Source organism: Amblyomma americanum, chromosome 8, assembly GCF_052857255.1.
Source record: "Amblyomma americanum isolate KBUSLIRL-KWMA chromosome 8, ASM5285725v1, whole genome shotgun sequence".
NCBI lineage: Eukaryota > Metazoa > Arthropoda > Arachnida > Ixodida > Ixodidae > Amblyomma > Amblyomma americanum.
In genome coordinates, this window is record NC_135504.1 from 55,376,822 (window position 1) to 55,520,149 (window position 143,328).

The 143,328-nt window shown below is 48.9% G+C and overlaps 3 protein-coding genes and 1 pseudogene across 4 annotated transcripts; 3 read left to right on the forward strand and 1 right to left on the reverse strand.

Annotated features, from left to right (window-relative positions):
• Positions 1 to 36,711: 36,711 nt before the first annotated feature.
• On the reverse strand, positions 36,712 to 38,521 carry LOC144100341 (uncharacterized). Its single transcript, XM_077633314.1, has 2 exons — positions 38,306 to 38,521; positions 36,712 to 37,039 (listed from the first exon to the last, which is right to left on the reverse strand). Exons 1-2 carry the CDS (start codon positions 38,408 to 38,410, stop codon positions 36,785 to 36,787), a joined length of 360 nt encoding a protein of 119 aa, XP_077489440.1. The 5' UTR covers positions 38,411 to 38,521; the 3' UTR covers positions 36,712 to 36,784.
• A 1,414-nt stretch (positions 38,522 to 39,935) lies between these two features.
• Positions 39,936 to 74,005, forward strand: LOC144102395 (uncharacterized). Its single transcript, XM_077635678.1, has 7 exons — positions 39,936 to 40,132; positions 42,652 to 42,842; positions 51,128 to 51,306; positions 53,007 to 53,086; positions 62,034 to 62,217; positions 68,543 to 68,681; positions 73,847 to 74,005. Exons 1-6 carry the CDS (start codon positions 40,016 to 40,018, stop codon positions 68,599 to 68,601), a joined length of 810 nt encoding a protein of 269 aa, XP_077491804.1. The 5' UTR covers positions 39,936 to 40,015; the 3' UTR covers positions 68,602 to 68,681; positions 73,847 to 74,005.
• Positions 74,006 to 77,349: 3,344 nt separating this feature from the next.
• Positions 77,350 to 95,867, forward strand: LOC144100342 (uncharacterized). Of its 2 annotated transcripts, XM_077633315.1 has the most exons (8): positions 77,350 to 77,685; positions 80,382 to 80,520; positions 83,784 to 83,926; positions 85,413 to 85,603; positions 87,642 to 87,737; positions 88,650 to 88,887; positions 90,050 to 90,242; positions 94,584 to 95,867. In XM_077633315.1, the coding sequence occupies exons 4-6, from the start codon at positions 85,476 to 85,478 to the stop codon at positions 88,789 to 88,791; spliced, it is 366 nt and encodes a 121-aa protein (XP_077489441.1). In that variant the 5' UTR covers positions 77,350 to 77,685; positions 80,382 to 80,520; positions 83,784 to 83,926; positions 85,413 to 85,475; the 3' UTR covers positions 88,792 to 88,887; positions 90,050 to 90,242; positions 94,584 to 95,867. The 2 variants fall into 2 exon arrangements, with proteins under 2 accessions (XP_077489441.1, XP_077489442.1); XM_077633316.1 differs by lacking the exons at positions 77,350 to 77,685; positions 80,382 to 80,520 and having other exon boundaries at positions 83,743 to 83,926.
• Positions 95,868 to 95,985: 118 nt separating this feature from the next.
• On the forward strand, positions 95,986 to 96,979 carry LOC144102396 (uncharacterized; annotated as a pseudogene).
• Positions 96,980 to 143,328: the final 46,349 nt, after the last annotated feature.

Below are 143,328 nucleotides of genomic sequence, written 5' to 3' on the forward strand. Positions count from 1 at the left end.
TCACCGCGCACCGGACGGCGGCTTGCTGCTGCAGCGTATGCGCTCGCACCCGCGCTTACGAATGGGCACGGCACTGCTCGAGTATGAGCAATTGACCCAAGGCCCACCCCCCTACGGCTCCTGCGCGCCCTGGCCTGCTGCCTCGGAGGAACAGCGAGAGATCGTCGGCATCGCGGGAAAGCGGAGCACACCCGTCTGCGCTGTGCAGCAGCTGGCCAGAGCCGTCATACACGAGGAGCTCCAGGACCATCTCCTCGTGTACACCGACGGCTCAGTGGCCCGCGACAGCTGCTCCCTTGCTGCGGCGGCCACCATCCCCGCCTTGCGACTGCACAGCCAGCAACACGCAGCCTTCCTGGGCTCCTCCACCACGGCGGAGTTGATGGGGATCCGGCTCGGGCTGGACCTGATGCTCACCCTCGGCCCTCCGCCGCCCAGGAGTGCTCTGCTGTGCGACTCCCGCGCCCCCCTCAGCCGCCTGCAATCTAACGGCCGCGGTACCCCACTAGTGCGGGAAATTCGCTCGCGCATCGAGCGCCACGCGCAGAGAGGTTGTGCCGTGCATGCACAGTGGGTGCCCGGTCACTGCGGCATCGCCGGCAACGAAGAAGCTGACGACCTCGCGACCGCTGCACACCAACTACCTGCCAGCGATCTTCCCCTTGCGCTGGAGGACGTGCGTGCGGCCATCCACGACCATCTCCGAAAGCAGCACCCCGACCCACGCATCGCGGGAGGTGAGCGCATCGACAGTGTCACCGGCTGTCGCGCACTTACACGGTCACAACGTGCAATGATCCTCCGCGGGCGCATTGGCTGCGTGTGGCACGGAGAACGACGGGTGCGTCACGGAATCGCGACGAGTGATGTGTGTGACGGATGCTGTGCAGTGGAAACACTAGAGCACCTGCTCCTTCGCTGTTCCACGTTCGCCGATGCTCGTCGCGATATGCTCGCGGCCTATAGGGCGCACGGCATACTACCAGACTCCATCAAGACGCTATTGTGGCCGCAGGGCAGTGCGCGCACTCGTGAGCGAACTTTGGTGAGCCTCTGTGCATTCCTCGAACACACGGGCTTGACGTCCCGTCTGTTCTCCGTCAGGTAGTTACAGGCAGTGACCGAACGCTCCGTTAGTTCTACCTTGAACGATTAATAACTGGACGCCCCACTCCAGTTGTAACCAACACAGTGCTGGCGGATGTGTGATTTAATTTCTCTAAATTGAACTAATCACGCGCACGATCGGGACACATTTATTATTGTGTAAATAGTTTGTACATATTACTTCTCCCCCTACCCTCTATTCCAGTCCCCTCACCTCTTTAATTTCATTTCTCCATTCTGCCTACTGTCCTTTATTTCCGCTGCCCCAGCTCAGGTGCTTCAGTATCGATGGCAGATGCCGGGGCTAGCAAAAATCTTTTCCTTCCTTTTTACTATTATTTTTAATAAAACCACTACCACCACCATTATTATCATGAAACCCTCATAATAGTCGAACACATTGAAAACGAAAAATTGGTTTTTGAGGAAAGGGAACGGCCTATTAATTGTCTCTTATCTCGGAGGACACCCACGCCACGCCGTAAGGAAAGAAAGGAAGAAGGGAGTGAAAGAAGAAAGAGAGAGAGGTGCCGTAGTGGAGGGCCCCGGAATAATTTCGACCACCTGGGGATATTTAACCTGCACTGAGATCTGCTGGGTTTTTATGGAGACAAAACACTGAGGCACCCGTGTGCTGTGCGATGTTAGTGCACGTTAATTATCCTCAGGTGGTCGGAATTATTCCGCAGCCCTCCACTGCGGCACCTCTTTCTTCCTTTCTTCTTTCACTCCCTCCTTTATCCATTTCCTTACGGCGCGGTTTAGGTGTCCAACGATATATGAGACAGATACTGCGTCATTTCCTTTCCCCCAAAACCAATTATTATTATTATTACATCACACAGCACACGGGCGCCTTTGCGATCCGCCTCCATCGAAACGCGGCCGCCCTGGTCGTGGTTGAACCCAGATTCTCCGGCTCAGTTGCCGAGCTCCCTGACCACTGAGCCACAGCGGCGGGTCACATAATAGTCGCCTTTGCTTTTACCAATAATAAAGTTAGACTTTGGTTTTTGAGGAAAGGAAGTGGCGCAGTAATTGTCTCAACTACCGATTGTAGAAACATTAGTGTTCATGGTGGAATCATTTGTGCGTGGGATTTTAAAATCTTTGGAGTGTTTAATATTTCCCAGCCCCCATGAACTGTTGCTGTTGCTGCGTATGCAACTGTAGGAAGCTACTGTGCTTGCTTACCCACTAGTGAGCTAAATCGTTGGCCTCAGTGTTTATGAGAGTGTAAAAGAGGGAGTTCGCGTGAAAACGCGTCAAAAACAAAGCTGCACAAAACGAAGGTGGTCTCGGCGGCTGTGGTATTGCTCATGAACTGCCCACTTGCGTCTACGGGTGGCTCTGTGACGAGTACACCAGTGTTCACTCTATTAAACGGCTAAGAAGGTTTCGTTGAATCTCGCGATATATTGTTGTAATCGTCCTGTGAGTTTTTTTAGATGGAGGTGGATGTATTTATAGACAAGGAACACTGTGTCAATCAGAGCTACGTAGAGACCATACCTTCGTTGTTTTCATTATGGTGCCTCCTGTACGGTGGAACCGAACCGTGCTTCTTGCAATTTCACTGGGAAGTACACCCTTTGTACAGTTGTAATAGGCAGTGAGGGGAACGAGAAAAAAATAATTTCCGGTTAAACAGTCAGTACAGCTTCCTTACGTTGGAAGGCCTCACAGCAGCAAAAAATAGTCGCAGTGAAATTTTTAACACTGCTATACGTTTCATAATCTTATGCAACGAATATATCAGCGCCGCGTTGTAAAAAGAACGCACAACGCTTGCTAACAACCATTGCGACAATTGATCGAACTTCATGCATGTTTTAATTCCAAAGCATTACTGTCTCATTAGGAGTGAAACTGGCGGCGTGTGTCAGTACTCACAGACCGGACAGAAAATCCGAGCGATGGCTGGAAATCTTTGTAAGCGGCCGTATACCGCAGACCGCAAGCAGAGCGCCTCCACTTCAGACAATGGTATGCATGTCGTTCGTCTATATAAACTCACCGCTGGCTGACCTTCATTTGGCGCCAGTTTTAAGCATCTAGTGCAGTCGTACGAAAATTGTGACGCGGCATTTTGCGTACTGTGTTCCTGGAGGCGTCCTACGATTTATTGTTGCATATAGCTTTCATGTGCTAGTGAAGTTGCAGGCTAGCTTGTGACAGGGATTCGAACAGCCGAAATATGCACCTTCTATTTTGTGCCTTTGCAGACTTTTGTGTCAAAATTGCGATCCAACCATTTGTCGTACTGCGTTGTGGGTGGTGCCGCGCGGTGAGTCGGTAAGGTGGAGACGAGAGGGGCTGGGGAAATGAGTCGGCAGCAGTCGGAGAGAGACCGACCCGGCCCGTGGGAGGAGGATTGTTCCCCCTGTGGGGCTCTGGCGACCGTCTAACAGTCTTGGCCTTCCAAGCTATTCAAGCGTCCCCTCGTACACCAGTGCCAACCGAATCGGAGTGGGACAGTGTTCTTCGCGCACTCGACCTGTAGGAAAAAGCGTTTGCTCGTTCGCTGGGTTGAAGCAGCGTCGAGGGCCGTTGGGGCCCTAAAATGAGGGCTCCAGCCTCAGTACCGCACTATGCACACCCACCCCTAAAGTAATAAATGTTTTTCGCATACATTTGCGCATGTGTGGGCGTCGCAAAGAACCAAAATTCTACGTCTTGCGTCCACACCATGCAAACTCGGCCAACCCCATCGCTGTGCCGCCAGAGGGTCCAAGCGTTTACGGTCCGGTGCGTCAGTGTACATAAACACAAACTCGTAGAAGAGACCTTTATGCCTGTTCAAACATATCGATAAGGAATGCACCCAGGATCACTAATGCCTTCGCATTCGTGCTCATTAGCGGTCTTATCTCTACCGATTTTCCGTTTTTTTATTTTTGTCTTCTCCTCTTCGCGTAAGTGGCGTTTCTCCGTTACCATAGCGCCCATTGTTGTTGTTGTGGCCAGGGTTTACCGCCCGTAAACCTTGTCATATTGATCACGTACTGCTCACCCCTCGAATCCGTTCTTGCGTGTCGTGCTCGTTCTGCCATTGGTTGGGATCCAATATTGGTGTGGATCTCAATTTTGTATGCAGAGTTGGTTGGGCAGCGTCCCCTGTGGAGATTACTTTTGATTTTATTTCCCACCTAATGTGAAGCATCTGCCTGCAAGGATCTTAACTGGAGTCCTCTTGGATCACCTAGCCCAGTCAGTACCCGCAACATACTGTAATTGCTACAGATGCGTCTGGGATCGACTGGAAGGCACGGGTTTGTATTTTCTGAGTCTCTGTCGTGGAGCTTTTCGGTCAGAGTCCCGGATTACACAACCTTATTTCTAGCAGAGCCTGGCTCTGGGGCTGGCCGCTTTGGCAATTCCCAAAACTGTTTCTCGGGTGATATTCCTCTCAGATTGTCTCTCTGTCTTGCTGGCGCTGGAGTCCGCACGAGACGCTTTTTTGAGACTCTCACTAAACTTTTTTATTCCTGGATGGGTGAAAGAGGTGCGCTTCGTTTGGATACGAGGCCACTGTGGTGTTTTACAAAATGAAGCAGCAGACTTTTTGGCAAAAGCAGCTCTAAATGCACCAGTGTCCTGTAGCGTCCCTAATCTTGTTCTTTTTGGAATGACTCGATTTCAGCGTTTTCAGTTCATAACCGCCGCATGCAACGATCCCTTACTCTCTACTGTCTCTACCAACATCTCATGTACCCATGGAAAACTCGTGCGTGTAAAACCCGGCAGTGTGACGTAACGATGACACTTATGCGGTGCAGGATTCCCCGTTTATATCTGTACTTATGTAGATGCGGATGGTGGTGGTGGAAACTTTATTACATACAGGGGAGTTTAAAACGCGCAGGTCCTTCGACCCCCGCACGGCCCCACTGCACTCAAACTGTCATGTCCCGGAGGCTCATAACGCTGGAAGCCCGGCCTGTGGCGATGGCTTGCTTGGCCGGGTCCTCGGAGCGCAGTAGGGTTTCCCAAGCCTGCCAAGTGGTAAGGTGCTCCAGGCCCCGCGGGGGAGGATCCGCCGGGCAGAGGAAAAGGATATGATCGAGAGTGGCTTTGGGGTGGTGGCAGAGGGTACTGGAGGGGTTTGTATGGACTTGGTGATAGCGCGATGTATATAAGGGGAGGGTAAGGTGCGTGCTTGGAGCCGCCTCCAAAGTGTCTGATGATAATTGTCGAGGGAGGGATGGGGTGAGGGGTACAGCCGACGCTCGGCTTTGCAGGCCTGCCTCAGTTCACTGAAGGAATGCATGAGCTCCCGTGAGAACCCCAGATCGGAGGCCGCCGGTGCCCGGTTGAGAGAACCTCGGGCTAAAGCGTTGGCAGCCTCGTTTCCGGGATTCCCGGAGTGGGCAGGCGCCCATATGAGTTCCATGTGGCGGGGCGGGTGTAAGGAGAGGGAGTTCAATATGCGAAATGCAGGGACGTGAACTCTCCCGCGGGCGAAATTTAATATGGCAGTTTTAGAGTCCGATAGTATATATCGGGCCTCCGTGCGCGTGATGGCTAGGGCAATAGCGGCTTCTTCAGCCTCCTCCGAAGTGGCAGTGGGGGATATGTGAAGGGTAGCAATCGGTTGTAGGGAGGGATTCGTGATTGCTACAACCGCGTCCTCGCATGTGCATGCGGCATCCACCCAAACGGCATCCGGTTCCATGCCATTGTTTTTGTGGAGTGCCCGTGCGGGAGCTCTGCGGCGGGGTTCGTGGTAGGTGGGGTGCATGTTTTTAGGGAGAGGTTTAATAAGTAGTTCGCGGTGAATGCGGCGGGGGACCGGGAGCTGTGTGGGATCCGTGGCTCGTATCTTGATGCCGAGGGTGTGTAGGATGTGTCTGCCGGTGGTGGTTCTCGCGAGACGTACATATTGTGTCTGTCGGTGGGCCTCGATAAGCTCACCTATCGTGTTGTTTGGGCCTAGCTGGAGGAGTTTTTCGGTTGAGGCTGTCTTAAATGCTGTTCGGATCATGGCATCCAGGGCGGAGATTTCTGTGGCCTGGAGTTTCAGGTAGGTGAGCGTGAAGAGAAAGCGGCTGAGGACGAAGGTAAAGCGTACTAGAAGGGGCAGTGGGCTTACTCTCCAGCCAAGCTCCCACTGGCGGGCGCGCCGGAAATGTCAACGATTTTTGCTTCACGCACGTGCTCCAACACGGTCGACACGGCCCGCTACAGTGAAGTTGACATCAGCGTCGCGCCGCGGCCTTTCGGCATAAAAACGCTAAGGAATGAATTCCTTTGCAGATCATGTACGGAGCGTCCGTCAGCCCTTTTCCGCCATAAAAGTAGGTTCAGGAATTAAAGCAGCGCGTACATATATGTGAGCGACCGAGCAGCGCCGACCAGCTCGAAGCTACAGTGAAGTTGTTGGTGGCGCCACCTTTCGTGCTTGACATGAACGGCATCAGGGAACGACGGGCATTGAGCCCACTGCCCTATTCCAGTACACTTTAACGAAGACATGAATGAGACGACATAGGTGATGCTCCTTCATGCCCCAGTGGTGTCCAGAAACTCGGCGGAATAGGTGGGATATCGACACCGCCGTCTGCTTGAGTTTCTGGATGGTGAGAGTGTTTTTCTCGTTGTTCTGGATGTGGAGGTCCAGTACCCGGAGAGTGTGTACCTCCGGGATGTACCAGTTCTCCAGTTTCAGGGTTATGCGGGCTGAGGGGCAGTTTCGGGTTGTGGGGCGGAGTATGAGGAGCTCCGACTTCTCCGGAGAGCATGAGAGTCCTACACTCCGCGCATGTGTTTGGGTGAGGTTAGCTGCCGAGTGCAGAGTATTCTCTATGTCTCTATTACTGCCATTTGCGGTCCATACAGTGATATCATCAGTATAGAGTGTATGCCGAAGGTGGGGGATAGTTTGTAGCTTGCGGGCAAGGGGGATGAGTGTGACATTGAAGAGGAAAGGGGAGAGGACAGATCCCTGGTGGGTGCCAACCGCACTAAGGGTGTATGGGAGGGATGTGTGGGGACCGAAGTGAATTTCGGCCGTGCGGTTAATAAGGAATGCTTGAATATAGGTGTACATACGTTCACCTATGTTCAAAGGGGAGAGCGCCGCCATGATCGCTTTATGGTCTAGGCGATCAAAGGCCTTGGAGAGATCCAAGGCGAGGACAGCTTTTGTATGGCCCAGTATGAGGGTGTCAGAAATGTCCTGTGTGAGCTGGAGCATGGCGTCCTGGGCCGATAGGTGGGGACGGAAACCCACCATGCTGTGCGGATAGAGGTCTTGCTCCGTCATGTGTTGGGTGAGTCGGGCGAGTGCGACATGCTCCGAAAGCTTGCCCAGGCATGATGTTAGTGAGATGGGACGAAGATTTGCAGGTGTAAGGGGTTTGTGGGGCTTGGGTATGAATAAAATTTTGGCGTGACGCCAGGATTGCGGAAGGGTACCCTCCTGCCAGCATGTGTTGAAGTACCCCGTGAGCTGGGTAATCGACTGATCGTCCAAATTGCGGAGCATGCTGTATGAGATACGGTCAACTCCTGGAGTGGAGTTAGAGAGGAGAGTCAGGAGGGCCGCTCAGACTTCTGCTTCCGTAATCTAAGCGTCGAGACTGGCATTCGGGGGTGCCGGCATAGAAGATGCGGGTTCAGTCCCACAAACACTTGTGCGGCTTGTCGTGAAGCACAGACATTGGAGCAAGCAAGCAAGCAAGCAAGCAAGCAAGCAAGCAAGCAAGCAAGCAAGCAAGCAAGCAAGCAAGCAAGCAAGCAAGCAAGCAAGCAAGCAAGCAAGCAAGCAAGCAAGCAAGCAAGCAAGCAAGCAAGCAAGCAAGCAAGCAAGCAAGCAAGCAAGCAAGCAAGCAAGCAAGCAAGCAAGCAAGCAAGCAAGCAAGCAAGCAAGCAAGCAAGCAAGCAAGCAAGCAAGCAAGCAAGCAAGCAAGCAAGCAAGCAAGCAAGCAAGCAAGCAAGCAAGCAAGCAAGCAAGCAAGCAAGCAAGCAAGCAAGCAAGCAAGCAAGCAAGCAAGCAAGCAAGCAAGCAAGCAAGCAAGCAAGCAAGCAAGCAAGCAAGCAAGCAAGCAAGCAAGCAAGCAAGCAAGCAAGCAAGCAAGCAAGCAAGCAAGCAAGCAAGCAAGCAAGCAAGCAAGCAAGCAAGCAAGCAAGCAAGCAAGCAAGCAAGCAAGCAAGCAAGCAAGCAAGCAAGCAAGCAAGCAAGCAAGCAAGCAAGCAAGCAAGCAAGCAAGCAAGCAAGCAAGCAAGCAAGCAAGCAAGCAAGCAAGCAAGCAAGCAAGCAAGCAAGCAAGCAAGCAAGCAAGCAAGCAAGCAAGCAAGCAAGCAAGCAAGCAAGCAAGCAAGCAAGCAAGCAAGCAAGCAAGCAAGCAAGCAAGCAAGCAAGCAAGCAAGCAAGCAAGCAAGCAAGCAAGCAAGCAAGCAAGCAAGCAAGCAAGCAAGCAAGCAAGCAAGCAAGCAAGCAAGCAAGCAAGCAAGCAAGCAAGCAAGCAAGCAAGCAAGCAAGCAAGCAAGCAAGCAAGCAAGCAAGCAAGCAAGCAAGCAAGCAAGCAAGCAAGCAAGCAAGCAAGCAAGCAAGCAAGCAAGCAAGCAAGCAAGCAAGCAAGCAAGCAAGCAAGCAAGCAAGCAAGCAAGCAAGCAAGCAAGCAAGCAAGCAAGCAAGCAAGCAAGCAAGCAAGCAAGCAAGCAAGCAAGCAAGCAAGCAAGCAAGCAAGCAAGCAAGCAAGCAAGCAAGCAAGCAAGCAAGCAAGCAAGCAAGCAAGCAAGCAAGCAAGCAAGCAAGCAAGCAAGCAAGCAAGCAAGCAAGCAAGCAAGCAAGCAAGCAAGCAAGCAAGCAAGCAAGCAAGCAAGCAAGCAAGCAAGCAAGCAAGCAAGCAAGCAAGCAAGCAAGCAAGCAAGCAAGCAAGCAAGCAAGCAAGCAAGCAAGCAAGCAAGCAAGCAAGCAAGCAAGCAAGCAAGCAAGCAAGCAAGCAAGCAAGCAAGCAAGCAAGCAAGCAAGCAAGCAAGCAAGCAAGCAAGCAAGCAAGCAAGCAAGCAAGCAAGCAAGCAAGCAAGCAAGCAAGCAAGCAAGCAAGCAAGCAAGCAAGCAAGCAAGCAAGCAAGCAAGCAAGCAAGCAAGCAAGCAAGCAAGCAAGCAAGCAAGCAAGCAAGCAAGCAAGCAAGCAAGCAAGCAAGCAAGCAAGCAAGCAAGCAAGCAAGCAAGCAAGCAAGCAAGCAAGCAAGCAAGCAAGCAAGCAAGCAAGCAAGCAAGCAAGCAAGCAAGCAAGCAAGCAAGCAAGCAAGCAAGCAAGCAAGCAAGCAAGCAAGCAAGCAAGCAAGCAAGCAAGCAAGCAAGCAAGCAAGCAAGCAAGCAAGCAAGCAAGCAAGCAAGCAAGCAAGCAAGCAAGCAAGCAAGCAAGCAAGCAAGCAAGCAAGCAAGCAAGCAAGCAAGCAAGCAAGCAAGCAAGCAAGCAAGCAAGCAAGCAAGCAAGCAAGCAAGCAAGCAAGCAAGCAAGCAAGCAAGCAAGCAAGCAAGCAAGCAAGCAAGCAAGCAAGCAAGCAAGCAAGCAAGCAAGCAAGCAAGCAAGCAAGCAAGCAAGCAAGCAAGCAAGCAAGCAAGCAAGCAAGCAAGCAAGCAAGCAAGCAAGCAAGCAAGCAAGCAAGCAAGCAAGCAAGCAAGCAAGCAAGCAAGCAAGCAAGCAAGCAAGCAAGCAAGCAAGCAAGCAAGCAAGCAAGCAAGCAAGCAAGCAAGCAAGCAAGCAAGCAAGCAAGCAAGCAAGCAAGCAAGCAAGCAAGCAAGCAAGCAAGCAAGCAAGCAAGCAAGCAAGCAAGCAAGCAAGCAAGCAAGCAAGCAAGCAAGCAAGCAAGCAAGCAAGCAAGCAAGCAAGCAAGCAAGCAAGCAAGCAAGCAAGCAAGCAAGCAAGCAAGCAAGCAAGCAAGCAAGCAAGCAAGCAAGCAAGCAAGCAAGCAAGCAAGCAAGCAAGCAAGCAAGCAAGCAAGCAAGCAAGCAAGCAAGCAAGCAAGCAAGCAAGCAAGCAAGCAAGCAAGCAAGCAAGCAAGCAAGCAAGCAAGCAAGCAAGCAAGCAAGCAAGCAAGCAGCAAGCAAGCAAGCAAGCAAGCAAGCAAGCAGCAGCAGCAGCAGCAGCAGCAGCAGCAGCAGCAGCAGCAGCAGCAGCAGCAGCAGCAGCAGCAGCAGCAGCAGCAGCAGCAGCAGCAGCAGCAGCAGCAGCAGCAGCAGCAGCAGCAGCAGCAGCAGCAGCAGCAGCAGCAGCAGCAGCAGCAGCAGCAGCAGCAGCAGCAGCAGCAGCAGCAGCAGCAGCAGCAGCAGCAGCAGCAGCAGCAGCAGCAGCAGCAGCAGCAGCAGCAGCAGCAGCAGCAGCAGCAGCAGCAGCAGCAGCAGCAGCAGCAGCAGCAGCAGCAGCAGCAGCAGCAGCAGCAGCAGCAGCAGCAGCAGCAGCAGCAGCAGCAGCAGCAGCAGCAGCAGCAGCAGCAGCAGCAGCAGCAGCAGCAGCAGCAGCAGCAGCAGCAGCAGCAGCAGCAGCAGCAGCAGCAGCAGCAGCAGCAGCAGCAGCAGCAGCAGCAGCAGCAGCAGCAGCAGCAGCAGCAGCAGCAGCAGCAGCAGCAGCAGCAGCAGCAGCAGCAGCAGCAGCAGCAGCAGCAGCAGCAGCAGCAGCAGCAGCAGCAGCAGCAGCAGCAGCAGCAGCAGCAGCAGCAGCAGCAGCAGCAGCAGCAGCAGCAGCAGCAGCAGCAGCAGCAGCAGCAGCAGCAGCAGCAGCAGCAGCAGCAGCAGCAGCAGCAGCAGCAGCAGCAGCAGCAGCAGCAGCAGCAGCAGCAGCAGCAGCAGCAGCAGCAGCAGCAGCAGCAGCAGCAGCAGCAGCAGCAGCAGCAGCAGCAGCAGCAGCAGCAGCAGCAGCAGCAGCAGCAGCAGCAGCAGCAGCAGCAGCAGCAGCAGCAGCAGCAGCAGCAGCAGCAGCAGCAGCAGCAGCAGCAGCAGCAGCAGCAGCAGCAGCAGCAGCAGCAGCAGCAGCAGCAGCAGCAGCAGCAGCAGCAGCAGCAGCAGCAGCAGCAGCAGCAGCAGCAGCAGCAGCAGCAGCAGCAGCAGCAGCAGCAGCAGCAGCAGCAGCAGCAGCAGCAGCAGCAGCAGCAGCAGCAGCAGCAGCAGCAGCAGCAGCAGCAGCAGCAGCAGCAGCAGCAGCAGCAGCAGCAGCAGCAGCAGCAGCAGCAGCAGCAGCAGCAGCAGCAGCAGCAGCAGCAGCAGCAGCAGCAGCAGCAGCAGCAGCAGCAGCAGCAGCAGCAGCAGCAGCAGCAGCAGCAGCAGCAGCAGCAGCAGCAGCAGCAGCAGCAGCAGCAGCAGCAGCAGCAGCAGCAGCAGCAGCAGCAGCAGCAGCAGCAGCAGCAGCAGCAGCAGCAGCAGCAGCAGCAGCAGCAGCAGCAGCAGCAGCAGCAGCAGCAGCAGCAGCAGCAGCAGCAGCAGCAGCAGCAGCAGCAGCAGCAGCAGCAGCAGCAGCAGCAGCAGCAGCAGCAGCAGCAGCAGCAGCAGCAGCAGCAGCAGCAGCAGCAGCAGCAGCAGCAGCAGCAGCAGCAGCAGCAGCAGCAGCAGCAGCAGCAGCAGCAGCAGCAGCAGCAGCAGCAGCAGCAGCAGCAGCAGCAGCAGCAGCAGCAGCAGCAGCAGCAGCAGCAGCAGCAGCAGCAGCAGCAGCAGCAGCAGCAGCAGCAGCAGCAGCAGCAGCAGCAGCAGCAGCAGCAGCAGCAGCAGCAGCAGCAGCAGCAGCAGCAGCAGCAGCAGCAGCAGCAGCAGCAGCAGCAGCAGCAGCAGCAGCAGCAGCAGCAGCAGCAGCAGCAGCAGCAGCAGCAGCAGCAGCAGCAGCAGCAGCAGCAGCAGCAGCAGCAGCAGCAGCAGCAGCAGCAGCAGCAGCAGCAGCAGCAGCAGCAGCAGCAGCAGCAGCAGCAGCAGCAGCAGCAGCAGCAGCAGCAGCAGCAGCAGCAGCAGCAGCAGCAGCAGCAGCAGCAGCAGCAGCAGCAGCAGCAGCAGCAGCAGCAGCAGCAGCAGCAGCAGCAGCAGCAGCAGCAGCAGCAGCAGCAGCAGCAGCAGCAGCAGCAGCAGCAGCAGCAGCAGCAGCAGCAGCAGCAGCAGCAGCAGCAGCAGCAGCAGCAGCAGCAGCAGCAGCAGCAGCAGCAGCAGCAGCAGCAGCAGCAGCAGCAGCAGCAGCAGCAGCAGCAGCAGCAGCAGCAGCAGCAGCAGCAGCAGCAGCAGCAGCAGCAGCAGCAGCAGCAGCAGCAGCAGCAGCAGCAGCAGCAGCAGCAGCAGCAGCAGCAGCAGCAGCAGCAGCAGCAGCAGCAGCAGCAGCAGCAGCAGCAGCAGCAGCAGCAGCAGCAGCAGCAGCAGCAGCAGCAGCAGCAGCAGCAGCAGCAGCAGCAGCAGCAGCAGCAGCAGCAGCAGCAGCAGCAGCAGCAGCAGCAGCAGCAGCAGCAGCAGCAGCAGCAGCAGCAGCAGCAGCAGCAGCAGCAGCAGCAGCAGCAGCAGCAGCAGCAGCAGCAGCAGCAGCAGCAGCAGCAGCAGCAGCAGCAGCAGCAGCAGCAGCAGCAGCAGCAGCAGCAGCAGCAGCAGCAGCAGCAGCAGCAGCAGCAGCAGCAGCAGCAGCAGCAGCAGCAGCAGCAGCAGCAGCAGCAGCAGCAGCAGCAGCAGCAGCAGCAGCAGCAGCAGCAGCAGCAGCAGCAGCAGCAGCAGCAGCAGCAGCAGCAGCAGCAGCAGCAGCAGCAGCAGCAGCAGCAGCAGCAGCAGCAGCAGCAGCAGCAGCAGCAGCAGCAGCAGCAGCAGCAGCAGCAGCAGCAGCAGCAGCAGCAGCAGCAGCAGCAGCAGCAGCAGCAGCAGCAGCAGCAGCAGCAGCAGCAGCAGCAGCAGCAGCAGCAGCAGCAGCAGCAGCAGCAGCAGCAGCAGCAGCAGCAGCAGCAGCAGCAGCAGCAGCAGCAGCAGCAGCAGCAGCAGCAGCAGCAGCAGCAGCAGCAGCAGCAGCAGCAGCAGCAGCAGCAGCAGCAGCAGCAGCAGCAGCAGCAGCAGCAGCAGCAGCAGCAGCAGCAGCAGCAGCAGCAGCAGCAGCAGCAGCAGCAGCAGCAGCAGCAGCAGCAGCAGCAGCAGCAGCAGCAGCAGCAGCAGCAGCAGCAGCAGCAGCAGCAGCAGCAGCAGCAGCAGCAGCAGCAGCAGCAGCAGCAGCAGCAGCAGCAGCAGCAGCAGCAGCAGCAGCAGCAGCAGCAGCAGCAGCAGCAGCAGCAGCAGCAGCAGCAGCAGCAGCAGCAGCAGCAGCAGCAGCAGCAGCAGCAGCAGCAGCAGCAGCAGCAGCAGCAGCAGCAGCAGCAGCAGCAGCAGCAGCAGCAGCAGCAGCAGCAGCAGCAGCAGCAGCAGCAGCAGCAGCAGCAGCAGCAGCAGCAGCAGCAGCAGCAGCAGCAGCAGCAGCAGCAGCAGCAGCAGCAGCAGCAGCAGCAGCAGCAGCAGCAGCAGCAGCAGCAGCAGCAGCAGCAGCAGCAGCAGCAGCAGCAGCAGCAGCAGCAGCAGCAGCAGCAGCAGCAGCAGCAGCAGCAGCAGCAGCAGCAGCAGCAGCAGCAGCAGCAGCAGCAGCAGCAGCAGCAGCAGCAGCAGCAGCAGCAGCAGCAGCAGCAGCAGCAGCAGCAGCAGCAGCAGCAGCAGCAGCAGCAGCAGCAGCAGCAGCAGCAGCAGCAGCAGCAGCAGCAGCAGCAGCAGCAGCAGCAGCAGCAGCAGCAGCAGCAGCAGCAGCAGCAGCAGCAGCAGCAGCAGCAGCAGCAGCAGCAGCAGCAGCAGCAGCAGCAGCAGCAGCAGCAGCAGCAGCAGCAGCAGCAGCAGCAGCAGCAGCAGCAGCAGCAGCAGCAGCAGCAGCAGCAGCAGCAGCAGCAGCAGCAGCAGCAGCAGCAGCAGCAGCAGCAGCAGCAGCAGCAGCAGCAGCAGCAGCAGCAGCAGCAGCAGCAGCAGCAGCAGCAGCAGCAGCAGCAGCAGCAGCAGCAGCAGCAGCAGCACAGCAGCAGCAGCAGCAGCAGCAGCAGCAGCAGCAGCAGCAGCAGCAGCAGCAGCAGCAGCAGCAGCAGCAGCAGCAGCAGCAGCAGCAGCAGCAGCAGCAGCAGCAGCAGCAGCAGCAGCAGCAGCAGCAGCAGCAGCAGCAGCAGCAGCAGCAGCAGCAGCAGCAGCAGCAGCAGCAGCAGCAGCAGCAGCAGCAGCAGCAGCAGCAGCAGCAGCAGCAGCAGCAGCAGCAGCAGCAGCAGCAGCAGCAGCAGCAGCAGCAGCAGCAGCAGCAGCAGCAGCAGCAGCAGCAGCAGCAGCAGCAGCAGCAGCAGCAGCAGCAGCAGCAGCAGCAGCAGCAGCAGCAGCAGCAGCAGCAGCAGCAGCAGCAGCAGCAGCAGCAGCAGCAGCAGCAGCAGCAGCAGCAGCAGCAGCAGCAGCAGCAGCAGCAGCAGCAGCAGCAGCAGCAGCAGCAGCAGCAGCAGCAGCAGCAGCAGCAGCAGCAGCAGCAGCAGCAGCAGCAGCAGCAGCAGCAGCAGCAGCAGCAGCAGCAGCAGCAGCAGCAGCAGCAGCAGCAGCAGCAGCGACGACGACGACGACGACGACGACGACGACGACGACGACGACGACGACGACGACGACGACGACGACGACGACGACGACAACAACAACAACAACAACAACAACAACAACAACAACAACAACAACAACAACAACAACAACAACCTTGATAAAGCGTTAATAGGCGTTCGTCTGCCCCACCAATCTCGCCGCTCGCAGCCACGTTGGCCGTTGCACCTTCACTGGCCCCGTATTTGAGCCACGTCCCTGGTGCTGCAAGAAGGCCGGAGGCATGGACCCGCAGACCCGTCCCTGGTGCTGCAAGAAGGCCGGAGGCATGGACCCGCAGACCGCCGTCACGCTCCTGATTTTCAGGCGTTCTTCCCTGGTGGAGACAGCATCCAAGCACAGGCAGGCTGCTGAGAAATTCCACCCTGACTTGTCCCCTGTGGAGGTAAGCCACTGCTTTCTCCCGCCAACCGTCGGAAATCCTAGCGGACGCTATGGTCCCTGGTGGTCGCCTAGCGCGTACTTAGCTTTGGGCGGCGAAGGTCACGATGGGGGCCGTCCCCCAGAGCAGAGTAGCAGGCCAGATATTTATTTTTCAGGTCAACCTCTCTGCCTTTCCTATCAATAAACCCTCTCTCTCTTGGGCGGCGATGTTCGAGAGCACCCGCACCTGTTCTTTTGGGGTGAGGACTGCGTGCAATGACTCCACACGGAAAAAAATTGGTTTTTGAGGAAACAAAATGGTGGTGGTGGTGGTGGTGGTTTTATTAAAAATAATAGTAAAAAGGATGGAAAAGATTTTTGCTAGCCCCGGAATCTGCCATCGATACTGAAGCACCGGCCCCGCCGCGGTGGCTCAGTGGTTAGGGCGCTCGACTACTGATCCGGAGTTCCCGGGTTCGAACCCGACCGCGGCGGCTGCGTTTTTATGGAGGAAAAACGCTAAGGCGCCCGTGTGCTGTGCGATGTCAGTGCACGTTAAAGATCCCCAGGTGGTCTAAATTATGCCGGAGCCCTCCACTACGGCACCTATTCTTCCTTTCTTCTTTCACTCCCTCCTTTATCCCTTCCCTTACGGCGCGGTTCAGGTGTCCAAAGATATATGAGACAGATACTGCGCCATTTCCTTTCCCAAAAAAACCAATTATTATTATTATACTGAAGCACCTGAGCTGGGGCAGCGGAAATAAAGGATAGCAGTCAGAATGGAGAAATGAAATGAAAGAGGTGAGGGGACAGGAAGAGAGGATAGGGGGAGAAGTAATATGTACAAATTATTTTGACAACAAGAAATGTGCCCAGGTTGTGCGCGAGATTAGTTCATTTTAGAGGAATTAAATCACACACGCGCACAGCACTGTGTTGGTTACAACTGGAGTGGGGCGTCCAGTTGTTAATCGTTCAAGGTAGAACTCGCAGAGCGTTCGGTCACTGCGTGTAACTACCTGACGGAGAACAGACTGGACGTCAAGCCCGTGTGTTCGAGAAATGCACAGAGGCTCACCAAGGTTCGCTCACGAGTGCGCGCACTGCCCTGCGGCCACAATAGCGTCTTGATGCAGTCTGGTAGTATGCCTTGCGCCCGATAGGCCGCGACTATATCGCGACGAGCATCGGCGAACGCGGCACAGTGAAGGAGCAGGTGTTCTAGTGTTTGCACCGCACCACATCCGTCACACACATCACTCATCGCGATTCCGTGACGCTCCCGTCGTTCCCCAGGCCACACGCAGCCAAAGCGCGCGGATGATCATTGCACTTTGTGACCGTGTTAGTGCGCGACAGCCGGTGGTACTGTCGATGCGCTCACCTCCCGCGATGTGTGGGTCGGGGTGCTGCTTTCGGAGATGGTCGTGGATGCCCGTACGCACATCCTCTAGCGCAAGGGGCAGATCGCTGGCAGGTAGTTGGTGCGCAGCGGTCGCGAGGTCGTCAGCTTATTCGTTGCTGGCGATGCCGCAGTGACCATGCACCCACTGTGCATGCACGGCACAACCTCTCTGCGCGAGGTGCTCGATGCGCGAGCGAATTTCCCGTACTAGTGGGGTACCGCGGCCGTTAGATTGCAGGCGGCTGAGGGCGGCGCGGGAGTCGCACAGCAGAGCACTCCTGGATGGCGGAGGGCCGAGGGTGAGCAGCAGGTCCAGCCCGAGCCGGTTGCCCATCAACTCCGCCGTGGTGGAGGAGCCTAGGAAGGTGGCGTGTTTCTGGCTGTGCAGTCGCAGGGCGGGGATGCAAATGGCGCAGAAATCGTGTCACATCTCGGTGGACAATCGAACCGCATCAGATGGGAAGGGAGGTTGGTAGGGGTTTAACTTCGTAAAAACGAGCAGGCGTGCGAAAGCAGGTGGTGATTCTTCAATTGCAGGAGTCAAGGACGCGATGTATTTTGTGGTTTAATGTCGATATATGCACAATTGCTCATTCTCTACTTAACATTCATAAATGGCAGTGAGTCCTCGTACCACTACCAGCGCAGTGGGGCAGCGGTTAAGCGATACGCCACTGTTGCCCGTGTGCTGCATGCAAAAGATAACCTAATTGTTGAAATTAATCAGGAGATGTCCACTACGGCACCTTTTTCTTCTTTGATTCCAACCTTCGTACCTTCTGTAACGGCGTGGTTGAGGTTTCCACGCGTAAAGTGAGCCACTCTGCGAATTCCTTTCCTCAAAATCTCGCAGCTCAGGAGCGTGGTATTGCTACCAGTGGGCAGAGCACGCAGGTTCCATAACACCTGACGAAATTTCAGGTGAATGGAAGGCCGAAATTAGCTTCCTCCAGCACACTCACGTCCCGTAAACTTTTAATCGCGATAGCACATACGAACCCAAGTTTCTCCTCCGTGCAGCAACTCCACACCTCCCAGCGCAGAGGACGGCTCCAGTACGTTCTGCAGTGCCGAGTCAACTTCCAACTTTCCACCAGGCTTGTAACCCACGAAGTGTACGAGCATGACCGCAACGATCCCGCTGCCGCTGTGCCCCGACGTGTGAGACGTGCCATCAACACTGCGGGAGCAAGGCCATCATGGCTCTGCACGTGGGCACGCACATCGGAGAGCGGCTCTGCCTGGTATGCGGCGCAGAGTTCGCAATGCAGCCGCTTCCATCAGGCGGTTCCACAAGACTTGGGGACACATCCCGCGTGGCTTCTGCAAGAAGCTGTTTGCTCACAACAGCCACCGGGAGCAGCACATGCGCCTGGAGCACTCCTGGCGGCGTCTATTGATGTATCCGCGCTCTCCGTCTAGCAAATCGAGCAGCGCGCCATACTGCACTGTTTAGATTTCACGCCGGGATTCGCCCTTGAGACAAGTGACTCGGAGCGAAATGCTCGGTTATAATAAAAGGATTGGAATCTGCCCATGCTAGACCTCCTTCTTTGAGATCTGTAGCTTGAAACCCCTCAGCGGAATGGAAATTGACCCTCCACCTTTAAATCCTTACGGTGTTAAGACTCAATGCTATTATTGCTGCTGAGCTCAAGGAAGCCCAGCCGAAGCGGTCACTTTCATGGAGCGACTTCAGACGCCCGTGTGCCGTGCGATGCCAATTTACCATCAATTTGGAATGCAACATGAACGAGAATACTGAAATTCGATCTGAACTGCAGAACGAGAAGATATTACTTTAAGGAGGCAGATATAATACAGTAAATATTTGGCGTCGAAGGCGTAGAGACGGCTGCTCGAAATGTCTATGGACCATGGCTGTATTTATATGAGTGTATAAAGTCAGCCAGGCCTCCTGAAGTCATTGTCGTGACTTCTCTGCGCCTGTGTTTCTGCCTCGCGATGTCGCAAAGAGGAGCTTCGCTGGCCACCACACAACAAAATTTTGTCGGCGCTTTTGTTTATTTCCGGTTCAGGGCCAAAAAGACAACAGCAGCAGAGCTAAATAACAATTCCGATACAATAATAATCAAAGTGGCAGCCACAACTGAGTCTGCGTTGTGATTACAGAAAGTTTCAACTTTGCCGTATCATTCAACACTGCCATCGAGTGAGGTTGCTCGCTCTAAGAATTATAAAGGTGTTTGTGATCCCCATCAGCGCGTCTAACTGCCATTCTTGTTCTTTCATACACTGTGGAGGCAGAGCAAGATGAATGACTCGTGTGGCACACCCCGTTCATCATCTAGAGGTAGCAACATTAAACCATATGGCGAGACCAGCAGGTCCTTTATTAACGTCCACTGCAAGGTGCCCCAGAGAAATTCTGCGCCACAAGCATGGCACGAGCGGACGGTGGCGTTGGTGATGAACTCTTGAATGGTATGACGTAATTCGCGAGAGCTACAAAGAGAGAAGAAATGCCACGTAGGCGAAGAGGACACAGAGCTGAAAAAAGGAAACATTCATGAAATTCCCACAATAATCGTTTTTTTATTAACAAAAAGAATATTAAAATTGGTTTTTTGAGGAAAGGAAATGGCACAGTAATTGTCTCACATTACTTTTGACACCCGAACGACGCTGTAAGAGAAGGGAGGGAGGTGGGACTGAAAGAAGAGAGAATGAGGAGCCGTAGCGGAGGGTGAAAAAAGTTAGCTGCGGTTTTACTACTGCTTAACCTGGTTAGAGAGCGAAACCTGTGGTGCATCGGGTAAGTAGGCCCATTTTGGCGTCTGTAACGTTGAGAGCGTTCCCCGCCTTTACTGAAAGCGATAATTGGTTTATGGAAAGGAAATGGCGCAGTATCTGTCTCACAAATCGGCGGGACCCTGAACCGCACCGTAAGAGAAGGGTTAAAGGAGGGACTTAAAGAAGAAAGGAAGAAAGAAGTGCCGTAGTATAGGGGTCCGGAATAATTTAGACCCCCTGGGGATCTTTAACATGCACTGACATCTAACAGCACACGGGCGCCTCTTGCGCTTCGCCTCCATCGAAACGCTGCCGCCGTGGTCGGGTACGAACCCGGGTAGTCCGGACCAGTAAGCCGGGGTAAGCGAAGATATATTTTTTTGGCGGTTCAATGGAATGGCGCAGTATTTATCTCTCATCTCGGCGGACACCCGAACTGCGCCGTAAGGGAGGGGATAAAGGAGGAAGTCAAAGCAGACAGGAAGAAGGAGGCGCTGTAGTGGAGGGCTCAAGAATAATTTCGACCACCTGGGGATCTGAAGCACCTGAGCTTTGGCAGCGGAAATAAAGGATAGCAGGCAGAATGGAGTTCCCGGGTTCGAATCCGACCACGGCGGCTGCGTTTTTATGGAGGACTAAGGCGCCCGCGTGCTGTGCGATGTCAGTGCACGTTAAAGAACCCCAGGTGGTCGAAATTATTCCGGACCCCTCCACTACGGCACCTATTCTTCCTTTCCTCTTTCACTCGCTCCATTATCCCTTCCCTTACGGCGCGGTTCAGGTGTCCAAAGATATATCAGACATATACTGCGCCATTTCCTTTCCCCAAAAAACCAATTATTATTATTCATGATTATTCAAAAGAGAGAGGCACTCAAGGAAGGAAGAAAGAAAGAAAGGAAGAAAGAAAGGAAGAAAAGAAGAAAGAGGTGACGCAGGGGAGGGCTCCGGAATAATTTCGACCACCTGAGAATCTTTAACGTGCACTGCCATCGCACAGCACGTGGGCGCCTTAGCGTTTCGCCGCCATCGAAACGGGGCCGCCGCGGTCGGGTTCGAACCCGGGTACTCCGGATCTGTAGCCGAGCGCCCTAACCACTGAGCCACCGCGGCGGGTCTTAGCATCCGGAGGTCGCCTGGACTGGGCTTCCTCTCTTTTTCATTTATGTTTTTGTATTTTTTTTCTGCGAGGACCAATAAAAAGGTAAAGGGCGTAAACTCTCATTTGAGGAAATTAAATTCGCATTCTTGGCTCACATTTTAGGTGGACACTAGAACCCCTCACTGAGAAAAATGAAGCAGCCCGCGTAATGATTAAGCGCAATTGCTACTGTTGAAGCTCTTAAATGGCTTATTACAAAGCCATAAGAGCTTTCGCTGTAAGAATTAAAAGTTGGAGAAATTGACAGAATTTTTTCCGTGCCTGCAGTGTGATATGCACAGAGAATCCCAGGCCGCTAAAGGGACTGACTAGCGGTAACACGCCACACCGTTAAGTCGGAGCTTAACTTCACTCCGGATTTTTTCACGTACCTGGTTAGTCGCAACACACAAGCTGTCGTTTCATCCATGCAAATCTTAAAGCGTTGGGTTCCGAAGGTGCCAATTGGGACTCTGTGTTTCGCCGATGAGTCGCAAGCAACCGCTCTAAAAGATGCTCTGAACATACACAGATGTGAATATGTTTATTCCAACCACGCCTGTCACTCCAATTACTACTGTAAAAAGCGAACTCTGGCGTGGTATCGAATCAGTATACTCTGGAGCGCTGGGATATTCTCCAGTGGGATAGCAGGCATATTTAAATCGACGCCGACGGGCGTGCTCAAGGCGGAGGTGCTCGTCCCGGTCACTCTTCTGCGCGAAGAGCTTCTTGCAGAAGCCGCGCGCGAAGTCTCCTTAGGTGCTGCAGAAACGCCCTTGAGCAGCGGCTGCGCTGGCGGATTCATCGCCGCACTTCAGAGCCGCTACGCGATGTGGGTTCCCACGTGCAGGGCCATTGTTGTTCTGCTCTTGCACGGTTGCTGGCCCATGCGGCATAGCGGGGTAAAGAAGAGAGAGGCGTCGTAGCGATCATTCTCGTATCCTTCGTGGGTTAAGGGCCTGGTCGGAAGTTGGACGTCGACTCGGCAATCCCACCATTCCTGGATGGTCTGCTCCCCAGGCGGCAGGACTGACTGGAGCCGCCTTCTGCCCTGGGACATTTGGAGCTGCTGCACGGACAAGGAAGGAGAGTTCATCGGTATGTAAGTCATAGGTTCGCGTTCACTCGTAGCTACTGTTCTGTTCTCCGATGTGCGATAATCAAATGCTGGGTGTTCCGAGAGTGCACATTGTTATAGAGATTTCGTCCTTCATTATGAGGCAATGCTCTCGCTCACTGTAAATATTCTTTGAAAAAAATCTGGGCTTAACGTGGCTCCAACCTAGGTATACGAGTGAAAGCTCTGTTAAGCCTGGTCTCCACTGTCTCAAATCAAATTTCAGAGCCAAATTTCCAGGTTAGGTACTGAATGCTGTCATATGATAACGTGGTCATGCTACCATAGTTTGGGCCATAGCACCTCGCAGTTAAGTTCGGTTTGGCCTCTTGAGGCACTGAATGTCATTGTAGAGGAGTTGAGCTTTCGCTCTTAAAGTACTAACGCCATTATTAGAGCCAGTCTGCTACAGGAATGCTGGGCCAGAATTATTCATGGAAAACTCGCCTAAAAATGTGAACAAGTGTTTTAGCATCGAACACTCAGTGCGCAGTGAATTACGTTGATTAGTCACTGATTACATCAGAATAAGTTGCTAAAAGCCAAGGAATGGCGTAGAAAAATTGAGAAATGAATCGGTCGGACACATAGCAAGAACGCCTGTACTACAATCGGAAGCGGGGGAATGACACCGATTAGGCGCCGCCCTCGGACGCTGCTCAAGCACAGAGCAAGGCCGTCGGCCAAGACGCTCTGTTCAGAAGGCGCGTTCGCTCATGTCCTACCACTCCATTTAAGGGATATATGCAAGCCGCTTCGGCGTGTGGCTTCGCATCTTTGGTCAGACTGCGATAACGGCTAGCGGAAAGGTTCCCTTAAAAGAGCATCTTGAACAGCTTAGGCTGTGAGCTGGGCCTGCGCACTCATCGTGGTTGTTCTATAACATTCTTATAAAAATAGCTTTCGTCTTCCACTTCGGTTCCTCTCTTGAACAATAATGATAGGCTTAATAGGCCGAGCATACATACAAACGGAAAGCGGACGTTAATGCATCTACCCTTTGTTCAGCTACTCTTTCTGAAAAATGACAACTGCCGGCTTCATTCAGACTACTGGCACATGCGCTTAGTGCGGAAGGATTGTCATTATCGGTGCCCCCGATAGAAATGGCACGACTACATTCAAACATATTCTGAAGCTAGTACATGCCGAACGGCCAGCAGGCACCTTCGCGTCCTGAACTGCCTGTAATTGTCGGAAGAGAGTCAGGGCTTACCTCCACAGAGTCGAAGCTGTCAGCAGCCTGCGTGTGCCTCGCTTCAGTCTCCGCTATGGAAGGACGCCAGGTGGAAACGAGGCAGGGGGTGAGCGGCGTGTCCATGTCACCGGTCTTCTTGGAACAGCTGGTACCCACCACTGCTGCGTCGGCGATGAAGGTAGAACGATCTACGTGGCAGCGGTGAGCGAGAGCGGACTAGCAGCGACGAATGCTGCATCGAGGCACGCTACGAATGGAGGCACGAGCACGACACGAGCGGACGGCGGCGATGGTGACGAACACGTGAACGGTGTGACGTAATTCGCGAGAACTACAAAGGAAGATGAAATGCCACGTAGGCGAAGAGGAGGCAGAGCTAAAAAAAAGAAAACATTCGTAAAGTGCCCATAATAAATCGCTTTTGCTATTAAGAAAAATAACATTAAAATTGGTTTTACATGAAAGGAAATAGTAGTAATAGTAGCAGTAGTAGTAAGTGTTTTGTATTAAAATAATAATAAAAAGGAAGGAAAAGATTTTTGCTAGCCGCGGCATATGCCCTCGATACTGAAGCACCTGAGCTGGGGCAGCGGAAATAAAGGATAGCAGGCAGAATGGAGAAATTAAATGAAAGAGGCGAAGGGACAGGAAGAGGGGGATGGGAGAGAGGTAATATGTACAAACTATTTACACAATAAGAAATGTCTCTAGGTTATGCGCGTAATTAGTTCATTTTAGAGGAATTAAATCACACACGCGCACAGCACTGTGTTGGTTACAACTCGAGTGGGGCGTCCAGTTATTAATCGTTAAAGTAGAACTAGCGGAGCGTTTGGTCACTGCGTGTAACTACCTGACGGAGAACAGACGGGACGTCAAGCCCGTGTGTTCGAGGAATGCACAGAGGCTCACCAAAGTTCGCTCACGAGTGCGCGCACTGCCCTGCGGCCACAATAGCGTCGTGATGGAGTCTGGTAGTATGCCCTGTGCCCTATAGGCCGCGAGAATATCGCGACGAGCATCGGCGAACGCGGCACAGTGAAGGAGCAGGTGTTCTAGTGTTTCCACTGCACCGCACCCATCACACACAACACTCGTCGCGATTCCGTGACGCACCCGTCGTTCCCCAGGCCACACGTAGCCAATGCTTTGCGCAGATGCGATGTCGTACCTTGTGAAGTGCATTATTGCTAGTTCAAAACTGCTCAACCCTCGAATTCGTTCTTGCGTGTCGTGCTCGTGCCGCCATTGGTTGGTGATATTTAATAATTAATAATTGGTTTTTGGGGAAAGGAAATGGCGCAGTATCTGTCTCATATATCGTTGGACACCTGAGCCGCGCCGTAAGGGAAGGGATAAAGGAGGGAGTGAAAGAAGAAAGTAAGAAGGAGGTGCCGTAGTGGAGGGCTCCGGAATAATTTCGACCACGTGGGGATCTTTAACGTGCACTGATATCGCACAGCACACGGGCGCCTTAGCGTTTTTCCTGCATAAAAACGCAGCCGCCGCGGTCGGGTTCGAACCCGGGAACTCCAGATCACCCCGCCGCGGTGGCTCAGTGGTTAGGGCGCTCGACTACTGATCCGGAGTTCCCGGGTTCGAACCCGACCGTGGCGGCTGCGTTTTTATGGAGGAAAAACGCTAAGGCGCCCGTGTGCTGTGCGATGTCAGTGCACGTTAAAGATCCCCAGGTGGTCGAAATTAGTCCGGAGCCCTCCACTACGGCACCTCTTCTCTCCTTTCTTCTTTCAGTCCCTCCTTTATCCCTTCCCTTACGGCGCGGTTCAGTTGTCCATCGATATATGAGACAGATACTGCGCCATTTCCTTTCCCCCCCAAAACCAATTATATATAATCCAGATCAGTAGTCGAGAGCCCTAACCACTGAGCCACCGCGGCGGGTATTTCGATGCAGCGTTCCTAGGCGTTCTTCCGCCCCACCAGTCTCGCCGATCGCTGCCATGTTGGCGGTTGCACCTTCCCTGGCCCCGCATTTCAGCTACGTCCCTGGTGCTGCAGGAAGGCCGGATGCATGGACCCTCAAGGCACCGTCGCGCTCCTGATTGGTAGGTGGCTTTCCCTGCCGGAGACTGCAGCCAAGCACAGGGAGGCCGCTGTCAGTTTCGACTCTGACTTGTCCCCTGTGGAGGTAAGCTACTCCTTTCTCCCGCCAACCATCGGAAATCCTAGCGGACGCGATGGTCTCTGGTGGTCGCCTAGCGCGTATTTAGCTTCGGGCGGCGAAGATCCAGAGCATCCGCACCAGTTCTTTTAGAATGCGGACTATGTGCGGTCACTTCACAAGATGCACGAAAAAAAAAGGTTTTTGAGGAACCGAAATGGCGCAGTAATTGTGTCACATCTCGGTGGACAATCGAACCGCATCATATGGGGAGGTTGGTAGGGGTTTAACTTAGTAAAACCGAGCAGACGTTCGAAAGCAGGTGATTCTTCAGTTGCAGGAGACAATGACACGATGTATTTTGTGGTTTAATGTCGATATTTGCAGAATTGCTCATTCTCTACTTAACATTCATAAATGGCAGCGAGTCCTCATACCACTACCAGCGCAGTGGGGCAGCGGTTAAGCGATGCGCCACTGCACTGGCAGGTTGCTGCTCCTATCACAGCCACCCGTAGGAATCGTGCGACCCTAGTTGTTCAATGATGCAGTGACGCTACCCTAATGAAAGCCTGGCGTAGTGAAATTTTCGCTTGAAAATGTAAGAAAGTGGTGTCGTAGTGGAGGGCTTCGCAATAGTTCGTACCACCAGGGAATCCTTAGCGTCCATTGGCATCGCACAGCACACGGCTGCGTTTGCGTTTCGGCTCCATCAAAACGTGGCCGCCGCGACCGGGTTCTAACGCCGGAACGAGCGCTGTAGCCACTGAACTAACGCGGCAGATGATCCAGAGGTGGCGCTTGTCTGGACAACGGTTCCCTGAGCTTTCATTTTACCGAAACTGCAGCTGAACGCAGTCTTTAATGCACTGATGTGCACGCTGCGTTTGCGCGTAAGTTCGGCCCAATAAGGGGAACTTATCTCTTTATAACATGCACAGAAGGGGAATAAGAAAAAGAGAAATATTCTCCATCGCACGCGACGCAAAGCGCCTCCTCGCCCTGCACGAGCCATGCGCCCGTACCCGAGCTGGTGGCCACATATGTTCTGTTCAGGGCTCGTATGCGTTTCGCTAACTAATTTGAAGGGTTCGCCACGCCATAGACTTCTCACCGTGTTGTATGGGTCCCGCCTTGGTCGCTCAGTGGTTTGGAGGCTCGGCTACTGAGCCGGAGCTCATGGTTTCGAACTAGACATGCAAGATTTCCTTACAGTCTGAATGACATTAAAGAAAATGTTGCGAGTTTTTTTTTTCAGAAAATGAGAAATTCTGCTAAAAATAGGAAACACGAGATAAACAGATTTTTTAATTTCTAAATAGCACAAATCTCAATAGTAATGACCATTAGTGTGCGCGCAAGATCCATTCGCAGTTCCACATTTTTGTCCGGATCAGACGTATGACGTCGATGACTACTCGTGGATACGCTTTGATCCCAAGAAGTGACTTTCTTGGCATTATGCGGGACTTTAAAGCCCAAGCTAAAACATGGGATCGCTAAGCCTCGCAAGTACTTCGGCACCGGGCCCGGCGTCCGTTGCCGCGTTCGGCCTGACCAGCGAGCAGCTACTCCGCTACGGCTTTGACGATGGATATGGCCCACACCCATGGCTACGACCCCGAGTCTGGAGGATTCGGAAGTGTTCCGAGCAGCAGCAAACAAGGCGAGGGGAACTTTGATAATTCACAGCCAGAACCTGGATGGAAGACGATATACCTCAGGGCAGGACAGCGTGCACAAGGGCACTGGGCTCCGAAGGCATACGATGACGACCCGAAGTCACCAGCAGCGGATCCCACGAGCCGCAAAAGGCCCCCAAGACTGCCTGACCTCGACAGGTATGAATTTAAAGTGATTATCAAGCCGAAAGACCGTTTGGACCTAAAAATGTGGGTGGGAGTGTACACCCACTTAACGTCGCGTTCGAAAACGCGTTACGTGGCAAGACGCTACGCGCCAAACCTTACATCAGAGTTATTGAGTTATCATCATCGCGACAACTTCCCATGTCGAAGACGCCACAGTACTTGCGAAGATCGATCACATCAACCTAGACGGGAAAAAGTACCACCTCAATGCCTACGTGAGAACACCGCAAGACTCATGCAAAGGGGTGGTGCACGGGATTGACCCCAACGCATCAGACAGAGACCTAGAGAAAGACTTTTCCTCAGAAACCCGCGAAATATTAGGCGTCCGAAGGCTCGGCAGATCCAACTCGGCGGTGATACTGTTCAGGGGATACAAAGTCCCTTTCTTTGTTACGTACGGGTGGATCGAGCGCAAATGTTTTCTTTATAGGAAAACTAGACCGTTTTGCGTACTGTGCGGCAGGGAAGGACACAGACCGGACGTCTGCCCCAGCCCAGCTGAATCGAAATGTGACTCGTGCGGCAAGCTGAATCCCGGGGAAGCTCACGATTGCACCCCAACTTGTGCGGCATGCCAGGGAAATCACCACACCTACTCAAGGGAATGCAAAGCAAAGTTTCTGGATCCCATCAATAAGCCTAGGAAACATCAACATTTCGATGATCAGGAAGAGAAACCGACAACCAGTGGCACCAGCAAGAGCTACGCGGCAGCTGTACGCACCAGCCGAAAAGAGCAGTTCGACAAGAAGGAATCCAGAAGAGCGGCCTCCAATTCTACGTCCAGGTCCAGGTCAAGGTCTAAGTCTAGTCAACGTCGCAACTCGTCAGGCCGATCCGGAACGGAAGATTCAAGACATCATAAAGAGCAGGGGACCACCAGGTCGGTCTCCTTTGCATCTAAGGCGGATCCATCGGCACAGGAGACGCCACGCACCCGAGAACGCGGAACGTCTTCTGAGAAGCAAGAAGACTCAAGACACATCGTAAAGGTGGGCTATGCTGGGTTGCCTCCATCCCTCCCCGGAAACGCGATATCTAAGGAGTTTAACGACCTGAAAGCAGAAATTATTCAGCTAAAAAAACAGAACGAGGCGTTGCGAGCTGAACTTAAATTGGTCAGGCTGCAGTCACAAAGAACTCAAGACAAAACACCCGAAGCCCGGCCAAACTCACAGTCAGTTTATGAGCGCGTCATTGCAGAGCTGAGGGCTGACAGAGAGGAGCAGGATAAAAAGTTCCTACAAGTTATTCAGATGGTCAAAAACGAGCTCGCAAACGAGTCCGATAACACTAGAAAATACATAAACTCTGCCAGTGCCACAGTCCGAGACGAATTCAAATCGAAACTCAACGAGTGCAACTTCAGAAATAGGAAATCCAAATATGCCGACAGGTACCCCCTTCCAGAAGAGGACGAATAAGGACCATGGCACATAGGGGACAGGAAACAATTATTTGGCAATGGAATTGTCGGGGATTCAAAAAGAAAAAAAAAGCAAGCCTTCAATTTTTCATCGACACGTCGGAGACGCCACCTGCTGTAATAGTACTTCAAGAAGCAAATACGGTCATCAGCATGAAGGGGTACAAAACTTTCCAAAGCCTAGGAATACTTGTTCACAAGGAGTTTGCCGCAACGCTGCAAGAACCGCTAGCCGAAAATATCGAACATGCTTACATTGAAATTCTTCCCAAACACAGGGGAAAACGCAGTTTGCACATACTGAACGTGTACAGTCGCCCCAGGGACTCACTTCGTCAGATAGCCACGCTATTTAATAATTTTATCAGGAGGGCAGGTAAGGACCCCCTCGTCATAGCCGGTGATTTCAATGCGCCCCATCAAGCATGGGGATATCACTTTAACAGCCCGAAAGGTAGGAGGATCCTTGAGATCGCTAACAGAGAAGGCCTCACAATCTTAACGGATCCCCTGCAACCCACCAGAGCGGCTAATAGCGTCAGCAGAGACACCTGTCCAGATCTCACGCTTGTGAAAAACTGCCTGCAGGCCACCTGGTCTAACACTGGAGAGTCCCTGGGCAGTGATCACTTCATAGTTTCCTGCACTGTTCAGGGAGTTAAATGTCGGAAACCATTTGGCAAGGCTAAGATTGTGAACTGGGACAAGTGGAGAGAGGAACTCGCACGTCTCCCGGACGAAGATATCACAGATATTGAGGCATGGACAGCGCTGCAGATGAAAACCGTCGCCAGGCACTCTACGACAGCGAACACCACGGAGGAAACTCCGGCATTTGACCTGCACCTGTTACATCTGTATGAAGCCAGGGGATCTGTGACAAGGAGGTGGAAAAGGCAAAAGTTAAATCGCAAGCTGAAGACCAAGATTGCAGAACTCACCAAAGAAGCGGATTACTACGGACATAACCTCGCTAACCAAAACTGGCTCAAGCTGTGTGATGAGCTCAACGGTAAAATGGGCATGGCCAAACAAACCTTGGGGACTCCTCAGATCCCTTATCCAGCCGAACTCAAACCGGAAAGAGCAAGCAGACACGCTCTGTAACGCCTTGCACAGCTATAAAGGGGACAACGAAGCCCTCATTGCAGAACACTCACGGAAATTCCTCGATCTGGGATCCTCGTACCCTCTTCCTGCGTACACTGGTGCACCCAATGAAGAGGTGGACCAAGACGTAACGGTTGAGGAACTGAGGGCGGAGCTTGACGTCATGCGTAAGAACACCGCTCCTGGACCGGACCAGATAAACACCAAGATGCTCTTTAATATGGATGACATCTCTTTAAGAAAATTAGTGAAATACTTCAACACGCAGTGCTGGCACAAGGGCCAGATCCCCGACTCCTGGAAATTGGCTTTAGTGCGATTTATTCCCAAGCCCAATAAGCCATGCGATATGGATCATTTACGACCGATCTCCCTGACGTCGTGTCTGGGTAAACTGTTCGAGAGGGTCGTGAACGACCGACTTAAACGACTCCTGAGGAAGACTGATATCCTCCCTGACACGCTGTACGGGTTTAGAGAAAAGTTGTCTACACAGGATATTCTCCTCCGTACCAGAGAGGATATTTTGGACAACCCCGGCAGATGTCAGGTCAAGGCCATCCTTGCGCTCGATTTAAAAGAGGCATTTGACAATGTCAACCACCAGGGAATACTGGATGAGCTTAACAGCATCAACTGTGGTGACCGCACATATAATTACGTGAGGGACTTTCTCTCCAATAGAAAAGCGTCAATAAGTATTGGTGATCGGACCTCCTCTCCGTTCAATCTAGTTTCCAAGGGCACCCCGCAGGGAGCGGTCTTGTCACCGCTTCTCTTCAACCTGGCCATGCGTGGGCTACCAGAGAAGCTAGACCGCATCCAATGCATTGAGCACGCTATATACGCCGACGACATTGCGATCTGGTGTTGCAGCGGTAATGAAGGGGAAATTCAAGGCCGGCTTCAGGAAGCAGCGAATGTCGTGTGCCAGCATGCGGCGAGGCATGGGTTAACGTACTCTCCCGAGAAATCAGAGTTACTCCTGATCGACCGTGGCAAGAAGCAGAATACGAAGCTTTTGCCGTCCACTCCCTCTGTCGCCATTACGGTCCAGGGTATGAGCATTCCGATCAAGAAAGAGATCAAGATCCTGGGAGCCATCATACCCAGCGGCAACAATTACACCACTACAATCAGACAGCTCCAAGCCTATTCCGAACAAGTCTCTAGAATGCTACGCCGGGTAATCAAGAAAAGAAATGAGCTAAGAGAAAAGGAGACCATAAGATTAGTTCAGGCTTTCATTCTCTCTAAACTAACATACGCCACCCCGTACTTACGGCTTAGCAAAAAGGAGAAAGACCAACTAGATGTTATTATTCGAAAGGCAGTTAAGACGGCGCTGGGACTCCCTTTATGCACATCCACTAAGCGCTTACTACAGCTGGGGATCTATAACACCATCGACGCACCGTGTAAATCAAATTGTCAGGCTTTCGACATCTAAGCCTGGCAGGAAAATATTACAGAAGCTGAGAATCAGTCCACCCCGGGAAGTCGCTGACAAGATCGACATGCCCATGCAGATGAGATCACATGTTACGACTCACCCTATACCAAAACGCATGGATGAGGAATATAACAGAGGACGGAGACTAGCCAGAGCTAGACACCTCTCTAAGCGCTGGGATGGAAACAAGGACACGATCTACGTCGATACTTAGAGTTTCACCCCGGGGGGATATCATTGCAAGCAGCCTTATCCATGCGGTGGATACCACATGGGCTGAAGAAGCAGCTATCGCACTAGCGATATCAAAGAACAGCGAGGCAACGGTTATGTCCGACTCACAAGCAGCGGTACGCAATTGCTTCAGAGGCCGCGTTGGCACTCCGTGTTGGGAAATTTTGGAAAGGTCTAATCCTTCCAACATCCAGATCTTCTGGACGCCAGGGCATCTCTCAACGAAGGTCAATGAGGAGGCCAACACAGCTGCTCGAGCTCTCCTCCTCCGAGAATCTGGCACGCAGCCTCTCTCTGACACAGTTGACAACCTCTCACCCTTACTAAGCTACGCAGAAATTACGGAGTACTATAAGATCACAAGAAGGAAATATCCTCTTCCTCACAAAACCCTAAGTAAATATGAAGAGCACATAATCAGGCGACTACAAACTAATACTCAGCCCAATACTTACCTAAAGAGTAAATCGTACCCAGAAACCTACCATTCGTCCTGCCCCTTCTGTGGAGCAGTTGGCACACTCTTTCACGCGGTTTGGGAATGTCAAGAAAACCCAGACTTGGACAGCAATCCCGATCCGACTCATGAGCGCTGGGAGGCAACCCTTCATAGCCAGAGTCCACTCGACCAGAAATTGCTGGTTGAGAGGGGCCGGATTATGATGACGACCAATGGGTTCTCGTACTGAACCCACCGTTTTTGTGCTCTGAATAAATGTTTTTCCTCCTCCTCAAACGAATGTTTAGATTTAAACTGATATTTGTGGGACAAATTCGTTCAATTACACTACTATCCGAAAAACACTCCGTGTCGGACGAGCAGGGATTGTTGCTGGATGCAGCACTAGACGTTACCGTAGCGAGCCTAGTAAGTAAGGCCTTTGCTCGCTCAGATGAATTGTATTCGCAGAAAACCGCTTACGTGTGCTGAATCCTTTGACATTTTGTGCCGTGTGCGTCAGGCTGCAGCGTGTTCAGCGATTTTGCTTGCTCTACTGAATCCCTGAGATCAAACATTAAATATTTATTGTTTATGTTCAGCCCGGCGCATCCTTGTGATGTACGTCAAAATTGTTCTTAAAAATGACGCAAATCTAAGCAAGAACTCCTTGAACTTTAAAATGTTATTAGGAAATGTTCTACTTTCTTTTCGCGTGCTAAGTGTAGGGAAAAAGGAAAAAGAAAGCGTGTTTTTAATAATAATAATAATTGGTTTTTGGTGGAATGGAAATGGCGCAGTATCTGTCTCATATATCGTTGGACACCTGAACCGCGCCGTAAGGGAAGGGATAAAGGAGGGAGTGAAAGAAGATAGGAACGAATAGGTCCGTAGTGGAGGGCTCCGGAATAATTTCGACCACCTGGGGATCTTTAACGTGCACTGACATCGCACAGCACACGGGCGCCTTAGCGTTTTTCCTCCATAAAAACGCAGCCGCCGCGGTCGGGTTCGAACCCGGGAACTCCGGATCAGTAGTCGAGCGCCCTAACCACTGAGCCACCGCGGCGGGAAGCGTGTTTTTCCCAGGAATGTTTTTTTTTCGGCCTTTGACATCCCTAGTTGGAATCCGGCATCGGTGGTAGCGCACCGATAGAGGGGAAACGAAAAGTTGCTCGTGTGCTGTGCGATGTTACTGCATGCAAAAGATCCCCTGATTATTGAAATTAATCTGCAGATCTCCACTACGGCACCTCTTTCTTCTTTGGTTCCTGCCTTCGTACCTTATGTTACGGCGTCGTTGACGTTTCCACGCGTAAAGTGAGCCACTGTGCGATTTCCTTTCCCCAAAACCGAGTTTATTGTTCAGCCTCGCAGCTCAGGAGAGTGGTATTGCTACCAGTGGGCAGAGCACGCAGGTTCCATAACACCTGAACACATTTCAGGCGATTGGATTACGTGACTGCGCCGAAATCAGCTTCCTCCGGCACACTCACGTCCCGTAAACTTTTAATCGTGATGGTACATACGAATCCCAATTTCTCATCCACGCAGCAACTCCACACCTCCCAGCGTAGAAGACGGCTCCAGTACGTTCTGCAGTGCCGAGTGAACTTCCAACATTCCACCAGGCTCGCAACCCACGAAGCGTACGAGTACGACCGCAACGACGCCCCGGCCGCTGCGCCCCGACGTGCCGCATGCGCCAGCAACTCCTCGGGAGCAGCGCCACCATTGCTCAGCATGTGGGCACGCACATCGGAGAGCGGCTTTGCCTGATATGCGGCGCAGAGTTCGCTACGCAACAGCTTCCTTCAGGCGCTTCCACAAGACTGGGGGACACTTCCCGCGCGGCTTCTGTGAGCTGTTTGCTGACAACAGCCACTGGGACCAGCACCTGCGGCTGGAGCACTCCTGGCGGCGTCCATTGATGCATCCGCGCTCTCCGTCTAGCAAATCGAGCAGCGCGCCATACCGCATTGTTTCGATATCACGCCGGGATTCGCCCTTCAGACAAGTGACTCGGAGCGAAACGCCCGGTTATAATAAAAGGATTGGAATCTGCCGATGCTAGGCCTACTTCTTTTGGACCTGTAGCTTGCAACTTCTCAGCGGAATGGAAATTGACCCTCCACCTTTGAATCCCTACGGTGTTAAGACTCCCTTCTTTTCTTGCTGTTGAGCTCAAGGAAGCCCGGCCGAAGCGGTCGAATTTCATTGAGCGACTTCAGACGCCCGTGAGCCGTGCGATGCCAATGTACTATCAATTTGGAATGCAACATGAACGAGAATACTGGAATTCGATATGAACTGCAGAACGAGAAGATATTACTTCGGGGCAGACTAATACAGTAAATATTTGGCATCGAAGGTGTAGAGACGGCTGCTCGAAATGTTGATGGACCATGGCTGTATTTGTATGAGTGTCTAAAGTCAGCCAGGCCTCCTGAAATCATTGTCTTGACTTCTCTGCGCCTGTGTTTCTGCCTTGGAATGTCGTGAAGAGAAGCTTCGCTGGCCACCACACAACAAAATTTTGTCGGCGCTTTTGTTTATTTCCGGTTCAGGGTCAAAAAGACAACAACAGCAGAGCTAAATAACAATTCCGATACAATAATAATCAAAGTGGCAGCCACAACTGAGGATGCGCTGTGATTACAGAAAGTCTTAAGTTTGCCGTATCATTTAACACTGCCATTGAGTGATGTTGCTCGCTCTGAGAATTGTAAAGGTGTTTGTGATCCCCATCAGCGCGCCTAACTGCCATTCTCGTTCTTCATACACTGTGCAGGCAGAGCAAGATGAATGACTCGTACGGCACACCCCGTTCATCATCTACAGGTAGCAACACTACAACCATATGGCATGACTAGCAGGTCCTTTATTAATGTCCACTGCAAGGTGCCCCAGACAAATTCTGCGCCACAAGTACGACACGAGCGGACGGTGGCGTTGGTGATGAACACTTGAACGGTATGACGTAATTCGCGAGAGCTACAAAGGGAGAAGAAATGTCACGTAGGCGAAGAGGAGATAGAGCTAAAAAAGAAAACATTCATGAAATGCCCACAATAAACACTGTTGTTATTAACAAAAATAATATTAAAATTGGTTTTTTGAGGAAAGGAAATGGCGCAGTAATTGTCTCGAATCTCTTTTGACACCCGAACGACGCTGTAAGAGAAGGGATGGAGGTGGGACTGAAAGAAGAGAAAATGAGGAGCCGTAGCGGACGGTGAAAAAAATTAGCTGCGGTTTTACTACTGCTTAATCTGATTAAGGAGCGAAACCTGTGGTGCATCGGGTAAGTAGCAATTTTTCGTGTCTGTAACGTTGAGAGCGTTCCCCGCCCTTACAGAAAGCGAATATTGGTTTTTGGGAAAGGAAATTGCGCAGTATCTGTGTCACAAATCGGCTGACCCCTGAACCGCACCGTAAGGAAAGGGATAAAGGAGGGACTGAAAGAAGGAGGAAGAAAGAAGTGCCGTAGTGGAGGGCTCCGAGATAATTTAGACCACCTGGGGTTCTTTAACGCGCACTGACATCTCACAGCACACGGCCGCCCTTTGCGTATCGCCTCCATCGAAACGCTGCCGCCCTGGTCGGGTACGAACCCGGGTAGTCCGGATCAGTAAGCCAGGGTAAGCGAAGATATATTTTTTGGCGGTTCAATGAAATGGCGCTGTATTTGTCTCTCATCTCGGCGGACACCCGAACTGCGCCGTAAGGGAGGGGATAAAGGAGGAAGTCAAAGCAGACAGGAAGAAGGAGGCGCTGTAGTGGAGGGCTCAAGAATGATTTCGACCACCTGGGGATCTTTAACGTACCCGCCGCGGTGGCTCAGTGGTTAGTGCACTCGGCTACTGATGCGGAGTTCCTGGATTCCGACCCGACCGCGGCGGCAGCGTTTCGATGAAGGAGAAACGCTAAGGTGCTGTGCGATGTGGTGGTGGTAGTGGCTTTTCTTTATTAAAATAATAGTAAAAAGGAAGGAAAACATTTTTGCTAGCCCCGGCATCTGCCATCGATACTGAAGCACCTGAGCTTTGGCAGCGGAAATAAAGGATAGCAGGCAGAATGGAGTTCCCGGGTTCGAACCCGACCGCGGCGGCTGCGTTTTTATGGAGGAAAAACGCTAAGGCGCCCGCGTGCTGTGCGATGTCAGTGCACCTTAAAGATCCTTAGGTGGTCGAAATTATTCCGGAGCCCTCCACTACGGCACCTATTCTTCCTTTCCTCTTTCACTCCCTCCTTTATCCCTTCCCTTACGGCGCGGTTCAGGTGTCCAAAGATATATCAGACAGATACTGCGCCATTTCCTGTCCCCAAAAAACCAATTAATATTATTCATGAGTATTCAAAAGAGAGACACTCAAGGAAGGAAGGAAGAAAGAAATAAAGGAAGAAAGAAAGGAAGAGGTGGCGCAGGGGAGGGCTCCGGAATAATTTCGACCACCTGGGAATCTTTAACGTGCACTGCCATCGCACAGCACGCGGGCGCCTTAGCGTTTCGCCGCCATCGAAACGGGGCCGCCGCGGTCGGGTTCGAACCCGGGTAGTACTCCGGAGCAGTGTCCGAGCGCCCTAACCACTGAGCCACCGCGGCGGGTCTTAGCATCCGGAGGTCGCCTGGACTGGGCTTCCTCTATTTTTCATTTATGTTGTGTTTTTTCTGCGAGGACCAATAAAAAGGTAAAGGGCGTAAACTCTCATTTGAGGAAATTAAATTCGCATTCTTGGCTCACATTTTAGGTGGACACTTGAACCCCTCACTGAGAAAAATGAAGCAGCCCGCGTAACATTAAGCGCAATTGCTACTGTTGAAGCTCCTAAATGGCTTATTACAAAGCCATATGAGCTTTCGCTGTAAGAATTAAAAGTTGGAGAAATTGAAAGAATTTTTTCCGTGCCTGCAGTGTGATATGCACAGAGAATCCCAGGCGGCTAAAGGGACTGACTAGCGGTAACACGCCACACCGTTAAGTCGGAACTTAACTTCACTCCGGATTTTTTCACGTACCTGGTTGGTCGCAACACACAAGCTGTCGTTTCATCCATGCAAATCTTAAAGCGTTGGGTTCCGAAAGTGCCAATTGGGACTCTGTGTTTCGCCGATGAGTGCAAGCAACCGCTCTAAAAGATGCTCTGAACATACACAGATGTGAATATTTTTATTCCAACCACGCCTGTCACTCCAGGTACTACTGTAAAAAGCGAACTCTGGCGTGGTATCGAATCAGTATACTCTGGAGCGCTGGGATATTCTCCAGTGGGATAGCAGGCATATTTAAATCGACGCCGACGGGCGTGCTCCAGGAGGAGGTGCTCGTCCCGGTGGCTCTTCTGCGCGAAGAGCTTCTTGCAGAAGCCGCGCAAGAAGTCTCCTTAGGTCCTGCAGAAACGCCCTTGAGCAGCGGCTGCGCCGGCGGATTCATCGCCGCACTTCAGAGCCGCTCCCCGATGTGGGTTCCCACGTGCAGGGCCATTGTTCTTCTGCTCTTGCACGGTTGCTGGCGCATGCGGCATAGCGGGGTAAAGAAGAGAGAGGCATCGTAGCGATCATTCTCGTAACCTTCGTGGCTTACGGGACTGGTCGGAAGTTGGACGTCGACTCGGCAATCCCAGCATTCGTGGATGGTCTGCTCCCCAGGCGGCAGGACTGACTGGAGCCGCCTTCTGCCCTGGGACATTTGGAGCTGCTGCATGGACAAGGAAGGAGAGTTCATCGGTATGTAAGTCATAGGTTTGCGTTCACTCGTAGCTACTGTTCTCTTCTCCAATGTGCGATAATCAAATGCTGCGTGTTCCGAGAGTGCACATTGTTATAGAGATTTCGTCCTTCATTATGAGGCAATGCTCTCGCTCATTGTAAATATTCTTTGAAAAAAATCTGGGCTTAACGTGGCTTGAACCTAGTTATACGAGTGAAAGCGCTGTTATGCCTGGTCCCCACTGTCTCAAATCAAATTTCAAAGCCAAATTTTCAGGTCAGGTACTGAATGCTGTCATATGATAACGTGGTCATGCTACCATAGTTTGGGCCATAGCCCCTCGCAGTTAAGTTCGGGTTGGCCTTTTGAGGCACTGAATGTTATTGTAGAGGAGTTGTGCTTTCGCTCTTAAAGTACTAACGCCATTATTAGAGCGAGTCTGCTACAGGAATGCTGGGCCAGAATTATTCATGGAAAACTCGCCTAAAAATGTGATCAAGTGTTTTAGCATCGAACACTCAGTGCGCAGTCAATTACGTTGATTAGACACTGATTATATCAGAATAAGTTCCTAAAAGCCGGGGAATGGCGTAGAAAAATTGAGAAATGAATCGGTCGGACATATAGCAAGAACGCCTGTACTACAATCGGTAGCGGGGGAATGACACCGATTAGGCGCCGCCCTCGGACGCTGCTCAAGCACAGAGCAAGGCCGTCGGCCAAGACGCTCTGTTCAGAAGGCGCGTTCGCTCAAGTCCTACCACTCCATTTCAGTGTTATCTATGCAAGCCGCTTCGGCGTGAGGCTTCGCATCCTTGGTCAGACTGCGATAACGGCTAGCGGAAAGGTTCCCTTAACAGCGCATCTTAAACAGCTTAGGCTGTGAGCTGGGCCTGCGCACCCTTCGTGGTTGTTCTATAACATTCTTATAAAAATAGCTTTCGTCTTCCACCTCGGTTCGTCTCTTGAACAATAATGATACGCTTAATAGGCCGAGCATACATACAAACGGAAAGCGGACGTTAATGCATCTACCCTTTGTTCAGCTACTCTTTCTGAAAAATGACAGCTGCCGGCTTCATTTAGACGACTGGCACATGCGCTTAGTGCGGAAGGATTGTCATTATCGGTGCCCCCGATAGAAATCGCACGACTATATTCAAACATATTCTGAAGCTAGTACACGCCGAACGACCAGCAGGCACCTTCGCGTCCTGAACTGCCTGTAGTTATCGGACGAGAGTCAGGGCTTACCTCCACAGAGTCGAAACTGTCAGCAGCCTGCGTGTGCCTCGCTTCAGTCTCCGCTATGGAAGGACGCCAGGTGGAAACGAGGCAGGGGGTGAGCGGCGTGTCCATGTCACCGGTCTTCTTGGAACAGCTGGTAGCCACCGCTGCTGCGTTGGCGATGAAGGTATAACGACCTACGTGGCAGCGGTGAGCGAGAGCGGACTAGCAGCGACGAATGCTGCATCGAGGCACGCTACGAATGGAGGCACGAGCACGACACGAGCGGACGGCGGCGATGGTGATGAACACGTGAACGATATGACGTAATTCGTGAGAGATACAAAGGGAGAAGAAATGCCACGTAGGCGAAGACGAGGAGGCAGAGCTAAAAAAAAGAAAACAATCGTAAAGTGCCCATAATAAGTCGCTTTTGCTATTAAGAAAAATAGCATTAAAATTGGTTTTTGATGAGAGAGGTGCCGTAGTGGAGGGCTCCGGAATAATTTCGACCCCCTGGGGATCTTTAACGTGCACTGACATCGCACAGCACACGGGCGCCTTAGCGTTTTTCCTCCATAAAAACCGCGGCGGCTGCGTTTTTATGGAGGAAAAACGCTAAGGCGCCCGTGTGCTGTGCGATGTCAGTGCACGTTAAAGATCCCCAGGTGGTCGAAATTATTCCGGAGCCCTCCACTACGGCACCTCTCTCTTCCTATCTTCTTTCACTCCCTCCTTTATCCCTTCCCTTACGGCGCGGTTCAGGTGTCCAACGATATATGAGACAGATACTGCGCCATTTCCATTCCACCAAAAACCAATTATTATGAAAGGAAATAGTAGTAGTAGTAGTAAGTGTTTTTTATTAAAATAATAATAAAAAGGAAGGAAAAGATTTTTGCTAGCCCCGGCATATGCCATCGATACTGAAGCACCTGAGCTGGGGCAGCGGAAATAAAGGATAGGCGACAGAATGGAGAAATTAAATGAAAGAGGTGAGGGGACAGGAAGAGAGGATAGGGGGAGAAGCAATATGTACAAACTATTTACACGATAAGAAATATGTCCAGGTTGTGCGCGTGATTACTTCATTTTAGAGGAATTAAATCATACACTCTCACAGCACTGTGTTGGTTACAACTGGAGTGGGGCGTACAGTTATTAATAGTTCAAGGTAGAACTCGCGGAGCGTTCGGTCACTGCGTGTAACTACCTGACGGAGGACAGACGGGCCGTCAAGCCCGTGTGTTCGAGGAATGCACAGAGGCTCACCAAAGTTCGCTCACGAGTGCGCGCACTGCCCTGCGGCCACAACAGCGTCTTGAAGGAGTCTGGTAGTATGCCCTGCGCCCTATAGGCCGCCGAGCATCGGCGAACGCGGAACAATGAAGGAGCAGGTGTTCTAGTCTTTCCACTGCACCGCGCCCATCACACACATCACTCGTCGCGATTCCGTGACGCACCCGTCGTTCCCCAGGCCACACGTAGCCAATGCTTTGCCCAGATGCGATGTCGTATATACCAGTGAAGTGCATTATTGCTAGTTCAAAACTGCTCACCCCTCGAATCCGTTGTTGCGTGTCGTGCTCGAGCCGCCATTGGTTGGTTATTTCAATGCAGCGTTCCTAGGCGTTCGTCCGCCCCACCAGTACCGCCGCTCGCTGCCACGTTGGCGTTTGCACCTTCACTGGCCCCGCAGTTGAGCCACGTCCCTGGTGCTGCAAGAAGACCGGTGGCATGGACCCGCAGGCTGCCGTCACGCTCCTGATTGCTAGGCGGCTTTCCCTGCCGGAGACTGCAGCCAGGCACGGGGAGGCCGCTGTCAGTTTCGACTCTGACTTGTCCCCTGTGGAGGTAAGCCACTGCTTTCTCCGGCCAACCATCGGAAATCCTAGCGGACGCGATGGTACCTGGTGGTCGCCTAGCGCGTATTTAGCTTCGGGAGGCGAAGATCGAGAGCATCCACACCAGTTCTTTTAGAATGCGGACTATGTGCGGTCACTGCATAAGATGCACGAAAAAAAAAAAGATTTTTGAGGAACCGAAATGGCGCAGTAATTGTGTCACATCTCGGTGGACAATCGAACCGCATCATATGGGGAGGTTGGTAGCGGTTTAACTTAGTAAAACCGAGCAGACGTTCGAAAACAGGAGGTGATTCTTCAGTTGTAGGAGGCAATGACACGATGTATTTTGTGGTTTAATGTCGATATATGCAGAATTGGTCACTCTCTACTTAACATTCATAAATGGCAGCGAGTCCTCATACCACTACCAGCGCAGTGGGGCAGCGGTTAAGTGATGCGCCACTGCACAGACAGGTGGCTGCTCCTATCACAGCCACCCGTAGGGATTGTGCGACCCAAGTTGTTTAGGGATGCGCTGACGGTACACTCATGAAAACCTGGCGTAGTGAAACTTTCGCTTCAAAAATTAAGAAAGTTATATCGTGGTGGAGGGCTTCGGAATAGCTTGTACCACCAGGGAATCCTTAACGTCCACTGGCATCGCACACCACACGGCTGCGTTTGCGTTTCGGCTCCATCGAAATGTGGCCGCCGCGGCCGGGTTCGAACGCCGGAACGAGCGCTGTAGCCACTGAACTACCGCGGCAGGTGATGCAAAGGTGGCACTTGTCTGCACAACGGCACGCTGAGCTTTCATTTTACCGAAACTGCAGCTGAACGCAGTGTTCAATGCACTGATGTGCACTAGGCGTTTCCACATAAGGTCGGCTCAGTTAGGGGAACTTATCTCTTTATAACATGTACAGAAAGGGAATAAGAAAAAGGGAAATATTCTCCGTCGCACGCGACGCAAAGACGCTACCTCGCCCTGCACGAGCCATGCGTCCGTAGCCCGAGCTGGTCGGCACATATGTTCTGTTGAAGGCTCGCATGTGTTTCCCTGACTAATTTGAAAGGTTCGCCACGCCAAAGAACACCACGTTGTATGGGTCCCGCCGCGGTCGCTCAGTGATTTGGAGGCTCGGCTACTGAGCCGGAGTACATGGGTTCGAACTAGACATGCAAGATTTCCTTAAAGTTTGAATGGCATTAAAGAAAACGTTGCGAGTTTTTTAAAGAAAATGGGAAATTTTGCTAATAATGGGAAACACGACAAGAACAGATTTTTAATTTCTATATAGCAAAGATCTCAATAGCAATGGCCATTAGTTCAAACGAATGTGTACATATAAACTGATATTTATGAGACAAATTTGTTCAATTACACAACTATCCAATAAACACTCCGTGTCGGACGTGCAGGGATTGTTGCTGGATGCGGCACTAGACGTTGCCGTAGCAAGCCTACTAAGTAAGGCCTTTGCTCGCTCAGAAGCCTTGTGTTCGGAGAAAACCGCTTACGTTTGCTGAAACATTTGACATTTTGTGCCGTGTGCGTCAGGCTGCAGCGTGTTCAGCGATTTTGCTCTACTGGATCCCTGAGATCAAACATCAAATATTTATTAAGTTCAGCCCGGCGCATCCTTGTGATGTACGTCTAAATTGTTCTTAAATATAACGCAAATCTCAGAAAGAACTTCTTGAACTTTAAAATGTTATTAGGAAATTGTCTACTTTCTTTTCGCGTGCTAAGTTGCAGAAAAAAGGAAAAAGAAAGCGTGTTTTTGCGAGAAATGTTTTTTTTTTCGGCCTTTTACATCTCTAGTTGGAATCCGGCCTCGGTGGTAGCTTTTCGATCGAGGGGAAACGAAAAACTTGCCCGTGTGCTGTACGCTGTTACTGCATGCAAAAGATAATAATAATTATAATTGGTTTTTTGGGGGAAAGGAAATGGCGCAGTATCTGTCTCATATATCATTGGACACCTGAACCGCGCCATAAGGGAAGGGGAAAGGAGGGAGTGAAAGAAGAAAGAGGTGCCGTAGTGGAAGGCTCCGGGATAATTTCGACCACCTGGGGATCTTTAACGTGCACTGACATCGCACAGCACACGGGCGCCTTAGCGTTTTTCCTCCATAAAAACGCTGCCGCCGCGGTCGGGTTCGAACCCGGGTGCAAAAGATACCGTGATTGTTGAAATTAATCTGGAGATCTCCACTAGAGCATCTCTTTCTTCTTTGATTCCTACCTTCGTACCTTCTGTAACGGCGTGGTTGAGGTTTCTACACGTAAAGTGATTCACTGTGCGATTTCCTTTCCTCAAAACGGACTTTATTGTTCAGCCTCGAAGCTCAGGAGAGTGGTATTGCTACCAGTGGGCACAGCACGCAGTTCTCTAATATCTGAACACATTTGAGGCGACAGGATTACGTGACTGAACCGAAATTATCTTCCTCCCGGACAGTGACGTCCCGTAAACTTTTAATCGTGATAGTACATACCAACCCAAATTTCTCCTCCACGCAGCAACTCCACACCTCCCAGCGCAGAGAACGGCTCCAGTACGTTCTGCAGTGCCGAGTCAACTTCCAACTTGCCACCAGGCTCGCAACCCACGAAGCGTACGAGCATGACCGCAACGACGCCCCGGCCGCTGCGCCCCGACGTGTCGCATGTGCCAGGAACTCCTCGAGAGCAACGCCACCATTGCTCATCACGTGGGCACGCACATCGGAGAGCGGCTTTGCCTGATATGCGGCGAAGAGTTCGCAACGCAACGCAAGCTTCCTTCAGTCGGTTCCACAAGACTGGGGGACACTTCCCGCGTGGCTTCTGCGAGAAGCTGTTTGCTCACAACAGCCACCGGGACCAGCACCTGCGGCTGGAGCACTCCTGGCGGCGTCTATTGATGCATCCGCGCTCTCCGTCTAGCAAATCGAGCAGCGCGCCATACCGCACTGTTTAGATATAACGGCGGGATTCGCGCTTGAAACCAGTGACTCGGAGCGAAATGCCCGGTTATAATAAAAGGATTGGAATCTGCCGATGCTAGGCCTCCTTCTTTGAGTGCTGTAGCTTCTAATCCCTCAGCGGAACGGCAACTGACCCTCCACCTTTAAATCCCTACGGTGTTAAGACTCCCTTCTTTTCTTGCTGCTGAGCTCAAGGAAGCCCGGCCGAAGCGGTCGCATTTCATTGAGCGACTTCAGACGCCCGTGTGCCGTGCGATGCCAATGCACTATCAATTTGAAATGCAACATGAACGAGAATACTGGAATTCGATATGAACTGCAGAACGAGAAGATATTACTTTAAGGAGGCTGACTAATAGAGTAAATATTTGCGATCGAAGGCGTAGAGACGGCTGCTCGAAATGTTGATGGACCATGGCTGTATTTGTATGATTGTCTAAAGTCAGCCAGGCCTCCTGAAATCATTGTCGTGACTTCTCTGCGCCTGTGTTTCTGCCTCGGAATGTCGTGAAGAGAAGCTTCGCTGGCCACCACACAACAACAGAATGTTGCCGGTGCTTTTGTTTATTTCGGTTCAGGGTCAAAAAGACAACAGCAGCAGAGCTAAATAACAATTCTGATACAATAATAATCAAAGTGGCAGCCACAACTGAGTCTGCGCTGTGATTACAGAAAGTTCTAACTTTGCCGTATCATTCAACATCCATCGAGTGAGGTTGCTCGCTCTAAGAATTGCAAAGGTGTTTGTAATCCCCATCAGCGTGTCTAACTGCCATTCTCGTTCTTCATACACTGTGGAGGCACAGCACGATGAATGACTCGTATGGCACAACCCGTTTATAATCTACAGGTAGCAACACTAAACCATATGGCGTGACTAGCGGGTCCTTTATTAACGTCCACTGCAAGATGCCCCAGAGAAATTCTGCGGCACAAGCACGACACGAGCGTACGGTGGCGATGGTGAACTCTTGAACGGTATGACGTAATTCGCGAGAGCTACAAAGCGAGAAGAAATGTCACGTAGGCGAAGAGGAGACATAGCTAAAAAAAGAAAACATTCATGAAATGCCCACAATAAACACTGTTGTTATTAACAAAAATAATATTAAAATTGGTTTTTTGAGGAAAGGAAATGGCGCAGTAATTGTCTCACATTTCTTTTGACACCCGAACGACGCTGTAAGAGAAGGGTGGGAGGTGGGACTGAAAGTAGACAGAATTAGGAGCCGTAGCGGAGGGTAAAAAAAAAATTAGCTGCGGTTTTACTACTGCTTAATCTGATTAAAGAGCGAAACCTGTGGTGCATCGGGTAAGTAGGCAGTTTTTGGCGTCTGTAACGTTGAGAGCGTTTCCCGCCCTTACTGAATAATAATAATAATTGTTTTTTTGGGGGGAAAGGAAATGGCGCAGTATCTGTCTCATATATCTTTGGACACCTGAACCGCGCCGTAAGGGAAGGGATAAGGGAGAGAAAGAAGAAAGGAAGAAAGAAGTGCCGTAGTGGATGGCTCCGGAATAATTTAGACCCCTTGGGGACCTTTAACATGCACTGACATCTCACAGCACACGGGCGCCTTTTGCGTTTCGCCTCCATCGAAACGCTGCCGCCGCGGTCGAGTTCGAACCCGGGTAGTTCGGTTCAGTAGCCGGGGCAAGCGAAGAAAATTATTTGGGGCGCTTAAAGGAAATGGCGCAGTATCTGTCTCTCATCTCGGCGGACACCAAAACTGCGCCGTAAGGGGGGGGGGGGGGGGGGATAACGAAGTGAGTCAAAGAAGACAGGAAGAGGCGCCGTAGTGGAGGGCTCAAGAATAATTTCGACCACCTGGGGATCCTTAACGTACCCGCCGCGGTGGCTCAGTGGTTAGAGCGCTCAGTTATGGATCCGGAGTTCCTGGGTTCTAACGCGACCGCGGCGGCTTCGTTTCGATGAAGGAGAAACGCTAAGGTGCTGTGCGATGTGGTGGTGGTAGTGGCTCTTTTTATTAAAATAATAGTAAAAAGGAAGGAAAAGATTTTTGCTGCGGAAATAAAGGATAGCAGCCAGAATGGAGAAATTAAAAATGGTGAGGGGAGAGAGAGGATAGGGTGAGAATTAACATATACAAACTATTTACACAATAATAAATGTGTCCAGGTTGTGCGCGTGATTAGTTCATTTTAGAGGAACTAGAACACAGGCGCACAGCACTGTGTTGGCTACAACTGGAGTGGGGCGTCCAGTTATTAATCGTTCAAGGTAGAACTCACGGAGCGTTCGGTCACTGCGTGTAACTACCTGACGGAGAAAAGACGGGACGTCAAGCCCGTGTGTTCGAGGAATGCACACAGACTCACCAAAGTTCGCTGACGAGTGCGCGCCCTGCCCTGCGGCCACATTAGCGTCTTGATGGAGTTTGTAGTGTCCGACGTAAGTGCACGTTAAAGATCCCCAGGTGGGTCGAAATTATTTGGGAGCCCTCCACCACTGCAAACACCTCTTCCTTTCTTCTTTCACTCCCTACTTTATCCTTTCCCTTACGGCGCGGTACATGTGTACGCCAATATGTGAGGCAGATACTGCGCGGTTTTCTTTCCCCAAAAACCAATCTCAAACAATTTTTTGCCACGCCGCGGTGGCTCAGTGGTTAGGGCGCTCGACTACTCATCCGGAGTTCCCGGGTTCGAACCCGACCGCGGCGGCTGCGTTTTTATGGAGGAAAAACGCTAAGGCGCCCGTGTGCTGTGCGATGTCAGTGCACGATAAAGATCCCCAGGTGGTAGAAATTATTCTGGAGCCCTCCTCTACGGCACTTCTTTCCTTCATCTTTCACTCCCTCCTTTATCCCTTCCCTTACGGCGCGGTTCAGGTGTCCGCCGGTATATGAGAGAGATACTGCGCCAATTCCATTCCCCAAAAGCCAATTATTATTATTACGAGTAAAGTGGAACTGAGGAATTGGGACAGATGATTGACGCGAGGGGGAGCACAAGACACTAGGGCCGTTTTTTTACCTTCACTGGCTACACTAGTTCGACGAAGATAAAATCGCTTCCACGACTGAAAGTACATACTTTAGTCTGCTGAACGCTACTTCGCGTTTAGGTATACGCCGCGTTCGTTCGGTTTGTATCACACATGGTAATCTACGTATCTATGTATGTTAGTGCGAAGGTACCAAAGCTTGCTGTATTGTCTTTCATGCCTGTGTATTAATACAGCGATGTTTCAAAGCGATCGGCCAGCCCGCTGAGAGTCGAGAAAGAGCCATCGAAAGTCGCACCCATATGCCGCGGAACACCGGTTTCAATTTCAACGCGGCGCATAACGCTGTTCCCCTGGCCACGACAGAATGGATGCTTTGTATTTCGCACGAGGAACTTGTCATCGACCCTTCATCTGACTCACTGTGCAAGAAATTTAACGACAGCTGCTTGGTACGCTCCATGCATGAGCTGAGCTGACAAGTTTGTGTGTTGCGCTTCATTTGAGGGGAAACAAAAATGTCCTTTGCATTTTTCTACCCTCATAAACGGCGCGCACAAAAAATGTTTGCAGTGTATATTTCTCATTTCATTTTATAGTATATTACGACGACCCCAACATTCAGAGCTTGTCGTCTGCTCCCTAGGACGGCGACGATCGGTATCACGCTATTGGCCGACGCTCGTGCAGACGAGTGCAGGGCCTTACGTCACAGCTTTAGCCACGCCCTCCACTCGCCTACACCAGCTTGCACTGAGTGTAGGTTAAAAAAATAGCCCTACTAAAAGAAAGGAGAGAGAAAGGGAAGTCACGTGATCACGCGGTGATCCGCTGAAGCGGCCTTCCCACAGAGCAGCCATTCGCCAAACCAGTCGCGTCTTTAACTTGTGACTAGGAGGATCGAAGCCAGTGCGCACTCACCGCGGCCCGAAATTGGACTTATCGGATACACTCTGGAGGACACCTGCAGCTGTACTTACAGGCCACCGGCAGCAGCTTTCCACAGCGGCAGTCACTGCGATGGATCGACACGTCACCCCACATGGTGAGTACTGCACGGCCCACATGAAATGCCCAGCGATTTCATTCATACTAGAACTGCGATGGTAGGCAGGGGGGTTCACAGCGAGACAGAGGTATTTCAGTGCAGTGTGGTTTGAGCGTCTAGGCATTATTAAGCCAACTACATTTTCATTTGCCCGGCGATCGAAGCGTTCTCTGTTCTGCAAACGCAGCTGCATGCGTTGCAGAGTTCGACGCACTTCTCTGCTAGTTTAGCCGATGAACTCTCTGCGTCTGTCTTTCAGTCTACGGCCGGTAACTTGATGTAGCCAGCATTTGAGTGTGCGATCTGATTCTCGACAGCGTGCTTCGCCTGCGAGGCATTTTACTGGGGAGGGGGATTCTACGTGTTCGCTAAGCCTATAATGGCTTAAAGCGGTGCAAGATGGCGGCGATTCACCCTCACGGCGCCCCGTCGGTCGGGGAGGCTATGGTGGCCATGAGTCTCTGCGACTATCCCTAGCGTCGGGAATTGCCACGTTCTACTTAAACTTCAAGACTTCTGTCCGTTGGAGTGCGTCGATGAAAATGTTTGGAATAAAATAATGACGCGTTTCATTATAGCAACGGGATGTTGAATGCTTTTTTCGGAATCTGGCCGCCGCCCAGGCCTTTTTAGGGGCCGGGCGACCGTGGCGTAGGCCTAGTGGTTGCGATTGATCTAAATTTTTGCCAGTGCATCCGGCGCCTCCGAGTAGTACGTACGAGAGCTACTGGTTCTGGAAAGCTCCAACTTGTCATTCTCTGCGGACGTCCCCATTGCACGCGGGCGTCTCAGTACGCGGGCGTCTCAGTACGCAGCCGAGTACAAATCTGTTCTCAGCAATGGTTGTCGGCTGTCGCCGCAGGTGAGGGGACGATGTACCAATTATGGCTCGGTTAGTTTTGACTGAGACTGCACTGCAGGGCTTATGCGCATCCGACTGAGGTTGAGAACGAAACGGCATGGACTGAAAATGGAACTCGACCAGAGTGGAACGCTACATTCTCAAAACTGGCACTATTGACTTATTCTTAGAATAAGTTCAGTACGCTGCTGACTGTGATTGGGAATCAAACGCTACCAACCTGAAACAGAACGCTGCCGGCTGAGTGTAACGCGCCGCCGGTAAGATCAGTTCACTTTTCCAAGCTGACTACTGTGCACTGTCAGGATTGTGAAAACATTGTATTTACATTTCCTCCCCTACTTGAAAGAAAAAAATTGAAAATTGGTTTTTGGGGAAAGGAAATGGCGTAGTATATGTCTGGCATATCGGTGGACAGCTGAACCGCGTCGTAAGGGAAGTTATAAGAGAGGGAGTGAAAGAAGAAAGGAAGAAAGGTGCCGTAGTAGAGGGTTCCGGAATAATTTCGACCACCTGGGGATCTTTAACGCGCACTTACATCGCACAGCACACCGGCGCCTTTGCGCTTTGCTTCCATCGAAACGCGGCCGCCGCGGTCGGTTTCGAACCCGGAAATGGCGGTTCAAAATCTGTTTTGAGGAAAGCGAAAACGCAGTAACTGTCTCACTTCTCGGTGGACACTTCAGCCGCGCTGTGATGGAGGAGTGGAAGGCGGGAAAGAGAAGTGCAGTAGTAGAGGGCTGCAATGTAATTTCGATCAGCTGGGAATCTTTAACTGGTACCTTCCTTTAGAAAATGCCTGCAGCGCCCTGCCCTTTTCCACAGCATTGCGATATTCCACCTGTTTTATTGAAGGGCCGTGCAGTGACGCCAGCGTATCACACAACTTTACTAGTTTTATTTTAGGATTATTAATATAGAAATTATGATTGCTATAACTTTAAACATTTTTGAATATACTTTAGTCGATAGCAAATGCGCGAAATTCCACGAGACGTGTGCGTTAGAGGAAAGTTCGGCGTCGTGGGAGCTAAGCGGCGCTACGCTATTGCCCAATTTGGAGGAGAGAACGAGAGAGGGACAGGCGGCCATTAGGACTACTCGCGATCCAAGCATTGTCTGAAGGAGGTACTGCTGCGCTGACATCGCACAGTTAAAGGGTGCCTTCTGTGTTTCGCCTCCAGCGAAGCGCTGCCGCCGCGGCCGAATTCGAACCCGGGTACTACGGCTCTAAAGCGGAGCAGCTCCTTATACTTGTATGGGCCGTTCGGAGGAGCCGGGGGAGGAGAACGCATGGTGATCTTTTTTTTTTACAGATAGTTAGAAAGGTGATTGTTGTGTTTATGTGTGCGATGTCGGACTCACTGTTCCATGTTCTGTGTGGCGCGTTCTCTATTTTTGCGAATCCGTATACAACCCGTTCTGTCGAAAAGCCGTCGGCGTCGTATAGTAGGAGTTGTCGGCGCCGCGCTTCGAAAATATTCCTTCGCTTACGGCGTGGTTCGGGTGTCCGCCGAGATTTGTGAGACAGGTGTCATTTCCTTTCCCTTAAAACCAATTTTCAATTCATTTTCCTTCCCTTACGGCGCGATTCGGGCGTCCACCGAGATATGTGAGGCAGACCTCATTTCCTTAAATTGTCCAACGGGCAAGGCGTCGCGTCGAACGACTCCTATAACGCTGCAAAATGCTGTCGCGTCCACTCTTAAAAACGAATCTTAAGCGTCATTCAATTTTTTGCCTGACGTATACAAGGTGTTTCATCTACTGCTAACAATTTTTTAAAAAAGGCTTGTTGGTTGAGAGCGCTCTTTGTGGAATTGAATTGTCAGTGGTGGTGTGCATGAAAATGCAGCTAACACGTGTTAATTGAATAGTTAACTTCTGCTGCAAGACACCTAATTTATTGAAAGGTTTGTAGCACAGCGTAAGGTAGCATCCATATCTGTTTCAACTTTTCGAAAACTGTATTCTCGTCGCCGCTGCGGCGCAAGGAATTTCGGGCTGAATACAGGCGAAGGCGAAACCGCGCGGCCACAGAGCGCTAGACTCGCCTATATACGAGCACGCGTCACGCGGGTGTTGCGTGCTCTTTTCGCAGTGTCAGGATGGGAGCGACGATCGGGCAATGGCTGCATATAGCTGGTATTTTCTGGGTTGTCTGATTTTACTGAAGGTGTTTGACATTTGCTAATCTGTATGCCAGTAGTGTATGCAAGTATTTTGTTATTTGTTCATATTATATGCGCGTCCATTGTAGTTATCCGTGTAGAATATTCATGTATACGTGTATATTTCTTTTTTGTGTCATTATTCAAGCGGTGAAGCTTCATCGTAATCATTATGACGCAGGAAAAAAAGAACAGGTGGCCAAATGCGCCAAGCTAGCAGCTTGGAGATGTACGGCTAGTGAGTCCGACCCTCGCACCTTTTGACGCTTAAACACTTGCACTTGTCTTCCATCACCGTCAGGTTTAAGTGTAAGGAACTTTGAACGAAGGATGTCACCGCAGATCGTGTTTGGTGATAAGAACTAGCGAATAAGCCGGACTACCAATTTGCGGTCAATGTTCCACATGACAGTGTCCGACAAAAATTACTCATGTGACTTCGCTATGTGGTGACGTCATTATTTCATGCAAACGACTGCCAGGGCCCAGGAGATCTCTTGGCACGGAGGATTTATGATTCTATATTTTTTATGGCTCAAGAGAATCTATGGACAAAGAGCGACAATGACACAAGGTATTTTCAATTTCTCAAGGTGGGGTCAAAGACCCATTTTCCAAGCATGTCACCCTATATAAGCCAAGCACCAGACCAGGGTAAAGCTTGTACCCATTGTATCACGTGGTACCCGGCGGCACTGGGGATCGAACCCCGCACATCCCGCATGCAAGGCGGATGTCAACCACTTGGCCACCGCTGCGGTATATGGCATGGAGGGAGGAGGATTCATAGATAACGCTCTAGAGTAAAATTAAGTAGTCGAAACTTTGCCGAATTTGCGTACGGAAAACATGCTCCGGTACATGCGCGCTCGGCTTGTTCTCTCAACGAATAAACAACGGAAACGCGATTTAGTTTCCAGTTGACGATATAGTTGCCTTTGTCATGATCATCGCTGATCGCCATTTCGTGTCAAACTGCAGGGTGGGTGCCTGTTCCTGTCTGCCGTCAGGCTCACGCATCCCTCGCCGCAGAAGGCAGCGGCTGGGCGGTTGCAGGGTGAGGAATCGTATCCACTCTGTGCAGTGCTTTCGTCTCGTGGGTGCTGATGGTACGCCGACGCAGGTCCCACCCGTCAGCTGGGGATGGGAAGCTCTCACAGGTGAGGTTGTGGAGGACCGCCGCAAGAATAGAGCACATTACAAGCACGTGCGCTTTGATATGCCGTCTTTGTTGTAGAACGCGTTAAAAATTGCAGGAGCACTCGTGGAACGCCGGTTCCAAGTGCTCGCTGACGCAGTCTCCTAAATCCTCTGCTCTTGCTCACATGGGAGCTTCCTCTGGCCCGGGTGAGCAACTGTCGGTGACGTTGACGGACGTCACGGTGACGAGTGAACACGTTTCCTTGACGTACCCGAAAAAAAGATAGATTGCACAAACTGGAAGGAGTGGGTTCTTTTGCTGTTCTCCTTGCTACTCCACTGCCTGTCTAATCTTTTAAATGGGCCCTGTTCAGGTGTCAACCCTGGAGAAATGAAACTGCAGTGCTTCACTCTAATAAGGAAGAATAAGGGAACGTCGGTTAAGAAAATGGTGTATAGGCAGCCTATAGACAGCCTATAGATAGACTTCTTATAGACTATTGTCTTGCTATAGATATTTATTTTTGTCTATTTATACTCTGTAGACTGTCTACAGAAAAAGTCTACTGTCTATATGATATGTGTTGCCTATAGGCTGTTATGTAGTGTTTGTCTATAGAGAGTCTAAAGATTTTATTGACCGAAGTCAATGGACAGTCTATAGACTGCCTAAAAAAGTTTTGCAAGGGGTATCTATAGGCCTGCATATCGAGTCGTAAATGAGAGTGTGCGGCCCTTGTAATGTTTCAGATTGATATCTCCCAGTGCTCTTACGCAACGGAACGTCTACCAGCTTGAACATGACACCAAGCAACCCATAGCTGTGCTATGCGCGTAGCATGCATCGTGCAGTGGGCCGAGCAATAGTGGCCAATAGCGAATTAGACGAACCTGCGCCCTTTCACCATGTCCCCGGCTTCCAGCATCGCTGCTATGCCTCTCAAGATATTTTCCAGCATCACTCGCTCCGGACAGAATTGATAGCGGCTGTTTTGTGTAGAACACCACTCACTGATGTAGTATACACCACACAGGAGGTTTATAATTTCAGCTCCATCGATGCTCGTGGGATCAGCAGCCGATTGCCAAAGCCACCTAATCAGCTACGTTAAAGGATCCCAGGTGCTCGAAATTTTCAGAGACCTTCACTACGGTGTCCCTCGTAGCCTGAGTCGCTTTGGGACGTTAAACCCCATAAACTAATACACCCTCAACCCGCGACCCTTTCCATCGTCAAGTAACCGCTTTTGATGCTTCAGTGTGCGCTACCGGCTGGCCGTCCCGGGGAGCGCCTTCGGAGTGTGAGCGCAGTGTTCTGACTCAATGCTGGACATTCTTCTTAAGTTCGCAGCGAAAGCGAAAAGTGGTGGACCATCACGTCCTTCGTGGCGTCACTCAAAAGACAGCTTTGTTGCCTCGTGGGCTCCTGCACGTTGTGGGTTCGATATGTTCCATATGTTACTAGCCAGTTCAACGTAGCTGCACTGTCGGAGCCTCTGGTATGATGTACCTGCTGTACTTAAAGCACCTCTGTCGGTCATGTCTGTGGTTTCCTTTTTGTTACAAGTGATACGAACTACACCGCTAGGCACAGAGGAATAGACGTTGGTGAAACTATATAGGGCATTTGAATCAAACCGTGGAGATTTATTATTCACGGAATGCATGCGATTTTGTACGGTGCTGAAAAACGAAAAGTTATTTTGGTGCCCTTTTCCAGAGCTGGTGCTTTTCTTTGGATGTGGTACCTCGCCGCCTTCTGCCTTGCGGTACGGCGGAGCCTTCTGCTGCAGCGCACGGGTGAGTTCAGCGGAGTACGCGATCAGGATATCAGGTCACTGGAAATGACCGCATATCTATAGCTGCTCGGCTTGTGTACGCGTGCGTATAGAATACTTGCTTGCTTTTCGTGCGTTCTCGCGAAACTATGATGCATGGTCTGAACACTAACACTCTCAATAGAGGTACCACTGGTAAGGGGGAAAAACCTACGTGTTTCCGGCTTATTTCGGCAATACTTGATTAGCGGCGAACGTGTATCAAGCACAAAGCAGCCAACGTAGTAGATCGTAAAGGCGCTATAGAAAAATATATACGTTAAAACGTTATGTACGATGCTACAAAACTAAGGTTAAGTGAAATTTAAGACACACTCTGAAGTAGTGTATTCTCGTGATATTCTGGTAACCGTGGCGCCTTTTAAAAGTTCCTCCGCCTCAACCGCTGGCTCATTTGCAGTAAAATCACATGCTGATATTTTTGTTGGGAAAGCAGCACTACGGCAGCCAGCGAGCCATTTCGGCTCGTAGCGCACTTCAGCCGTATGCCGCATGCCGTGGCCGACAAACGACCTTGAGCCGCCGTTGCCTAGCAACACCGCAGCTGCGCTCCAACAGATGCCGCAGAGGGAGAGGAAGTGTCGCCTCACGGGGGTTATATATATATATATATATATATATATATATATATATATATATATATATATATATATATATATATATATATATATATATATATATATATATATATATATGCGCTTCGCCTCAGTGTATAATAATAATTGGTTTTTGGGGAAGGAAATGGCGCACTATCTGTCTCATATATCATTGGACACCTGAACCGCGCCGTAAGGGAAGGGATAAGGGAGGGAGTGAACGAAGAAAGGAAGAAATAGGTGCCGTAGTGGAGGGCTCGGGAATAATTTCGACCACCTGGGGATCTTTAACGTGCACTGACATCGCACAGAACACGGGCGCCTTAGCGTTTTTCCTCCATATAAACGCAGCCGCCGCGGTCGGGTTCGAACCCGGGAACTCCGGCTCAGTAGTCGAGCGCCCTAACCCCTGAGCCACCGCGGCGGGGTAGACGCCTCAGTGTATTGTAGTCGTTATGGAGAGCGCGAAAATGGTGCAACAACGGCAGAACGAAGCGAGGAAGACAACGCGCTCAAGAGACGCCAGAAGCACGCGCCGCACGACTCGAGAAGCGTCGTAACGAAGATGCGGCTAGAAGTCGTGCCATGTCCCGGAGTGACTCTTCAACTGCGGAAGAGACCGCTTGAGTTGTCGAGAGCGTTGGCTAGAGACGCTGTGTAGACGGCGTGCCGAGGAAACGAAGTTTTAGCAATTCACCTAGGGTTATCCAGAGCTAAACCACAGCCAATTTTAACGCGACAGCGTTAAGGAGCTCGTGTCGCAGAAAAGCCGGTGTCGTTGGAGTCTTTGGCCGTGAGCGAAAAATGCCGCATCTCGTTGGACACCTGACCCGTGCCGTAAGGGAAGAGATTTTCTTTCCCTGTACGGGTGTCCAGCGGGAATTGAGACAGGTGTCATTTCCTTTCCTTTAAACCAATTTTCATGAAAAATTGCGTTCCCTTACGGCCTGGCTCGGGTGTCCATCGAGATACGTGAGGCAGGCGTCCTTTCCTTAATTTTTCCAAGAAAACACGCGTCGTTCCGAACGGGCGTTAGCGTTCCGTGGACCCCTTGGCAGCGCTGCAACACACGCTGTCGCGTCTCATTCTTAAAGACGAAGCTTAAGCGTCCTCCAATTTTTTTAACGGCGCACATAAAGTACGCGCACCGCATGATGCATTCCCAGAATCCTCGGCGCCGAGATCGTGGGGCCGAAAGCCGACAGCGCAGATTTCCGCCAACGGGAGGCGGTGGAACCTGGTGGCGCCATCTGTCGTCCATAGTGTGCTTCGATGCCCGCCACCGCTTGCCCTAATAGTGTCATCTGCAGCGTCCCAGATGGACGGATGGAAGAAATCTTTATTTGCGACAAATTTAAAGTGTACTGCACCCTTACGGGTCATGGGCGCCGTGGTCGATCCTTGGTCCAGGATGCCGCACTTGACAGCTGCCATCGTGGCTGGGCGTACAACAAATCGTTGCGCTGCCTCGTCCTGGCTGGTCAGCAAGTGCTCTCACTGCGTCAAACTCGGGTGGTCTATTCGAGGCTCTAAGTCTGTCTTAGGGCAGGGCCATGTGACATGCTCTAGTGTAGGTTTACCCTGGTACCACGGACATTCGTCTACATATTGTGTAGGGAAAATCTTGTGTAGTTTGGCAGCTTCGTGTATGTATCGGGTTGTAGTCTGCGCCAGTCTACCGCCTCCTCTTTGGATAGCCTTTTGTGTAGGGCTGAATAGTGTTTCTGCCTGCCCCTGTAATGATCGAGTATGTCTGAGCATGCGGGGGTAACAGGGTCAAAGGTGCCCGTGGTGCAAAGTGTTCAGTATGCTCGGTTGACGTACCCTCGAGCTAACTCGTCTGCCGCCACGTGGCCTCTCATCCCCTCATAGCCAGAAACCCATGCTATATTATGTTTAGTGGTGTTTACGTCCCTTCTCGTCTCTTGTAGAATATGGTTGGCGATGCTGTCGATCTTGCCATTTGTATAGTTTCTGCGTGCTTGTTTAGAGTCCGTCACTATAGTGAGGTTTTGGCCTCTTCAGCTGCCTCTGTGCTTGGGTTGTTTATCGTTGCTCTAGTTATTTCTTTCCCTCCTTCGTCTGTTACAACGGAGAACTTTGCGTTGTATCGGTGCTTTGCTGCGTCCGTGTAGACTACGCTGTGATTGTCGCTGAATTCCCTGCTGAGTGCCCGGACTCTGGCTTGCCGTCTTTCATGGTGTATATTGGGGTCCATGCGTCTGGGTATGGGTCTTGCCCGGATGTTGTTTGTCTTCATTATTAATCTATTTCTTTTCTTTTTGTGTGCTCAGGGGTAGCCCTAAATTCTCCATTAGGCGTGTTGCCGTTCTGGTTTGAGTGAGTTTGTCTAGTTGCGACCTACGTTGCGCTTCTCGTAGTTCGTCGAAGGTGTTCGATACTTCCAGTGCCATTAGCTTTTCAATTGGTGTTGACAGGGGAAGTTTGAGCGGCGTTTTGTACGCTTTGCGTACTATGGTGCCGATTTTCAGAGTCTCTTGCTTGCTCATTTCATGGTAGGGGAGACTGTACGTTACCCTGCTCGTGACGAGACTGTCTATCATGTCTTAGAGTGTCCTGTTCTCTCATCCCCTTCTTTTTACTGCTGACTCTTCGCACGGTTCTGGAGACTTGCTCTGTTGTATTCTTAAGAGAGGCGATGGTTTCGCTACATCGTCCTGTGTTTTGCAGCCACATTCCAACCTCTCTGACATCCGTTTTCTTAGGTATTGTCTCGCTTCCGAGTTTCAGGGTTATTTGGAAGCCGTATTTTCGTGTACCTTTTTAAAATCTCACGTATTTTGATTTTTCTGCTGAGGCCGATAGTCATCTGGTCCTGCGTATTGTCAACTATTGTCTATCGCTCTTTGTAGCTGCTAGGGAGCCTGTCGTCCACATTGTTATGTCATCCGCATGCATTGCATAGCTGATGTTTTCTATTTCGTCAGGCAATTTCGTGAGTCCTATCATCGCTGCGTTGAATAGTAGCGGTGATACTACTGAGCATTGCGGGGTGCCCTTGTTTGGAACAGTTAAGCTTTCAGATCTTGTGTTTCCGATGCCTATCGTAGACGTTCGCTCCGTCAAGAAGGTTTTGACGTGTCGGAAGGCTCTGTTTCCGTTGTTTATGTTATTGAGATGTTCCGTGATGGCCGCATGTCCCACGTTCTCGAAGGCTCCCTTTACGTCGGGCGCTAGTACTATGTGTTCTTCGCTACTTGGTATTTCAATGAGGACTGCCTCCTTTCATTGTAGGAGTACGTCTTGCATGGACATCCCCTGCTGAAGCCAGGCATGGCATCAGGGTAATATCATTTGTCGTCCATGTAGTTTGCGGTCCTTGCATTGACACTCTCTCGTATATCTTCCCTAGGCAGGTGGTCAGGGAGATTGGTCTGAGGTTTTCGATTTGGAGTCTTTTGCCCGGCTTGGTTATCATAATTACCTGCGCATGTCTCATTCCGCCGGAACGATTCCTTTTCTCCAGATTTCGTTTAGGTACTTGGTAAGGTCGACGATGACCGTGTCCCGCATGTTTCTAATGGTGGCGTTATTTATTTTGTCCTTCCTGGCTGCCGTATTCTTTTTGGCTTCCCTTACGGCTGCCCTTACTTCCTCCTGGGTGATTGGCCTATCCATCTCGGGGTTGTCTTCTCCTGTGTATTCTTGGTCTTGCATTGGGTGCGTGGCTTTGCCGCAGCATTTCTCCCTCAGTGCCTGTGTTGGTTGGTCTGCCGTTCCGGGGAAGGTGTGGATTAGTCGTTTCATGAGCTTACCGCTTTCCGCTTTGGTTTTTGTTTGGTCTATCCAGGCTCTTAGTATATTCCAAGTTAGGGCCAAGCCTAGTCTTCCTCTAAGTGTTTCCGTAAACTGTTGCCGGTTTTGCGTGGCGATGTTGTCTGCGTGCTCTGATGCCTTCTTGGTTAGTTCGGCGATCTTCAGTTTGAGTTTCCTGTTGTATTTTCGCTGCCTTCATGTCCTGATAAGGCTTCTTCGTGCTTTTCATAGGTGAAGAAGGTGGCTGTCTGCGCCTGGGATTTGTTCCGTGCGACGATTCCGGGCTTTCGTCATGCTCGGCCAAAACGGGCAGGTACAGTTGTTATTACTACGAGAGTAAATTTAACCTTAATATGCTAGCTAAGTGCGCAGTTTCTTGGCAAAGGAGCCAGCGGACGAACCGCGGGGGGATTTTAACGCGATAGCGTTAGAGTAGCCGTTGTGGCGAGAGCCCAGGGCCCGGCGGCTTGACGACAATTCGCATTTTCCAAGAGGGTCGGGACCTCACAGCCACAGGACAATCGAAGAAAGAAAAGCAATTGCGCTTTAGATGAAAATTGTCCACCAGGGACTCGAATCTTGGGTCTTAATCGTGGCGCGCTATTCCTCGACCACGCAGGAGTTAGGGTTGAGTGCGATAAAATGTATTGCGTGGGTTCAGAGTGAAATAAGAGCATGCAGCAATGCATATAATAAATTAATGTGACCGAATAACGTCAACAATTAGTGTCGAAAATTAGTATAGCATATGCGCACGAGCAACCGAAAGCCGCTTAACCAATCGTAGCGACGGAACCATCAGCCCGGGGGAGTATACGCCGCGGCGCCAAGAGATGGCGCGCGAGATGCAGCCTGCGATTGCACTCTTAAGCGACTTAAAGAGGCTCTGAAACACCTTTCCAGGAGAGCGCATAAGCTCCCCAAGTCACTGAATTGCGTTAGTCATGAACACCTGATGCAAGTAATGCACTTCTACATGCAGCAGAGAACCCACAATCACACGCGAAAGTTGCCGAGCACTTTCTGTCGAATTCTTCCTGCACACTGCATCGCAGGCTCCTGCATATAATAGCTCAGAGATCGCTATTTGCTAGATTCTTCTTAGACGTCAAACAGCTACCATGGCCGCGGCGAGTCAGGAAGCTCCGCCCCGGTGGTGGGGCAGGCGGAGCAGCGCCAGAGGAGAGGGAAAGGCGCGAAGTCAATGAAACTGAAATTTTGACTAGTAACCTCCACAAAGCACATTGAAAAATTTCCTGCCCGCGGATATTCGGGAAGCGACGTCCTTTAACACCCTAGCGCCCTCAGAGCCCCTTTAAGTGCCCCTAGAATTTTGTTTTTTATTTAGAGCGAGATCTACACTCCTCGGGATACAACTTCCGATTTCGATGGGGCTGAGACAATGACCTTCAATGTATCTGAAGGTCAAACCGAACCTAACTACATGCTGGTATGATCATGTGATCATATGTCTATGAACATTGGGTACCTCACCTTGGCTTTGACATTCGATTTGGGACAGTAGGCACCAAATCAGCAGTGAACATCATGCCTCACAAGGTAAAACCGAACTTAACTGCATGGTGGTCTGACCATATGATCATATGACTATGACCAATTCGCAGCTCACCTTGACCTTGAATTTTGATTTGATACAAAGGTACCAAATCAGCAATGACCTTCAATGCCTCACAAGGTAAAACCGAACTTAACAGCATGGTGGTATGACCATGCGATCATATGACTATGACCTATGCGCAGCTCACTTTGACCGTGACTTTTGATTTGGGACAAAAGGTGCCAAATATACAATGACCTTCAATGCATAACAAGATCGAACCGAGCTTAACTGAATGGTAGTATGACCACGTGATCATATGACTATGACCATTGGGTACCTCACCTGGAGCTTGAGATTGGACTTGAGACAGTTGATACCAATTCGACAATGACATTCAATGCATTACAAGTTCTAACCGAACTCAACTGCGTGCTAGTATGGCCCAAGCTATGGTAGTGTGGCCATGTTACCATTTGACTCTTACCATTGGGTACCTGACCATGACCTTGACATTTGAGACAGTGGAGACTATGCGTAACATGATTCGGTCGCATAACTAATTTCAAGCCACGCTGAACCCACCCATTTTTTTTAAAGTTGACACAGGACAGTTGCTTACCGCTATGTACCAGTGGTATGTGTGGGCCTCCGTGAGGGTGGCCTCGATATCTTGACTGACAAGGTGTCATGCGGTGAAGCGAACCTAACAGGACGAGCAGTGGCCGCACCTGGCGTGCTTCGCTCATTCGCTGCAGAATTCGTTGCGAGAAAAAACTACTAATTTTAATGAGTGATCAGTCCATTTATATTGCACTGGTAATTGTGTTATAAATATTATTATAGATAGTGGCATTAGTTCCAGGTAACCGTCCGCTGTGGCAGCTGTGCAAACACAGAGGAAGGAAAGAATTTAGGAAAGGGCGTCACGTCACAATTTCGGAAGCCGGAGCTGACGGTCCCCCTCGCCAGGTGACCGTCGTCAGAGCGCGCTTGCGCATGCGCAGCAGACAATGTCGCGACGCACCGATTCGCCGCAGCTGACAGATGCGCCGATGATGCAGAAGATGCCGCTACGCCAAGGGCCAAATACTATAAGCAGCCCTTGCGAAAACAGACTTTCCGCGCACTTTCTCTCTCGCAGCTCGGATGGCGAGCGTCGTGGGGCTAGCGAGGGCCTTTAAGCTTTCCTTCCCTCATGGATACGAAGCAGGCTAGGCCTATAGCAACGCATAGTGAGCTGTGGCCTGTGCATTGGAGCAAGAAGCGCATCTGTAGCGTGGGCACATTGTATTCATGATTCCAGGTTGCAGATAAGCTTGCCAATCGCCGTAAAAAAATGTACTTGATTGGTGCAGTGGGTTGGCCATGGTTATCACTGAAGAATTAACACACAAATAATCCACTAAACCACATGAATACTCATTGATCGCCACTAAAGCAGGTAAATAGCTACAAATATCTAGGTGTAACCATAACTAACAATCTTTCCTGGAATTCGCACATAGATAACATATGCCCTTCTTCGTTTAGAGAGCTATGTTTTCTGAGGCATAAACATAGAAATTTTTCTCTCAACGTAAAACTATTGACATATAACGCATACATCAGGCCAAACCTCGAATATGCTTCGAAAGTATGGGATCCATTTACTAAACATATATTAGACTGTTTAAGATATTCGCTTTTTCCGCGTACTATATCCGATCGAAATCATGCTATGGCGTGGTTTAGTTTAGTAACATTTGTCACTCTTTTCTTAGGGATATTTAGTTTGACTGTGTTCTGCATATTTCTGAACTACTGTTATCAATACATGACTGTCTTGCTTAGACCCTGACAAAGGACTGCTGTATGTACTAAATAAAAAAAATTAACCCTTATATATCGAATTATAGATATATCGATATATTTCGTGATCCTTTTGAATTTCCATACATCTGGGTTATATACAAGGCGATACGTATGGATTATCGTGGCCGATAGCCTACCCGATCGCAAGTAATCTGGGTACGGGTGCATTTGGGGCAGTCGAGGCTGAGTCACGTGAACCATAATATTTCTCGGCTGATCTCTGTTCCTCAGCACACTCAATAGTAAATCCAATTTTTGGTATCTTTTAATAAAATTCTGTGCACCCTGATAAGCATCGTCGCCAACATGCGCCTTACACTATTTAGTGCTCTGATTTGGCGTCTATTTAGACTACTTGCAACATCTGCCTGTGATTGGGCTAAAAGGCGGTCGTACCAAGAAATACAACAGGCATTCGGGTAACATATTACATCTTTGCCGACTCCATTAGCATGTCCGCTAAGGTGTCACTGGCAGCCGGTAGTTATACATTTTTCTTCAGCGTCTACATCGTTTTGGAGAACAGATAAAAGTCTACGAAAGCGAGAGGAACTGTAGCGCTTAGCAAAGGTACCGCCTTCTGGTGCCAAAATAGGGATGCAATTCGGGTTCTTCTACCTCTTCAAGACTGTGTGTGATACCACTTGCGTTGACTCGTGCAGTCATTATATCAGTCAAAGCAGAGCCGGTGGTAGTTTAGTGATTTTGGCTGTTCTGCCTTCACTGCTCGCTTCCATCTTTGAGCGTAGTTTTCGCTATTCCTTGGCTACAGCGCGACAGTCGGCATGCAGAGTAAAGGACCCAATGCAGCTCCGTGTATTGTGTTGTGTCCTTTACTCTGTGTGCTGCCCATCGCGCTGTAACCGTGAAATACGAAAACCAACGCACGGTGTTTCTTGCGGAGACCACGCGGATTTGGAGCCAGCACCAGGAGGCGAGTAGCAATGGCACCACGTTCAACATAACATAACAAAGCGTGTTTGTGAAGTGCCCTGTAACAGTGGAGCCTGTAGTAATTTTGCCTGTATAGTGTAAACAGAGAACCCCGGCTGTGGCATTTCAGGGAATACTCTTGTATGTATTGTCATTACCGCGGCTGACGGCTATTCTGTGTCGTACTGCAGGCGACAGCTCCGGTCTCCCGTCAGGCTCAGGCATTGCTCGATGCCGACGGCAATGGAGGGGAAATGGGGCAGCAGCACAGCGGGCTCGTAGGTGCCGTGCCTTCGTCACGTGGGTGTGAGCTGCGACGCCGTCGCACCGACGAACCGCCCCGTCTACTCCGCAGGGAAGAGGTGGTGGTCGCAGGTGAGAAGAACTGGTACCAGAGTTGTGCTGTTTACTGGCCCAAGCCCTTCGATGACGTCGTAGTTATGTAACAGACAAAAAATTACAAACGCTTAATTGCATGTACGGGCAGGGATATTAAAAAAAGTTGGTTTGTTGTATGGGGGTTTAACGTCCCTGGCTACTCAGGCTATGAGAGACTCCATAGTGAAGGGCTCCGGAAACTTCGACCGCATGGGGTTCTTTGACGTGCACTAAAATCACACAGTACACGGGCCATTAGAAATTCGCCCTCATTGAAATGCGGCCGCCGCGGCCGGGATAGAACCCGCGTCTTTCGGGCTGCAAATTGTGGGTTTAACGACCTGAAGCGGCACAGTTTAGACAGTGATGTACGCCATAGCGGAGGGAACACGCGCATTTTTGCATTTGGCCTTCATCGCAATGCGGCCGCCGCTGCCACGATTCGATCCCGCTCCCTTGGGATCAGTCGCCGACAGCCAAAGCCACTGAGCCATCGCAGAAGTTCATTGATATGCGCTAGCAACTTCGTGAAATGATTAACGTAGTGACGTCACGCGCGATGCCACGACAATTCTGTTTATGTTTTGGGAACCTTATCGAGTCCCTTTTGGTGTGAGAAATTGTTTGGACACGCACAGGGGCCCCTTGCTGCACAACGCGTGTGCGGGCAGCATCCCGAGAACGTTTGTCGTCTACTCGATCCGTCGCTGCATACGTGCAGCGTTCCGAGCATGCGCCTCGGCTTCATCCATTGCATTCCCGCAATGCGACTGGTACGTCTGTCCTGTAGCCGCTGGCAGTTTTCATCATAACTGATGCGATCGCAAGTGCGGAGATGGAGGCGCACCGCTGCTAACCTTAACAAAAATTGTCTATAGACAATTATTGCTTGTTGTAATTCCCTGCCTATAGATATTTCGTTTTGTCTATTCATAGCCTGCAGACAAAATATGCAAAAAATTTTATGGCCACAAATATATAGATTATCAATAGACTGTCTACGTGATTTGCATTGCCTATAGACGGTTGTCTAGGTATTGTATATAGATTGTCTAGAAGGTGTCTAAAGAAATTTTTGCGAGGGTTAATTGCGGCTCCATCGAATCATGCCACCAATGGTGAGCGAGAGACTCCTCTCAGGAATATCTCAGTGTGCACGCAGCTGTTTCACCCGAGTGCCGCCACGTGTATTCTCTTTTCGCCGCCTTCACTCTCTCCCCTTCTTTGCCTTCCACCTTCCTTCTCTCTCTCTCTATTTCTGCCCCTTCCCGTACGGAACGGGAGAACTGTGAGAAAATACCGGTGAAATGCCGGGTGCAACTGCGGAAGTGCATTCGCACTCAATCCGGAAGCACTTGTTGACGAATTACTGCACCTTTCCTCTCTAATTTTCATATACGGATAGCTTCCTGAATAGAGGATGAATTTTATCCAGGCCGTCTTGTCTTATATATTCTGCTGCTTTCCTTGGTCTTTTTTTCCCCAAGCTAAATTGGACAACTTAGAGAACGTATCTCCTAAGTGGGACGTTCTTGTGGGCCATTTGGTAGATTCGAATAAAAGGTAGAACTGCGCGAATAAGACCGGAGAAGACAAAAATTAACCGTTTTCGTTTCTATGTTTCCAGGAATGTATTATTCGCGTAGTTCTAGCTTTTGATTCCTCCTATCTACGTGGTCATGTGCGAACTCTATGGTTTGCGCATCTCTGTATATATCAGTGTAGGCTGATCAATACAGTAGTGCGCTTTGTTACCTAGACGAGCCTGGGCCTGTATTATCCATGTGAAGTTGGCTCCGCAGACGCCTGATGCATAAACCATCGTTCAGCAATTCGACATTGCCCGCGCACACGGGTTGCTGAGAAAATATGGCGCACGTTCCCAACAACGGACGCATCCAAAGAAAGAATAAACAACCCTCGCTGTCATGTCTGTCAAGTTTGACGGCATCCAATTCAGGACATTTCCTCCCACTTCGCAAATGGGGACGTTTTTTCCAGTGATGCTTTTTTTCCCGTAAACCAGGCACTGCCGTATGAGTAAACGTCCCCAGGTGGCACTTCAACTGTCCCACTGCACAATCAAAAATTGCCGTTGTCAGTCACTTCGGTCGCGATAAGCGCGAGACAACAATCTAGACGACTAGAGGCGCGTTTTTGATAACCTTCGTTTCCTGGATGCCTCGTATTGCTTTCGTATTCTGCTTAGCTTTTTAGCGCTCATTTGTTCATTCTCGCAGCCGCCAGCACGTCACGTGATAGCTGGGATGTGAAAGGCGACCAGGTTTGCAAGGCTGTAACCGCGCGCGACTGTTTCTACGGCGTTCGAGGTTGTCGTAGGTGATTTCATTGCTTCATCTCGTAAGTCATTCGTCACCTTTAAATTAGGCGCAGCTCGTGAGCGGCGAAAATTCTGTTCCTTCGGGATCGCCGAGCACACTTGGTGCTTCCGCCGTCGCCGAACGGTTTCTGTCTGGGGCCGCGAGATCGGCCAGTCAAGCATTCATCTTTGGCGCAAGCCTGCCCTCTTTCTTCTCGACTCCCTGCCTTCACCACTACATGACAATATAAGAACACCTCAAACTGCTGAAATGGCAAATTTTAATATAGCTGCGCTATTTCTTGTCCTTTGCCTGTAATACTTCACATGGTAGCCAACACACACATTGCTTGGGTACTCAGTCTAAGGAAGCAGTGCTCTACGGACGGAGAACTGTAATAACATTGCCAAACAAATTTTGAAAATTTGCAAATCAGAGCCGTAGTTTCAAACCAAAGAGGTCTGAAGGTTACTGACATGCTGTTTAGTACTCATAGGTTGTTAAAAATGCAAGGCATTTGAAACGCTTAGCTAGGCGTACTCTAACTACAATGTGAAGAGAATGTGGATAAACATTGTGCGTGCGGCCGCAGCTGTGGCCAAGCGGTTTGAGTTTCCATCCCGTATGCGGGGGGGGGGGGGGGGGGGGGGGAATAATGCGATGGTCGATGCCCAGTGCCTCCGGGTACCCGCCACCTGCTTCCAATGAGTAAAAGCTTTCGCCTGGCCTGGTGGTCTGCTTATGTGGGGTGGGGGTGAAATAGGTCTTGTGCCCCAGAGTGCACCGACAGTATATTGTGACATTGTGCACTTTGGTCAAAGCGTTCCTTGCACCATATTCCGCGAACCTTTGCACTGTTGTTCATTCTTCAAAGCTGCCAACACGCGGATTTATCTTTTTGTTTGCGAAAAGACGCGAACAGATTTATTTCGATTGATAGCATCCAGGCGGACCCGATTGTACGTTGTTCCAGAATGCTGTGGAAACTTTGCACGCCTATCTGGGAAGTTCGCTGTCAGCTTTAAACTGAGCGCGGCTGAGAGCGGCGGGCATTCTGTTCGACGACCACCTAGCACGCTTGTTGCTTTCGCCGCCGCCGAGTGATTCAGTCCATTGTCGGCTGTTACGACTCGGGTAGCGGCTGCCCACAGATGACAACCAGTTGTCGTGGGGAGCCGGCTAACTCGAACCCGGGCTCCATTGCGTAGCGTTTCCGAGCCTTTGGGCTGAGGAAAGGTGGAACCTGAAGTTTGGGAAAACGAGAACAAGCGGGTTTAATGCCTGTTTGACGAAACTTATTTACGCATGAACAAAAGAGCAAGGAGTCAAAAATTAAGTGTTCATGTGCCGAACGACTAGATGAGCCTTGTGACAGGGCGCAGTGCAGCCCCCTGTACTGTGTAGTTTTAGAATTACTTTTCGCTGTTTCCTCACTACTGCCTGCACTCGCGTCACCAGTACGTGACAATATAAATTAATCTGCGTCCCCAACGTTATGCGTGCAGGTACTGCAAAAGTCTGAGCTGCAGCGTTGTCGCCTGGAGCACCGCTGATCAGAGAGATTGAAATCCACGCTCAGATGAGGTAAGTTTGCTCGGTTTACGACCCGCATTGGCACGAATGGGCTATGAGTGTATGTACCTCCTAACACACTAAGTCGTGCTACATTCTAGCTTGAAGATTATCCTGCTCCTTGTGTACTTTAAGGCCATTAGCTATTAAGGCGAAGAATACCGGTGTACAAGTAGCAGTCAGGACTGCCATTATCCAGATTCCGGTGGACACCTCAACCACGCCATGAGGGAAGGAGAGAAGTAGGGAATGAACGAAGGAAGAGAGAGAGGTGTACCGTATTGGAGAGCTTCGAATAAATTTCAACCCCGCGGGCTTATTTAAAGGGCAACCTGGTTTTCTTTAAACATTGTGAGTCGATAACAATACCGCATTGTTTAGAGCCCCTTTTATCCGGCAAAAACCGCTTTTGAAAATACAGAGTAGAAGAACTTTAAAACTGCAAAAACCGCGAAATCCAAATTGGATTTACATCAAAAGAGATGTCACGATGGACGAACCTGTGACGTCACGAAGGCTGTCGGAAATTTTTCGTGTGCGCGTTGATTGGCTAAACTGGTGTTTGTAAGCGACAGCTAAGGTTATTATTTGTCTGAAACAAATAAAAACAAGCTGGAAAGTGTGTACTCCAGGAAGTCCAGAGCTAATATCGAGCGGGACTCAGACGCGCACTCTGCGGCATTTCACCTCGCTACTTTAGGCGAACGTACGCAGTCAACACAGAGGATGGGTGCTCGTGTCTCGACCTATGCCATGACTGGTGGCGTCGCAACACGCCTCTGGGACCAGCTCAGTGTTGCTTCCTTTGGTCGCTTGGATATGGTCTCTTGCCTGCCAGGGAGCACTGACGTTTTTCTGCCAGCCCCGCAGTCTCCATACGCGGTTCAAGCTCGCGTCAGTCGCATGGAGGAACAACGTCGCCGAAGAAGCTCGGGGGAAGGACGACGCTTGTAAGCGAGCGGCCAGACTCGCAAGGGGCGCAGCGGAGAAAGGGCCGCTGCGACCCTTGGCGTGCTTTACTTACAAGCATGAGGCATTCATTTACTTGAATCTTTTAGAATTCGCGACAAACGGTCCAGCTTCACTTTAAGAAACCAGTGCATTCGCTTTTATCAGCGTCAGTGTTGTTGCCTATTTTCAGGATTGTATTGTTTTCACTAATGACTCAGGAAAATACTCAACGTGAGGAAGATAGGGAGGCGCAATAATTGCGTTGGCATTCTTTCTTTCGCGAAAAAAGGAAAGGAGACCGTGAATAAGGCCCTCTTTGAATACATCGTGTCCTTGTCTCTGCCTAATGCTTTTTAAGTGACAGTTCCTGTTCTGTGGTTTCTTGTGTCTTCTCGGCTCGCAGTGCCTGTTTTTGAATGCTCTTTAACATTGACGAATTTCAAAAAAATACTCTAAGTTGTTAGCAGTTTGATCATAGTGTAAATTGTGTTTCAGATTATTTAAATCTAGATTTAGAAGACATATCTGCCCAACACTATTATGCGTACTTTCCAGTACAAACCTAAGACCCTCAAGAGATCTTACCATTGATCTGGTTCATTGTTGATTTTTAAGGTGTGTAAAAAAAAGGCAAAACACGAAGGTAGGCAACAGGACGAGGTGCCGCTTACAACTACGTTATTACAAGAAACGTGCATATGTAGCTTTCATCGGCACATGCCCAGACAGGCCGCCCAAAGATCGCAATAGACATGATGAAGCACACTCCAGGCATCTCTTCTCAGCCTCGTAAAATGCAATCGAAGTGTCCCTTACGCACTGGTTGCCTATCTTTTTGATAGAAAAACGCTTCTAGCAGCCCCCTGACTTTCATGTATTTATTTTTACCGAGAATTAGTGCGCCTACCCGTACGGCGCGGTTCGGGTGTCCGCCGAGATATGACAGTTACTGCGCCATTTCTTTTCCTCCAAAAGCCAAATTTTCATTTTTATTTCAATGTAGCATGGCCCATAAGTACAAGAATCGCACCTATTAATGTGCTTCGGTAAATGCGTAGCTTCCTTCATTTGTTCCATATTTCGCTCACGTTCCTTTGCTTGCTCATTGACGCACCGTCCCGTTTGTCCCATGTAGCAGTGGTCGCATGACTGGGGGATTTCGTAAAGCACCTCTTGAGCGGTTTACGAAATCCCCCTGTGCGAGTCCCGTACTGCACTTACGTAGGCATTCTAGGTAAAGGTAAATACACGAGAGCTAGTGAGCTGTTACAAACATGCTTCATCTTCGTGATCGTGACCTTTGGGTTACCTGTCTGCGCATGTGCCAATAAAAATTATGCATACATGTAAGTTCCGTGTGCGTAATAAACTATTTGAAGATGGCGTTTCATCCTGTGTTCTGCCTTCGTCTTTTCTCGCTTCTTTTGGACGTTAAAAAGCAAGGACTAAGACTTGTTCACTGTGTGGTTCCCTTGCAGGCACCAGAATATTCTGGAACTGTATAATTGGTTCCAGGATGACACTCGAGTATACCTGATCCTGGAGTACGCTCCAAAGAGAACGCTCTTCAATAAGCGAGTTGAAGAGAAGTGCTTGAGCGACGTTCGTGCAGCCACGGTGAGTGTTTCTGCGCTCCCCCACTTTTCATCGTGCTGGCCCTCCTCATCACACAGCCATGCCATTTTTCCCAGGCACTCCTCTAATGTTATGGCAAAAGCTATCAGGCCCATCTGCATGGTTTAATGATATGGTGTGATTCTGTTGCCGAAATACGTTGTACGTTGAATAACAACCCGAGGAAGGGCTATGGAGTGTTTAGTATTTTTAGGATCCACAATGAAAACGCTAATTAAATTTCGTTGAGGTTGTAAATAGACGCTAATGAGAACCAGGCAGTTTTTTTTTAAATAGCGTTGACAGTCAAGTACAACCCGCTAGCGGCTCTTTTGAAAAAGTGGCTAAGATATTTCATATTTACTCCGCCAGGCGACCACATTTAGCGGCGTGCCTATGAAGCTAATGATGCTAATAACCTGTTTATTACACGCGATTGATTAGTACTGCTGGAAAGGTCTTCTTCTATCGACATCAACCTATAGTAACCCGTTTATTCTAGCTTGGAACTGATCTTCAGAATATGTGAAGATATTTGAAGCTTGTGGGATAAGTGGAAGCAGTATGTTATGCGGCAGATTTTCAGCAAAACGGGACGCAAGAGTTAATGACAAGAAAAAAGCCTGCTGAGGGCAATAGGCCTCGTTGAAAATAGACAAAAACTATGCCATGACCAATTCTCTTTGTTAATGCAGTTTGCAAATAGGGACTGGACTCTCAGCTCGAATACGGCTTGTCAAGGATATTTGAAATGAAAAAAAAATGACAGACCATTTAACGTGGTTAGGCCAAATGAGACACAGGTGCGTTAGCACTGGTTGTGCTTAGTTTAACTTCATTACGCTGGAGCGGTAATAAGGTAATGGCCATTTACATGGAAATGTGTTGAGTGTCGCATTGGGTTTAGCGGCACATAAGCTTCTATGGCTGTCATGCGCCAAGCTCAACATGCGGAATTGGTCATTGTCTACATTCCATTCATAGATCGCTGGGAGCCCTCTTAACGCTCCTAGCACAGTGGTGCGGGGGTCAAGCGATGCGCCACTGCCCTGCAATGGCAGGTGCTGCCACCGGTGCGGCTTGTGAGAGCCAGGTTTCTTTGCCCGAGGAACATCTCTCGACTAGCCATTAACGGAACTGCCGCCTACCAGGGCGGGCAGTTTGCTCACAATCCGATTGGCAGACTTTGATGCTCTCCAAGGTCACGTCACGTGGGTGTTCCGAATAGCTGCCTACACCCTGGTGGGTACACACAGGCAACCGCTAAGCGACAGAGAGGGAGCTCTAGTGCTAAGGCACTAAAAAATATAGCGTCATGCGCTGCCATGCAGGTTTGCTTTGCACGACCCACGTGCAGGAATGCGTCTGGCTGAAACGAATTGAGTCCGTGCACGACACTGATGGAGTTCAGTTGGATCCGAAAAGAAACCGGGTGAACAAGTGTTGGAACAGTGTTAGATTACGTTTGTGGTTTAGGATGATGTATATCATAGCGTGTGTTCAGTCAATGAATGTGTCTGGAATGTCTGCTATGGGAAGTGTTTCAAAATATTGAGCGAAACACTAGGAGTGGCATTGCAGCGCTATGAAATGAAACATTATGTGCAGCTCACTTATTTTAGAGTGGTGCTTGCCAAGTAAGTGGTGGGAATATATAATCTTCACTATTTCGGAACGATCCTTTCAGCAGAGGGAGTCAAGTCTGAGCATGTTTCAGTAGTAACATAAGTTAACAATTCGCAGTAAAAGATGACATTCGCGGTGGAAAGAAGCAGAACACGTTCCATATTGCAGCGAAAATGGGCAGCTGTGGAGCCTTGATGCAAGATGCCAAACAATTATAAACCTGAATAAAGAACCGGAACTTGTCTCTTTTTCACTCATCAAGGAAGTGGCAGCAATCATTATTCGAGACCACCCGGGGCGTCAAGGTGACGCGCGTTTTAGGATATTGCGTGGTCCTACACTCTAAACGCGAATAAGCCTCTGTAGGAGTCAAAAAAGGAGTAAGCTGCACTTTTGCGCTCTCTCTCTTATGTGCAGGGTAACCTGATGAAGTCCTGGAGTAATTTCGATCACTAAATGTGCAGAATGCTTGTGCTCTTGGCAAAAAAGGCATACGAAGCATCTTTTCCACCGTTCTTTTCGCTTGGCCTAATCGTTTCACCGGGGCCATGCTTTCTTAGCGGTCTGTGACAGTGCCTTGGGCTGCTCTTTTGCAGCGAAAGCTACACTAGGCTATTCAGCCGCGCATTTCGGATAAGCGTCCCTAGTCACTGTTGCGCATGCGCCAGTAGTTCCACCGGGCCACGAGTGTTCCGCCGCTGCGCCGCACCGTGCCTTTATTCAAAATCCCCCGTTTTCAGTTTTCATTTTCCTCTTCCTTTTTTCTCTCCCTCCCTCCTTTATTCCTTCCCTTACGGCGGAGTTCAGGTGTCCACCTATATATGCGAGACACTGTGTCATTTACCTTTCTCAAAAATTGGCTGTGGTCTAGCTCTGGTTGAACCTGGTTGAATTGCGAAGGACGTTCGGCCCGTGGTTCTTCTGTTTCCTCGGCACGTCGTCGTCTCATATTTTCATTCCGTGTAGCACGACTAGACTCACCTTCTAATGTGGCTTGCTTAGCTGCTTCGGCTTCTCGTCGTTTTCGCGATCGTTCTTCTCGTTGTTCCTCTGTTTCCTGGGCACGTTGCAGCCTCTTTCTCTCATTCTTCCTAGCTTGCTTAGCTTTCGCCTTAGAATTTAACCGTTCCTAAGCAGTGGAACAACTAGATTCAGATATAGACTCTTCGGCGGTAACTTGCATGGCGAGAATGATCAACCAACGTGTAGCGCACCGCTAAATATCCCAGTGAAGCCGCCACAGAGCGAGCGCAAGGCGAGGAGGTCGTCACATCAACTGAGAGACCAACTGTTTGCTAATGCAGCGGCTCTAGGGGGGGGGCACGGCATACGCGATGAGCGGTTAGCCCTGGCATAGGATTGCTTTCAAAATAAAAACCGAACAAAACAAGTGAGTCACCGGCGCACATTGGGTTCATTGGCGTTGACAATGTTGCAGAGGCCGTACATTTTCTCGAAAGGAGAGGCGCAGAACTGGCTCGGATCCCTGGGTCAGCGGACACCTCAATCTCGCGGTTTCATGTGCGTGGCGTTGGTGTACAACTGCAAAAACCTGCTTTGATTGCTTTCTGCACACTGAACAGGCAGCGTGCGCACTCTGCTCCCTGGCAGGTGGCAGTTAATGGTTGATCGCGACAGGTTGCTGGTCACGAAATGAACGCTGCGGCCTATCGCTGCGATACCACGTGTCTGCCACAAGGTTGCCAGCGCTAATTCATTCAGCCCACATCTTTGTCTCACCACCGCCACGGACATCAAAGCGCGAATGAGGCGTCCACTGATGCAGGGAGCCAGTTATGCGCCCTTCCTTTCCTCAAAATCATCGGCGTCTAGAATGTTGACAACGCCAATGAACACAACGAATGCCGACAGCTTTCGCTTTGTATATATCCTGGATTAGCTCTGCTAATCCACATCCATTTTGAAGCTGTAGCTTTCTCAGCGAACGGTAGCGAACGTTGTCTGATTCTCGCAGCGGATGGTCGCAAGACACCAGCAACCCCCGGCGGAGCCGTCGTCTGCAGCCACGCAGTCGTGTGGAATGCATGCGTCGCGTATTGGGGCAATTGGCAGCCGGGAGCGAGCAAGCGACCTGCGAATTCCACTGCACCTACAACGGGTGAGGATTGGTTGGCGGTTTCAAACTTGATTTCTGTTTTTAAAGAGACAGAGAATTTTGGTTGTGAGAGCTCTCGTTTCAAGGATGTCCAAGAGAACAGCTAACTCTGACCGTCACTTGGAATTTGTTGAGTCCGGTGGCCATATGTATGATGTAGGACACGAATTCATGCGACTTTGGGGTGACGATACGTATATAAATTCAGCGATGTAATAGCTGTCTGTTCAATTCTTGTCAGTGTGTCTCTACAGGCCGATAGACCTGAGTTGGAGTGAATTACATTGACAAAGTAGTGATTTTATCGCCGCATTTCTATGCCTTCAGTTGACAGTGTTGCCTAAACTCGTCTTTGACGTCACGGTCACTGCTGGGCATTTGAAGCCTAAGCGAAAGGACGGGAGAAGAAAAATTGAACTTAAAATTATTTACCGGGCGCAAGAAATTTAGCTTGGTTATGCATATATATTGATTTATCATGCATCATTTAAGAGAGGAAAAAAAATCGCAGGACAGTTACTTCTGCGTAATGCGAAATTCAGCGAAATTTGTAGGCGTTTAATCACTTGACCTGTGGTGTAGTGATCACGTGAAGCCGCCCTACACTGGCAGGCGGCTGTTCCAAAGAGAGCCTCCCTTAGGGTTACGCGACCCACGTTGACTGCCGCAACTTGTAGGCGCCAGCGCACCCAACGGTTGGTGGGTGTACTGGCTCCCACCATGCTTTCTCTGTGTGGTTCCTTTGTCTCGACAATTTTGTACGATGCAGCTATATCAAATTTATTAAGCAGGCACGCATGAATGTCGTTCGCCTCAGCTGCCTCGAACGACATGTCGCTTGTGCTTGGCGCTTCTATATTCACTGCCTGTGATATCGCTCGTGTTGAGTCATGCTGTCATTAAGGCAGCTAAATTAGAAGATGTTGTTTTGTGATTGTTGCTGCTCGGTCATTACCACTCGCTACCTTCTTTGAGCGTAGCTTTATTTACTCCGTGGTTGCAGACCGACTGTCGGGATACTTAGTAAACGACACAAGGCAGCTCCGTATGTTTTGTTGTGTCGTTTATTCTGTGTGCTGTCCATCGCGCTGTAAGCATGGAATACAAAAACCAACTCGCCCAACAAGTTTGTAGATTTTTTAGCAGCGGTCGACGCGGCGGAAGGTTCCGAACGGTCTTTCTTGCGCACACCGCTCGGAGTTGGAGTCTCATTACAAGAGAAGTAGCAATGACACCACGTGGAAGAGAAAATACAAAAAATATTCAAAGTAACAGCACGCTTTCTGAGGCGCCCTGTGAAAGTGGGGCCAGTAGTAATTTTGCTAGTAGAGTGTAAACAGAGGACACCGGCCCTGGAAGTTTAGGGAATTCTCTGGCATGTATTGTCAAGTACTGTGGCTGACCGCCATTCTGCGTCATAGCGCAGGCAACAGCTCCGGTCTGCCGTCATGCATTGGTCGATGCCGACGGCAATGGAGGGGCCTGGGGCAGCAGCACTGCGAGCTCCTGCTGCCATGCCTTCGTCACGTGGGTGTGAGCTGCGACTACCGCCACGCCTACTCCTCAAGTTGCCGGCTGGAAAGAGGTGGGTGTCTCGGGAGAGGAAGAGGAAGGAATGATAACCAGAGTTGCGCCCGTGATTGGCCCGTGCCTTTCGATGATATCGCAGTTGTTTATGAGGCAACAAAATTTAAAGGTGCACTTAGGTCTTCTTAAGCGTTTCGAGTTCCGCTGTATCCTGTGTTACTTAGTAACGTAAGTATTTATCGATTTTAGTTAATAAATTGAACGGTCAAGTAATTTGTCATTTATTCTTTATTTTTTTCGCCCTCATGGTCTGGTTCCTCACCTATTATTATTAATAATTAAATTATAAGTTTTATTAGTTAATTGTTTTCATTATTGTTGTCCGTTAATTTCTGAAAGAATTACCTGTAATACACCAATTTCGTCAATTACTCCGAGTATTTGCCGAAATTAATTGAGTTTAGCGAAAAATCCGCACCTTTTATGCGGTCCGACGGAGAAACATTCGCGGACAACAAGAGGTGAAAACATATCCGTTACAGGCATTCATGCATTACAAATTTTGAAGTGCTAAGCACTGCACCGTAACGCACAGAGCTCTGCGAAAGCTGTTGCCATCTTGCTGGTTGTCTTTTTAGAATGTTTAACGGCTACAGTAAAACTTAACTGCACTTATTATCACCACGTGACCATATGACTACGACCATTCGGTTACTCACCTTTACATGTTATTTGAGACAGTAGATACCAAATCGACAATGACCTTCAATGCATCACAATTTCTAACCGAACTCAACTGCGTGCTAGTATGGCCCAAGCTAAGGTAGTGTGGCCACGTTATCATTCGACTCTGACCTTTGGGTACCTGACCTTGACCTTTGACCTCAACCCTTGACCTTGACATTTAATTTGAGACAGTGGAGACTATGCTTAACAGAATTCGGTCAACTAGGCTCAAGCCTCGTTGAACCAAGCCATTCTTTAAAGCTGCTGCAGTGGAGTTGCATGCCGCTGTAACCAGTGGCATATGTGGGCCCCTGTGAGGGTGGCCTCAATCTCATGACTCACAGGCTGTCATGCGGTGAAGCGAACCTAACAGGACGAGCAGTGGCCGCGCCCGGCATGCCTCGGTGCAGAATTCGTTGCGAGAACAAACTGCTAATTTTAATGAACGATCAGTCAATTTATTTTGTACTGGTAATAGTGTTGTAAATATTATATAGGTAGTGGCTATAGTTCCAGGTAACCGTCCGCTGTGGCTGCGATGCAAACACAGAGGAAGCAAAGAATTTAGGAGAGGCCGTTACGTCACAATTTCGGAAGCCGGACCTGAGGGTCCCCCTCGCCAGCTGACCGGCGTCTGAGCGCGCTTGCGCATGCGCAGCAGACAATGTCGCGACGCACCGATTCGCCGCAGCTGACAGATGCGCCGATGACGCAGACGATGCCGCTACGCCGTGGGCCAAAGACTATAAGCAGCCCTTGCGAAAACTGACTTTCCGCGCACTATCTCTCTCGCAGCTCGGATGGCGAGCGTCGTGTGGCTAGCGAGGGCCTTTAAGCTTCCCTTCCCCCATGGATACGAAGCAGGTTAGGCCTATAGCAACGCCTAGTGGGCAGTGCCCTGCGCATTGGAGCAAGAAGCGCATCTGTAGCGTGGGCACAATGTATTCATGATTCCAGGTTGGAGATAAGCTTACCAATCGCCGTAAAATATGCTCTTGATTGGTGCAGTGGGTTGGCCATGGTTGTTATCACTGAAGAATTAATACACAAAAAATCCACTAAACCACATGAATACTCTTTGATCGCCACTAAAGCAGGTTAATAGCTACAAATATTTAGGTGTAACCATAACTAACAATCTTTCCTGAAGTTGGCACATTGATAACATATGTCATTTCTCGTTTAAAAAACTGTTTCCTGAGGCATAAACCTACAAATTTTTCTGCCAACGTAAATCAAGTCAGATATAACGCATACGTCAGGCCAAATCTGGAATATGCTTGTATAGTATGGGATCCATTTACTAAACTTACATTAGACTGTTTAAAGTAGTCACTTTTTCCGCGTGGTTTAATTTAGTAACATTTGTCACTCTTTTCTCATGCGTATCTCTTTTGATTGTTTTCTGCATACTTCTGAACTACTGTTATCAATACATGCCTGTCCAACTTAGACACTGTTAAGGGTCTGCAGTGTGTACTAAATAAAAAAAAACATTATATATCGAATTATGAATATATCAAAATATTTCGCGACCCTTTTCGAGTTCCGCACACATGGGTTGTATACAAGGCGATTCGTATGGCTTGTCGTAGCGAACGGGGCCTACCCGATCTCAAGTAATCTGGGTACGGGTGCATCTGGGGCGGACAAGGCTGAGTCACGTGAACCAAACTCTTTCTCAGGTGATCTCTGTTCCTCAGCACATTCAACAGTAAGAAAAGTTATTGGTATTTTTTATTAAAATTCTCTGCACCCCGATAAGCATCGTCGCCAGCATGCGCCTTACACTATTGGGTGCTCTGCTTTGCCGTCTATTTCAACGACTTGCAACATCTGCCTGTGATTGGGCTAACAGGTGGTCGTACCACGAAATACAGTAGCCATGCGGGTAACATATAACTTCTTGCCGACTACATTAGCATGTCCGGTAAGGTGTAGCCAGTAGTTACACATTTTTCTTCACCGTTTACATCGTTTTGGTGAAGACATAAAAGTCTAAGAAAGCGAGAGGAAGTGTAGCGCTTAGCAAAGGTACTGCCTTGTGGTGCCCAAATAGGGAGGTAATTCGGGTTTTTCTGCCTTTGCAAGACTGGCGACAACCACTAAGTGACCCACAAAATCGAAAGAAGAATGTATGTGACCAAGCCCTACTATCTCTGCGTGGTCCATTGTCTCAGCAAGGCTGTATGAGGCAGCTGTGTTGAAAATATTAAACAGGCACGCATGAACACCGTTCGCCACAGCTGCGTCACTCTTCTATATTCACTATCTGTGATATCGCTCGCGTTGACTCGTGCAGTCATTATAACAGCTAAAGTAGAGCCTGTCGTTTAGGGATTGTCACTGTTCTGCCTTCGCCACTCGCTGCCATCTTTGAGCGTAGCTTTCTCTGTTCCGTGGTTACAGCCTGACAGTCGGGATACAGAATAAAGGACACAAAGCAGCTCCGTATGTTGTGCTATATCCTTTATTCTGTGTGCTCTCCATCGCGCTGTAACCGTGCAATACGAAAACCAACGCACGGTCTTTCTTGCGCAGACCACTCGGAGTAGGAGCCAGCACCAGGAGGGGAGTTGCAATTACACCACGTTCAACATAACTTAACAAAAGCGTGTTCTGAAGTGTCCTGTAACAGTGGAGCCTGTAGTAATTTTGCCTGTATAGTGTAAACAGAGAACCCCGCCTGTGGCATATCAGGGAATACTCTTGTAAGTATTGTCATTACCGCGGCTGACTGCTATTCTGTGTCATATTGCAGGCGGCTCCCTCGGTCTCCCGTCAGGCTCATGCCTTGCTCGATGCCGAGGGCAGTGGAGGGGAAATTTGGCAGCAGCACAGCGGGCTCGTAGGTGCCGTGCCTTCGTCACGTGGGTGTGAGCTGCGACGCCGTCGCACCGACGAACCGCCCCGTCTACTCCGCAGGGAAGAGGCGGTTGTCGCAGGTGAGAAGGACTGGTACCAGAGTTGTGCTGGTTACTGGCCCAAGCCCTTCGATGACATCGTAGTTATGTAACAGACAAAAAAATTTCAACCGCTTAACCGCATGTACGGCCAGTGATATTAAAAAAAAATGGTTTGTTGTATGGAAGTTTAACATCCCTGGCTACTCAGGATAAGAGGGATGCCGTAGTGAAGGGCTCCTGAAAGTTGGACCACCTGCGGTTCTTTAACGTACACGGGCCATTAGAATATCGCCCCCATTGAAATGCGACCGCCGCGGCCGGGATCGAACCCGCGTCTTTCGGGCTGCAAATTGTGCGGTTTAACATCCCGAAGCGGCACAGTATGGACAGTGAGGGGGGCCCTAGTGGAGGGCATACGCGCATTTTTGCATGTGGCCTTCATCGCAATGAGGCCGCCGCTGCCACGATTCGATCCTGCGACCTTGGGGTCATTTGCCGACAGCCAAAGCCACTGAGCCATGGCAGAAGTTCAGTGATATACTCTAGCAACTTCGTGAAGTGATTAACGTAGTGACGTCACGCGGGATGCCACGACAATTCTGTTTGTTTTGGGAAACTTATCGAGTCCCTTTTGGTTTGAGAAATTGTTTGGACACGCACAGGGGCCCCTTGAAGCACTACACGTTTGCGGGCAGCATACCGAGAACGTTTGTCGTCTACTCGATCCGCTGCATACGTGCAGCGTTCCGAGCATGCGCCTCGGCTTCATCCATTGCCTTCCCGCAATGCGACTGGTACGTCTGTCCTGTAGCCACTGGCAGTTTTCATCGTCACTGATGCGATCCGAAGTGCGGAGATGGAGGCGCACCGCTGCTAACCTTAACAAAAATGGTCTATAGACAATGCTTGTCGTAATTCCCTTCCTATAGATATTTCCTTGTGTATATTCATAGCCTGCAGACAAAATATGCAAAAAATTTTATGGCCACAAATATATAGATTATCTATAGACTGTCAATGTGATTTGTATTGCCTATAGACGGTTGTCTAGGTATTGCATATAGATTGCCTATAGAGTGTCTAAAGAAATTTTTGCAAGGGTTAATTGCGGCTCCATTGAATCATGCCACCAATAGTGAGCGAGAGTCTCCTCTGTGGAATATCTCTGTGTGCACGCAGCTGTTTCACCCGAGAGCAGCCACGTGTATTCTCTTTTCGCCGCCTTCACCGGCTCTCTTTCCACCTTCCTACTCTCTCTCTATTTCTGCCCCATTCCCTACGGAACGGAGGAACTGTGAGAAAATACCGGTGAAACACCAGGTGCAACTCCGGAAGTGCATTCGAACTCAATCCGCAAGCACTTGTTGACGAATTACTGCACCTTTCCTCTCTAATTTTCATATACGGATAGCTTCCTGAATAGAGCATGAATTTTATCCAGGCTGTCTTGTCTTATATATTCTGCTGCTTTCCTTGGTCTTTTTTTCCCCAAGCTAAATTGGACAACTTAGAGAACGTATCTCCTAAGTGGGACGTTCTTGTGGGCCATTTGGTAGATTCGAATAAAAGGTAGAACTGCGCGAATAAGACCGGAGAAGACAGAAATGAAACTGTTATCGTTTCTATGTTTCCGGCAATGTATTATTCGCGAAGGTCTGGCTTTTGATTCCTCCTATCTACGCGGTCATGTGCCAACTCTATGGTTTGCGCATCTCTGTATATATCAGTGTAGGCTGATTAATACAGTAGTGCGCTTTGTTATCTAGATGAGCCTGGGCCTGTATTATCCAGGTGAAGGTGGCTCCGCAGACGCCTGATGCATAAACCATCGTTCAGCAATTCGACATTGCCCGCGCACACGTGTTGTCGAGAAAATATGGCGCACGTTCCCAACAACGGATCTTACCATTGATCTGGTTCATTGTTGATTTTTAAGGTGTGTAAAAAAAAAGGCAAAACACGAAGGTAGGCAACAGGACGAGGTGCCACTTACAACTACGTTATTACAAGAAACGTACACATGTAGCTTTCATCGGCACATGCCCAGACAGGCCGCCCAAAGATCGCAACAGACATGATGAAGCACACTCCAGGCATCTCTTCTCAGCCGCGTAAAATGCAATCGAAGTGTCCCTTACGCACTGGTTGCCTATCTTTTTGATAGGAAAACGCTTCTAACAGCCCCCTGAATTTCGTGTATTTACTTTTACCGAGAATTAGTGCGCCTACCCGTAAGGCGCGGTTCGGGTGTCCGCTGAGATATGACAGTTACTGCGCCATTTCCTTTCCTCCAAAAGCCAAATTTTCATCTTCATTTCAATGTAGCATGGCCCATAAGTGCAAGACTCGCACCTTTTAATGTGATTCGGTAAATGCGTAGCTTCCTTCATTTGTTACACATTTCGCTCACGTTCCTTTGCTCGCACATTGACGCACTGTCCAGTTTGTCCCACGTAGGAGTGGTCGCATGACAGGGGGATTTCGTAAAGCAACTCTTCAGCGGTTTACGAAATCCCCCTGTGCGAGTCCCGTACTTCGCTTACGTACGAATTCTCGGTAAAAGTAAATACACGAAAGCCAGGGAGCTGTTACAAGCGTGCTTCATCTTGGCGATCGTGACCATTGGGTGACCTGTCTGTGCATGTGCCAATGAAAATTATGCATACATGTATACGTTTCGTGTGCGTAATAAACTATTTGAAGGTGGCGTTTCGTCCTGTTTTCTGTCTTTGTCTTTTCTCGTTTCTTTTGGACGTTAGAAACTAAGGAATAAGACTTGTTCACTGTGTGCTTCCCTTGCAGACACCAGAATATTCTGGAACTGTATAATTGGTTCCAGGATGACACTTGAGTATACCTGATCCTGGAGTACGCTCCAAAGAGAACGCTCTTCAATAAGCGAGTTGAAGAGAAGTGCTTGAGCGACGTTCGTGCAGCCACGGTGAGTGCTTCTGTGCTCACCCACCTTTGATCGCGCTGGCCCTCCTCATCACACAGCCATGTCATTTTTCCAGGCACTCCTCTAATGTTATGGCAGAAGCTATCAGGCCCATCTGCATGGTTTAATGATAAGGTGTGATTCGGTCTCGGAAATATGTTGTACGTTGAATAACAGCCTGAGATATTTGAAGCTTGTGGGATAAGTGGAAGCAGTATGTTATGCGGCAGATTTTCAGCAAAACGGGACGCAAGAGTTAATGACAAGAAAAAGGCCTGCTGAGGGCAATAGGCCTCGTTGAAAATAGACAAAAACTATGCCATGACCAATTCTCTTTGTTAATGCAGTTTGCAAATAGGGACTGGACTTTCAGCTCGAATACGGCTTGTCAAGGATATTTGAAATGAGAAAAAAAATGACACACCATTTAACGTGCTTAGGCCAAATGAGACACATGTGCGTTAGGACTGGTTGTGCTTAGTTTTACTTGATTACGCTGGAGCGGTAATAAGTTAATGGCCATTTACATGGAAATGTGTTGAGTGTTGCATTGGGTTTAGCGGCACACAAGCATCTATTGCTGTCATGCGCCAAGCTCAACATGCGGAATTGGTCATTGTCTACTTTCCATTCATAGATCCCTGGGAGTCCTCTTAACGCTCCTAGCACAGTGGTGCGGCGGTTAAGCGATGCGCCACTGCCCTGCGATGGCAGGTGCTGGCACCGGTGCGGCTTATGAGAGCCAGGTTTCTTTTCCCGAGCAACATCTCTCGACTGGTCATTAACGGAACTGCCACCTACGAGGGCGGGAAGTTTGCTCACAATCCGATTGGCAGATTTTGATGCCGTCGAAGGTCGCGTCACGTAGGTGTTCCGGATAGCCACCTACACCCCGGTGGATTCACACAGACAACCGCTAATGGGCTGAGAGGGAGCTCTAGGGCTAAGGCACTAAAAATTAGCGCTATGAGCTGCCATGGAGTTTGGCTTATCACGTCCTACGTTTAGGAAGGCGTTTGACTGAAAAGAATTGAGTCCGTACACGACACTGATGGAGTTCAGTTGGATCCCAATAGAAAGGTGGTGAAGGATGGTTGAAACATTAATAGATTACATTTGAGGTTTAGGATGATGTATATCATAACGTGTGGTCAGTCAATGAATTTGTCTGGAATGTCTGTTATGGGAAGTGTTTCAAAATATTGAGCGAAACACTTGGAGTTGCATTACAGCGCTATGAAATAAAACATTATGTGCAGCTCACTTAATTATAGAGTGCCGCTTGCCAAGTCTGTGGTGGGAATATATAATGGTCACTATTTCGGAACGAGCCTCCTGGCAGAGGGAGCCAAGTCTAAGCATGTTTCAGTAGTAACATAAGTTAACAATTCGCAGTAAAAGATGACATTCGCGGTAGAAAACAGCAGAACACGTTCCATATTGCAGCGAAAATGGGCAGCTGTGGAGCCTTGATGCAAAATGCCAAACAATTATAAACCTGAATAAGGAACCGGAACTTGTCTCATTTTCACTCAAGGAAGTGGCACCAACCATTATTCTAGACCACCCGGGGCGTCTAGGTGACGCGCGTTTTAGGATATTGCGTGGTCCTACACTCTAAACGCGAATAAGCCTCTGTAGGAGTCAAAAATGGAGTAAGCTGCACTTTTGCGCACTCTCTCTTATGTGCAGGGTAACCTGATGAAGTCCTGGAGTAATTTCGATCACTAAATGTGCAGAATTCTTGTGCTGTTGGCAAAAAATGCAGACGATGCGTCTTTTCCACGGTTCTTTTCGCTTGGCCTAATCGTTTGACCGGGGCCATTCTTTCTTACCGCTCTGTGACAGTGCCTCGGGCTGCTGTTTTGTAGCGAGAGCTACACTAGGCCAGTCAGCCGCGCACTTCACATAAGCGTCCCTAGTCCCTGTTGCGCATGCGCCAGTAGTTCCACAGTGCCGCGGGTGCTCCGCCGCTGCGCAGCACCGTGCCTTTACTCAAAATCCCCCGTTTTCAGTTTTCATTTTCCTCATCCTTTTTTCTCTCCCTCCCTCCTTTAATCCTTCCCTTACGGCGGAGTTCAGGTGTCCACCTATATATGCGAGACACTGTGTCATTTACCTTTCTCAAAAATTGGCTGTGGTCTAGCTCTGGTTGAACCTCGTTGAATTGCGAAAGACGTTCGGCCCGTTGTTCTTCTGTTTCCTCGGCACGTCGTCGTCTCATAGTTTCATTCCGTGTAGCACGACTAGACTCACCTTCTAAAGTGGCTCGCTTAGCTGCTTCGGCTTCTCGTCGTTTTCGCGATCGTTCTTCTCGTTGTTCCTCTGTTTCCTGGGCACGTTGCAACCTCTTTCTATCATTCTTCCTAGTTTGCTTAGCTTTCGCCTTAGAATTTAACCGTTCCGAAGCAGTGGAGCAACTAGATTCGGATATAGACTCTTTGTCGGTAACTTCCATGGCGAGAATGATAAACCAACGCGTAGCGCACCGCTATATATCCAAGTGAAGCCGCCAAGGAGTGAGCGCAAAGCGAGGAGGTGGTCACATCAACTGAGATACCAACTGCTTGCTAAGCGCAGCGGCTCTAGGGGGGGGGGGGGGGGGGGGGGGGGAGGGGGCACGGCATACGCGATGAGCGGTTAGACCTGGCGTAGAATTGCTTTCAAAATAAAAACCGAACAAAACAAGTGAGTCACCGGCGCACATTGGGTTCATTGGCGTTGACAATGTTGCAGAGGCCGTTCATTTTCTCGAAAGGAAAGGCGCACAACTGGCTCGGATCCCTGGGTCAGCGGACACCTCAATCTCGCTTACATGTACGTGGCGTTCGTGTCCAACTGCAAAAAGCTGCTTTGATTGCGTTCCCCACACTGGACAGGCAACGCGGCCACCCTGCTCCCTGGCAGGTGGCAGTTAATGGTTGATCGCGAGAGGTTGCTGGTCACGAAATGAACGCTGCGGCCTCTCGCTGCGGTGCCGCGTGTCTGCCACAACATTGCCAGCGCTAATTCATTCAGCCCACAAGTATTACCACCGCCACCGGCATCAAAACGCGAATGAGGCGTCCACTAACCCAGGGAGCCAGTTATCCTCCCTTCCTTTCATCAAAATCATCGGCATCTAGAATGTTGTCAACGTCATTGAACACAACGAACGCCGAAAGCTTTCGCTTTGTATATATCCTGGATTAACTGTGCTAATCCACATCCATTTTGAAGCTCTAGCATTCTCAGCGGACGGTAGGGAACGTGTCTGATTCTCGCAGCGGATGCTCGCAAGACACCAGCAACCCCCGGCGGAGCGGTCGTCTGCAGCCACGCAGACGTGTGGAATGCATGCGTCGCGTATAGGGGCGACTTGCAGCCGGCATCCAAATCAGCACCCTACGAATTCGACTACACCTAACAGGTGAGGATTGGTTGGTAGTTTAAATCTTCATTTTTGTTTTTAAAGGGACAGAGAGAATTTCGGCTCTCAGAGTTTTCGTTTCAAGGATGCCCAAGACAACAGCTAACTCTAACCGTCACTTGGAATTTGTTGAGTCCGGCATATAACTTGGCATTAAATGATTTCACTGATATTCATTGTTTCAGTTTTGACAGCCGTACGGTGGCCATATGTACGACGTAGAAAACGAGTTCAGCCGAAGTTGGGGTCACGAGGCGTATATAAATTCAGCGATGTAATATCTGTCTGTTATATTCTTGTCATTGTGTCTTTGCGGCCAGATTGACCTGAGTTGGAGTGAATCACATTGACAAAGTAGTGATTTTATCGCAGCATTTCTATGCCTTCACTCGACAGCGTGCCTGAACTCGTCTTTGACGTCACGGCCACTGCTGGGCATTTGAAGCCGAAGCGAAACGACAGGAGAAAAAAAAATGGAACTTAAAATTGTTTACCGGGCGCATGGAATTTCAGCTTAGTTATGCATGTATACTAATTTATCACGCATCATTTAAGAGAGCAAGGAAAAAAAATCGCAGGACGGTTACGACTGCGTAACGGAAATTTCAGCGACAGCTGTAGGCGTTTAATCACGTGACCTCTGGTGTAGTGATCACGTGAGGCCCCCTGCACTGGCAGACGGCTGTTCCACACAGTGCGTCCTGTAGGTTTATGCCATTGACGTTGACTGCCGCAATCGGTAGGCGCCAGCGCACCCACCCGTTGATGGGTGCTCTAGCACCCACCCTGTTCTCTCTGTGTGGTCCCTTGTCTCAACATGGTTGCACGATGCAGCTGTGTTGAAATTATTGAACAGGCACACATGAACGCCATTCGCCACAGCTGCCACGAACCACATGTCACTTATGCTTCGCGCTTGTTATTCACTGTCTGTGATATCACTCGCGTTGACTCATGCAGCCATTATAACAGCTAAAGTAAAGCATGTCGTTTTGTGAATGTGGCTGCTGCCTTCACCGCTCACTGCCTTCTTTGAGCGTAGCTTTCTCTATTGCTTGGTTACACCATAAGAGTCGGCATACAGAATAAATGACACAACGCAGCTCCGTATGTTGTGCTGTGTCGTTTATTCTTTGAGCTGTCCATCGCGCTGTAACCATGGAATAGGAAAACCAACTCGCCAAAATTGTTTGTAGATTTCTCGCAGCGATCGATGCATCGGAAGGTTTTGAACGGTATTTCTTGCGGAGACCACTGGGATTTGGAACTACCGCGAGGAGAGGAATAGTTATGACACCACGTGGGAGAGGAAAGACAGTAAAATATTCAAAGTAACAGCACGCTTTAGAAGCGCCCTGTGACAGTGGGCCTGTAGTAATTTTGCTAGTATATTGTGAACAGAGGACCCCGGCTGTGGTAGTTTAGGAAATACTCTCGCATCCATTGTAATTATTGTGGCTGACGGCTATTCTGTGTAACATTGCAGGCATCTGCTCCGGTCTCCCGTCAGGCTCATGCATTGCTCGATGCCGACGTCAATGGAGGGGTAATGGGGCAGCAGCACAGCGAGCTACTGCCGTGCCTTCGTCACGTGGGTGTGAGCCGCGACGCCGACGCACCGACGAACCGCCTCTTCTACTCGGCAGGTTGCGGGCGGAAGAGAGGAGGGTGTCTCGGGTAAGGATGAGGGTGGCCGTGATTGGCCCATGTCTTTCTTTGGAATCGCAGTTGTTTATAAAGCAAAGAAAGAAAAATTAAGGCTGCACCTAAGTCTTCTTATGCACGGAAATGCGAAAGCATTTCGAATTCGGTTGCCTGCTCTTTCATTTAGTAACGTAATTAATCATCAATGGTAGTTCAATAAATTAAGCGGTGGAGGAATTTGTTATTTTCTCTTATTAGCTCTTTGCTGTTGTTATTAATCATTGATTAATTTGTTTTATTAGTTAATTGTTTTTATTCTTTTTGTCCGTTCATTTCTGGAGGAATCACCAGTAGTTCACCAATTTCGCCAATTACTCCGAGTATTTAGCGAAACGAATTGCCTTGAGAGAAAAATCAGCGCCTTTTATACGGACCGACGGACACAGATCTGCGGACAGGAAGAGGTGAAAATAAAGCCGTTACACGAATTCATGCATTACAAATTTCGAAGTGCTAAACCCTGCACCGTAACGCGCAGACCTTGGCGAAAGCTGTTGCCATCTTGGTGGCTATCTCTTTACAACGCCTACAGTAAAACAGTAAAGTCTGAGACCTAGATATTCTGTGCCAAATCCTGTGCTAATACGGTGCGCAGTCACGTGATGGTCACGTGAGCGGATGTCGACTGTGTATGCGTACACATTCAACATCCGCCGGGATGCGCTCTTTCTAACAGCTCTCGCGGCAAAACCTGCAGAAATTTGGTGTGCCTACCTAAGGTTGATCTCCTTCTTAAAGGTTTTGACATTTTTCCTTTCGCTTCGCGGAGGGAGTTGTGTCGCCTGTGTTCACTTAAGGATGTGAACAGGTCGTAGTTAAAAGATGCTCCAGAATATGCGTGCACAGCCGTTGTTCAGTTTTGCCTTCACTGAAATACAGCGAAAAAACACGTGACTTCGCTCTCGATAACCGATTTATCCACTGCTAAAGGTCGTCAGTAAGACGAATATGAAATCGTGTGCACAGATAGGTACTGGGCCCGAGGTTGCGTGATCGAGGTTGCGGGAGGCTAAATGTTAAAGCGGGCACATGGTTTAGGATTTGCGTGCATGTTGAAGAGCAACTCGTGATTGAAGTTGATTTTTGAGCTCCCCCCCCCCCCCCCCAACACACACACACACGCAGACACTACTATGTCTCTTATGCAGACATCGTCAACCGTCCGGACGCTAAATGCCATGTATTACTAGAAGATGATACACTGAGCTGAGATTGGCTGCCGATCTTGCAAGTCTGAAATGACCACTGGTCCCAAATAGACATATTAATGATCTGCATCTTTTTCGAAGGAGGAGTGTGCCATGCATACAATATTGACCGTTAACTGATTTCGATGGTCATGCTTTAATGCAGTAGATCTGTACAGAAGGTGCTTACGAGTATTCTAATCAAATTTAAAAGCTATGTGTGGACTCTTCATTTACAAGTATCTTTTTTAAAAATAGCAGCCCCCGACCAATTAGCGCTACAGCTCAGTGCGCGTTATAAGGCGCACCTACCCCGATGACCTGAATGGGCAACCTTGGAGAGCTTTCACATTGAGCGTGCCCAATAGACGTAGGCCGTGAGGGGCACCGCAGGGTTCAGTTCCAGCCTGTTTTTTTTTATTTTTCTTCTCGCGCGTTGAGGTGTATGAGTTGGTATGAGAGAGAGGAGGAGCATCATTTTTATTAGCCAGTATTTTCTGTGTTAATGAAACTGCAGGTTTAAGAATTTTGCGGTGTCGTAACGAACCATGGAATATCCATCGAATTTCTCGACAATCTTGCGCGATGAAATGAGGGCACGGATGAAGGCAGAGACACAACACTAGCGCTCTCGAAAATTGCAAATGCTTCTACTCGCCCAGTTTAGCACAGTTGTGTAATATCCAGCGCTGCTGTGCTTCACTTAACCGCCGTAAATGTCACTTCATGGTCCCTTACAGTAAAGAAATAATGACGTTGGGGTAACTGCTATAGTTTGTTGTTGCACATTCTTGATTAACCTGAAGAGTAATTCGCCTTTACAGGGTATCTGTCAGCTCTTTGGATGTGGATGCTGGCCGGAGTCGCTCGGGGGAGACGGGACGAGATTTCCCTGACTTGAACTCCGGCAGCCAAGGAAGGTGGGTATCTGTCTACACTTCCCGTGCAGCGTGCAACGTCGTATTGGGAATACTCTGCAGTGTCTCCGCAATGGCGCTACTCGTACACACGGGTACATAGCCGCCATCGTGAGAATTTGGCGTCGTGGGAAAAACAAAATCCTGCCCCTGGTTGCGGCTTTGCTGCAATATTGGAGAAGTCATGAGATGTTATTCCTCTAACTCACCCCACCATATACCGCATGTTTCACTTAATATTGTCAGTACAACTTTTAGAGGTAGTCTTTTTTGAGTGAAAAAAGCGGTTTTTTCGACGTAGCATTTTCAACGGTGTAGGGCATCAGATTACAGCCGAGACCTGCAAACCAGCAGGATGATCAACAAATAATGAATTGTTCATTTTCAACTATTCCGGTTAGCCCCTCATTTACTGAGAGGCTTCTGGATCATCGCAATTAATATCCTTATCATTTATAGATTTTTGAAAACGCCCTTCTCACTGCCGCTGCAACGCAAGAAATGTTTGGGGCCGCACACGACCTAAACCGCGCGATCAGGAAGAGTTTTAGCCACGCCTACGAGCACGCGTCGGGCACTGGGAAGGAATCACGTGACATTTGTTAGCACACGAGCTCACGGGTGCACTGTGAGATAAGAAAACTGCTCTGAAATTCTTCTTATTTACATGTGTTCATAAAGGCTTTATCCCCAGCTATTACCTCCACCAAGCGATAGCACGCTACTGCATCTTACTTGCTTCACAAATAGCTTCTGGCCTCATAGTCATTATAGACTCTGTGTGCTTCGTATGGTTTTGGAAACAAATTGTAAAGAAAGCATTCGGAATGGTAGGAATCGTCGTGCCGAACGTTTCTCCGGTGGTGCCCCGGAAAACTGAACACAAAGAGGAAACTGTCTACGGCTCTCTTGCAGCCATCATTGCTGCACAAGTGGTGATGAGCAGCTGTCGTCTGCTTGGCCGAGTACGAGTACCAGGAGCACATCAAGCACCGGTGCTCGTTCGGCTGCTGCCCGACGTTGCCGGAGAGCCCTAGACTGGCTCAACGACGGTTGAAGGATGCCGAAAGGCGGCAATGAAGAGCTCTGGAGGCAGCCGCTGCTGCTTCTGACTCCACCACGTACGACTTCGGCTTCTACGACGGACGAAGAGGTAGAGTCTAACATGGCTTAGCAACACTGCATAACCACGCATAACAAAGCCTTCGCTTAAGCTTTCGCATCCATAATCGCGGGCTATTCTGTAACCGGGGTTAGCCGAGCTAAGCCGCAGCCATTTCTTTTTGAGAGCCGGACGTGAGGGCCCTCCTCGACAGTTGGCCGTCGTCTCAGCGCGTTTGCGCATGCGCAGCAGACAATCTCACGTCTCACCGGTCCGCCGTAGCTGACATTTTTTTTCATTTTTCATTTATTGATCCCTTAAAGGCCCGAAGGCATTACATAAGGGGGGGCATATTGGTTTCCAACGGCGATGTGTGCCATGATGCAGACAACGCCGCTACGCCATGCGCCGAAGATTCTCAGCAGCACTTGTGAACACTGCTTGCGGTAACTCGCGGTAATTGAAACCTTTTTCAGCTGATCTCTATCTCTCACCACACTGAAGCCACTTTTTAGTTTTGATTTTAAAAATTTCCTCAACCCCAATTGCTATTGTCCCAAACATATTCACTACAGTATGTTCTGCTTCACTGCCTGTTAGGTTGTGTTGGAGCTGATGACTTTGCGCTAACAAGAGGTCGTACCAGGGAATGCAATAGGTATGGGGGCAATATATTTTCACTTTTTGGTCTCTGCATTTGCATATCCACTAAGGTGAGACTCGCAGCGAGTAGTTGCCTATTTTCTTCCGAGTCTACATAATCTTCGTGTTAGCCAGTGAATGAAAAGGATAAAAGGCTAAAAAAGAGAGGAAATGTATCGCGTAGCAAATATACAGCCTTCTGGTGCCCAAATAAGAAGATAATTGAGGCTTTTCTGCCTCTTCACTACAGTGCAACATTAACTCGCCAATAATGTTTGTAGATTTCTCGCAGCGATTGATGCGTCGGAAGGTTTTGAACGGTCTTTTTTGCGGAGACCACTCGGCGTTGTAACTACCACTAGGAGAGGAGTAGCAATGCACCAAGTGGGAGAGGAAAGACAGTAAAATATTCAAGGTAACAACACGCTTTCTGAAGTGCCCTATAACAGTGGGGCCTGTAGTAATTTTGTTATTAGAGTGTAAACAGATGACACCGGCCCTGGCAGTTTGGAGAATGCTTTGCATCTTTTGTCATTACTGCGGCTGACCACCATTCTGTGTCATATTGCAGGTGGCTGCTCCGGTTTCCCGTCAGGTTCATGCATTCCTCGCCGCAGACGGCAACGGAGGGGCCTGGGGCAGCAGCACAGCGATCTCCAGCTGCCGTGCCTTCGTCACGTGGGTGTGAGCCGCGACGCCGACGCACCTCCCAACCGCCTCGTCTACTCGGAAGGTTGCGGGCGGAGGAGAGGAGGGTGTCTCGGGTGAGGAAGTCTGATACCTGAGTTTCGCCTGTGATTGGCCGGTGCCTTTCAATGACATCGCAGTTGTTTATGAAGCAAAAAAATTAAAGGTGCACTTAGTTTCCCTTCAAGTTTAGGAAGAAAAAATCTGCACTCATGACATTGACAATGTAGCGCCCGCCAGTCTCCATGAACACATTCGACGCGCGTGGCGACTACGAATATTTTTGGGAATGTGGGAAATGGAGTGTTTTTGAAAAGAACGGGTGTGTACCTGTACGCAAAAGGAAATAACTGAACTTGTCTTTTTTTTCTGTAGCACCGCTAGTCGCAAGCGCATATGGCGCCTGCGACCCCGATTGAGTGTTCTCGCTTGAGGCAGAGTGGGTGAGGGAGCCACGCGCCCTGAAGTCCATCGCATCTTTTGTCGAGAAAACGTCATTCACGGAAAAACACTGGCGCAGCAATCTTGTACATTTTGGAGAGGATTCCCTGAAAAGCAATTGGTGATGAGGCTAGGCGCATGCGCAGGACGTCAGTGAAAAAAAAAGGCTTATTACAGAAGCTGGTCCAGGCGATTCCTCGGGGTCTTCAAATACAAGCGGGGAAATGATTACTGAAACAGGAGCGTGTAAACAAGTGATTCCGCTCTCAATATTAAAGAAAAATAAGAGAAAAAGACATTTCACGCGCCCATTTCATTCGCCCACTGCCGCGGTTTGGCGCTACTAATCGAGCGAGGACTCGCCCACATGCAGCGGAAGCTTGCATGCACTGGCGCTATTGCTAGGACAGCCTCAGCCGTCTTTCCGCGTGCATGTTCTCGACAGGGGAGGGGTGACTGCAAGATATGACGTTTCAAAGTAACCCTACCCCCTCCCCCTCTCCCCTCCGCAATGGCACTTCCTCGGTTTGTTGTTCTTTTTCCTATATTTTTTTTTTTGGGGGGGGGGCGGTTTTTTTTCTTCTTCGCGGTCTTTTTTGTATCGGCACTTCAAGAAGCGAAACGAAAAATGCATCACCCACCTTGATTGTATTTTTGATGAACTTGCATTGCTATTCTTTTTTGTTTTTCCGATGATAATAATTCTTAGAGACAATATAAGTTGTATCTATTTTTTTCAGTGTAAAAGATGAAAAATTGCGTTAAGAAAGAGGCGCCAAATTTTATTGTTTGCCGCCTCACATCAACCGCCAGAAATAACCGCCGCCATTTCAACACTATCGGAAAAGAAAAGCTTTCTGGAGCAGATTACAATAGTACCAATTACCATTTCGGTGATCTCCTTGGGTGGGCGAAGGAAGATATTGCCTGCTCCGGGCTCATGCAGGGCAGCTCCTCTATGCACACACCCGGACACTGAAAACCCTAAGCGTGAACGGCAGGTCTCGCTAATTGGTGCTGATAAGCGGACAGTCCTTGTCTCAAAAACAAGCTTTAGAATTCTCGTAATATGAACTCGAGCTGTCTAGGAGGCGGGACAAGACACACCAGAGCGAAATTCGATCAAAAAGGGCCGACATAACCCGTCGCGGCGCATTGTACCCGCGAAGGGTCTGCGCACATGCCAATGTTGCACTATAGTTAGGCGAACCAGAAAAAAAGCTGCCGTTCCTGCGCCAGCGGAATCCTGTGCTGCGGCCGTTCGAAGACACCTGCATGTTGCCTCGCCCTCGAGCGCCCTCGGAATGAAATATTTGAATTCCTCAGCCGTCAAGAACATAAAAAAAAGAACTATACGTACTGCGTCGTCCCGAAACACATTAGGTAAACTTCGCTTCCGCATCCACTAGCCGTTCACATGCGCTTCAGCTTGAGTTTTATTTATTTCAGGGACAAAAGAGGAAACTCTGACAAAAGGCGTGACGAGGTCACAGTTCTGCATAACAGTGTACCGCAGTGCGCTGGGCGTAAAATGAAGTTGAACACAGTGTTATGGGAAACCAATTAATTACAGAAAAGGGCAGTGTCACGCCAAAAAATCTAATGCGTACATTGACAGTAGCCCCTGCACAAGAAACAGCCTATAAACATTCCAAAAAATCACTGTAAATAACTAATAGACGTAAATTTACGTGACAAATGCACCCATCACGAAAAATAAATGTAGTTAATTCATTTCAGCATTGAATAATTGCTTTATAATGTGTTTTTATTCTTCAAATTAGAGTGAGCAAACTTGATACTAAAATTGGTTGACTGAGAACAACTGGCAGCTGGTAACATAGCTTTAACTTTCCATAATTAGTCTTTGTTTTTATTTTGTCTGGGATTATTCGGTAAGAGGACTGTTAGGAACGATTGGATACAAATGATTTCCTATTCATATGTTGTGACCAACGAAATGTGTATACCAGTAATATGCGCTCTCGGGCTAGTCGGTCCATTCTCAGAGTTCGTTTTAAGCCACACAAAGGCGACAGAGGGAAGGACTAGGAAGGCAGGACAGGGCGCTGTTCTGTGTTCCTCCTCCTTGGCTGTGCCCCCTTTGTGTACGCTACAATGAAGTCTGAGAACTGTGCATACCCGGTTCGCTTTACGCGGATTACGTCTTTTATTACTGCGGTGATGTCGGTAAGTTTTCTTCCGGCCATGGTAACACGGAATCTGCCGGAGTGCCTTTTTTTGTTTGTAAAACTTACAACTCTGGTAATTATTCAACGTTGTGGTGCCCTTGACCAGGACCCAATTAGATTACCAGGACCGCGAAAAGGCCTGAACGCGAAACGAAGACACAAGCAGGGCGCCGAGTTTAACTGTTTTTATTGAGGCTGTGCTGCACCAACTCTCCAAAGCTTCCACTTTGTTCGCACTGTAAAATAATGTAGAAAAATAGGGCGTAATACAAACACAATTTTAACGAAACGGGGAAAATATTTGTGAATTTCAATTATGCATACCATGGCAAATATCCTTTGGACAAATTATTTAAGGCAATCCCCCATGGTGGAGTAAATTGCTTGCCGTTTATGAAGCTTGCCGTAAGCTTGCCGTCCCAGTTAGCTCAGTTATTAGAGCGACTGCTCCAGTGCAGCTGTGGTCCCGGACTAGGACAAATTTTTCTTTACCTACGAAGTTTCTGGGAAAGCTGTTCTGAGGAAGCTGTATAGCATTGCTTTGTAGCTGTATGGCTGTGCGCTCTGGTGGGTGTAAATGTACTTTGAACCAGCCACAGACGGCAAGCAATTTCTGAATTGTTACCTATTGCAGTTTTGTTTTTGGTATACTTGAGTTTAAACGTGCAATGAACTGAAGCAGTAAATGGTCTCAATATAATTTAAATGTTTTTTTTTCAATTTTATAATAAATTTGTTTGCTTGCATTCAAGCGTATAACTTTACTATTTTAGCATTCACAATAGTCTCAATTAATAGTCGGATACAGCCCAAGAAAAAAGCGGCAAATGTCCCTCAAATGGGGCCATCCAGCCAATAGCGATGGCCTATTCGCCCCTTCGCCGCTTTGACCGATCCCTTTGGACCTGCTGGCGTAACATCACAGGAGGTGGCAGATGAAGGCGCATAACAGTAACTTAAACCACGGGTCATGAGAATCGGTCGACGCCATTGGCTGGATATCACTCTTTAAGGGGCATTTGCCTACTCTTTCTTGAGTTTTATCCGACTACAAGTCTGCAAATATTCGAGAAAACATTCGTGTGATCAGCCTACATGGTCAGATCTGTAACGTGTTACTCAAATAATTCTCAGCTGGTTCAATGCAATTTCACGTGTTTCGAGAATGTTCAGCATAAGCAAAAGAATTGCATGCTACTCAAAGTCGATAATATTCGAACGTCTAAACCGACCACGAGTGTTTGCCCTTTATTCGATGTTATCAGTAACATTATCTTATCCGTATCTGCTAATAGATCATGTTCCGACGATTGATCTTGCAAAAGCCATATTTAGAGGAGTTAATGACATTATAAACGATAAAAAAAACTTTTCCGACCTCCTGTTAACATTTTGCTCTAACACCTTGTAAAACACATATAGTACGGCGTCAAGCCGGTAAATCATGGTTTCACTTCTATTGCCTCCTTTATATATGGGGCAGACACGAGATACTTTTCAGTTCATGCGGAAACAAACCATTTCTGGACATCACATCAGGAAACGCACCACTTTTTAACAGCACAGCCAGTCGCTATCCGTACACACTCAATACACGTCCTCCGCTCCCTCACGTATCATTCACGTCTGTCAGTGTGAGAGTGAGGCGAAGTGAGTATAAATGAGTGAGTCGACTTATGCCCATCATAAACCTCTTTCTTTATTTTCCTCATTCTCCTGTGCAGCGTAGCATGTCAGAAATTCGTAATTTACCTACCTGCATTTTTTCTTCTCATGTTCATGCAGGCCGAACTGCAGCTCCTGGAGGGACTTCACGCGCACTACATCGACGTGCAGTGGGCAATGCAACAGGTCACATGGCTTCGAAAGAGACATCCCGTCGTCACGACTCGACTGGACAACGGAGAGCAGCGGTGCTTAGGACGCGGCGTTTATTTCGCCCAGCGGCCCTGCTTCAGCTGCTACCGGAAGACTTTCTTCGGTCTAAAGAAGCAACGCAACCGTGTCTGAAATCCCGTCGAGAACACAGTATCTAAACGTGTGACGCCTATGGGCAACGAACCCGGTTTCGACTTGTCAGGAGAATCGTGTTTCCATCGTGTACAACCTCACGTTGCTCGAGATCGCAACAATAAATGCATTTTTTAGTCTTTTTTACACTCCTCTTCTAACTCCTGTAGGCCGCACGGCCAGCGCGCGCTCATCATGTGGCGCATAGAAAACAGATATCAGGGGCATGCGCAGAAGCGACTGAAGGGGGCGGAACCCTCGCTTTAAAGAAAGCGCACGTAACGGAAGGTACGGAGCCACTCGCGCGGAAGTTCGATTCATGGCGGGAGCGCTGGCTGAGGTCCTCCGTATGTGAGTGTTTGCCCTGGCCTTCGGGACCACTTTCTTTATGCCTTCCGGGACTGGTTGTCGTTGCCTTGCATATATGCACCTGTTTTGATACACTCGCGCAGACACGAGCGTAATATCGATTCCTTCTTCAATTGCGGTCCTACGGAAATGAATACAGGCTTAATTCGCTGTGAACGGCCGTGTTCGTGCACCGTGGCACACTGCACATGCGATTTCTCCGGTATTTTCTGTTCACTGCACGAAAAGAAGCAGGAAACACGAAGACCAGCGAGCAATGGGAAACCTGCGCTGCGAAGGTGGCACTGCAATTGTTCCATTCGATGACTCAAAACTGCTTTTGTCCGCCGCTTGGGCCGCTGCAAACGCGAGAACACATTCTGCGCGATTAGGTACCGCTTTAGCTGACAGCATTCATTTCCCAGCTTCTCTCGGCGCAGCCCACAAGCTGACGCACGGCACGTCCGCCTTCGCCAGAGCGCGGGGGCTCACGCCAATAAGCGCCTGAAGGCGTCGCGGAAAAGTACTAAGAGTATCAGAGCCTGTAGACCGACAGCGGGGGCTTAGGCAAGGATGTCCTCATTCTCCTTTGTTGTTCATGTTGTACCTGCAAGGGTTGGAGACCAAGCTAGAAAGGAGCGGACTAGGCTTCAACCTTTCTTTTTTCAAGCAAGGAGAATGGATTAAACAGTCATTACCGGGACTAATATACGCCGATGATATAGTGCTAATGGCTGACAACAAGGCAGATTTACAGAAGTTGTTAGACATATGTGGCACAGAGAGAGATAGATTAGGTTTCAAGTTTAGTAAGGAAAAATCTGCAGTCATGATATTTAATGATGAGGTCGGCGAGCATAGAATACAGGACTCCACGCTAGAAGAGTGGTTGAGTACAAGTATCTTGAGGTGTGAATAAATAACGGTGCTGAGTATCTGACAGAGCATGAAAAGTATGTAATGAATAAAGCTAGTAGGAATGCAGCTGTCATGAAAAATAGGGCACAGTGGAATTACACTAGGTATGAAGTGGTAAGAGGGATCTGGTAATGGGTGATGGTGCCTATCCTGACTTTCGGTAATGCGGTCCTGTGCATGAGACCAGACGCTCAACCAAGGTTCGAAATTAAGCAACGTGGGGTAGGGAGGCTAGCTTTGTGAGCACATGGCAGTACACCAAATCAGGGGGTGCAGGGGGATATGGGATGGGCGTCATTCGAAAGCAGAGAAGCCCGCAGTAAGATAGCATTCGAGGAGCGATTGAGAAAAATGAGGGAAAAACAGTGGGCAAGCAAAGTCTTTAGATACTGTATATAAGAAATGTTGACACGAAATGGAGAAAGCTAACCATCAAATTGACAAGCACATATCTGGACAGCTGTCGGGGGGCAAATCAGCAATTATTGATTTGAAAAAAGGTTAAATAAAAAGAGAGAGCTCTGTGAAAAACAGGGATACTGACGAAATCGGCACTGGGAACATACAGGATCTGTAAGCAGGAAGTTGCCAAAGAAAATATCTATGATAATTGTAGGGGAAGCTCTTTGTTGTTTGAGGCCAGGACGGGGCTTTTGCGGATTAAGACATATATAGTCAGGTACTACGAGATAGAAACGTTGTGCATTGCATGCAGAGAGGAGGAGGAAACGGCTGAACACTTGATACTTCTCTCTAAAGGGCTTCACTCTGCTGGGGCAAGCAGCGGGGCTGATTTATTTAAAGTATTGGGGTCTAAGGATAGTGAAGGAAAATTAGATTTTAGGCGGATAGAAGTAACCAAGCAAAGGTTATCTCATTGGTGGCTAAAATCAAGACAAGAGTAAAATTTCACAAGTCATGGCTAGGTGGCTTGAACCACCGCCCGATTTAAAGGGTCCAGCCTTATCCATCCATCCAGCCAGCCAGCCGGCCAGTCGGCCGCCATGATTGCGGTTATAGCGAACTAGAATACTGTCATAGCGGCGCGAACGGGAGGGCGCGGGCGTGCTCGCTGGCGTAGCAGCCACCAGATGGCGCCACTGCAACTTTTTCTAGCGGCGCCGTCGCTTGTGCTTCAGGAGGCTGAGCATCAGGAGAAATAAAAACTCAATTCTTAGCGCACCGACGTGAGTATCTCGTGCGTTTGATCTTATTTTTCTGTTGGCTCATATCGAAGAAAATGTTTTATTTTCATTTCATTTATTTTACCCTCAGTGCTTGCGCATATAAAGAAGGGGTGGGGCAGTGAAAAAGAATACATAGATAAAAAAAGCGCCACATATGCGAACAATATCGAAAAATGCTAAAGGCAGAGACCAAAACATTGAGAACAAAAGTACGGAAGTAAATAAAAGGATTACAAAAATAAAACCTTAATTATAATCTCTATATTGCTAAATAATATATCACAATTGGTCTGATTCTAACAGTGCGAGTAATCTGCTTCCAAAACGCGAGGGTTCGCTAATACATGTGGCTGTGGGTGAAAGATTATTCCAGTCACGACATGTTTTAGGGAGAAATGGAATTAGAGCAGTCACCGTGCTGCAGTGTGGAACAGCTACTTTTTGATTGTGTTCTACGCAAGGTGAGATGAAAGATGGTGCCTTTACACAGATGGCTTTAAGGTAAGGATTGTGGTAGTAAATTTTATGAAAAAGGCAAATGCGTGAAAGTTTACGGCGAGTGGAGAGTAAGGGAAGTTTAAGATTAGATTTCATTTCTGTTACACTGGCGGTGCGATGACAATTTCCAATGATGAAACGGACACTTCGATTCTGCACGGCCTCTAGTTATTTTATTGATGTTATGGTGCCGGGGTCCCAAAGCGAACATGCGTACTCTAGCTGCGGAAGAATGAGTGTAGTGTATAGTAGCCTTTTCAATGAAGGTAAAGAGGAAGAAAAAATTCTGCGGACGTACCCTAGCACGCGATTAGACTTTGAAGTGATGAACTTGATATGAGCATTCCAAGAAAGATTATAACACACATTAACGCCAAGATACTTGTAAGACGATATTGTATTCAGCTGAGTGTTGGTAATAAAATAGTCTGGTGTTGTTTGCTGGTTTCGAGTTACACGCATGCATTTGCATTCAGATATGTTTAATTCCATTTTCCACAATTGGCAACATTCAGAAGTTTTGTTTAAGTCTGCCTGTAGCTGAACAATATCATCAGTGTTGTTAATTACTCTAAATTACACAGTCGTCAGCAAACAAGCACGTGTTAGAAGAAATCTTTAAAGATGTCATTTACGTATATTAGAAATAACAACGGGCCAAGTACCGACCCCTGGGACACACCTGAATGTACTGGCGCTGGTGATGAGTCGTGGTTAGTGGCGAAGACGGACTGAGTACGGTTACGAAGGAAGGCACGAATCCAGTCGAGTACATTCGGATCAATGTTAAGTTGGCTCAGCTTTAAAATTGAGAGATTGACTGACTTTATCAAAGGCTTTTGAAAAATCTAAGAATAAGCAATCTGTAATGAGTCCGGAGTCGGAAGAAACATGCAAGTCTTCAGTGAAAATCATGAACTGCGTTTCACACGTGAAGAATTTGCGAAATCCATGCTGTTTCGGAGTAAAGAACTGGTTGGTTTGTAGGAAACAAGATGACTGATTATGGTGTGCTCTAGAAATTTACATGGGACGGCAGTAAGTGAGATGGGATGGTAATTACGTGGATCTTGCGTTTCCCCTGATTTGTGCACGGGGATTACTTGGTCGGTGAGCCAGTCATTAGGAAGGGTGTGATGGTTTAAAGACTGCGAAAAGATACCCTGTAGTATAATGGAAGAATATTCTACAATATTTTTCAAGAATTTATTACTAAGGCAATCGGCGCCACAAGAGGATGACATTTTAAGCTGATTAATAATGCAGCGAATTACTTGTTATGAGATGACAATGGGACCCATTGGTAAAAAGTGATATTCTATGAGTAAAGGTAGTGCGGAAGTGTCGTTGGGGCTAGAGAACGCTTTGATAAAAGTGCTATTGAGAAGCGATGCGCAGAGCCGGTCAGGAACTGGATCGCCTTCCTGGGTAAATAGATGTATAATGGTATTTCGTTTTCCTTTCACTGTGTTCCAAAACTGCTTCGGGTAATGGTTTAGCATTGCTGGGAGAGTCTGATTAAAGAAAGTAATTTTGGTTGATGTAAATGTCTTTGAGTAAGCGGCTGCAAGGGCTTTACACGCAGACCATCTGACAGCCGAGTGCGTGATGCGAGCTATACGAAAAAGCCTTTTTTCTTTTTGGAAAGCTGATTAAGGTTCCTGTTGTACCAGGGCGCAGCACTATTGCTATATACCTTTTGGTGGGTATGTATTCCTTCACAAGGTCAGAAACTCTAGTTTTGAAGATCTCCCAGTTACGATGAACACTGCGGTCGACATAAGCACTCATGAATTCATCTAGAAATAAAGACAGATTATTATTAATAGCATAGAAGTCAGCCATGTTGTAATCTATGGCGCATTTGAACCGCTTACGTGACCATGCTGGAGGTTGAGAGAGGTTGAAGTTGATTATCATGTGATCGCTTAACCCAGGCAAATGAGTGATAGAGGACACGATGTCTGGTGATGATCTCAAGACAAGATAAAGAAGGCATGACGCAGTGGGAGTGGCATGTGTGGGCAGCTCAATTAGTTGCGATAACCAGAAATCGGAACATATGCGAAGGAAGCGGTTCGAATTGGAACACGTCGAAACAAAGACTGGGCTATCATGATTCCACTCAATGTCTGAAAAGTTGAAATCGCCTAGTAGAAAAATGATCACACCCGGAATGTGTAGAGAAATTGCATTGAGACAGTCGTGCAAATCTTCACAGAAACTTATGGGGCTTGACGGTGGTCGATAGCACACACCAGTAACAATTTTCATAAAACGGAAAATTATACAGCACCAAACAATTTCTAAACTAGTCATTACAGCAACACGAAAGCATTCAATTTGTTCGTTGACAGCAAGTAAAACACCACCGCCTTGCCTTTCATATCTGTCACATCGAAATATCTTGTAATTCTTTTCACAAACAGGTAGCTCACTGTCTGACACCTTATCAGACAACCACGTCTCTGATAACGCAATGATATCAGCAGTACATTCATTTACCAAAGCGCTCAAGTCATCTATTTTCGCCAAGTGCTTCGTATATTGGCAGAAATCACTCTCAGACCTATGTTCTCAATGGCAGTACCACCACCCCTGGAGAGTCCCTACGTTCCAGTGCCCGGTAGAGTACGACCAGAGCGAAGGGAGCGCGGAGACTCAATGTTCTCGTTGTTAAGATCAGGTCCAATTTCAAACACTAGGTCAGTTTCCGCATTATACCATAGCATTTGCCATTCGCAAGAAGTTTGTTGTGCCTTAAATTGACTTTTAAATCAAACTCCTCCGCATAGTCAATTCGCGGCTTTCTCGCCTTACGTGTCGCCGCAGAAAAATCATCCCTCATTGATACTTCTTGTTCCTTAAGCAACGATCGCTTTGAGTGCACTTTCACCTTGGTTTAATGTGCAGCGAATTTTACTATCACGGGCCTGGCTTTGTTCTCGTCGAATCTTGCAATGCTGCGCGCACGAGCAATTCAGTCACTCCTTAAGGAGAGTTCTAATGTGTCGGCGATAAGGTTAACTTTTTCTTCGCATTGCTCGTTAGTCTCAGTAGAACTATAATCAAATCCATAAAAGTTAAGGTTGTCACGCCGTGAGCGGTCCTCGCTATCATCTAAACGATCACGCAAAGCATATGTTTCCTTTCGTACAAGTTTGAGTGTTTTCCGTGTATCGCAAAGACCCCGTCGCAAGTTTTCAAAACCAGCCGTTACGTTTTCTACAGCTTCTAGACGCTTTTTAATGTCGGCAAAATCACCTGTTGGTCTCGCTTGAACTCGGATAAGTCGATAGACATCGTAACCTGAAATGCTTCTATGCGAATGGACCTTCGACGTATGTCATCCAGACTTTGGAAATATCAGGGAGCGACGCATTCCCCGGACTAAGGTGGCTCTCAACATCGCCACTTATAAACAAAAGAAAAACGCTAAAGGGCTGCAGCACTGCTTCTGGGCGTGGAAGCACAACCAAACACCGGTCATCAGATTTAAAACATTCATGAGGAAGTTGACTCACCTGCACAAAGAACAGAGACCAGCGGGAGGCCATTGGTGCGGTGATGCCTCCATGCCCACTGACAACGGTGCTCGAGATGGAAGGAAGGAAAGGAGGTCTCAGACGTTGCTGGCAGATACCCACTGCGGGGGAGTGGCCAAGGCACTGGCGGTTAATTGCTGGATACAGGAAAGTTTCACGGGAAAAGGAGTGGTAATAGTATGTAGTCTGATATATTGGAAGATGGAAGGACAGGGGTCCTGTTATTTTGGAGATCGAAGACGGGACAGTGGCTTAATGTGCGCATAATAGTATACAATGCCTGTAATGTTTCAATTTCGTACTGACTGATAGCGGGAAAAAGAAATTAGAAGGAGAGTCGCTGCGTTGCTTGACGAAAATTTTGCACTGCAGAACGCACACTCCTATCGCTTCGTCCAAGCAAAGAAGCGTCAATGGAAAGAACAACCGCGGAGGACACAGGCAAGCCCAGTTGATGAACTGGAATTTGCAAAAGGCGCTTCCTCAAATGAGTGAAGCGGCGGCAGAACAGCAGGAAGTGATCTATTGTCTCAGGTTCGGCACAAAAAGGGCACAATAGGGAAGTCGCCAGGCCAGATCTGTGAAAGTAAAAATTTAGAAGGGGTACCCGACAATGCAAACGCGTGAAAGAGACCTCTAGTCTGCGTAAGCGCCGCTCTTTGTTACTCCAAGGATGCAGAAGATGCTGATATTCGGGAGTTGATGTAAGACAGGCAGCAAATTCCTGAAATATTGTGTAGCTGCGAACATTCACCGCAGCTGTATATGCACTCATTGACAGGACAGCAACAATTGGGCTGCAGAGAGAGGCTACTGCTAAGGAATCTGCAACATCATCTAAGTGAAAGCCCATGTGACCTGGTCCCCAAAGCAACCTTACCGATTTTAAATGGAGCGGAATCAGGAACCTAAAAAGGAGTAATGCCCGAGACTCAGTGGGTGAGGATAATGAAGAGAAAATGGACAGAGTCTGTCATAACCGCGACATGGGAAAGGGTTGTTTCTAATTTTCGTAAGGCTAAGATTACTGCTAATAATTCAGCCAGAAAAATTGGAGTGAAGTCAGGAAGACGGAGAGAAAAAGACCAATCCAGTGAAGGCGAAAAAATTCCCACACCTGCCTTTTCGCGATCCTGCGAGGCATCGTTAGCAATAAGAACATGAGAAGGAAATGACCTTAGGTGGTCCTGCAACAGACCCTGAAGAAGCGGGAAGGGCTGCAGCTTTGCATTCGATGGGAAAATGTCATCGAATTCAATCTGGCCAGATGATGAGTTGTTATACATTTGGCGGATATCTGTGAAATGAATATTTATGGGATCAAGGAGGGACTGCACGTAACATATCTGTGGAGTATGAAAACGAGACCAGGCGGCACTAAAAAAGGCAGAAGGTTGACTTAGAAATATTATACTGGAAGCGTGAAGAGGTGAGTCGCACAAATTTAAAAAATGTTTGAACAGTTAAAAGGCAAACCCTAGCTGATAACGATGAGATTCACGTCTCAAAGTGCAGAACAGCATTGGAGACATATTTTGGAAGCCCCAGACAAAGGCGCAACGCCTCACGATCCAACAGCACAAGAGGGCGAAGTTTATACGCAGCAGCTTCTGAGAATAAAACACACCCGTACTCCAAGATTGGGCGGACGTACATTTAATAAATCATCAGAAGTGTATGCGTTCTCATGCCTGACCTAGCACTACAAAGCCTGCGTAGGATGCCAATGGCCGAACTCCTTTTGCAGAAACTTGCTCAATGTGTGGCCTCCAGGATAGAGTAGAGACGTATATTACTCCGAGATATTTCACCGTCTGAACTTGAAGTATTATGCTGTTTCTATAGACCAGGCAGATATTTACAGGAACAGAAACCGAAAATACTAACAATGCGCATTTACTCACATTGAGGGACCGATGAATTCTTCAAAACCAGTCGTCAATAACATTGAGGTAATTTTGCAGGGTTCGATAAAGTGTGTTAATGTCACCTGCTGATGCAAAAAATGCAATATCGTCGGCGTACGCATAAGTTTTCCTGTTCTGAATGCATGGAATGGAGCTTAGAAAAATGTTAAAAAGAACAGGTGAGAGAACTGATACTTGCGGTACACCTCTTGTCTGTGAAAATCTCCTTGAGGAAACACCATTTTGGCAGCAGTAAAATTCTCTAGTTTCCAAAAAAAACAGAAATCCAGGCTACAAAATAGCTTGGGAAGTTCCTGTAAATTTAGTAACATAGTCGAGTGCTCAACGCTGTCGTACGCTTTACTGACATCCAAGGCGACAAGCGCAGCAAACTTTTCTATTGCGAGCTAATTTAATACGGCTTTCTAGGTCAGTGTGGGCACACCAAATTGAACAACACGGCCTGAAACCAATTTGACATGAATTCGAGAGAGCATTTTCCGAAATGAATGACATTACACGGCTGAGAAGAACAATTTCCACCAATTTCACTAGTTTCGATGTTAATGAAATAGGGCGTATGTTGTCTAAAATTAAGCCCTCCCCTTGCTTTTTGAGCAATGGAACTATTTCAGCAAGACGCCACTTATGAGGTATCCAAGGACCTTTAATAGAATGGTTAACTAGAGCCAACAGGTCTGCAGGAGATTCATTGAACAAAATTTTGATCATAGAGGAAGTGGCCTTATCGGGGCCAGGAGCCGCTGGGGATAAGCGCAGAACAATTTGCGACAGCTCAGGCATAGAGACCTCAGTGAAATCACTTGCGGTGCTTGTGAATATAGCAGGAGAAGTTAGATCAGATGTAAAGCGAAGCTCTAGGCCACATGCAATATCCTCTAAGGCCTTTGCGATGTCAGCAGGGGACTGAACGAGGGATTCAATGTTGGCAGCCGGTGGAATCACCTTGCTGTGCCTCTTGAAATTAAACAAAGCTCGTTTATTTCCTGATTGTGAAAGGAAATCATAATGATTTGTATTATATTTCTCCTTTGCACGGGCGACAGCGCGCTTAAATGTTGCTGCAACATACTTATAATCCAAGCAAATTTTTGGGCATTGATTGATGAGAAGTTTCCTCCAAGCTGCTTTCCGTCGTCTATATGCACGCGTGCACTCAGCATTCCACCAGTTGTTCACGATTGTACCCTTGGTTCCCTTAACCAAAAATTCAGACTTTTGCCTTGCATGGTCCAGTACTGAACATAGATGTGCAGCCTTGCTTTCGGCACTTGTCTGACCGCAAGGGTCTGGAGTGGTTTGGAGGACTGATTTAAGCGTGTCTTTAAAGCATCTGTAATTTATTAACGCGCGCTGATGTCACTCAGGAACAGTTAATGTACGCGCAAAAGGGAAACTAATCAGTAGATGATCACTGTTTGTTGCACAGTCAACAGGCGCCCAAGACATAACAGAAACTACTTGGGAGGAAAAATTTAAATCCAAGGCGGAGCGGCATTGACTCCGAACAAACGTATGCAATCCGGAATTGCTGCGAAACAAGCTGTTGTCAGAAGGCCAATCAAATAGTCTAGAACCAAAGCTGTCTGTTTTGAACCCCCCCGTCACATGGTGCGAATTAAAGTCTCCGAGTAATAGAACCTGAGATCGGCTACTAGACATGAGTCAGTCAAGGGGCCGAGTGTCAGGCACATCAAATGAGAAATATGCGTTAGCTCCCGTAAAGGGCTGTTGACCTGGGACACTGAGGTCAACCGCAAGAATTTCACATTCATTGTCCGCATATTGGAAAGAAATGCATGCCCTGTGGCAAAGCTTTGTAGAGATGAGCACTAACAACCCTCCCCCTCGTGATGACCGGTCAAGCCGGAACGGACGGTAATCCTTGAGATAATTGAAATTTGTAGTTATCCATTTTTTCTGTAAAGCAACTAAATCTAGTAGAAGCTGATTGCATGGGCAATTTAAATCTGTTAAAGCTGAGAATATAGATCGACAATTACACTGGAGTACACTTAAGAACCCTATCTTGGCGGGAGTGCCGCAGCCGCGACTGCCTTTTCTAGAATCCTGGTCTTAGCATTTTGACTTGCGTTACTTTTCTTTGCCTTTGACTGGGGGCAAGATGGACCTGCAATATTCAGAGGAGACCCACTTCGTTTCTTGGTGGGAAGATCGGACTCTATATCCATACAGTCCATAGAGGATGCGTCCATAATGCTGTTCGAAGGAGAGGCCTGAGAGGTCTCTTGTTGCTCACATTGTTTTTGACCCTGTGGAGCGGAATCGATTACTACAGAAGGAGGAGTAGCTTCGGAAGCCAAAGAAGGCAAGAGCGGAGCGGTGGACACCTGCAGAAGATTGGACATCTGAGCAGGTATGACCTGCGAAATGTACGTGGATACGGTTTCCATAAGGCGATCTATTGCATTTGCCAAAGCTTTCTCAACTGCCGTTGTAATAGCCTGGGACCAACTAGAATCCATTATGGGTGGGCATTTGGCGGCCACACTAGAGTAGCCTGAGGCTCTCTCCATGACTGCGGCAAAATCCTCTGTCCGCGTTTATCTGAGCTTGTCTATAAGCTCAAGCACCTAAACTTCTTGTGCTCGTGCAGGACAGTCAAGCGAATCAGCAGGGTGAGCACCACTAAACAAACAACATTTCTCTTGCTGTTCAGGAAATTCCTCTCAGCAATGACGTTCCCCACAGGCACAGCAGCGTAAGGCCGCTTTGCAGGCTTTGCCGCTGTGGCCAAATCGCCAGCAGTTTTGAAACTGAAGGGGCCGAGAGTTAAAGGCATCTACTCGAAAAACCAACGGCCACACCTTAATCTCTGCAGGGCAAACTATTCCTGGAAATATGGCAATGACGGACTCCGTAGGAATTTTTACTCCTTCAACCAACCTGCTGCATCGATGGACAGCAATCACTCCCGCAGGCGTGAGGTTCTCAAGCGTTTCCACAGGGCTCAGTCAGGAGTCGACCCCTCGGACCAACCCCTTGGAACATGCTAGATGAGGCGGAATGAATGCGCTCACCGGGTGGTTGGAGAAAGTCGTACGCTTTAACAGGTCTTCAATACAGTCTTTATCCCGTGACCTGCACAAAATACCACCACTGCCGAACTGCCGGTCATCAGTAATGAGCATGAAGTGCTTGGATGTAAATTGAAGAGCCACCTGCACTGCCTCCGGGTTGTTAAGTCGGATATCGCCTCCAGCGGAAGGCACTAAAGCGACCGGAATGCTCGAAACTCAACTGTGGAAAAAGAGATCAATTGGGAGCTGGTCTTGAGGAAGAGATGCCGACCAAGGGGAAAACCCTTGGCCAGGAGAAGAAGTAGACATTAAGCTCTCGTCCCGCGACCAGTCACCCCAGAAGAGGAGCAAGCTGGCACAGATAAAAAGAAGGATAAATTTAGCAAGCTAGCGCAACACCGCCAGGTGCTTAGTCGCTACCCCGCAGCCTGGGTTGCTGGGTCACGTCACCTTCCAGAGCTGGACCTTCCAGAGCTCAGATGCTCGAGATGTTGTTCTTGTTGTTTGCCTATCAAAAGATGGCACATACCCACACTGGGGGATCGGCCAAGAATCGGGTGGCTATTCTCCTGAACGCATTTAATAAAAATGGCCAGGCTTAGCTTGGGTAAGCCAAGAATGCGTTGCATATCTCGATGGAGTTCCGTGCTGCTCCGTTGACTCGATAGACTATTGACTCGATCGCCATTGAAGCTGCCCGTGTAGCAGCGCTCGATCGCCTTTGAGTCGATAGACTATCGGTTCGAGGGCCCTCGAAATGCCCGTGTGACAGGGGTATAAGACTTTCCCGGCGAAGGAGCGCAGCTCTTTTATACATATGCCGTGACGTCAATCGTAGCGCAGCGCCCCTAGCGGGAGGAGCGGGAGTCAGGTGGTGGCTGCGGCCGCGCGCGACCGCGCGAGTTGGGGCCCAGCTTTTCCTCCGGCTGTCGTGACGTCACGTCACGTGGTTTGGTGGCTGCCCGGCCGCGCCCAAGGGCTGAACTGAGTGATTGCAATATGCAACGCATAAAAAGGAAAAGCACGTGGGAGCGCAACACCGGTCAATTCTTCCTGATGAACAGAAAAGGGATGAAAGTTTTGAATTAAAAATTATAAGAATAATAGTAAAGAGAGAGATTAAATAATAATGATTAAGTCAAAATATAATAATTGATAGAAAAGAAAACTTTGGAACACTTAGCAAGGCAGTCGGTGAGATTCTATCATTAAATTTAGAACAGCGGAACAAACAGATCTGTGGCTGTACCCAAATGTGGTACAAATGCTCGGTTTTCTTGCCGACCTCAACGCCGGACTCGCCGTTGTCGATGTCCCTTCGGGTGCTTTGTTTGCAGCAAAGTTCCCAGCGGCACCACTTCATTCAAACAGACAGTGTGCACTTCATTCAGAAAAGAAGACGCAACTGGATAACGAAGAAGTGAAGGCTAGCGCATCAAGACTGTTGCCATATTACTTGAGGAGAAGAAGAAGAAGAAGACTGTTGAAGAACAGATCCAAGGACACGTCTGCGACGAAGGTCCCGTACGCCGGAGTTGATGCAGGGCCGTATTGGTAGGTGTTCATGAAGGCGCAGAGGAATTGCACAAGGAACAGAGACCAGCGGGAGGCCATTGCTGCTGCGGTGCCTCCGCGCCCACTCCAATCAACCCGCCCCACAGCACGTGTTAAGAAGGGTCAAGTGGTGACTCATGTGGCACGGCATTTCTAAGCGCAGCTTTGGACACTTTCCTAGAAATGTCGCTTTTTTCTCTCTCTCTCTAATCTCTTCCTTCCCTCTCCTCTCAGAGTGCCTCTCTTGCCACCCACAAAAGGGATTGTCCGCCTGTCACATCAGCACTTCGTTCTCTGAAGTCTCCTTGTTCCTTGTGTGCCTTCCCTTTTAGGTTTCGCTAGGATTGCCAAGTGCACTTCGAATGCAGTGGTTTCCCGTTCTCCTGCCCGAATGTGGTCGCGGAGGCATTGGTCTTGTTTTTCAAGAATTTGCCTCTGTCGAGTTCTCCGAGGAAATATTCGTTCCCACAAACTGTTCAACATGCTGCCGCCTTCCGACATCTGGAGGTATCTTGATTCCTTACCATTTCTAGCTTGGGAGACCATATTGCCATTTCTGAACGCAGCGTCCGTGGCAGCACTCGCCGAAGCTTTCCCCAATCTCGAGTGTTTCGTCTTCCATGAGTATGTTGTGCGCAAGCTCAGATTTGCGCATGACGCCGATGAGCTAACCATAGAGGTCTTTCATGAAGCAAACGTTTTCAGCCATGTGAAAAAATTGGATTTCAGCAATTGCATTGGCCTTTCGTCCACAGCGCTGCTAGGCTGCTTGTCCACCTGCAATCAGTTGCAAGAACTGTACTGCGTCAACTGCGTCATTCGACCTTCCGAGCTATTCGCAGTGCTAGATGTCAAATTGACCAAAGTTCAAAAGCTCGAATGGTCGCTGCACGACAGCTGGTACTACGACCCGTGGCCGGTCCCCTACATCCGGTCGCCAAACGGACAGCTCCAACTAGAAAGCATGTACATGGAGCTGGTAGCAACGCGAGAGAATACTTGCACTTTAGAGCATATCCTGCTGCAGTGCGGGCTGCTGCAAAACCTGCATATCCACTCCGTTCAGAAAGAAGGTTCAAGCTTTGAGCTCGCCGAACTGTGCACGTTGTTCAGTCGTCACCTGCCATTCTTGAAAACATTCAAGTTCACTTGCGAACGGATCTGGGCTTCCCAAGATCGACAATGGTCTTGCCGACGAAGTCCTAGCCATATTCATGCTGAAGACGTCATGATCGGCAACATGAGCTATCAACTGAAGCCGGCCCGTTCACGCAATCTGGTCAATTTCCAGGACGGACCGCAGAACGAGCAGCTAAAGGAAGTTGAGCAAGCAGTCTTGGTTATACAAGGCAACGAACACATAGAGCATCGCCAACTTCCCGAAGCCGTCTCGAAGCCGGGGCGCTGGAGTCAAGTCTCGTCCCTGTGCCTTGTCCTGACAGCACCGCGTGGTCAGGAGCCGTTCGGAACTTGACCGCCTGTAGGCGCCACATCGAAGAAACTAAGCTCTTCTTCAATACGTGCGCGTTCAATATCATAGAATTAAACATGGCGTCGTTTCACTTCGACTGCAACACGAATGGGTCCGAGATCGTGGCCTCCGCGCTGCCTCATCTACGGGCACTGGCGCTCGCACCCTGTGGCGTCAACCAGGACGACTCCCTCACGTTGCTGGCCCGGGGATGCAGACTCCTCGAGGAGCTAGATGTCCGTGCGGAGTGCGATTCGAATCGCGGTTCAAAGTGCGTAGTCTGCAGGGTACCTCTTTGCTTCAGCGAAGCGGACTTCAAGGAGCTGCACGGGACGACCGAACTTCGCCGGCTGAGTTTGGATGACACGGCCAAGATGTCATCGCTAGCTTTCCTGAATCAGTGTCGCGTAACCGAGCTGCGATTCAGCCTGCACAGCCTCGAGCAGGAGGTGACGGACGCTGCCGGCTTCCCTTTTAGCCTGAGTCGGCTGCTGCGATCCAACCCGACGCTCAGGCAGCTGTCGATCGAGGCCCGCGACACCCCTCTAAGGCAGAACGAGTTCGCCGAGGGCCTTGCAAGCGTTTCCACTCTTCGACATCTGTGCGTCCTCACGGAGTCGATCACCACCGAGCACCATGTCACCTCCTTTTGCACGTAAGGTATTGATTTCCTTTTGTCCAGTCATGGTACCTCGGCTTAATCACAAGTGTCTTATATTCGCATCCACTTACACTCGCCCCCCAGCCCCCCCTCCCCATTCACAAACTCATATTCACTCTCAAAGCATTTTGTTTGTGCCTGTCTGCCTACGGGTCCTTCTGAGTTCTCTCTTTTTCTGGCGGCTTATGTTCTAGTGGCCTTTGCTCCGTTCCCTTCCCATAGCGTAGCTTTACTGGTGTGCATACCCTGCGCAGATTCAATGATGAGCCCTCCGTATCTTTATCTGGTCAATTTTCAGTTTCACGCGTAGCTTCCATGGCCCGAACCCATGTTACTCATTTGTGTTCCCACGTTTGCTAATAGCGCAAGCAAAGATGCTGAGTTTTGCTATTCTCAATGTGGGTGTTCATTGTGCGTGGGTGTGTATAGATTAAAGGGCGCTGCTAAATAGCTACTGCTCGCGAAGGTTTTGCATTTAAATACCAATCATGACATTGACAATGAAGCGCCCGCCAGTCTCCATGAACACATTCGACGCGCGTGGCGACTACGAATATTTTTGGGAATGTGGGAAATGGAGTGTTTTTGAAAAGAACGGGTATGTACCTGTACGCAAAAGGAAATAACTGAACTTGGCTTTTTTTCCTGTAGCACCGCTAGTCGCAAGCGCATATGGCGTCTGCGAACCCGATTGAGTGTTCTCGCTTGAGGCAGAGTGGGTGAGGGAGCCACGCGCCCTGCAGTCCATCGCATCTTTAGTCGAGAAAACGTCATTCACGGAAAAACATTGGCGCAGCAATCTTGTACATTTTGGAGAGGATTCCCTGAAAAACAATTGGTGATGAGGCTAGGCGCATGCGCAGGACGTCAGTGAAAAAAAAAAAGGCTTATTACAGAAGCTGGTCCAGGCGATTCCTCGGGGTCTTCAAATACAAGCGGGGAAATGATTACTGAAACAGGAGCGTGTAAACAAGTGATTCCGCTCTCAATATTAAAGAAAAATAAGAGAAAAAGACTTTTCACGCGCCCATTTCACTCGCCCACTGCCGCGGTTTGGCGCTACTAATCGAGCGAGGACTCGCCCACATGCAGCGGAAGCTTGCATGCAGTGGCGCTCTTGCTAGGACAGCCTCAGCCGTCTTTCCGCGTGCATGTTCTCGACAGGGGAGGGGTGACTGCAAGATATGACGTTTCAAAGTAACCATACCCCCTCCCCCTCTCCCCTCCCCAATGGCACTTCCTCGGTTTGTTGTTCTTTTCCCTATATTTTTGGGGAGAGGTCCCTCTGCCGGTTTTTTCTTCTTCTTCGCGGTCTTTTTTGTATCGGCACTTCAAAAAGCGAAACGAAAAATGCATCACCCAGCTTGATTGTATTTTTGATGCACTTGCATTGCTATTGTTTTTTGTTTTTCTGATGATAATAATTCTTAGAGACAATATAAGTTTTATCTACTTTTTTCAGTGTAAAAGATGAAAAATTGCGTTAAGAAAGAGGCGTCAAATTTCATTGTTTGCCTCCTCACATCAACCGGCAGAAATAACCACCCACCTTTCAACACTATCGGAAAAGAAAAGCCTTCTGGAGCAGATTACAATAGTACCAATTACCATTTCGGTGATCTCCTTGGGTGGGCGAAGGAAGATATTGCCTGCTCCGGGCTCTTGCAGGGCAGCTCCTCTATGCACACACCCGGACACTGAAAACCATAAGCGTGAACGGCAGGTCTCGCTAATTGGTGCTGATAAGCGGACAGTCCTTGTCTCAAAAACAAGCTTTAGAATTCTCGTAATATGAACTCGAGCTGTCTAGGAGGCGGGACAAGACACACCCATCATACTAGCAGTGGCAGAGCGAAATTGGATCAAAAAGGCCCGACATAACCCGTCGCGGCGCATTGTACCCGCGAAGGGTCTGCGCACATGCCAATGTTGCACTATAGATTAGGCGAACCAGAAAAAAAGCTGCCGTTCCTGCGCCAGCGGAATCCTGTGCTGCGGCCGTTCGAAGACACCTGCATGTTGCCTCGCCCTCGAGCGCCCTCGGAATGAAATATTTGAATTCCTCAGCCGTCAAGAACATAAAAAAACAACTATACGTACTGCGTCGTCCCGAAACACATTAGGTAAACTTCGCTTCCGCATCCACTAGCCGTTCACATGCGCTTCAGCTTGAGTTTTATTTATTTCAGGGACAAAAGAGGAAACTCTGACAAAAGGCGTGACGAGGTCACAGTTCTGCATAACAGTGTACCGCAGTGCGCTGGGAGTAAAATGAAGTTGAACACAGTGTTATGGGAAACCAATTAATTACAGAAAAGGGCAGTGTCACACCAAAAAATCTAATGCGTACATTGACAGTAGCCCATGCACAAGAAACAGCCTATAAACATTCCAAAAAATCACTGTAAATAACTAACAGACTTAAGTTTACGTGACAAATGCATCCATCACGAAAAATAAATGTAGTTAATTCATTTCAGCATTAAATAATTGCTTTATAGTGTGTTTTTATTCTTGAAATTAGAGTGAGCAAACTTGATATTAAAATTGGTTGACTGCGAACAACTAGAAGCTGGTAACTTAGCTTTTACTTTCCATAATTAGTCTTTGTTTTGGTGACTATGTTTTTATTTTGTCTGGGATTATTCGGTACGAGGACTGTTAGGAACGACTGGATACAAATGATTTCCTATTCATATGTTGTAACCAACGAAATGTGTATACCAGTAATATGCGCTCTCGGGCTAGTCGGTCCATTCTCAGAGTTCTTTTTAAGCCACACAAAGGCGACAGAGGGAAGGACTAGGAAGGCAGGACAGGGTGCTGTTCTGTGTTCCTCCTCATTGGCTGTGCCCCCTTTGTGTACGCTACAATGAAGTCTGAGAACTGTGCCTACCCGGTTCGCTATACGTGGATTACGTCTTCTATTACTGTTGTGATGTCGGCAAGTTTCCTTCCTGCCATGGTAACCCGGAATCTGCCGGAGTGCCTTTTTTGTTTGTAAAACTAACAACATGGCCAGGATTCTGGTTCATGCGCAGCTAGTTCACAAAGCCGCCACCACGTGCCGCATGAAGTTGAACTCCTCCTCCTCCTCTTAGATTCTTCCTCCCTGGTTTGAGAGAGAGATGCTAGTAAGATTCGCCCATTTTCAACTTTGTGTGTCCTCCCCTCAAGCCCAGCTTCTCGAGGGGGGGGGGGGGGCCTTTGCGTTTCTGTTTTTTTTTCTCACCCAGTGTGTTCAGAGCGGGCTGACTGTGCGGCTCCCCTGGTCAGTTCCTTCACTGGGGTGGAAGCAAAGAAGTCGGGTTGCGGTTAACGCGGTGTACACGCACGCGCCGTCTTCGTCCGACTTTGAGTGGTCACCTGCAAAAACTACTGCAAGTATATATACACTTCACAAGATATGGCTAAACGTTCCAGAATCCGTGCATAACTTTTTTAAGACAACGAGAATGCCAATGGCGGCTGATAAAGACAAGCTTGGTGCTGCGATAATCAGACAGTGGGGCCCTAAAAGCCCAACTGTCGCTCCCATTAACAACATCGTCGGTAAGTTGTCTAAAGTGTGAACAATGAGGTAAAGCGCATATACCGCACGAGATAAGCTGTACGTATCACGAACACTTAAGAGCCTGGGCAGCCGTTAGGTGGAGAATTAACCGAACAAATATTGGAACTTAAGAAGTTTGACAGCCACGGCAAACAATTACTTTGAGGAGCAGGAAGCTCAGAGAAAAGACTGCCTATGTACTATAGTAGTAAGATGTTACAATGTGCTACGGACCCTTTGCAAAACTCTGAAAGTCAGCTTCTCTGCATAGCGCAAACTCCTCCATGGCAGCCGAACCAGTTTGGGGGCAGAATTGTAGACATCTATTGTCAGGTTAAGCCGGAACCCTTTACTCCATACATCAATCCTTTGTTGCTTTCAGGATAAAGGGATTATGCTTAAGCCACTGCCTTGCAAGTACAATTCACCCTCCCCGCAGCGGTCAAATAGGAAGGGTGAAAGGCAAATTGTGTCAAAGCCCTGCTCATCACTCATTGAGTTCAGAGCATAATGCGTGGAATAGTATTTTTTAGCGCTGCACCCATCTTCTTCCCGTGGGTCAGTCCGCGTCTCCATGGTAAAGGTTTTTTTCTGTGCGGAAAAGCTGATTACTGGATGACTGAACAGAACTAGTTGCCGTGTAAGCATGTGTGAGAACCTGGTGTTTCGGATTTGTTTACACTCCATTGTTTTTATTTTTTCGAAAGAGGTTGCAATGATAAGGGCCCGTATAATCTTGGCTGATGTATGGTGACTGGATACATACAGCAGGATATGCGGCTAATTTGCTGCATTTCATACCTCCGCATAGCCTGACTCACCATAACTGTCAAGTCTTTTCGAAACGGGGAAACAATTGCGGAGAGCAATTAAGTCCACTGACGATCTGCGAAGGCGAAAGCATGCACGCATGGTGTTCGGCTGCGGCGATGGCGTGCTGCTCTAATGCAATGGTCAGCAAAGATGATCTGTTCACACCGCCCGAATGGAAGTTGATGAAGACGACGATACCGAAACCCATCTCGAGCCCCTGTGCTTTCTTGCTATCGCTCTCCTCTATATTGCTCGCTATCCGTTCCCTTTAGGACCGCAACCGCAGCGGTGGCCAAGTGGTTGAGCATGCGCCTCGCATGCGGGAGGTGTGGGGCTTGATCCACAGTACCGCCGGGTACCCACCGGTGATACAATGGTTACAAGCTTTCCCCTGCCTGGTGCTCGGCTTGTTTAGGGTGAAATGCTTAGAAAATGGGTCTTTGACCCGACCTTGAGCAGTCGAAAATACCTTGTGCCATGGCGCTCTTTGGCCACAGATGCCCTTGCGCCATGAAAATCCATCATCATCATCTTTCCATTTCACCTACGCCTGCTGCAGTTCGAGTGCTTAAGATATTAGAGAGCAATTGCATCGGCCAGCAACATTCTTGTCCTTCACTTTTGAAGCGAAAGCTTCACTATGCTACCTCGTGCGCGGTGCTTACGGTTTTGGCCTTCAAGTGAGCCAGAGGTCAAACCTCTTATGGCGCGGTTCGGGTGTCCACCGATATATCTGAGACAGTTACTGCGCCATTTCGTATCTTCAAAATCAATTTTAAAAACTAATCTTGAAAGTGAAAGTTGAAAATTTGTTGCTGGGGGAAAGAAATAGCGCAGTATCTGTCTCTCATATCGGAGGACACCTTAACCACGGGGACACGAAGGAACAGCACACGACAAAACAGCATGCGACAACACAGCGCACAAAAAACAGCGCAGCGACAAAATAGCGCAGACAAAAAACAGCACGGCGACAAAAGAGCGCAGGGAAAAAACAGCACGCGTCAAAACGGAACGCGGACAAGACGGCACAGCGACAAAACAGCACGGCGATAGAAAGAGCGCAGGGAAAAAAACAGCACGACGACAAAACAGCATAGCGCAGTACGGTGCAGCGCTGCAGAAGCTGCTGCGGTGGTTGAGTGCTCCAAGGCAGCGGGAAGCGTAGCTGTTTGTAGATTGTTTGTAGCTTTTTATTTTAAGCGAGAAAATAATAAAACGAAGCGGAAAATGTTGTTTGTAGCTTTTTATTTTAAGCGAAAAAATAATAAAATGAAGCGGGAAATGTCCCTCAAAAGGGCCACTTTTATCGATCTCATTGGATTCTCCTCCTTTACCCAAGCTCCCTCAGACCCATTCTCCCATGAAAATAGGTCGACGCCGTTTCGTGGAGTGCCTCCTCTAAGGCACAACTGCCACTTCGTTCTTGAGTTGTATCCGACTGTAAAAGGCGAGCTCGTCCCTTAAACTACAGTAGCAGTAAGCGCCTTGGCCGTGTTCCTTCTTTGTTCGTCCTGCCTACTCCTGCGCCTTGTATCTTGGAGTCATGCACCAACTCGCCCAGCAGCTGCAAAAGGAGATGTAAAATGACCATCTCGTTCGGTTTTACTTTTTTCCGCCCATGGCCGCAACCAAACCACGGCCGCTCGATCTCCCGTGGCCAAACTCACGAAAAACACAAATCCGATTCGCTTACAGAATGCGGCACGATATATTGTAGCGGCTTTCACTCTCCTTGTTATCAGAGTGCAAAGTGTGCTTCCTGGAAGGAGGGCAGAGCAGTACTGTTCACCTGGTGGAACACTAGCCAGTCTGCTTGTGTTCAGATCTGAAGCGGCATCTGCATTTAACAGTGCTTCTCGCAGCTGCGGGGTGGGGAGCGTGGCTGCAGCGCTCTTTTGTCCGCATCTCTAGTTACAACGCGGGTTATCCTGATGCTCCGGCTACGGGGCCGCTTCATTTTCATTTTTTCTGTAACCGTGCCCTTGAGCAGATTTCTGCATTGCCGAAACTGGAAGCCTCTAATCACAGTGCACCATCGCATCCGAGCAGTGGGGAGCTCGTTCTGTGTATGTTTGCAGCCGGCGGCGAGGTGTACTGCAATGAAGAGCATTTACAGGGCAACGCCGGAATCAGACGCGGGGACGCAGCGTTAAAAATTATTTCTTCCCTCAAAAAAAAAGTGTTCCGGAAATAAATGCAATAAATCGTACTGTTCTACGTACGAACTTTCATATTTTGACGAGCACCTGACTGCGAAAATGAGGGCTGAATATGCCGAAAGAAGCAAACTTTCTCAAATTTCGAATTTCTTATCTGACACGGCTTACGTTTCCTGATCTTTGAAACAATTTATTCGGCTTCTTTGCCTTTTGAACAACCTGACAAAATACTTGGAATGACTACTGCGGCACGATAAATTTTTGTAAATATTTCAAAATCCCACTGTTTTGTACCTTTCACGCACGGCTCGCAAAAAACAACCTGGAAAAATGTTTGTCATAGTAACACAATAAACCATGACCTTTTTCGCAGGAATCGAAGGGTGCATCACGACGTCCTGGAATTATCTTGATGTTCTTGAAGTACTCAATATCTTTATTGCTAATTATCATGAATTATATTTATAAAATATCATTGATACAAGCGGAATTTAAGAACGACGCCTATGACAAAATATCGCACAATGCTTTACTAAAATATCCGTCCACGTACGCTGCTAATTGACTGATGAATTTCTATACGTGCCGAAGTGATATTGTGGGCTACAAGGCGCGCCAAAAGACGGTGCTCATTCTTAATTAGCTGTTTGTCTTAAATTGTAGCCATAGTGTGACCTAGTGGGCAGCTGTATCGGGAAAGGCAAGATGGGTTGCCACAAATAGACTAGTGGTACTAGTAAGTAGGTTTATGAAGAAGAATGGGCATGAGCCCGTCTACCGGCACCAACTCGGCCACTATCAGTGAAGCGTGCAGATAAAAGAGAGAGAGAGAGAGCAGAATCAAGAAAAATGATGATGTAAAGAATAAATGCGTGTCAAACCCATCGCATGCTTCAGGACTGCGGCGAGAAACCAACACGGCGGCTAATAGAAGTAAGAGCTTGTAGAAAAGATTAATTTCGCGAGAAGCTCACACTGTAGAGGTTTACAACTCGTAAGTAAACCGGCAGCCTAGCATAACAGCTATTAAAGGCGTCGTTGAGTAGTTTGCCAAGACGCCTTGCAGGCGCTCAGCAATTTTAGCATAGGCTGCCCTTTGGGAAACCGCAATCCAACGTCCAGCCTCCGCCTGCTTTTGCTCAGTTAGGGACTGCTCCTGCTTCAGGGCCGCAATGAGGCGGTAGGGGTCTGGGTGGCGGAAACCTAGTGATTGCTGCAGGCTGTCGTGCCATGCTTCAACGCTGTTGTTGGTCTTCGGCAGACCGTCCAGCACGTGGTCGTGGCAGCTCCAAAGCGTAGGCGGAAACGGTGTGTCCTTCCGCGTTCGATTTCGTCCAAATGCGACACCTATGTATGTCCGCTCAAAATAGTCAAAAACTTCTGACTCTTGGTGGTCCAGGACTTGCACGTCGTCCTGGAGCTCTTCGTAGCCTGAAAAATTTGAAATTCCATTATTAATTAAAACGAAAACAAATGCACACTCTACAACTACACTTACGGGAGACATTCCCTTCACTTATTTTTCCTATTGTTCTAAATGCTTCGTCTCACGCACATTTTTAAGCTTATGAAGGCAGAACTGCATTCTTTCACATATGCGAAGTCGGCGTTTTAGTGAAAATTTTCGGGCGTCGAAAGCGTGTGCATTGGAGGTGAGAGGTAATTACCTTAACTTATTAAAAAAATACTTGAAAGAAGCATCTGCTGCAAGAGCCCAACTCACCTTTGGCAACATCTTCCGATCTCAGAGAACTCAACGCTGGAAGTAGCTGCAGTGCTTCACGGAAGTAGGAGTCGGTAGCGTACTTTCGGATAAGGCCGATCTCTTGGACCTTCCTTCGGACAGACAGCTTCAAATAAAAAAAAACATGCCAAAGGGGTTGCGGCTGGAACACCACCCGAAAGGCTTGGATGGCTCCCTGGTCGAAATCTGTGAGCAAACTCATTGGGGACAGAGCAGGCTCGAGTTCCAGCATTTTTCTGAATACTCGTGTATAGGTTGCTGTCGTTTCCGCTTTAGCAGACAATACGCCAATCGCAGCACCCTGCCAGACTGCAGAGCGTGAATAGTGTACAGCTGATAAAACACAGCTGGCGCCACTGAAAATGCTCCATCCGCGAACCAGTGTGAACAGGAGGCCAGGTTGTCAAGGTTTGCCTTCGTTCCAAGAAGAATGAGTCTCTCCGGGTCTCCCGGTCTACCATCGAAGAGCAGAAAATCGTCACCAGTGGCCAAATAACTGCACGAGCTCTCTATCCAATACGATGTCTGCGATGGACCGAGGCGTGGACGGCAACGCCTTGGAAATCCTTCGTTGCCTTTGAATCGTCCTCGTCATCGATGCTATTGAAGGAAGTGCTGACCTTTGAAACTTTGCAGTGCATAAAAAGGGATGGCAGAAATGATGAAGAAGCGATGTTGTTTTTCTTTTTGTCTGCATTCAAAAGTCGATCAGAAAAACAGCATTGCATCATACTCGTACCTGAGGAATATTGCGAATTCAAGCCGCACGTTTCTAATGTGCCTAAAACCCCGCTGCCAAAAAATAGTTCGCTGTCGGATCAAGAACAAAAAATAACCGCATAAAATTAAGAGAAGGGCAATTAAAGGTACAAGTCAGCCTCTTTTTGCAGTGCATAAAATGGTTATTTAAAAAAGTTAATTCAGGTAGAGGCTCAGTGCTATAGTTATCCCTCTCCTTACGGTTGAAGCAAAACTTCTAATTAGCAGTGTTGCAGCTGCTGATACGGGTTTTCTCTCAAATGTTTTTGGAATCTACACTTTTTGAAACGCCGGTCTTGTTGAAGGACTTTTCCGATAGCAATATGTGGGCATGTTCAGGTGAAGGTGGTATCCTATACGTTTAAAGGGCATTATGAACAGCTAGGTGAAGTAAATACTCTGCCTGAATTGCAAATATGCCGTATAGATCAGGCCGGAGGAGCGTATCACATAACTTCAATAGCTCCTCAGAACAATTTAAATAGAAGGCAAACACTATCCTTATTAGCGCTATACGACCTTTTCACATTTGCTCATCTCACCTGATGTCTACGCCGATACAAATTAAAATATTTTCAAAGCTTTGTGACGGCTTTCTACATTGTGAACAGAGATACAGTCCAACTCCACAAGTGAAGGAACTAAACTTATTTTTTTTTATGCACGCCGTGTGAAGCTAGTTTTCGAATTTTTTCCGGCTATGGAAAACATATGAAGTTACCATTCAGTGAAGCAGTTGCCTCTGAGATGACGTTTCTGGTCCGATCTCGAGATGCTGTCGCTTGTTGCTTCATGTTCTCCATTGTGGAAACCGCGATGCAACGCTCAGGGTTGCGAATGTGGCCTAGGTGTAGAGGCGTTGCCTGCGGAAAGAAAAAAAAAACAGAATGTAGCTCTCCGAGGTAGATTCTAGATATTCGGTCAGTTATTCCTTACCTATTCCTCAAGTATTTTCGTGCTTGAAGAAGTAAACAAGAATTTTCAACTGTATTTAAGGTTGGTTGATATTACATTCCTATTTTCACAAAATCACAAAATCAAACGTGTTTCGTGAGACCGAAGAAATAAAGAATGTGGCTCTTACCTTTTCAACATAAATTGCACCTTTCAGCGTGAGAGTGGTGGCGGACCCTCGACACCCGGCTGTGCAGCAGCGCCATGAAGTTCGATTATGGTTTCTTCGCATTAAGCGGAAGGACTAGCCCTCATAGAGTAGTTTTTCCCCGCCTTTCTGGGTTTTCAAAATTTCTGCCATGGTTAAGGGCCGCATTGATAAGTGAAATTGCGGTGCCTTTTTATACACCTCGCTTGCTTGGCCCTGCCCCCTAGGGGTGTTCACGTGACGTCACAGGCGCCCTTTTTTATTGTCCAGCGCGTAGATAAATTGCCAAAGTGTGGTACTTTTTGTTCTGGTTGGGGTGAATTTTTTTTACTATGTGGCTATTTTGGGCTATATTTGGCCTACAGCTTAATTGGGGGAGGGGAGGAGAGGGGCGGGGGGTGCCTTGTGAGCTAAGAGAGTGTAGCTACTAGAACTGGCGGGCCACACCAGCCATACCGGCTTAATTAAGAAAACTGTTTTCATGTGCTGCCACGGCCCTGAATCTTCCGCTCCCTCTCTTTAGCCATTTACTGCTCCCCAAGTTGGAGCTAGACATAGGCACACAACTGTTTGGCCATTTACCTGAGCCGGACAAAAGTCGCGTCGATTAGGCGGTTGTGCTGAAAACCGGCCGTCGGGCTCAAGTATCCGCTATGGGGTCAAGCTAAGCGACCGTCGAGTCGCGCCGACTGCAGAGGGTGGGTTGAATCGCAGCCCTCTCCTCAAATTACACTTAATCCTCTGTCACGTTTGGGGAAAGCTTCTTCTGCAGGGAAGAACAGAAGCTGGTGCCGGTTTACTACTCGCGCGCTCGCGCCTCACAGGGCGCGCCGCGAATTGTGTTGACCTTGCTCGACTCGCCCCGCAACGTTGGGCTCATGTATAGATGCTTTACAGCGCCGTATCATGGGGGCTGCCATCTTTGATCACGTGAGCATGCCGCCATTACACGTCTCGTGACTGCTCGGCACTCGCCTCGTCGCGACTTCTGCCACATCTGATGGTTCGGTTCCGACAGGCAGTGTTTCGGCTGATACGGTTGTAAAAGAGTGGAAAGAAGACACTATGGCTTGTCCAAAGATTCGAAGGACCTGTGAGAACGCCAATTTGATCTCTTGAGGCGTGAAAACGGTGTCGGGCTTCATGTCGCGGAGCCAGCCAACCGATGGATCGCCTGATGCTTGTCTTTGCCTCCACAGAAGGCTTTGCTGAATGTTTTTTATTGTTATTATCTAATACGGCAAGAATAAATTCTCTTGCGGCAGCGCAGGTCGTTGTAGTATTGTGTACATGCATGTAGACGCCGCTCTAAAACGCTCACATGCACATCGTACGCATTTGTTTGCAACCTGTTAACGGTGCTTAGGAAGCCTAAAATAATTTCTACTGGTTTGTTAAACACAGAAAGGCGAGGAAAATAAATATATACAAAAATGTAAACTATCATGGTAGCAGTACCATGCATTAGGCAGCCTTCACGAGCTGGCGTGCAATCGTTTCGAAGGATTCCGCGACATAATTGTTATGGCGCGCACGGCAACGCGTTCGTACTACACGAAGTTCATAATTATGTCAGCCTCACGAATGAAGTGGTGGTACGCTCCACGATAGATATGCGGACATGAAAATGCTCAAGGTCTCGTTGGTGGTAAGTAAGCTTACTAGATATGCTTATCTAGGGACTTTAGTGGTAAGTAATCAGCTTCACTCTGAGCGCTGGCTGGCGGAGTCACTTTTAGTGACTGTCTGGCATGGACCGCGAGGAAGTGACAGGCACCCAGCACAGCAGCCGTAACGCAAATGCTTTATTCTGATTATTGTCCACGAAAAGGTAGTTACTTGGAGCGAAGTTAACCGTAGCACCAAGGCGGCATACAATACACGGACGGTAAGCGTTGTCCGTTCGCACGACTGTGCACTGCACGATCTACAGTAGTGACATGTAGGAGCGTAAGTTGTCCTTTTTCGTTCCTCATTCGGCCTCGGGCGCTGCTGTTACTTTAACTGCCGTGCACCTTAACTTACGAGCAATTAGGTCTCGCCACACACGCAGGCGGAAGTGCAGAGCAAGTGAAAGCACGAAGTGACGGTTTCGATGGCGGAACAGTTGCTCCACCAGCTCCAATTATATTTTCTTCATGCTGCTATGATGTGCACTTACCCTCACAGATTTTTGAAGATCGTAACCTTCTATATTGGCCATCTAGCGCTGGCGAACGGCCGCGAACAGGGGCAGTACGTCCTTGTGCAGTTCAGTTCCGCGAGGCTCACAAACTATCGCATCCCGCTCCTTTAATTCAAATAACATCCTGCCTTCCCCTCCTCCTCTTTATCTATCCATCTATATATCGCTATCCTTCCAATACGCAACACAGCACGTATTTCCTCTGCCTTTCCCCATCTTCGCAGAGAGAACACTTCTGCAGCCACCCGCGATATTTCCATTATTGCATCGAGGCGTACACGCCGGCGACTTATGAGGCCCGTAATGGCGCCGTGTTCTGAGCGCATCTGTGGCGCCATCTGGTCTCAAACGGAAGAACTGCGCACTGTAAACTGTCTATACGAGCAGGAACTCCGGAACCGGGGTGGGGGGGGGGGGGGGGCGGTAATATAACTTTTAACTATTAGAGCTAGGCGTTCGGTTGAAATATAGAGTGCTAGCCAGTTTTTAGCAAAAGCCATATCAGTTTTCAGAATTTCGAAAACTCGATTACCCTGGATGCAGTGGCCGAAGAATAAGGCGCAGAAAAACGAAATTCTTTTTCTACGCGCGGAGCGCGCTCTGCAGCTCTGCGCCTACACCCTCTCTTTCCACGCTTCGGTAAACGGCGGGCCAAAGCCAGCTGACTCCTGTCAAGCATGCTCCACGATAATTGCATCCGCATTTGATGAAAAGGCCGATACGGCGGCTGTCTCGGACTGTCTACTTTTCGAGGAGATTCTTAGCAACGTTCCTTCTGCCAGCAACTATGCATTGTATTTACGGGGCCACGGCGCCAAACCTCACGAGCTGATCCTTCCCTACTATCTTTTTTGCTTTGCGCTCGTCTCTCTTTCGCGGCTTTCTGAAACCAGCCCTGCTGCAAGGTCAACGTAGTTAACAATGAACGCTTCGTCTAGCGTACGGAGAGTCGGCAAGCACGGGGTGGCGTAAAGCGGGTTCGGAAAACAATCCTGCACTGGGCGATGCCGCACAGGGAGGGCTATCTGCCTGGGCCACCGAAGACTACGGAGGCAGCCGGACTGACACCGTTGTTGCAGGTTCCAGCGAAACAGGGACGGGCGCCTGTAGCGGCTTCAGCGAGACGGCGCCGATGGACAGAAAGGGGATTAAAGGATTAGAGCTGTCCTCGCGCGATCTAAGGGGCATTGTTTTGACGGGGCCGAGAACATGGCACGCAGATTTACTGGCGTGCAGAAAAGGATTATCGACTCTGAACCACGGCCAATATTTGTGCACTGCAGTTACCACTGCCTAGACTTGGCACTCCAGAAGGTTGCAAGGAACTGTGATATCATCGGCGATGCTCGGAACATTGTAAAGGATGTTGGATTGAATTGAATTTATTTTCTCCAGAACAACTGGAAGAATTTTCAGCCAAAAAGCTGCTTTTTCAGCTTGACTGGGCCCGGAAAACCTTTAGATAGCAGTGGCTTCGACATATCCGGTGAAAGAAATAAAAATAAGAAAGATACAACAAAGGAGAAGAAATATACGCAGTATAAAATACAAGCAATTAATGCTTAATAAATACAATTGTATGGTTAAAACTATAGCTTCTAGGCTCCTCTAGTGCAGAATACTGCGTAATCAAGAAATACACATGTAACAGAATCACAAAGATGTACTTAATGTTCACTAATACATTAGTTGAACGTATGTACATACATGAAAAGCAGAATATACACATCAAGTTGTATGAAATAATCAAAATTTTAGAGAAATGCACAAAATTGTCTGTGTACATCACAGTGCGCCTAGAGAATCAGGAGTAGTGAATCTAAAAAATACCTCAAAACTCTACAAAATATAGTCGAAATTCTTTGAATCAGAAATTTGTGGTATGTTTTTATTTGTTCAGTACTTGCGGAAGATTGTGTTGCAATGTTTGGAGTGTATAATTAGTTCTAAAATGAGGAACAAACCAAGTATCCGTGCTGCGGGTATTGGCAGAGGTATGCTGAATTTTTAGGGACGCTGTTTCAGTTATAAAGGCCTTGTAAGAACTATTAGAAAAAGAAAACAACCGGGGGTAGCAGCCGGAATTCATGCATGTTGTCAATGCTGATAATGTTATACAATGGAAACAAAACGTTTGTTGGGGTAAGTAGTGTACGTTTGCGATGTGAGGAACGGTTTTCTTTTGGAGGCACAGAATCTTCACGATATTTGTTTTCGTAGTGGTTGCCCATATTAAGCTGCTGTAATTAATATGAGATTCGAAGAGCGAGGGTAGCAGCGTTCGCCATCGTGACAGCGCTCCTGTTATCGCAGCGAGCCTTTAACAGATGTTACTCACCTGTGTATGCCAGCTGAGATTAGATGAGAAAACAACTCCCAGAATTTTGTGCTCATGCACAATTTCAGTCTCATTATCAGCATATCTAAATGCGTGTTGAATGTTAAGTGCCTTATTTTTTGCCCGGAAGATAATTGCTTTTGTTAATTTGTTAATTAATATTTATGTTATTGCGCTGCGACCAGAGCAAGAGCACATAATTGCATTTTAATACTAATCTGGGTACACTTGGACCAGAAATTGACTGTGCTGTCATCTGCATATATTATGAACTTCGCCGTTTGTTCTAATGTAACAAAATATATATATATATATATATATATATATATATATATATATATATATATATATATATATATATATATGAAGGGAGCCAACAGTCACCGAAACCAAGGTGCATAGGGGAACGTTAGTTTTTTTTTTTTTAATGTGTTATGCTTATCAGTAGGATAATAATTCTTAGATTAATAAATCGCTTAAAGAAAATTACTTATAAGCTTTATAAGTAATTTTCTTTAAGCGATTTATTAATCTAAGAATTATTATCCTACTGATAAGCATAACACATTAAAAAAAAAAAAAAAAACTAACGTTCCCCTATGCACCTTGGTTTCGGTGACTGTTGGCTCCCTTCATAAATTTGTCAAACGGGCCCCTCATTTCCTTTAACTTGTCTGCTGATATATATATATATATATATATATATATATATATATATATATATATATATATATATATATATATATATATTGCTACGGTTGTGCTTGTGCTTGGAACGCTCGTGCTTGGTGCGCTCGCGCTTGGAACGCGAGGAGGACGAAGTGCGTTTCTGCGGCTGGGCTTCGCGTGCCCGGTTGTTCGGCTGCGTGGCTGTAAGCTGTTTCCCTGTAAATATATTTTTCCCTTTTGGTGTGCACATCTTCACGTTACATTATTGGTGGAGGTGCGGGGTACAGCCACAGCAAGCACGGAACTCCGCAGCGGTCGTCAGCTCGCCGGCTCTTCAACCATGACCAGCGAAGGGGCCGCTCCGTCGGCGTCCGCCAACCCGGCGTTCATCATTGCCCATCCGAGGGATCCTGGGACCTTCAACGGAACGGACGGCGTCGACGTGGAGGACTGGCTCGCAATGTTCGAGCGCGTGAGCACACACAACAGGTGGGACCCGACCCTAAAGTTGGCCAACGTCATCTTCTACCTGACGGGCACTGCCAGGGTATGGTTCGAGACCCACGAGGATGAACTCACCAGCTGGGATCTCTGCAAGCGCAAGCTTTGTGACCTGTTTGGTAAGCCATTCGGGCGTCAGCTCGCTGCGAAGAAGGAGCTCGCATGCCGTGCACAAACGTCCACAGAGTCCTATGTATCATACATTCAGGACATATTAGCTCTCTGCATGAAAGTCGACGCCACTATGTCAGAGTGCGACAAAGTAGGTCACGTGCTCAAAGGAATCGCAGATGACGCCTTTAACCTTCTTGTATACAAGGACTGCGGAACGGTTGACGCAATCATCAAGGAATGCCGCCGGTTCGAACAAGCGAAGAGCCGCCGAATTTCTCCGCAGTTCACGCGGTTGCCGAATACGACTGCGACGTCGTCCTGTGTAGACTCGACTCCACCAAGCCGTCTGCCGACATCTGAGAGCCTGACACGACTTGTGCGCCAAGAAGTAGAGGCAATGTCCCCCGTTGCGTTTCATCCACCCGCAACAGACAGTACTCCAGCAGTATCCCTTATACAGGCTGTCGTTCGCAAAGAATTTGCCAATCTTGGGATTCAACCTGTTTGCTCAGTTAGTGCCCCATATGCTCGCCGCATGTCCCCGGAGCTCGGTTCTGAACGTGCATACTACCCTCGACGCAGCCGCAATCCAGATGAATGGAGAACACCTGATGACAGGCCCATCTGCTTTAACTGCTCCCGAGTTGGCCACATATCTCGATACTGCCGAAGCCGTCCGTCCTCGACCTACAGCCGCTACTCGCCGGGTTCTGCATATTCCCGCCGCTCTCCCTCGCCCTCGGAAACGACCTCTTCTGGCCACCACGCTCAGACCCCGCTTACCAACCGTTCGTCGTCACCTCAGCGCCGTCGATCTCCATCGCCCCGACCTCGCCGCCCTTCGTCGCCGGCCCCATATGCCCGCTCCCGGTCGGAAAACTGATGGCTGCAGCGTCTGGGGGTGATGCTGCTCTGACGACCCGACCAGAAAACCCTCCTTTAACTCTTCATGCTCATCGGAACATCCTTAACGTCGACGTGGACGGGGTCCCTGTTACCGCTCTGATCGACACTGGAGCGCACGTCTCAGTCATGAATGCTCGTCTTCGCCGTCGCCTAAGGAAAGTGCTCACTCCTGCCCCCTCAACTGTGGTCCGTGTTGCAGATGGCGGTATGTCTATTGTCGTCGGAATGTGTACTGCTCGTGTTTCAATAGCCGGCCGCCATACTTCTGTGCTCTTCACTGTCCTCGAACACTGCCCTCATGACATCATTCTCGGCCTTGACTTTCTCACCGACCATTCCGCCCTTATAGATTGCGCCACAAGCATCGTTCAACTCGCTCTACCTGTTCCTTCAGAGCCACCGGATCCAATTGTTCACCGACTGTGCACCACCGACTTTGTCCGCCTGGACCCCGATGCCGCCACTTATGTCCGTTTCTCCTCTGTCCCGCCAGTTCCCGATGGTGACTACATCATTACTCCGGTTCCTGATGTGCCCTTTACACGCAGTGTTGCCCTTGCGCATACAGTTGTCACCATGTCGGCAAATCAAGCGTCCCTTCCGGTTCTCAACTTTGCCTCTTACGTTCAGCCGCTCCCACAAGGTATGTCGCTCGCCACGCTGTGCCCTGCTGCCGAATGCGTCGTATCGGCGGTGAGAAGCGTCCCACCCTCGTCGAACTGCCGCGACTCTGACGTCCCACCACCTGATGAATATGCAAAAATGATTGCTGCTGACCTCTTACCAGGGCAAGCTCACGACCTTCGGTATCTTCTGTCGTCTTTTCGCGACATCTTTGACTTCGATGACCGCCCTTTGGCTCGAACATCTGTGGTCACGCATCGCATCAACACCGGTGACGCAGCTCCTATTCACAGACGACCCTACAGAGTGTCCAGTACAGAACGCACCATCATACAGCAAGAGGTGGACAAGATGCTCAGTAAAGACATCATAGAGCCCTCGTCGAGCCCTTGGGCCTCACCAGTTGTGCTGGTTAAAAAGAAGGACGGCAGCTGGCGCTTTTGTGTTGATTACCGGCACCTAAACAACATAACAAAAAAAGACGTCTATCCACTCCCAAGAATAGACGATGCTTTGGACTGCCTTCACGGAGCCAAATTTTTCTCTTCAATTGACCTTCGGTCCGGGTATTGGCAAATCTCTGTTGATGACAATGACCGCGAAAAGACGGCATTCGTCACACCGGACGGCTTATATCAGTTTAAAGTTATGCCATTCGGTCTCTGTAATGCGCCAGCTACCTTCGAAAGAATGATGGACTCCTTGCTTCGCGGCTTTAAATGGTCCACATGTCTATGTTACCTCGACGATGTTGTGGTTTTTTCGCCCACGTTTACCACGCACCTCGAAAGACTGGCGAGCATTCTTTCTGTCTTCCGTAGAGCCGGGCTACAGCTCAATTCGTCGAAATGTCAATTCGGTCGCCGCCAACTCACCATTCTCGGACATCTAGTCGACGCTTCTGGTGTCCGCCCGGATCCTGTTAAAGTTAAAGCCGTCAAGGACTTCCCTATTCCCCAGTCGTCTACGGATGTGCGCAGCTTCGTCGGCCTCTGCTCGTACTTCCGCCGTTTCATCAAAAATTTTGCCGGCACCGCTCGCCCCCTGACCGACCTTCTAAAGAAAGACACCCCTTTTACCTGGGGCCCTGCCCAAGAGGAGGCCTTTTCTTCGCTAGTCGACTTACTCACGTCCCCACCTATTCTGGCCCATTTTGATCCGTCGGCTCCGACTGAAGTTCGCACAGACGCCTGCGGTTATGGGATTGGCGCCGTGCTAGCCCAACGTCACCAAGGGCAAGAACGCGTTATTGCATATGCCAGCCGCCTCCTTTCTACAGCTGAGCGAAATTACTCAATTACAGAGCGCGAGTGTCTAGCTCTTGTTTGGGCTGTAGCTAAGTTCCGACCGTACCTGTTTGGCCGTCCATTCTCCGTAGTGACCGATCACCACGCCCTTTGTTGGCTGTCTTCACTGAAAGACCCCACAGGCCGGCTCGGACGTTGGACGTTGCGCCTCCAAGAGTATTCTTAAACTGTTCATTACAAGTCAGGGCGTCTCCATCAAGACGCCGACTGCCTGTCTCGGCACCCTGTAGAGCCGCCTGATCCTGGAGACAACGACCTCGGCCCGTGCCTCTTCGCTATCTCCGATCTGGTTAACATCGCGGATGAGCAGCGACAAGACTCTTCCTTGCGTATTCTCATTGATCGCCTCAACTGTGCCAGCCGAGATCCTTCATTGCAACTGTTCGTCATTCAGGATGGCGTCCTATACCGCCGCAACCTTCGTCCTGACGGACCTCCGCTCCTGCTAGTCGTTCCCCACCGTCTCCGTTCATCTGTCCTAGCGGAACTACACGACCTACCGACCGCAGGCCACCTCGGCGTCTCCCGCACATACGATCGGGTCCGACGCCGCTTCTTTTGGCCTGGTCTGTACCGCTCTGTTCGGCGTTACGTTGCCTCCTGCGACCTCTGTCAACGCAGGAAGAGACCATCAACGTTGCCTGCTGGCCTTCTACAGCCTATTGACGTACCTCTCGAACCATTCTACCGTGTTGGACTCGACCTTCTCGGACCTTTTCCGACGTCCTGCTCCGGCAACCGTTGGATTGCTGTCGCGACCGACTATGCGACCCGGTTCGCTATCACGCGTGCGTTACCAACAAGTTGCGCAACCGATGTCGCCGACTTCCTATTGCAGAACGTAATCCTTCACCACGGCGCTCCACACCAATTGCTGACGGACCGCGGCCGCTACTTTTTGTCCCGAGTAGTTGACGATATCCTCCGGTCCTGTGGCACGCAGCATAAGCTCACTACAGCTTACCATCCCCAGACGAACGGGCTTACCGAGCGCCTCAACAGGACTCTGTCCGATATGCTATCCATGTATGTCTCGCCCGACCACCGCGATTGGGACGTTGCCTTGCCTTATGTAACCTTTGCTTATAATTCGTCGCGGCATGATACCACCGGCTATTCTCCTTTCTACCTTCTGTTTGGTCGGCATCCTGCGCTGCCATTGGATACATTACTACCGAGTTCTACTGCCTCGACCTCAGAGTATGCACGTGACGCCATCTCCCGAGCAACTATGGCCCGTGAAATCGCCCGAGACCGGCTCACTGCATCTCAGACCTACCAGAAGTCAGTTTACGACCGCCGGCATCGCCCAGTACACTATCCGCCGGGCTCACTCGTCCTCCTTTGGTCTCCTTCTCGCCGTGTAGGTCTCTCTGAGAAACTTCTACGTCAGTACAGTGGCCCTTATCGAGTTCTCCGTCAGGTGACCGACGTGACCTACGAGATTACACCTCTTCATGCTCCGACGTCGTCCACTAGCCCTTTGACTGACGTCGTTCATGTAGTCCGTCTCAAACCGTACCACACGCCTGCTCCATCATCCACTTAGCACCGGGACGGTGCTTTTGCCGCCGGGAGTTATGCTACGGTTGTGCTTGTGCTTGGAACGCTCGTGCTTGGTGCGCTCGCGCTTGGAACGCGAGGAGGACGAAGTGCGTTTCTGCGGCTGGGCTTCGCGTGCCCGGTTGTTCGGCTGCGTGGCTGTAAGCTGTTTCCCTGTAAATATATTTTTCCCTTTTGGTGTGCACATCTTCACGTTACAATATATATATATATATATATATATATATATATATATATATATATATATATATATATATATATATATATATATATATATATATATATATATATATATATATATATATATATATATATATATATTTATATATATATGTATATATATAGTAATAAAGGCTCCAAAACACTTCCTTGTGTTACACCATGGGTAACTGTTAAGAAATTTGACTGTTCATTATCGACGCATACGCACTGAGTTCTACCACACATAAATGATCGAAACAGTTCCAGTGGTATGCTCTGAATTCCGTAGAGTGAAAGTTTATGTAGTAGTATATCGTGATTAAGACAATCAAAGGCCTTCGTGAAGTCAACAAAGAAGCCTGAGGTATAATTCTTTTTTGTATAGTTTGTAGTATATTTTCTTTCAGAGTCAATAAGGATGTCCCTGTTGATCTATTTTTCCGAAATCCATGTTGAGCTTTTGTTAGCACTTTATGCTTATCTAGAAAAAGAAGTACTCGATCATAAATTAGTTTCCCTAGCCCCTTTGAAAATATTGGAAGAACAGATATTGGTCTGTAATTTGAAACCAATTTTTTTCGCCTCTCTTATGAACTGCTGTTAATCTGGTTTTCTTCATGGCAACTGGAAATACGCCATTTTCAAGGACAAATTTATAGATATGAGTTAGAACAGAAATAATATGCTCCAAACCATACGTAACAGGCTTTACTTGCCTATTATCTACATCAAATGCTGTTGGCTTGGCTCAAATGCTGTTGGTTGCCTGCAGAAACATACTTTCGGGAACATTCATTCATTCATTTATTTATTGATACTGTCAGCCCTCCTCAGGCTATTACAGGAGTGGAAAACCTAATGCATACACATTCCAAACAAGGTACATTTCACGACTACGACATGGACACAAGAGACATATAGGAAAAATGAGACAGTAGATAAGAAAACGCATGTGCTGAGGCAGAACTATTATATTGGTGTACTACGGTCCAGGTAAGATTTCAGGCATTCTAGAAAGGCACAGAGGGAGTTAATATTTAAAATAGAATCATACAGCATGTTTCATTCTTTAATAACACGAGGAAAAAAGCTGTACTTAAAACAATCATTATAAGAACGCGGCACAGGAATGTACATCGAATGGCGATGTCTTGATGTCACATTAGGGTGTATTATAAAATAGGGTAATGTGATGATATTCAAATGGACATGAATTAAAAGGTAAAAAAACTTCAGCCTATCTACCTTAGCGCAGTATTATAAACTTTCAAGGTTTGCTAATTTACATAATTCGGTTCGTGAATTAGTTAGGCGATATTTATTGAAGATAAAACGGGAAGCAAGTTTCTGAACATTCTCAAATTTTATTTTATTAGTAGCGGTGTACGGATCCCAAAGAATCTTGCCATATTCAATTACAAGTTTTTCCCCCGGAGAATTCCTTGTGGCTCGTCCCGTGTAATGTCGGTGCAGTCTTCTGAAGTATTACCACCGACATTCAAACGAGATCAATAGGTCCCATTATACCATGGCTAAACACGTTGTGACGGTTTCCAATAATAGTAAAGGGCAGACATGTCATCAAGTTGTCGCACAAAACGCACATGCAGGCCCGCGAGTACTTTTGTAACTGCGCAGAATTTCAGGCCGTTGCGTTTGTATTTTATACATTTCTTTAAACTCTAGGTTGGGAACCCTCACATGCATTCTTCCAGCTGAGGCAGAAGTCATAAAATAGTACTTGCAAAGTACTTCCAAAGAAGTCATCAAATTTGATGGCACCAGTTTAAAAGCAAAAAGTTTAGTTTACTTTAGTTTAACTTCCCAAAGAGACTCAGGCTATGAGAGACGCCGTAGTGAAGGCCTCCGGAAATTTAGATACCTGGGGGTCATTAACGTGCACTGACATCGCACAGTACACGGGCCTCTAGAATTTCGCCTCCACTGAAATTCGACCGCCGCGGTCGGGATCGAACCCGCGTCTTTCGGGCCAGCAGCCGAGTGCCAAATCACTGAGCCACCTTTAATATGCTGGGCGATAAAAAGTTGGATATTAAAAAGAAATCGGAAACCTTTTAGAGCGAAGATGCGCCATATCGTAGTACCATTATGAACCGATGGTCCTTAAGGGTAACGGAGTGGATTCCAAGAGAAAGCAAGCGCAGCAGGAGACGGCAGAAAGTTATAGGTGGGCGGATGAGATTTATGCCCCTGCTACACGGGCGTTTCAAATGCCTTCGAACCGAATGTCATTCGGCTCGACTGCCAAACTTCCGCTGCTACACAAAGTTTTTCAACGGTATTCGGTTCAGATGACATTCGAGTCGACGGAGCTCCGCGGAGACATTCCAGAATTTGGAATGCGTTCGATACGCGAACACAGCCCGAGCCGACCAATAGGCGTCGCCGCCGTCATCGCTTCGCCCTGCCCACAGCCGCGCGACTGCTTTCGGCTCTGTGGCTGCTCATCTCGATACCCGATGCTCGCTTTTTCTTGCTGTTTGTTTAACAAATTGCCCCTCTTCAGTCTAAGTAAGTGCTTGCAGATAATAGTACACCAATGAACATTTACCGCGTGAGCATGAAATTTCCCCAAGAGTGCGCCGACGAGGGCAGTTGGTTGCACTCATACTGTTGTTTGCATCGCTGCCTACGAACAGCTAGCGCTCGTTTGCATGACATAAAACGCATTCTGCGCTTTAGTTCTATTAAATAATCTCTTTTAATTTGTTGTGCCCGTGCTTGTTAACGCAGTGCGACAATCTGTGGGAAGCGTCGATACGATCGCTTGCCTGAGAAACTCTTGACAGCCGGGCTGCTGACATCGCGTACAACCGGCGCTAGTCGCTATTTGTCCCGACTTCTTCCGGCGTGACCAGTACTTTATTTTAACCTACTTTATCCAGAAGTATTATTGGGGACCATTCGTGCTATTTGAAAGGTATAAATTGTTATCCACAAAATAGCAACGGCGACGAGAGCTGCTGGCCGTAAAGCAGTGCTCGGCGGTCTGGGTCACACCGGCGCTTCCCGTTCGTCGTATGCGCGCCCTGCGATGTGAGCAATAGTTGATTTCAGGTCACTGTTGTCAAAACTACACTCGCTGATCATTTGCATTCGCTTATTCGCGATTCACAACCGCCGAATTCACAGACGAACCGTGCGGACTCGCTAGGCCTAGTCGTCGCGGAAGGGAAGGGAGTCGTCGTCGATTAAAATTAATTTGGCAAGCGCTTATCGCTGGTGAGTGTTCAAGTGTGCACATGTGAAATATACCCGCTCGTTTCGCTTGTTTTCAATACGGATAAAGTAGAAGCGCGATTATACTCACACCGTGTGCTCATTAGCGTGTTTTCGCTCAGCCGCCGGCCTGCCGAGGACATGAAGGCTGACCGTTGGCGTATAAAACTTGTCCCACTACAATCATATGCTTCTGCTGACTCTCACAGTTTCGTTGTCGCACCAGTGTGACCGCAGTGACCACCGCCATCGTCATCGCCGTTGTACACTGAAAACGAGCTGTGCAAATTTCCAATGCGTTCGGAAAGTGTCGTGTAGCAACGCGGGAGTCCGAGGAGCCCGAATGTCATTCCAAGTCTCGAATGCCATCCAACTCAGATATCATTCGAACGTGCCCGTGTAGCACAGGTATAAGAAGTTTGCAGGGATACGGTGGCCACCGCTGGTACAGGACAGGTTTAATTGGAGAGACTTGGGATAGGCCTTTGTCCTGCAGTGGGCGCAGTCAGGCCGATGATGATCATTGTAAATCGCACGTATCAGTGTACGTAAAATTATGATTATTTATACACCTATTTTTATTTCAACGCTCCAAATCAATTATTTTCCGAAAAAGGCAACATTTACGTCATCTCTCTTAAACAGCAATCTCTATTGATAAGAGCACTCTGTGAACGTCGTATGTTAATAGTGTAACGCTGAAGCTGCTAATAGCGCTGATTATCTTTGCCGTAGTGGAACGTTAAAAACCACTTCCGATAAAAGCTGTCAGTAAATTTCGGTAACCTTGGGCTTTATTTCATCGAATGACGTGCAAGGCATAGAATTAGGATATTGAACCGAATTTCCTTTTGTTTAAATCACCGCCACTGCACCAAATAAATCTGTTCCCTATTTTGGTCAGGAAAAAATAATGGTTGCACATAGCCTAAGTTATGTTTGATTATTGATGCTTACGGCAGTCTAACAGGCGGAATAAAGAGAACACAGAAAAACTAACAAGTTCGACTCGAGCTAGTTAGAACGGCTTTAGAATCTAGCTAGCTTGCGCACTGTTTCACTCGCCCACGTTATTAGTGCATATGAGTGTTCCTGTATTTGCTTTAGAAGCGCGGAACCCTATAGCAGTGCAGTTAAATTGCACTGATGAATGGAGTATCTATTTCAATCGACGTGTGGGGTGCAGCTGCTGTTGCGGTGGGGTTTCAAGACGCTGATTGTATATTGACTAAGTAGGCTACTATAAGCGATGCACACGTGTTTGTGCTAGCCGTGAAATTTCTATCATAGATGTGAATTTTTAATGAAACAAAAATGAAGGCTAACATAATCCGTTCTTTAATAAAAGGGATTGAAGTGAACCGTTTTCGTAGCCTAGCTGTCTCATAACTCCACCTTCGATTTTATGTGATGACATTTTGAGATTTTTTTATCCATGCGGCGGCCGCCGCGGTGGCTGAGTGGTTACGGCGCTCGGCTACCGGCCAGAAAGACGCGGGTTCGATCCCGGCCGTGGTGGTCGAATTTCGATGGAGGCGAAATTCTAGAGGCCCGTGTACTGTGTGATGTCAGTGCAAGTTCAAGAACCCCAGGTGGCCGAAATTTCCGGAGCCCTTCACTACGGCGTCTCTCATAGCCTGAGTCGCTTTGGGACGTTAAACCCTCATAAACCATAAACCTTATCCATGCGGCATTATATTTAGGCGTAAGCAGCAGTTGCTGCTAGTTGCTTTCCATTTTAGTAGCGCGCCAGTCGCCTTGAAGTTGAATATGGGACTCGGGACTCCCACCTTTCAAGAAAGCTAGCAAACCGATTGAAATGGAGGCGCTACTAAGGATGCAAAACACAAAGGAACAGGGCGCACATTGTAAGTGCAAATTTGCAAAAGTTTATTACTCTTTGATGACACATTTTTATACAGATGGCCGGATGTCATAACCACAAGCAATGTTATCTATGCAATCCAGCAGTTTCACCTTGCCTATTTCTTCACGGCTTTAGTGTGACCGTTTCGGTATCACTTTTACTGAGTGCGATTGACGGATACCCAATCCACGTTCTTTCATCGGCAGTTGCAATCAAAAATGCGTAAACAATTTTTCTTCGAATTCTCTTTCATGACCTACTACCTCTGCTCTTTCAAACAGTGGTTCACATCTTCCTTTGCAGCGGTTACAATGCGACGCTAGATTTCCGGGATGGGTAATCTGTTCATTTGTGTTTTGTATCCCTAGTAGCGCGTACATTTCAATACGATGAATCAAATTGCCGGCGTGTTAGCCAGCTTGCAAGCAACCACTTTCACAGAGCAAAGCGCATGCAGACAGTTTTTTCAGGAGAGGTATACAGGAGCAGCAATGAGAGGAGAGGTGATGCATTTTTCCAACGCGTCCACACTATATAATATAATGGGCATGCGAGTGATATGCGAGCGTTACGAAAGAGCAGAATTCGCAATCTCATGAGGATTGTATGTAACACCGTTTTATGCGTACTGCATGCCCAAACACGCGCGCACTGACTTTACGGCATGCGATTTTCAGCTCACGTTGTCAACACGCGATCAGCTGATTGCTTGATATTTTTAATTAGTTCGTTTTTCACTTATATCTTGATCATTCATGGTATGAATTAAATTAACACTGAAATGAAATAAACAAAAAAATAAATATAAAAGTACATAATGAAGTTCAGGAAAGTGTGTTATTCTGTGTCTATTATTGAGGAAGGGGGACGCATCTGTGGTTTTTGGTGCAAAACTATTCCTTGTAAAAGTGCTGTGAAAGGCCAAATTTTTACGTTTTTTCCGAATCTGGTCGACAAAAAAATGTCGCGCAAATGTTTTCAAAAAATGATAACATTGCTAATTTAACTATGCATATTTTTTATTGAGCGTTAATGACTCTCTGGCAGGAGTATGGTGACATGCAAAAACATCCAGGTATAGGGTTGCAATAATTTTTCTAGCGGGAAGAAATAACATCTACTTCTAAGGCATTGCAAACATAAACATTAATGTTGCAAGGAAGAAACTGTACTTGAACAAGATATTACGGGCATAAAAATAAATACATTATTTTTCATTGTAGATGAAGGCGTGGCGCATGTGGACGTTACTGTTATGCTCGCATATAGGTAGGAGCTTTTTTTTTCTTTCACTATCACGCTTTCCAAAATTGGGGGTCGACCGACGCGCATGCCACAGCCAAGGCGAGATGCAAACAAAGTTTGAAGATCACAAAAAAAAAATCACGCGTTCTGGCTACCTTCGCCTCTTATGTTTCGCCCTCGTCGTGTGGGAAATCTGTCACGACTGCAGCAGACTGCCGATGAGTCAGTAAAGGCGCCGACGCGGGGTCAACTACCGGCATTGACGCGCTGGCGACGGCTACATCCGACGGCATCCTTTCTCTTGTCTGCGGGAAGAAAAGAGGACAGGCTCCACGCCGTCGGCAGGCGTATTTCAGCGAATGGCTTAGAAGAGGACGGCGCCTTAGAGAACAAACGACCTCCCCTATCCTTTCTTCCTATCGCTCCCCTCTATACTCCTCGCTATCCTCTCCCTTTCGCTTTCACATCCGCCGGCTGCCGCTCGGGCGCTTAATTTTTAGGTAGCAATTGCCGCGGCGGGCAACATTCTTTTCGTTCCGTTTTATTTTAAATAAACCACCGCTACTAATTTCCTTGACGGAGAACGCCGACGGCGGACGAGGCAAGCCATCTTTTCCCACGCTACCTGCGGATGACAGAGGACGATCTCGGAAGTGTTGATCTTCCAAGAAGTGGAGTTCAATTGTCGCTTCTGCGGGCGCGTTCCAATACCTCTACGTAGACGGCTACTTCGACGTCTAACCGGACAGTCGCCATCTTTGGACGCGTTCCGTTTCTCACGAAGCAGTCCAAGATGATTGCTCCGCCGAAGTCAACATTGATGCAGGCTAACTTCCTGTCTAAAGCTGGCGGAGCTGACGTACACGGAGCGAGTCGTACTCTTTACGGGCGTCGTACTGTAGCCGGGTATGGATAGGCACCGTCCTTCAAGTGTGGGTCATTCCTTTAAGTTAATTGGCACGCAAACTAGTGGCTAATTAAGCAGTCTTCGTGGATGTGCGATTCCTAGCAGTGATTCACGCAGGAGAGTATCGTGCGGTTGAGAGATTTGCTACAGGAGCGGACGCTGTAGGTCTGTTTACATGGTCTGTTTATAATTTGACGATGCCGGCTCTTAGCGCTTCATTTTATGAATAAAAACTCGTCGCTGTCGTTGGGTTCTTCGTCGGCGTTAAGACGGCTGACGTAATGGTTTACAAATGTGTATTTCTGTTGCTATATTAGCTGCATCAACTCTTTCGTGCGCATTCTTTGTTACCTCTATAGTCTGAAAACAAACACACCGGCATGTTGCGAATTGATTTTAGTCTGTGCAGGATTAAAGCTCGCTGCTGTATTTATGTTTTTAGCCGCCGCCGAGTACCACGTACGCCAGACAGCTTAATGGCACGCATGCGTTTTTCCGTTGCGTTATCACCTTTCGCGCATATTAATTTTGTGTTTACAGTCTTTCGTTTTCTTTTTTATGTTTACAGGGTCATCTGGTCGAGGACGTTCGAGCAGCACTATCCTCTTGAGGACAACAACAACAATAGCGTCAGTAATATAAAAATAATGGCGTCGCCTTCGTAGAACGGACACTTTCCGTCCCTTCTACAAGTAGACGAACCGATAGGCGTCGCCACAAGTCTGATTTACGCGTAAAATTATTGTAGCAAAATATGTGCGAACTGTTGAAAACGCGTTTTTAATGATCGTCATTGCGTATTTTTTCGATTTCAGAAAGTGCGAGGCTATTCTCAGCAGCTTTTGAACGATCCGTCAACTAATTGCACACAGAAAACTAAGCAACAGCAAGCTGGTTTCGATGTCGCTGAAAGCGTGCCGTATACATTAGGAAAACAGCGAGAGCTCGTCGCTGTCGTCGTCGAGAGCTCCTCGCCGACATATTTTTTTTTTTTTTGCGCTAATAGCAGTTACGGGGTCAGCCTAAAGGACCTATTGAACAGTGTACTAGTACTAATTAAGAAAAAAATGTAAAAAAATCAGCACGCAGTTTTTAATTTACAACTATAGAAAACGGAAGTACGACTGACTTCTTTCACGTGGATAGGAACACTTCTAGAAGGGAATGCGCTATTTGCTGGTCCAAAGCGTAGCTCCAGCAGTGCAGTACTGTAGTTTCATCAGTGCGAAAAAATGAATTTTGGGGGGGGGGGGGGGAGGGGTGTAAGGGTTCCTATATACGCGCCGACAATTTTCTAAAACTGCGTGATACCTTTAGACATGCCAGTGGCGTTTCGCAATGCCCCACAGAAAACAAAATGGCGACTGCCTTGTGGCTTAAGCCTACTCACTCCTTTTGCGTGCTAGAGGTGAGTTTACAAAAAAAAACAGATGTTCGTTATTCAAGATACTTCCAGAAATCTCCTCTTCTATAAGGAATAGCCAGCAATTCCGTCTATTTACCTGCAGTGTTACCTCGCACGAAAGTGGCTCCCCAGATTTAAGCTGTGCACAGCCTACGACGTTCGCTTCCGAGCCAAGTGGGACTCTTTAGTAGCATTCCTGGAATCTTCGGAGGGGCGACGGCAACTCCTCTTGCCATTGCGCTCGTGCACGAATGTTGCTGTGTACACCCTGTTTTCGAGTTGGGAAATCGCATTTGATGTCTGGCGTTCGTCACTTTCATATCGTTTCTTGTCATATTTGAAGGTTAGAAAAAATGTCCATAAAAATGCGTTTGAAAAAAAGCCAGTACCTGACAGGCACAAAACGATTTTCATATACCTGTAAGTGCTTTGGCATGCATCATGAAAAGTGCTCAGACCGAACACATACGACAAAAAGCGAGCAACCACCCTACACGAGGGCCAGCTTTCAAATAAACGTGTTTTGGACGCTTCAGCTCAAGTCTAGATATGGCCCCATGCCCACAATCCCGGGGCACTTGCATAAATTAAAACAAATAATAAGGTTATCAGGAAAAACAAAGTGCGTGAGGGCCGCGCGTGGACAATTAGTACCATGAAAAGGCGCATGCTGCGGGAAATGTAAATTTGATGCTAACTATAAATTGGAGAACAAACAAGAAAAAAATATGTTTGTGTTCGTCGATGGCTACATTTGAGTGGGCGGTTAATTTTTTTTTTACCTTATGTGCATGCCGTACTTATGCTTAAACTAAGATATCTAACTTTTCGCGCAGCTTAACAGTGGCGGCAAACAAAAGTAGGGTATGTTATTTATATTTATCATCGAGATATTAAGAAGTTCAAAGAAGCACATAAAGAAAACAAATGAGCTGAAGGAAAACGAAATGGTATGCGGTGATGTGCTGGTTTTTCCTTCTTGCTTTCTTTTTTTTTTTTCATTTATCACATCACTTGCTGCCAATGTTCAGCAAAAGGTTCTTGTTTGTGCTATTCTATCGTCTCGTGTCCAGTTCTTGTTGCGCTGTGAGCAAAAATGCTGACAATGTGCTTAAAGAAGTTCGCACACATTCGGTGAAAGAACATTCAACGTCGTAGCGGTCATTTAAACACACAACAGCATTGCAGCAATACGTCGATCGTTTATGGTTCATGGGGGTTTAACGTCCCAGAGCGGTTAGAGCTATGAGGGACGCAGTAATGAAGGGCTCTAAAAATTTCGACCACCTGGGGTTCTTAACGTGCATTGACATCGCACAGCACGCGGGCCTCACCCGGCCGCGGAGGTCGAAATGCGATGGAGGCGAAATTCTAGAGGCCCGTGTGCTGTGCGATGTCAGTGCACGTTAAATAACCACAGGCGGTCGAGATTGCCGGAGACCTTCACTACAGCGTCCCTCATAGCCTTAGTAGCTTTGGGACGTTACACCCCACAAACCAAGCCTAAACCAAACCAGTACACGGACCGCTAGAATTTCGCCACTATCAAAATTCGACCGCCACAGCCGGGATCGAACCCGTGTCTTCCGGGTCAGCTGCCGAGCGCCATAACCACTGAGCCACCGCGACGGTGCGCGTCGATCGTTGCGTTTCTAAGTTGTGTATACGCTGATGTCCGTAACGCCTCAGGTCAGTGTTTTAGTTCTGGCGCCTCTTTTTTTATTGGCAGTTTTCAAACACCTTGAACAGAAACGGAAGCGCTGCTGTTCGCGGCCAATTTTACCACTACCTAAGCAGAATATGCACGGCCTAGTACAACTACCAAGTCTAGAGCCATCCCAACGGCATAATTTTGTCCAGCTTTCTTGCTGTCTCTGCCGAAGCAAAACATAGTATATCATCAATTCGTTATTTGTGTTATTTTTTTACTGGATTTTCGCAGTCTTTAAGCCCGAACGGGCAATAAACAGCCTGTGAAACGAAATCCCTACATTCATTTCTGTATACAACTCCATTGCAGTAGACTCCCGCTAGTGCATGTTAGATCAGATGTGTGTTTGTTAGGTAAACGTTTCTTGTGGTTTCTGAGCAAAATGGTCCAATTTCCTCAAATGGACGTCGTAATAGCATCGGCTTCCCAGCGACAAAAAAATAGCTTTGTTGAAGTGCTGCGAAATTGACGTTTCCAGACAATTCGCTTCGAAGTGAAAAAATAACTTCAATGTAACATTACACACAACAAACGCAGGTCAGTGGGGTAGCCCATTTCGCAAAGTAAAGAAGCCACCGGTCAGCCTTAGATAACCATTGTGCAGCGTCCTGGTAAACACCCAGCCGCCTGAAAATGTCGGCTCGGGCAATCCTGCAACCATTACAAGCATCGAATACTGTATATTTTCAGTGCATGAAGACCCTGCAGCTTGCTCCAAACAAATTTGCTGACGATTCAATTGCCGACAGCGAGAGTTTTGAAGAACAAGAACTCGTTGTACACCCAGAGCCCTACGTCAGCTGTATTTGCCAGAATTAAGCGCCATGATGGTGAACCCGCAGAATGGATGCTTCCAGCACAACTTCTTCAGCGTTGTCACCCACCAAATATTTCATATCGCAGGTATTACCCTACCCTGTTCCTAGTTGAGTCTGTCATACGAGCAATGAATAACTCGAAAGGTCATTGCCGTATGTGTTGTGATTTGCCGTTTGCGGGTATGGCTATGATAGTTCAGCCGCAGCTCTGCACCGTACGCCGCTGCGCTGAGCCTACGAACCAACTACGAGCCACTGAGCCAACGTGGCGTGTTCCCTGCCTGGGTTCAGAACCCACTTCGGGAGGAGTTTTATTTAGGAGAGTTAATTTTTTTTCTGATTAGGTCACGTGGTTTTTTCAAACCTCTGGGGGTGGACAACAAAGCCTAATTTTCCGCCTTATGAGCTGTTATACTTTCGCATTAAAAGAAAATATGCCGCCTTCTACTTACGAGCGGCGCTTTAACGCTGATCCTGTTACCCAGACTGCTTGCACACAGCATGTGTTCCCTGCACTTATACAGAATTATGGTGATAGCTTGCTCAGCGTATCAATTATTGAATAATACCATTGAAATGTGTGTCCATATTCGGGATGCGCTTGTATAGGAATTGTACCGGCATTCATGTAACTTTCCGTCGCTCCAGTTAACTGCTTTTTCAGCGCGTGGGTGTGTGTGCGTGTGTGTGGGGGGGGGGGGGGGGGGTGGAAATTCGAGAATGTAACATGCAAACAGATCCCCAGGATTTTTTTACATCACATTACTCCGCATGAACATGCCCAGATATCCAGAATCGCAAGCTCGAGACAACACAAGACTAAAACTTTGATGCGCGCGTGGTTTTCTTACGCCGGCCTTGAGCGAACGCGCGCCTATTTTTATCCGGCAATAGTTCATTTCCTCATAAAAAAAAGACATGCTATGCTTGATGAGTCGTGCATCTTCAAGACAGTCACGTTTCGATGCCCGCCCCCCAAGTCACCCCGTGCTCGTCGGCCATCGCGGCCTCGTCAACGGCGGCGTGCGCAAGCAGTCAAATCGGAAAAGATCGGGATTTTTGCGCACCTATTGGCTCACGTCAGCCGCCGCCTCATCCATCGTCGGACGACGCCGTGCGTCAAATATCTGGTAGGTCTATATTGGTCGCGGCGCTCACCGTCGGACGAAAATTGCCGGCCTCACGCCGTAAAAACGCTTCATGCATCCCGGCATTAAAAGCTGTGGCTGACCGGGGTTAAATTACTCGATTACGATACTAGGTGACATGGCCAAGCACTGCTCGCCTTCACATGTCCGAGTTGGGAGATACACCAGCGGGTGGCAGTTGGTTACACGGCCGATTGCTCATTTCTCGCAGGGGTGTGTTACGTCATGAGGCCATGCGAAATAGCCTGAAATTTCGAAAACAAAATATCAAGCATGTCCGAAAAATCAAGCATATCCAAAAAATCAAGCGTCGAATTTTCGGTCGGAGACTGTATCTCATATGCCACTTCGCGCCAAGGCTAGCGCGCATATACACCCGGCTTCAACCGTACAAACGACGCTAGCCATCCCACCGGCCGCGCAGCGCCGTTGGTCAGGCGAGGAGACAAGTTTCCAGAAAGCTCGAGACACTTCTGTCCGATCCGCC

Bases quoted from the DNA above. Each gene is read 5' to 3' on its own strand.
- LOC144100341 (XM_077633314.1), bottom strand. From the start codon at position 38,410: ATGGACACGCCGCTCACCCCCTGCCTCGTTTCCACCTGGCGTCCTTCC. The intron at 37,040-38,305 runs GTAAGCCCTGAC...TTGTCCATGCAG, and splicing joins ACAGTTTCGACTCTGTGGAG to CAGCTCCAAATGTCCCAGGG.
- LOC144100342 (XM_077633315.1), top strand. From the start codon at position 85,476: ATGGGGCAGCAGCACAGCGAGCTACTGCCGTGCCTTCGTCACGTGGGT. The intron at 85,604-87,641 runs GTAAGGATGAGG...TCGCCTTTACAG, and splicing joins AAGAGAGGAGGGTGTCTCGG to GGTATCTGTCAGCTCTTTGG. The intron at 87,738-88,649 runs GTGGGTATCTGT...GCTCTCTTGCAG, and splicing joins AACTCCGGCAGCCAAGGAAG to CCATCATTGCTGCACAAGTG.
- LOC144102395 (XM_077635678.1), top strand. From the start codon at position 40,016: ATGGACCCGCAGGCTGCCGTCACGCTCCTGATTGCTAGGCGGCTTTCC. The intron at 40,133-42,651 runs GTAAGCCACTGC...TCCTCCACGCAG, and splicing joins CTGACTTGTCCCCTGTGGAG to CAACTCCACACCTCCCAGCG. The intron at 51,307-53,006 runs GTGAGGTTGTGG...GCCCTTTTCCAG, and splicing joins GGGATGGGAAGCTCTCACAG to AGCTGGTGCTTTTCTTTGGA.